This window comes from Acanthochromis polyacanthus, chromosome 5 (assembly GCF_021347895.1).
Source record: "Acanthochromis polyacanthus isolate Apoly-LR-REF ecotype Palm Island chromosome 5, KAUST_Apoly_ChrSc, whole genome shotgun sequence".
NCBI lineage: Eukaryota > Metazoa > Chordata > Actinopteri > Pomacentridae > Acanthochromis > Acanthochromis polyacanthus.
In genome coordinates this window covers 9107772-9229667 of record NC_067117.1, presented here as the reverse complement: position 1 = coordinate 9229667, position 121896 = coordinate 9107772, and the positions used below count along the sequence as shown (strand labels likewise).

Genomic DNA, 121896 nt, shown 5'->3' with positions numbered 1-121896 from the left:
AGTTAGCTGCCACTGATGGAACATATAGTATGCTGTCATGTGATGAGCACCGCTAACAACAGGAAAACACGATGTTGCTTTGATGAGATGACGGAAGGTTTTGTTAGAAACCAGGACGTTATATAGAACAGTGGATCGATCCATTGTCAAGCGGCCTCATCATTTCTTACTAGCCTCCTTTCCAACATTAGCTCTTTATTCTTTTGCCAAAGAGAAAACAGGCTATTGTACTTTTCTACGCTCCAGATTTCAGAAGTACTAGCTTGATAACAGATGTGAGAGTGGAAACAATCTTCTTATTCAAGGATGATCAGAAAGAGAAAAAATGTCAAACTATACCTTAAAATTCCTTTATGACTGCTGTGAACATTTATAATCCATTTTACTGTGTTTGGTCCCTGACCCCTTTTGAAGGAAAGGAAAATTTGTCGGTCAAATGTCTCAGTTGACTACATGAACAAAGCCAAGCACATTTTTCTATAATTGCAGTCAAATCAGGCAGGAGTCTCCCACGGATATGTCATGTCTCTCGCTGCCATGCAGAACTTTAAGTGAACAGAAGAAAAAAAAAAAACATGATTCTTTGCCACCTTTGATTTATTCCGCTTGTCACTTAAAATAGAAAATTATCTATTTGTTGCTCTTTTTATTACAGAACCCTTTTGTCCCAAAGGTACAGCAGCCCGAAAATCCATTTCACCTTTCAAATGCCTTTTCCATTGTCAGAAGGATTCCCAATGCAATGAACACAATAGCTTTATCTGCTAAATTCAAAATGGTGTCGAAGCACAATAGCCTAAAATTGCTTTTCCAATTATGAGCCGAAGCAATAATTACTCTGGACTAAGCTCACCTCAACTAAGCCTTGAAGGGAAGGAGCTTGCATGATTATCATAATAAAGAAAATCATCCATTCTTAATATTGACAGTTAATCGAGTTAGATTGTTTCTTGGAATCTATATTTCCAAGAGTTCCTGAAAACATATTTTAATCTGGGGTAAATGAACATTTGTCTTTCTTACCAAGCAGATGCCTGTCTGTTTGTCCTCCAATCAGACAATTTCCAGTTTCCACAAACAGCCACTTCACACTCTTTCATTCACATATCTATCCACTGGGTCTATTTATTTGTCATGTATGAAAAGTTACCCTGTTTCAAACTGCACTGGTTTTCTAGTAAAGGATGTAAGCCATTCCCTTAGCAAATCCACATAAATATCACCCATTTAGCAACTATCATTTATGAGTGACGATGAAACAAAGTACAAGGAAAAGAAGCTGTTCTGTGGTCAGGGAGAAAACAGGGATGAAGAAAGGCAAGTCTTGCTTAAATATGATGGATAGCATTTATACGCATCAAAATCTCAAGTTATCTTGAGACATGCAAATCTGTTTCCTGGAGTGAAAAAAGACATGAGTGATAGTGACTCCTCCTGCATGGATTAACAGCTGTGAACTTGACAGACAAGCCTGCTTTGCATCAGGACCCCCACCAAAAAAGCAAATAAACAGATGGAACCGGTTCATGTAGTCATAAATCCACTGCACATCAATGGGGATATCTGGGTGGTAGAAACTTCATTCAGGAGACAAGTGATGCGTCTGAGACGACCGGTCCTAAGATGACGATTAAGCTTCAGCGGTGGTAGGAAGAACTCTCACAAACACAGTTTTGGTGTCAAGAGGACTTTACAGATGAATCGGGTGGCAACTCTGGAAAACAGAGAGGAACAAAGAGTTACACCGTCTGCTTGATTGTTTCATTAAAGATTAAATAACAGATTAGCAATCATTAATTAGACTGCAGATTTCTAAAACCCCAACTCTAGGAGGAATTATTACAAGAGGATGCCTGGAACCAGTCAGTGACTTTAACCCTTTAAGCTTCAGTGTACCGCCGGCGGTACACCTACTAATTTGCATAGGAATTTCAAGAATGTCCGACGGCTGCAAACACGATTATACAAACACTATACACCGATGGAAAGCTTAGATTCTCATGAATCCGCCGGTATAAACCACTTTCAGATGCGATTACCACAGTGGGTGAGAAAAACACATTTGTCCGACAAAAACAAATATTCATCCATCCGTTCTCTATACACGGCTTCAAAGCACACAGCGCGACTCACATTTCCGGGTTTATTATTACACACACAAAAAAAGATTCCACAAAAAACGGCCATAATCCAACCTTTTACATCAGATGACACAAGCCAGTAAACTATTTTGTCCAAAACATGTCCTGAAGTCGGTATAAAATCCCCGATGCGCGTCCAATATTCCCCGTATTTTTCGTAATTTTTTTTATTTAAAAATAGAATATTAGCGATTTTTTGTACTGAAAACGGCTGGAATTGACTGAAGCTTAAAGGGTTAAGGGAAATGCTTTGAATTTTTTTCTTTCTTCTGTGAATGACATCACAGCCATTTACTAAATGGCTTCACCTTAACATAAGACCACATCAAACACCAGCATTCATACATTTTAGACGTAAGCCATGTTACATCTAACATAGGTTACATTCTAGGTCTTCTGCATGGATACTAAGTTCAATAACAATACCGGCTATCTTTTCATCTTTACCCTCAGTAAGGTCTTGGTCCTGGTAGAGCTTGAGCCATCTGCCACGGAGGCCGAAAACCTTGGCAGCCTCAGACAGTAGACCCGAGTAGCTGAGTCCATTCTGGCCCACTGGGTTCACCAGCAAAAGGGTGGCCACCTCTCCTGCCTGGCACTCTGGAGTGTTCAAGAGAAGTTAAACAGACAGAAAATACTTCCTTTACAAATTAAAGAATGATTGGCTTGTTAGAAGAGCTAGTCCTGCCTTGAGAAAGAATCTAAACAAGCCTAAGCTTCGCCATGGGAAAGGGGAGGTGGGCAGAGACATGGAACGTAGATCCTGGCTGAGCCTCGCTGATCAATTGGTAAATGTAGGGGTAGTAGAGCAAGGTGAAAGGGGTTGAGTGGAGAAAGCTGGATTATAGCTAATTTCCTTTAGTACAAGGAACACTGGAATATTCACACCGTAAGTCTAGGTGACTGCAGTGGTAGAAATGACTGAACACACATTTCTTTGACTGCTACAGCAACTAGTCGATCAGCTGATATAATATGAAGCATTACTGTGGTTTCAACTACATAACCTCAGATAAAGTAGTTAAAGCAATAGCTCGAGAAAATGTATTCATTTCCAGCTGAGAGTTAGATAAGAAACTTGATGTTTACACCATACAAAATAAGCTACATCCAGTCAATGGTTAGTTTAGCTTAGCATAGCATAACACCCAAATAAATAGTCACTTAATACAACAAGTAATATAACAAGTACAATTAGTGAACTTTGGAGTTTCTGATAGTTTTTTTTTTTTCTTTAACCATTTCCATCTTTTGCTAAGCTAATCTAAGTAGCTCTTGGAGGTACCTGCACAGATATAAGCCAGATAGATCTATCAATCAATCTTTATAGTCTCTAAAGAGAAAATATGGATTGTAGCCAAGTGACATTAATCAGAAAAACAAAAAATGTCATACTATTCTTTTCAAATGGGGTAAATCTCAAATATGAATGCAGGACATTTTCCAACAACTAGAAAACATTGTGTCTCGGTCAGCTCTTTTGCAGCTACAAGTTAGAATCAGGTTGTGACAACACTCCTGATTGTAAAAGCACATTTAACAAATAATCATACAGATTTGTTGAATATAATAACAAAATAAGACATTAAAAGCCTAATTTTTTTTCTTTAACAGTGTTGTGATCGACAATCTGCGTGAGAATGTGTTCTCTTACCAGCTGGCTGCGCGTTGCAGAGCAACAAGTTCACGTAAGGACACAGGAGGGTGTCGGTGGTTTGGACGGGACCAGCGGAGGATGAGCCTGAAGTCACTGACAAAGTCTTACCACTCAGAGCCTGAAGGTCCATTTTGCTGGTCAACTCTGTAACAAACACAGAAATGCATACATGTAAACTGACAACAGAGGAAATATGATTACATGATGATCTAGTTTGTAAAACAAACTAAACCCAAACAAAAAAAGGGTTATGGATTGATGTTACTGGCTGCTGTAGCTTTATGGCAAAAGTGACCTGCACTGTGTAGTTTCAGGTACGGTTACTGTTTACATGACCCGTCTCATTTTTTAATAAGAGCCACAATTGAAAGAGCTGAAAACTTGCAAGTAAACCAGAATTACTGCTTTGTGGTTGTCTGCTTCTGCCAGACTGTCAAGTTGCAGTTTACATCCATGTCTGAGCAGATTTGACCTCTGATCTTTTGGATATAAAATGGCATCGCAGTCTTTCATTCTGCTGGACATTTGTGAGGAATTCTGTCAAAATCGGCATCGAGTTATGGCCAGAAAATGAATTCTGTGAGGTCATAGTGACCTTTGACCATCAAAATTTAATCAGTTCATCCTTGAATCAAAGTAGATGTTTGTATCAGATGTAATAAAAAATCTTTTCAGGCGTTCCCAATTTATTGTGTTCACAAGAATGGGATGGATGTGCAGCCACAGTGAACCTGACCTCTGACCATGAAAGTCTAATTAGTTCCTCTTCAAGTCAAAGTCAATGTCTATGCCAAATTTTAGGAAATTCCCTCCAGGTTTTCAAGACATAATGCATTCAAAAGAATCGGATGAATGGACAAAGGTACAGATGAACGAATGCCCTGAAAACAAAATGCCTCTGGCCTTGGACATAAAAATAAAAAGGAAAGTAAAAGACATAATTGGAGAAAAAGCTGTTATTGATGAATGAGAAAATGCAGAATGTTTTTTATTTCTAAATACTTAAAATATACAAACATGTACATTCTTTGTAGATATTATTTTCAATATTTAACTATTTATGCACATATAATTATGCATATTTAATGTATGTTTCAGAGTATTTTTTGGGGCATCTTTGATAAATGATTTTATGGTCATAAAGATTCCCCAAATGGTTTTAATAAAGTAGCAAACAATAAAAGTTGAGTAACTGAAGCTTTCAGCGAGGCACTAACGAGAAGGTGGCAATAGGATTACCAACTGTTGCATGATATGAGATGCCAGATATGTCGACTGCAACAGTGATTCATTGTTCTCAGAAAACAGGGAAGAGCAGCATTTACATCTTTCTGAGGAGCCAAAAAAGTTCTCACCAGTTCCACCATTGAAGACTCTGAGCTGGGTGTTGTTGGTTCCAAAGATGCTGCTGCACACTTTCTTCAGTTTGTCCAAGTCTAGTCTGTTATCCCCTTTGGGATTCTCCAACAGCACAACGCCCTCTGAAAAGCAATCCGGTCAAACAGAATAGTGAATGTAGCTAGTATGTGAAGTGACTTATGGGTAAAACATGGCAACTAAATTCATGCTGTAAGACAACAAGCATGTTTGAAGCTACAACGAATGTGTTGAAAAACTTTTGTTGCACACATGTCACTTTCTCCCCCATCAGTTTGGGAGAATTTTGTTTTGTTCTATTGAGAGTTTGTGGTCTATGTATATAACTGTTATGGCAGTTTGGCTGCAAAAACAGACTCTGTTTCCATGTGCTACCTTGTTCTTTGTTGTTGACCTTCACTCTGAGGTTGACATATGTGCAAGCTGGTCCATTTAGAGGAGCTCGAGGGGCTGAAGATCCCTTTACTATGGTTAACTCCAAATCTGAGCCCTTCAGCTGCAACAAAGAAAGAAAGAGCGAGATACTTTTTACATGCTCAGGTTCAAGCATTCTTTAAAATAAAAATAAGATAGTTATGACAAATGCATTTAGCTTTTCATTGGAACATCCTAATATCATTTTGGGTGGTACTCAACCACCTCACATTTTTGATGATGCACATAGTTCCCAGTATGTTTCATTAATGTTGTAAGGCTGCAGCAAACCACAAGCTGCCTGTTAAGCTGAGCCTGAATCATAATAAAGCACACAGTAAGCCTGCTTGAATATCCTGTCATACCTGAGTTGTTTCCTCTATGATGACGCTGGCAGTCTTTGGGACAGGGAAGGGCAGAAGTGGAGCCTTGGTGGTAGCCAGAATAAAGTCAGTGTGAGCCTGGATCACAGAGTCCAAGTACTCCCCCTCTGGCTTACAGCGGTAGTACACTGTTATCTCATCTGATGGCACCAAATGCCCCTAAGACAAGAGAATGAGAGATAAGTGGAATGTTTTATGTAGACAACACCAAGTGCTGCATTTGTTTTTTAAAGAAATCAAGTTTCTATGGTATGATTGTGCTGAAAGACACCAGAGGGGTTAGCCATTAGTGGCTAAATATGACAAAAGTAGTGCTTGAAACAGTTCTCAAACAACAGTACCAAAATGGACACAAAGAAACATAAGTTTGCAATAAGTTATTTTCTTCAAAGGCTTTCATGCCTTTTTGTAAGTAAATGACACCTGGGAGAAACAATTACCTGAAAGAAGGAAGGGAGGGAAGGGGAATGTAGGGGGTAAACAAAATGGAAAGACAGTCAAAAAAAGAGACAGTCTGGATTAAAAAAGGCAGAAAACAGACACTATATGAACAAATAAAGGCAGATAGGAACAAGGGGACATTTTTACTGGATGAAAGCCCATCTATTTTGGCATTGTGTTTTGCCAGCTTCCACTAACCTTGACACATTCAGACACATTGATCTCATCCTAATCTGCAGTGTGCAGCTGCACACATACAGTATGTGCACGGCCACACACACATATTTTGACAGTGTAGTACACACGCATGCTCCCAAACACACCCCAATTGCAGTATGTGGCTCAAGGGCAGAGGAATAACGTTAGCTAGATACAGAGGAGCAGTCAATCAATGGACGAAGGTTTATAGGCATTTCCAAGTCAAGGTACTGACCCTACCCTGATGGAGCAAGTACATTATGTATGTGTGTGTGTGTGTGTGTGTGTGTGTGTGTGTGTGTGTGTGTGTGTGTGTAGGTGTGTGTGTAGGTGTGTGTGTGTGTGTGTGTGTGTGTGTGTGTGTGTGTGTGTGTGTGTGTGTGTGTGTGTGTGTGTGTCAGATAAAGCTATACAGATCTCAAGTTTGTGAGCAGTCTATTAAAAAAAAGGAAATGCTGACCCCTGTTTCTCAACCCTGCATCCCACGCAAACAGTGATAACACGTGCACTCCCACAAACTACTACCAAACATGTACAAGAATTGTTAAAAATTAATTCCCATCCACGGGGTGGAAAATTCCTAACAGATCTCAGTTTGAAATAACTGGAGGAATTTAGCCTGGCCGGGCGCCAGTGCACACCACTGCTATAGGGGGACGGAAAAAACTGTTTGTTGCTTGTGAAAACAAGGGGCTGTTGGCTAATCCGTCTTTACTCCCCAGACCACTTCAAAGCTCCAACATTAGAATCTGAAAGGGGCCAGACTGTAATTAAGCTTCCATTAAGCCTGCCTTATGATGGAGAAACCTCTAACTGTGACGCTGCAGTGGAAAGATTTCAAAACTGCCCTGACAATAGCATGGGACATAAAGAGGAAGGGGGAAGAATGGGGGTGATTAAAGGGAAAGAAATATAACAAAGTTACATAAAAGTTTCTGTGCTGGGTCTAGATTGCAGGGCTGCAATACCAATCTGTGGAAAAAAATACTGAAAACAGGAGCAGACTGTGAGGTTTACTATCTCCCATCGGCAGTGTGTGTGGTACTGGCAAGAGTGTTTGAGGTTCAAGAAGTCTGGCAACAAAAATAGCAGTGTTGAAAGATGCCAAACAAGAGGAACCTCCTCAAAAAGTTCAAGTAGAAGTCCTCAAACTACCTCAGTAGCATGTTTTGCTCACCCTGAAACAGCCCTGACCGCATGTATTGGCTGTTTCAATGACGTCAGATTCTTCTCATTAAACACTGGATTGGAAAATTCAACAGTTGTGCGTTATGTGTCACTCTTGTTTCCAGAGAGAGTAGTGCTCCTGAAATAATTGCCCCACCTTCTTACGTAGCTTCTGAATGCGGTTGATGACCTCTCTGGCAACGCCTTCATCCACCATGGACTGGTCCGGGGTGACATCCAACAGCACCAGGACCTAAATGTCAACAGATCAAGAGGAGAGAAGAGGACAGCATAAGATCAAACTTACCACAAAAAATAAGACAGAACTGCTTGGATGTTTTCTGGTTATTTTGGTAAGGAAAAAACAACCCCAGTTTATTTTGCATTAACGGTGTGAGGTCTAGAGGGTTTGTTGTTTCAAATTGTCCTTATTCAAAGGAGAGTTTAAGAGCTGATAGTGTCGGCTGTGACATCAAAAGCTGTTTGATGCAAATGTGTGATTTTTTTATACAGAAATAAAATTTACATGACCTGATTCAAGTATGTTTTAATACATAGAATATGTAGTTATCAAATGTACAGGTTCCTGGAATTAACCGATAACAGTGACGTAATTACAAAACAATTACTCATCTACATCTTTATTTGAATAGTTCTTTTTTAAGCTAACCGAGCATGAACCCATTCTAAGTGTACATACCAACTATGAAAAGCTTGTTGATTTTTTTTTTTTTGTTAGATATAGTGGTGAAATTCAGGCATAAATCAAGCATTCTGCTGTTACCCCGTTTGCATTCCAATCCTAAAAGGAAATCTGTCTGGGACTCATACACATTTACTGTGTGCATTTGACAGAATAGTAGCAGAGAGGAATAGAATTTAGCACAACATGACGACCTTAAGGTATTCATGAGCTGATATCATGAGATTACTTTAGCAGCTTAACCACCCAGACACATTCAGCTCAGTGGCACAAGAAAGGTCAGCGACAAGAGCAACTTTTAAGCAATAAAACTCTTCTACTGTTAGCATTTGTGACAGGAAAGTAACCAAAAATATATATATTAAAAAATATATAGCAAACCAAGCATCATTAATGACAATACTGTAGTCCATGTGTCACCAAAGTTAAATGAGTGTCATGTTGTGTGGGTCTGAGCTGCTGCCAGCCCTGAACTCTTTACCATGGCAAGACAGAGGGAAAGAGATGACAGGGTGACAGAGAAAGTACACAAAAGCGACAGAAAAGCAGAATACGAGAAAGAGAACAGAGACACAGACAGATGGGAGCTGGAGAGTCAGTGCAAGTGAGTGAGCAAGAGAGAGAATTAAAAAGCCAGCTCAGTAAACTGGTATTAAGGTGCAGCCGTGTGGTGTGTATACGGTTGGAGGAGCACTGATTAGAGAGCGCCTGTGGGAAACGCATACATGCTGGTTTCCACTTAGCTGTGAAATTATTTCATACATCACACTCACAGTAAAGACACATAAATGCAGTTACAGTATATGGCAGCTTAGCACAGTAGCATTTATGTTTTTTTTAGATGCAGTTACACTACAATCTCCACTCAGTAGCTCAATCTACCCCCACAACGGTGGGTGATCGAGCAGGAAAGAGGAAGAGAGATGTAGCCAAGGAGGACATATGCATGTGGCTTGATATATTTTCTTTTGTATTAACATGACTAAAATTATAGACAGTTTGGCTGATTAGAATGGCCTATGAAAACACTGTGAATTATCAAAGTTCAACTACTGGATGTTTGAATCCAGTGGCACTAATTCAGGCCTCCAGGTTTTCATACGTAATAAACATTGCTTTCTGTATCATTTTTCTTCTTAATCGATTTCTGGCCTTAACATGTATGGCCAAATTACTCCAATATCACAATTTGCCATTTTGTAGCATTAAGCGCCTTGGCTGTGTTTGAGCAAAACTCGATGGGAACTGGTGTTCTTAAGCTGCTGTGAGTGAGGAGGGGTGTACTGAAACACATTCTAGAAGATGTAGTGTTACACTGAAGCTATTTTAAGCAGGAAGGATTGTTATGGGAAGAAAAAAACTTCTAAATCCTTAACTTTGATACACAAATGTAAGTTTTTAGGGGTTAAACACATAGCCAGACGATTCTCTAGCAGTGACACCACACTGTACAGAATGGTCTGGTTGCACTTCATAATAATCCTCCTTTAGGGGGGAAACACTCATGCTTGTTCATATTCTCTAAAACCAATCATAATTATCTTTGGTGGTGATAAGCCCAAGATGCAGCAATGGTACCCCTTCTAATAATAAATTACACTTTTATGTCATTTCCAGCTAAAACAATTTTTTTTAAAAAATGGGTATAAACATTTTTTTCCAATTGTATCTACAAACATATTTATTGAATTTAAATTTTAAGTATACCTGTGCGTCAGAATGTGCTTCATACTGTGCAGCCGAGCCAGAGCTCTGATCAAAGGTGTACATCAACCTCAGGTCCTCTTCATGAAGCTCATGGCCGTCCACCGTGATGGATCCTTGAAATGAACCGGACAAATTTAATACAGACTGAACCTGAAAGTAAACATAATTCTATAGTTGTCATGAAATGCATCTAATCATGTTTAATATAGAGTATTTGTTAATTAGGGAATAAGTACTGTTGTGTGGGTAAGTGGTTCTGAGAAATACGATAACTGCATTTCTGTAAGACCTCCAGATTTACAAAGACCACAGTGCTGACAGAGAAAACAGATAATCCAATAGAACTAAACAGTATCACATCATGCATACTGATACCTATTATGGCTGAGTCAATGCTGGCTGCAGATCTTAGTGAAAATGTGACAAGCAATTTAGCTCCTAATTATCTTACTAGTTAAATCTGAACAGATTGCTAATTGATTCTGTGAAACTGGTCTGTATTTGGCAAGGTTCATCTCTTCAGAAAACTTTTACAAAAGGTTTCAACTACAAATACTTGGATTGCATTTCTCTGGATCTGCATTTACTTGCTTTTAAAGATTATTTTGCCTTTAGTCTTTCTAGACACATCCACACTCAATTTGAGCTATAAAACAATACAGACAACTCAATCTATTCAGGTTCATATCTCCATTTTGCCAGGGGCAGCAATTACTCATGTCTGTGTTCTAACTAAAAACCATGACCGTGTTCCCCTGTCCTCTTCACTTCTCCACACCCAGAGGCTGGGTGAAACAGCCACTCTGTTTCCCTCTAATCTGAGATTTCCATGCTTTGATTCCCTGTGTCCCTCCCTGGTCCTTTGTCGTTTTCAATCTTCTCTCTTAACCTATTTTCTTCTACCTCATCAAAATAATGGGATCAAAGGTATCGGTAAAAAATATTTTCCAGCTAAATTGCCACCCCTCTACTCTCAATGGGAACAAGGTTTTTTTGAGTCACATACTGAGCAGTGAGAAATTGCTCAAAAGGCTAAAAGGGGGTTCTCACAGCTGAATGAGAGATATTAGCTTTTCTACAGACATATAACTCAAAGTCTGCTTCAGAGACGGTCACATTCATTGATCAGTTAGTTATGAGATAACTTTTATACACTTTTGTCCTCCACAATCTGATACTCTAAAAACAAAACAGATGTAATATTATTTAGTTCAGCACCTTAAAATGGGCCATATGCACTGAAACATCACATCTCGCCTTTAGTTTCAGTTTAGTGAGCTGTAACTTGGTGGTGCTATGCACATTTTCATCTGTGTTTCCCCTCTCCTACATTTTCCACTATCCTCGACTGCATCTATCTTATTTCCTCCATCACTCATCCTCCTTTTTTCCTTCCAATTGGCTGGACTTCAAACATCCAAGTGATTGGAAATCTTAAGTTCCCACAGCCCAGCTGACCTCTGCTGCTTCCTTCCCCAGAGACTCCGGGGGCTCTCCTCGTCTTTCTATAATTGGAGAGACAAGATACCTTGCACTGCTTTGATCCCTCGAGCTCAGATTATAGTTTCAGAAGGGTTAGGGTTTGCATTCTGAGAATAAACTGGGTGTAGCAGGCTTTATTGCAAGGATCCATTGTTTTCACTGCTCTTCACTGATTCATTATTCACTTTCTGCTGATTAATTATTTGGTAGTTGTAAGGAGCAAACATTTATGGAAAATTAATACATTAAAATTATGTAAGCAAACAAAATTAAACTGCAGATGTTTAAATTGCTAAAATAATTTTTTGTCTTTTGGGTCATAAATTTATGTGCTTATCTTTGCATACAGAAATACCTGTCTTCTGGAAGGCCTCTAGCTTTTCGCTGCTGAGCTCCTTGATAGAAGCAGTGACGGCTTTGAAGGCCCCCTTTAGTCTCTTGCCCAGCACCATGTGGTCTGGCTCAGCTCTCAGGCGGATACCGTACTTGTCCTTGTCTGTTGAAAGTGTCAACTGTCGCACATTAAGCTCCTGGGGGACAAAAAAACAGACACAGTGTGCCTTAGAAAAAGTACAGTCACTGTCTTGTAGCTGCCTGTAGAGACTGTTAATATCTCAACTATGAACAAGAGCTATCGCTTAACATGTAGAACTACATAGATTCAAGTGTTCTATGCTGGTAGTGGAGGCAATGCATCAGACTTCATATGGGTCATTCTGAAGCCAAATGCTTTATCTGACTTTTTTCAGTAGTATTCGGTCCATTTTAAATTAATGTACGGAACAAACAACTCATCCTGCATTGAGAAAGCAGCATGTTAGCAGAGCAGCAGCTTCATCTGTGTCTACAGTATGTGTGCCGAATTTTTAGCGCACATACGAGTAGCATTACACCCCTGCTACATATAATATACATTCAGGTACAGTACAGAGAGTGTATATATAATACATGCAGTAATTTATAAGCATTCACAGAGTTTGAAGATTCTCCTTTCCCGTGCTGCAAGATCTTAAGTGCTCTCAATTCTGATCAAATAAACCTTGTTTACTGGAGGGAAGGTAAAGGCTGGCAAGGTTAAATGTTTCCTCCACCAGAAGCAAAACACAATGACGGATAAGAAGCAGCTGGTTCATGTTTATGTATACTACATGTAGTAATTAAATATAGGCTAGTAGCAGAATACATCAGTCAGTATAAAGGAGCAGGAGTAGAAGAGGCAGATTCCCCTTCATGCATTTTTACTCATTATTCCATTTTAATATTAAGGTCAACTGATATGACAGGTGTGCATTATTAAAAAACACATTTATTTGTAGTTTAATTTTGAATTCAACTAATGTTTTTGGAGCAACTGTGGTTTAAATATGTTGTTTTTATATGCAGGCATGCATACATGTGTACGTGGTATATAAAAGACTTACAGACACTGAAACTTAAATAAGAAATTTGAACAAAAGTAACAGAAAAAAATGACATATTTCAAAAGAAATTACTACTCAAGCTGAAAATTGAATTAAAACTAACGTAGAAGTTAAAGGTAAGCTGAGTTAAAAACTTTAATAACCTCAGGCATGTATTATAAAGGCCAAATCAAAATTGATAACAAAGAGTCATTCACTCAAAAAGCAAGTCAGCCATGAAATCAACCAGTCAGTCAGCCGGTTGATCTTTAAATCTCCAATAGACCGTTCCTCCTATTTAGTCAATACTTCTGCCTTTCAATACAAAACATTTCATTCTTCTGTCTAAATGGAAAGAAAAATCTCTGATCCAGTCATATCTGGTAAATCAATAGAAATGCTAAATTTAGCCTCAGTGACACCCACCCTGGCCTGCCATTCACAGTCTCTTTCAGTCGATCATACTGGGGGGGGGGGGGCTGTGATTGAGACTGAATTCGACCACAGTTGACTTGCTAACAGAGGGCATAGATAAGCTACTGTAGTCACTGTGTATTAAACTTAAGGGCAGAGTGGGGTTGAAAATATGAGCTTGGTTATTTAAAACAAGATGTAATCAATGCACTGATTCTACAAAAACATGTATTTTCTTGAGGGTAAATGCGGCTTTGTGTGTGTGTTTGCAGGAGAGAGAGAAATAGAGAAACTGTGCTCGTGTTTGTGTGTGTATGATTACTTGGAATGTGGCAATACACAGCCTGTTGGTGCATTAAAATGAACTGAAGGCTTCTGTCAGCTCAAACAGCAACTCATTTGATATTGGACAGAGCATCTTGAGCTTAGTATAAACTCAGCCGACAGTGGGGTCACGAAAAAGCTTGTCAGCGAAGCAAAGCTGACCAAAGCTAAAATTCAAAAGGCCAGAACAGCCAGTGCCAGTCTGTGACCAACCTCTTCCCTCTGCATGTTAGGAGAATTCATCAAATTTCTGTTTTGCCTTAAATCCCTGGTAACAATAACACAATCAGCACCAGTCAGTCTGCCTCTTTGAAAACAGTGATTTGCGGCAACTTATTTGGTTTGCAATAATCCCTAATAGTTTGGGTTTTTTTCAAGTTAATACTTCAGTGCTCTTGACTCCAGAGTCAGAAACATCGGCAATGGACACAAAAGTCACATTCATAAAATATACCTTTGCTAATACTGGTTCCAACTCTATCCACTACTCTGTATTTCAAAACAGATCATTCTGAGGTTCCTATGTTTTGCTAAATGCTTTATTACATCTTGTAGAAGTCAAATTCATTATCATTATTGAGATTAATAATTATTAGTTTTATTGCTTTACAGTCGTTATATACAAGTTAACAGAGTAAGTGGTTCTGAGGTGAAGAATTTGCTGAACCACTGATAAAATGTTCACCGGTGCCCAAAGGTACACTGTTAAATGGTGGAAATTTCAGCTTGAATAGTAATAATGATAAAAAAATAATAAGGCAAGCGAATTAAAAGCAATGGTGAAAGGTGAAGGCAGACTTAATGTGGCTCGACTAAAATGACATCACACATTCACAGTTTCAAGATTCTTCTTTCCTGTGCTGCAAGACCTTAAGTGCTCTCAATTCTGATCAAATAAACCTTGTTTACTGGAGGGAAGGTAAAGGCTGGCAAGGTTAAATGTTTCCTCCACCAGAAATGAAACTCAATGACAGATAAGAAGTGGCTAGGGCTAAGATAAAGCCTGAAGGATCCAACAGGAGGCTGCAACAGAAGTACTTTTACCACGTGAACCTTAATTCGTAAAAGTTGTGTTCCTCAACGCCATCGTATGGGATTAGAGCTGAAATCAATTTTTCATTTGAGACACACCAGTAATTTCTCAGCTAGGGACACAGAAGAACTTCAAGTGAGGGAGATAGTTACAGCCTTTCCCCAAAGTTGACAGCATTTTTCCTTAAGACTGTAGTGGGAATTGTTGTGTTGTTGGAAAAGTCAAACCCTGTGACAAACAGATACTGCCAGTTTAATGGCTTCCTGCACTTACTGGCTATGATGATTGTTCATTTGAACGTTTGAGTATTCATTTTTCCAGTTCTCTTGAACTACAACAGAATGAATCACACAAACCTGCCTTGCAGTGGAAGCCTTACTGTGGAAAATAAATTCTGTAATTTTGCAGTCGGTATCTATGACAGGAACTACAAGATGAAGCATAACGATGTATATTACTGTCACCACATTATGAAGTACACAGATAAACAGTAATGTAATGTTTCCTGTACTGGCTTAAAAAAACAAAAACAAAATAACATAACACTAGGTTTTGCACTCTGTATTTGATGAGTGTGGCAACTGGGGTAGATCAAATGTGAAATTATTTTCCAAAGCATCTGCTTTACTCCTTTTTTTTAAAAAAGGAAACAAAGAAATTTAAATTCCAGCTGAAGATACACACGGCGTGTAAAGATGCACGCCCTCGGATGTTCATCTTATCTATCAAGTCAGCTTACAGAAGTGGCTTTGGAGAGTAAACATAGTTCTAGAGCATGTTCCTCTTTAAATTATAAATTTAATAGCACAGACCAAAGCATAGCAAAAAAAAAAAAAAAGATTTCAGCAAGAATAAGGACAAAATACATCTTTTGCCATGACAATACTTCTACAGAGTATAAGAAAAAAACTTCTCCAGAGAACAACTAAAGTAACTCAGATTACTCACTTAACCATCAGTTCTCACTGTAAAAGTAACTAAATAATACAACAGTCAGTTTACTTACTTCCAGGATGTATTTCTGCAGGGACTGGATGTCTTTCAGAGCCTCTGCATCCTGGTGAATAACTACCACCTCCTTCAATGGATACTGAAATGCACAGCACAAAGGTAAAATTGTGCACAACGTCAAGTCAGGAATATGACAAGGCAAAACGCAATACAGGTAATGCTGTGTGAAATTTGAAATGATGACTTACAGTATGGATTTTTAATAAGTGCATTTTGTTTGTTGTGCAGAACGATTGATTCCCAAGTTTGAAATAGCAGCTTGACAAAATAAAATTCTAAATAAATAAATACATCTTGGCTCATGGTCTCCTTACTGTGGTGATTTTTAAAAACTGAGCCCCAATCCAGGACTGGAGTCAGACCTGGTACGAAGTATACTCAATTTATGTGGGCCATGTTGTTTGATCCAACAATAAATATGTTTTAATATTTCAAGATATCTGTACACTATGATGGAGCAAGTGTGACTGTGCTTGATTGGGCTCTATTTCAAAACCTCTATTTCAGAGTTTTCTATCACACCACACAAAGGAAGACAGCAGATGATTCTATTCATAAACTATGTGAAATGTGGAAATGCTGGAAAAATCTACTAAGTGAGCCATAAGTTCAGAATGTTGTGTCAAATTTCCAATCTTGTTTCCCAAACAGTGGCTACATTGTACCCTTTGTACTGCAGTATACAGTATGAGCGGGTGAGGTAGAGTTGGTGATGTACCTTGACGGGTAAGGTCTTCCTGTCTCGGATCACTCTGCCCAGCTCAATCACAGACTGCATCTGGCAGACAGCGCTCTCAATACGCTTGTCAATCAAAGTCTCCCTGTAAAACAGAAACACGAGACAAGAAATTTTGAATATCACCACATTAATATTAGTGTTAGCGTGTCCACTCCATCACAAAACTAATGATGAGTGAGTGAATCAGTGCTTGAATGAGTCCTAAATGTTTTGTTTGTACTGGGGTGAAGAGGGATGTAATCTGCTTCTCCGAACTTCATCTGAAACTGTAGCTGGCTGGGCTTTGCTCATTTAACCTAATAGCAGAGGTGCAATATGACCATGGTCCCTTCTAATAATACGAACACCGTATATTCTTGGGGTAATTATTATTATTCTGTATTTTGTAACATTTGGTACAATGTCAAAGCGCAGTTAGGTGAGACACATGCATTTTTACAGTCATTTACTCCCAGTAAATCTCATGTTCTAGTTAATTGCGATTTGGAAATTAAAAAGAACTGTCTATCGAGGAAAATGAATCATAAAGCATGGACGGGCCCAGACCACATATATAAGGAGAGTTCAGAACCATCAGGTTGGCCAAGTTGAGCTCAGGAACATCTACTAATAAGGGACATACAGTCTTCCACCTTTGAATTCAAATTAGAGCTGCACAGCCACTGATAATCACGCGTAACAGCGATATTATCCCAAACTGTCTGCCGGCACACAGGCTGCATGTGTGTACATGCACAATGGCTGTTCATTTAATCGTGCAGTGAGCTTGTCCAAGTGTGCACACAACACTGGAGTAAAATGAGAGGAGAGACACCAGGGACAGCCAATCATTTAATGAGGTGATTGAGGAGCAGCTGTTCCCACTTCCTCATTGGAGGCTGACCTTTGGGAGGAGGTTGAAGGAGTCCCATTCGACAGCAGGAAGGACAAGCGGCTAATAAAGCAGCAGCACTGAGGGCTGCCTAAGTGACAGGGGAGATTATATGAGCCATTACAGAAACTATTTTCCTTTTGCCAAATCTAATAGATATTTAATCATGTCAGAACTTTTGTTATTGTTAAAGACGATAAAATTAAGTTTGAGGAATTGGAAATTCCTCCTAGATATTAAAAAATTGATCAGCCACTAAGCCAGACATTTTATTGAAGTAACTGAAGTGAAGTGAATGAACCAAATTTTGAGTCCAATATTCATTCTGCAGGGCTGACAACCAAGACAGAGTCTATGCAATTCTGTGTGAGTATTTCTAAGTTGCAGAGAATGCACACTTTCCTAATATTCTCTAAAGAGAGAAAGGAAAGTTTGCACCCTGAACGGAAAAGAGATTATGCCAAAGTATGTAATTTTTTCCATCATAGATAACATTGTTGGTGATTGCAGCTAAATCTGTGCCAATGTGGAGAATGCATCAGCTGTGATCTACTTTTATCACATGGAAACATTTGACAGTATAGCAGTCAGTAAAAATTCACTGATGTCTAAAGAAGCAATCAATCCAACAACATAATAATTATTATCACGGAAAGTAATATCATCTAATAAATTACCTACATAAAAATGAGATGGATGGTTTATAAACTAAGACAAATGTAGAAAAAAAAAACCTCAACACAACACGGAGGGAGATCAAGCGGAGGAACAGAAGAAATGAAGACACAAAATGGTTAAGACGGCTATCGAGAAGCCTGACAGTTACCCATAAACCACTATGGACTCTTTTGCATCAAAAGCTCCTACTCGAAGGAGTCCAGAGTGTGATACAGTTGGGGTAAAGTAAGGCCACATACTCCGGCTGAACCTGATTAGGCTCGAGATAAGCAGTGGATATCCTGTGAGAAAAGGAGCTAACGCAAGGGGGGTCGCTGTGTTTGCTGCAGGGGGGGGGTGTAGCAAGAACGGGCATTTAAACCAGATGACCTTGGTTAAATTTACATGGTTAAAAAACTGTTTCAGATAGAATCAAACCTGCTGAAAAGCTCTTAAGAAATCCGAACAAATCTAGGAGAGCTTCTGTAGCTGATGCTGAGAAGGCATCAGGGATCCTCTAAAGAAATAAATAATGAATGCTTGTTATTATTCATTTAAACTTACAGTAACTGGATGTACTTGGGGCTCAGGGAAACAAGCTGTCACCACAACACTAAGATAGCATCACCTTTTACAGGTAATGTAACTGCAAACACTTGTTTTTTAGACCTTTTTTTTCTTTTACTGAAAACAGCCACTGATGAGAGCAATGAGAATAAACCCATAGAGTAAAATGTGATGAGGAATGCTTGTGTTTATAGCATCCATGTGATCAATTGTTAAAAATATTGATGAGGAGCACATCAAGTGGCACAAAAACATAAATTTATCGGACACTAAAGCTTTATTGAATGGAGTTTTCTGACCTGACTTGAGGCAGCATGAGATAGTGGATGCTGCCAGAGTCCTTCTCTTCAACAGAGGCAGGGTCAATGAGGTGGCGCAGATTTTGGTACATCATCTCTGTAATGAAGGGTGTGAAGGGAGCCTGAGGGGAAGGAGGGAAGAAAGCAAGTAGACATGAGGGAGAGAAAGATTATCAGATTCTCTGCGCTGTAGTTAATTCATATTCTCTGACATTATGGTCTAAAAGTCCAAAATATATTTTTCTTTGCTGCATATTTCCATTCAAACAGTGCTTAAGTTCAAACAGAATTGTGCCATTGTGAGGTTACATATAAAGTGATTTTCTCTGCTATTTCAACCACTAATTAATTAATTTGTATACCACACGGCTGATCTGTATTGATCTGGGTTAGGCTAACTGCCTCTTAGCGTGCCTCACGCCTCACATGCAAACATCTTCAATGTGTTATAAATAAAGACTCCTACTGCTCATGCATTATTCAAAGCCATGCCAGCACACAAACACACCTCTTCCATACCAGCATTATGTCTTTGTTTCTTGCACACACAAAAGCAAAACCTCACCACAACAAAATTTCCCCCATACAATCTCTTTTCTCTCTATCAGTTTCTCTCTCTAACACACACACAAACCAAATGACTCACCATCAGCCTGCACATGGAGAACAGAACACTGAAGAGGGTTTCCAGCGCCCACAGGCAGTCCTCAGTGCCACTCTCTCCCTGCAAAGTTCACACACACATCAATAGGTTCTTTCCCCTTGGAACAGTAAAAAGATAAAAATGCCCTCACAGATACCAGCACATGTACCCCCAGTCAAAGTCAACCAAATGTTCAGAAGGAGGGCCTCAAACCGATCATAAATGTTTACAAAAGGAGGATATGATGAAGACTTAACAGTAGCTTGAATCAACACTTTTATTTACCAAATTGATCACTTACTGTAAAAAGCAGTATAATCTATATTTACAGGTCATCTGATATAGATTATTATTAGTGGTAAGTCATTCTTGGGACTCGAGTCTCACATTAATGGTCACTGGCTATCAGCTCTATCTTCTTTACATGACAAGAAAATTAACATTAAATAAGCACAAATGTAAAGCTGTGATCTCACCTTCAGGCGGCGTCTGTTGGTCCTGACGTACCAGTTGGTGAGCATGTCCACAAACTTAACCAGGCGAGGCACAACGGTGTACAGGCGGTAAGCTGCAACCAGAACAACTCTCAGGTCAGTTATACTGGACAGAGAAACAGCAGCAATGGGTTGCAAGTTAGGGTGTATTTTAGGAAATGAAAGAATCATCTTCTTAGCTAAAGTAATGATTAGCTAAGTGTGCATGTGTTGTTGGAACATACACACGTGGACAAAATTGTTGGTACCCCTCAGTTAAAGAAGGAAAAACTCACAATTCTCACTGAAATCACTTGAAACTCACAAAAGTAACAATAAATAAAAATTTATTGAAAATTAAATAATCAAAAACAGCCATTACTTTTGAATTGTTGATTAACATAATTATTTTAAAAAACAAACTAATGAAACAGGCCTGGACAAAAATGATGGTACCTCTATAAAAGATTGAAAACTATTTGACCAGAGTGACATGATTAACTTAGGTGTGTCATTTAATTGACATCACAGGTGTTTCCAAACTCATAATCAGTCAGTCTGCCTATTTAAAGGGAGACAAGTAGTCACCCTGCTGTTTGGTGAAAAGGTGTGTACCACACTGAACATGGACAACAGAAAGCGAAGGAGAGAATTGTCCCAGGACATCCGAAAAAAAAGATAGACAAACATCTTAAAGGTAAAGGCTATAAGACCATCTCTAAACAGCTTGAAGTTCCTGTGACAACAGTGGCTCATATTATTCAGAAGTTCAAGACCCACGGGACAGTAGCCAACCTCCCTGGACGTGGCCGCAAGAGGAAAATTGATGACAAATTGAAGAGACGGATCGTTGGAATTGTATCCAAAGAGCCCAGAGCAACCTCCAAAGAAATTAAAGGTGAACTCCAAGGCCAAGGTACATCAGTGTCAGATCGCACCATTCGTCGTTGTTTGAGCCAAAGTGGACTTCATGGGAGACGACCAAGGAGGACACCACTGCTGAAAAAAACTCATAAAAAAGCCAGACTGGAATTTGCAAAAATGCATGTTGACAAGCCACAAAGCTTCTGGGAGAATGTCCTTTGGACAGATGAGACCAAACTGGAGCTTTTTGGTAAGGCACATCAACTCTATGTTCATAGACTCAAAAACCAAGCATACGAAGAAAAGAACACTGTCCCTACGGTGAAACATGGAGGAGGCTCAGTAATGTTTTGGGGCTGCTTTGCTGCATCTGGCACAGGGTGTCTTGAAAGTGTGCAAGGTACGATGAAATCTGAAGACTATCAAGGCATTCTGGAGAGAAATGTGCTGCCTAGTGTCAGAAAGCTTGGTCTCAGTCGCAGGTCATGGGTCTTCCAACAGGACAACGATCCAAAACACACAGCCAAAAACACCCAAGAATGGCTGAGAGAAAAGCGTTGGACTATTCTAAAGTGGCCTTCTATGAGCCCAGATCTGAATCCCATTGAACATATGTGGAAGGAGCTGAAACATGCCATTTGGAGAAGACACCCATCAAACCTGAGACAACTGGAGCTGTTTGCTCATGAGGAATGGGCCAAAATACCTGTTGACAGCTGCAGAACGCTCATTGACAAATACAGAAATCGTTTAATTGCAGTGATTGCCTCAAAAGGTTGTGCAACAAAATATTAAGTTATGGGTATCATCATTTTTGTCCAGCCCTATTTCATTAGTTTGTTTTTTTTAAAGAATTATGTTAATCAACAATTCAAAAGTAATGGCTGATTTTGATTATTTAATTTTCAATAAATTTTTATATATTGTTACTTTTGTGAGTTTCAAGTGATTTCAGTGAGAATTGTGGGTTTTTCCTTCTTTAACTGAGGGGTACCAACAATTTTGTCCACGTGTGTAAATCTCTGTACAGTCATATTGTAGGGATTCAGCGTCCTTTGGGGCACAAAAGTCCACTGTCAATAATCTACGTAAATGACTACATTTTAGTATGAGGTCTTGCTTTCATGTCATTGATTTCCCGGATAAGTTTCCAGGGCATTAATGTAAGTCGGTGTAAGTGAAGTGGAAACATAGCTGTGTTTCAAGAGTGCCTGACTTACAGTCCATCTCAGCCTTGAAGAACTGGATGAGGGACTGGGTGAAGGACTGAATCCATTGGTCCATGATGTTGTCACTCTGCTTTGCTGTGCTTTCATTGTACAGGAACTGAATCTCATCCTCCTAACACAGGAACGCAAACACGCACAACACAAAAAAAATCATATTAGACAGAAGCATTAACACAAATAAAGCAATTTCATTCAACTTACAACTTGATTTGATAAGAAGAAAAAGGGAACGCAATATCATTGATGCAAAGAAGCTGAAATTGGGGCAAAGATCTCTACCATGTATAAGCAAAAAAGTAGCAGTTTGGACCAGTGCTCACGGATAATGTGTGACATCTACAGGTAAAGAAAGCAACTGCTCCTGCAGTTTTGGTACGTGTGCCACCTACAGGCAAGTGATGTTCTGAATGCAGTTTGTGCTCGCAAATACATACATAGACACAGGCCAAATCCCAATCTCCCCAACCCAAGGCCTAAACACTAATCCCTCACAGACATAACTGACATCACAGCTATGGTGCTTGAGTGTGCAATTTTATTAGGGTTTAAAATGTCATGAAAATAGAGGTATCAGACATACGTCGTTTGGAAAGAATCAGCATAAAAAAAGAGTAAATTATTGTGTTTCATTCTCAGCTTAATTAGTTGCTCAACTGATCACTCTTTATGACATTTACAGCATTCATACATTTTAGCAATTTGCCAAAACAGTATCTGTAATATCGATTACGTCTTCAAAAACTACCATCCTATTATCTTATCATATGGTTTTTAATAAACTTGACAGGAGTGATGACAAAGGAGGGAGGGAGAAAAGGTGACGGAGTTAGAGCGAACAACATGCGAAGCAACAAAAATCTCAAATTGGACATTTCGCAGATCAGGTTGGCTGCCTAAAACCTCTATTCCTCAAGGACAGCCCAATATTAGGCATTTCTGCAGCCCCAAGTAAAACACTGAACTGCAAATTAGTTTTGTTGATCACGTCATCTCATTTTGCCATCTTATTCAGCAATGAATTTTACTTTAATGGCACCCAACTGGAGAACAAGAGCCACCAACTGTGAACCTCAATGTGCCAAATCTTAATCACAGTAGTGAACAGAAATGCAGATAAATTCACATTTTGTTTTGGCTATTTTCTGGAAATTGTGCAAAATTTGGACGCAAACTTGGCTACTAACAGGCCCACATCTGCAGGTCTAAAGTACTGCCATCACTCTTCCAAAGGTTGGATGGTGTGAATCTGTGATTATGGAAAATAACTCGAGAGCTGTCCTTCATCCAGAATTTGCGGCCTGCTAAAGTAAGATTCTCACTGGGTTTTTAGATTCACTCGTACAGGCAGTGGCAGCTGATGAAAGTTTTTTTCTGAGTGGAGCTGTGTCCTATCCAGCCACTCTCAGTAACCAGATCAATGTATCAAACAAATGCAAAGGAATGCAGTTCAATTTTCAAAAGTGCAGGGTAATTTTTTTTATGTGCACAGTGGATCTTGCTTCTGAATTTTTCAAACTGGGCTGAAATACACAGCCATCATTTAACCAATGACACAGGAACATTAAGACTCCACTACTGCAGCTATTACAACATTAATTCATTGAACTAACAACAAATTTCTTTTTGTGCCAACGATTACCAAATAATAAATCATTTAATGTTGCAACAAACTGCTGTATCATCAAGCAGTGCTGTGTTTTTGAAGCAGCAAGGAATAATTGAAGAATCACTGAAGGAATTGTGAAGATAATGACTTTGACCTCGGTTCATTACAAATGTACCTTCTGTAACCTCTGCACATTCTGCACCAGGAAGCGATAGGCGTTATACCACGGCAGGAAGACATCCTTCAACACGTCTCGTACACCCTCCTCTTTGAAACGTAGATTTTCTGCTCTTACTACAGGAGAGTTGATGAGGTACAGCCTACAGAACGAGAGACAGTGAAGGAGACGGTGAGTATGCGAATGTGGCTTGACTCGTGTACATACAGTGTACACGAGTTATGTTTCTGAAGAACGTGAGCTTAAATGTGTGCATGGGATGTGAGAATGAGTGTGTTAACCGTATTGATAGTCTTTGCAACTTCACTCATGCTACCTAAGAATTTGTCATTTCTTCGCAAATTCATTGTTGCATCATACTGATCTATACACCAACATACAGTATGCAGTGCTGATGTAAAGGAGGCAGTCGGCTATATATTACATTAGGCAAAGCAGTGGTTTAATTTATTGTAAACTGCTGATGCATAATTTTCAGTTTCAAGCCACTGTGCAGGATTAGTACTTGTGCCAATACAGTCTATAGCAGCATCTTTGAATCTGCCATTTAATGCCTAAAACATCTGCAGTTTTTCAAGAACTGTACCCTATTGTAGTGTTAGTAAGCAAGCTATCAGAAAAGAGCTGTTAAATTCTGCTCAAAACTGAAGTCATTTCATAACAAACAAGCAGACAAATTACAGTCGGTGCTGTGAGCAAATGTCTTTAATTAACCTTATCAGCTGAACGTAGCATTTCAGCTTCAGTGGTTTGCTCCTCAAGAGAACGCAGATGAACAGACAAAACTTTTTCCAAAACTTTAGTCAAAGACTAACACTATTTTCTTGATGACACTAAGGAAAGACAATCAGACACTTACAGGAAACTATTTTTGAAAAAAGCTGTGAGGCAGGTTGTATTTTGTTAATGTAAAACCACCCAGCTGTCAGACATACTGAATTAGATGAGCTGTAATTAGGCTAAATGTCCACTTTGGATGTGTTCTGTACAGATTCTGAGCCAAAACCTATTTTTTAACCAACAGCAAGCAACATAATGCAAGTTAATTTGTTTCCTCCTTTAAAGCCAAAAAGAAACACTTCTGACAACTAATAAACAAAATAATGCATATCGGTCTAACAGTCTGTGGCAGGCATTAGCACTCTGATGGACAGAAAGGGGTTTTTGATTGTGGAAGCAAGCTAACATGATGCAACTTCATGAAATAGGCCATGAGTGATTTTAATAGCAGCAACTCTGAGACACATTTTTAATAAAATGCAGGATAGGCATAACTATAAATTGCTCAAATATGATGAAAACACAGGGTTGTTAATTCACTTTGGCCTGTCTGTTTCCATTTACCAAATTTTGCTGCAGCCATTTTATGCAGCTCACTTATACTGATCAGTCACAATGTTAAAACATCACAGCCATACACGAGATATTAAAAGAATGTGATTTATCAGATCAGGTCACCTTTTTCCTTTGCTCCACTGTCCAGTTCTGATGCTCACATGCCCACTGTAGGTGCTCACAGTGGTAGGCAACTGTTACAGCAAACTGTGATACACCTCTCTATCACAGTCAGAAATCAGGTTACAGCAACTTGTGCTTTAGTAGGTCTTTTTTGGGATGGAACCACATAGGCCAACCTTTGTTCCCCACACCCGTCAGTGAGTCTTGGCTGCCCATGACCGGGTCAACCATTCATCGGTGGTTAGTCAATGTATTACTTCTGGTTCTAACCTCTCAACAACACCTATCATTTTGAAGATGCTCTGACGCAGTCATCCAGCCACCACAATTTGGCCCTTGTCAAAGTTGCTTAGGCTCTTACACTTGCCCATTTTCCTGCTTCAAACACATCAGCTTCAAGATTGACTGTTCACTCGCTATGTAACACATCCCACTCATTGACAGGTGCCACTGTACCGAGATAATCAGTGTAATTCACTTCACTTTGCTGGCGGTTTTAATGTGGCTGATTGGGGCATAATGGCTATACTCTAAGTAAAGACTTAAGCCAGAAAAGAGAAAATGGAGGCCTTGAATAGAAACAAATTGTCAACCCTTTCTCTGTATTTCAGCAGCTCTCTCCTCATGAGTGTATATGTGAGCATATGGTGCAACTGCATTGTGGTTTATTCATTAGGCCATATGGCCATAGCACTCTTACTGCTCAGGGCAAAGGAGAGAATGTATGAAGAGGGACGTGCATATGCATGTGTATATAAAGTACATGTAAGTGTGTGTATGCCGCACAGAGCACAGAAGAGTGGGACAGTTCCTAGTTAAGTTTGGATTCAACCCTCTTAAGATCATGCTTGCTAATAACATAAGGTAGGTTAGCACACAATCATGCCACCGGCGCACTAGCATGACGCTTCAGAAACACACACTCATTCACATTCAAACACAGAGCTGACCTGAGGGCATCGGCTCCATAGTTCTGCACTATCAGTCCTGGATCTGGGTAGTTCTTCTTGCGCTTGCTCATCTTCTGTCCATCGCTGCAGGAATGAGACAAGCATTAATGCATTAATGCACATACACACGCATGCGTCCACAAAAGTACATGTCGGAAACCATGCACTTGGTATTCAAATTAGTCAAGCCCTTCCAGGTCAGCAGGCCTATGAGCACAGAGCTGCATTTAGACCCCAGGGCCTCCAGGAGGACAAGCAGCCCTGTTGTAGAGCAGCTCTGAGGGCTAAATGTTATCGCACACATACTGCATGACACAGATTATGAGAAAGAGTAAGAGGGGAAGAATGCGCAGGTGGGTATGTGTGATGAAAACAAAAACAAAAACTGTGGTTAAGAGAAGGAGGAAAGCGTCGATTAGTGGAAACAGAAAAATAACATAACTGTAGAACTGCATCAAAAATAGACTGAAAAGACAAGGCTGGCAATACTGTGTGATGTTGAGAAATATTAGCAGACTAACACACTATTGTTTTTTATATTTTCTTAGGATTTTGTGATGAGAGAGTGGGGAAAAAAAAGAGTATTATTCTGTAATGAAAATGAATTCTATTTGCTAATTTAAAAAAATGAAGGAAAGTGGTGTATTGTGTGAATGAACTGACCTTGCAAGCACCAGTCCGTTAACAATGACATTCTTGAAGGGCGGTTTGCCAAACAGCGCTGTGGAGAGCACCAAGAGGGTGTAGAACCTACGGTAGGATTTAAAAACACAATAGACAAGATCAAGGGAATTCCATCATTTATACAGAACAAAGACCTTAAATTTACACAAATCTGAACCTAATTCATCTGCATATCATCACTCGATACTGAACCATTTTGTTAAAAAGTAGAAATTATCACAGCTTTCAGGAACACACATTCCTGCTTATATCAATATTCATCCATTCATGCTCTTTTGTCATCATTTTCTTTATAAAAGGGGCAGGGAAGATATCCACTCCTCATCTGTCCCCCCATTTAACTCCATCTAATTATTTATCAGTTTACCATCCTCTGGTCTGGTCAATGCCTTCAGCGATGAAGTCTGCGGGGAAACTGTCCTCAAACTCCTTCCTGTTTTCAAAGGGGTAGTGAGCCTGGGCGTACGGCATGCTGCCACTTTCAAACCAGCAGTCAAACACCTCCGTGATCCTCCGCAGCAAGCCCTTTCCACAGCGTGACGGGATGGTCAGACTGTCGATGCTGGCCAGAGAAAATGTAGACAGAAACATGGAGAGAAATGGAGTTGCAATTGTTGATACAGATAGAAGCAATAACAGTTTAATTTTATTAGCGTCATGGGGGAGCTTCTTATACATCTGTACACTGTATATATTCACAGGTCTATAGGCTTTGGGCTGCAGCCCAGAACAACGATTTTATAATCTTTCACTGCTGAGAACGAGGTTTAAGAGGAGAAGCGTGTGTCATGTTGTGCTGACATGTACTAGCATAAGCTTAAGTTATAGCTGTGGGTCACACATTTCAGGCACAAGGATATGGAATGATTTACCACATTTACTGACTCGGTCAGATTTGACTCATGAACAATATCAGTTTTTCTATAGAAAACCTACTGAGGATGAGGAAAACAGACGTACATGAATACTGAAGTAAAATGCATCTGATTGTGTGAAATGCCCATAAATAAACCTAGATAAAATGTCTGAAACTTACATAATAATAAAGCAAGAACAAAATATCAAAATAAAATATCCAAAGAAAGTCCATGAAGAGATTTTCCTTTTAACTGAAAAGAATTTCTGCTCAGCGACTACTACTCCTAATTGAAGGAAGGAAGAGCCTTTAGCAAGAATTTTCCAAAAAAGAAGTGACTTCATGAGTACATTTTGAGTAGTTTAATGTGTCATTTTTGCAAGTGGTTATGTAAGCTTTTTCCAAAATGTTCTACAGCACCTGCAGAGCCATTACTGCTAGTAGCGGGCCACTTCACATCTTATACTGAAAACTGATTACAGTGTACCAAGAGAAAATGATACAACTTTTGCACTTATTAAAAGTTTTTCAGCGAAACAATTCTAAAAGTGTGTGCTATGAGCTGGTCACACCAGAGATCAGGAAGAATTTAGGCATTAAATGAAGTAAATCAAATCATTCATGTCAAGTTAAACTTTTGTGAATAATGACACATTGATGCCATTTAAAGAGAAGTCATCTTGATAATATTAACATGACATGGTGCCAGTTAGTGGTCAGCCAGCCAGTCCCAGCACAAGCACCCCTACAAGCCCTGATGATAGAATGTAGATGTAGTAAGCCTATAGCACCACCTATTTTATAAGGACGTATAGATTAGCTTTGTTGTGCTACTTTATGGTGTGGCTATGTCTGTTCAAAGTGGGTGCACAGACATGGATCTTGAGGTGCAATATTAAACCACTGGAATGATCTTTAAAGGTATACTAGTGACAATGACATAAAATCATAATTAAGCATTATTTCAGCTGAGAGAATCTAAAGCCTCAGGGTCCAGCTGCTTATGCAACTTAAACTAATTACTACATAGAGCCTTCCAAGCCAGCTTTGTGTCTTTTATGTAATATCATCTTAAATCATTTGCATATCAGACACTTATGTAAATCATGTGATTTATAGATACTATAAAGCACACGGTTCCCATTTTTTCCCTATATTTGTCATCTTCAGTTATTAAAACACTGCAGATTTTTCAGACATGATTTTAAACATCTGACAGACTGCTATGTACCTAATTAGCTGGTCTTTAATTAGATGAGTCCTTAAAACATTTAGATTACTTTTACAAAGCTTCTCGACCTGAACAGACACCCAAACACAGGAGCTCGGTGAAAGCAACCTCTTCCTCACCCATCAATTAAAGATGGCCAGCTCCATGGAAGTGATTAAAGGTAATTAGCGAATGAAGGGCGGAAGAGTAAAGCGATCTGTGTACCACAACACCCGTCTGTTTCAGGCAGACAGCTCACATCAGAGGAACCAATGTGGATGTAAAATGCAATCCACACACTGACACTATGTCCAATCACAGTCACATGTTGACATTTCTACATGTATACTTTGTGAATATTAGGGCGTCCCACTGTCACAGCAGCAACAGCAGTATATGTTCAATGTACTGTACAGCTCCTAATCTTGGTGGCAGATCAGGGACTCACCTTTCTCGATGCAGATCAGTTACTTTGACTCCGGTCAGCTCCTCCAGTTCGGCCATTGACCCGACACACACCACCTGATGAGAGCACACACACACACACAGTGGAATTTCACCAAGCAATAGCACAAAATAGCATTCAAGGTTATTTTGAAATAAACTATCAGTGCTAAACTATTTTTACGAATTGCGCAACTAGTTGGTCAATATAAGATGACATTACATACAAAACAAAATAACAACTGCACCTTTCAGCGTCTTGAATTTAACAATAACCTGCTTTTCAGTGTTTTCTATAATTACAAATTGTATCTGGGTATTTGCTGGGACAAAGAAGTAACTTTAATAAATCACTCTGGGCTCTTATGTTTCACATTTCTTTCATTATTCTCAGAATTTTAGTCTGTTTTCAATTTCAAAAATTCACAATTGAACATGGCAGCACTATTACCGTCACACTGAGCAGCTACAATAGTAATTAATAATTAAACTTTCCATTGCAGTGGACAAATGTCATTTTTGCTATGATATTGTATTGCAGAAAGCACAATGTGTTATATTTTCAGTGTTCCTTCTGTTTAAAGTAACAGTTAAACAGGAACTTGCAGGTCATTTTAGGGCAGCCATAATGTTCGGGCATAACTAAGTTATGTCCAGTAACTACTATTGGTCATTGCTTTGGTGCACTCGGAGTAAATGTTGTGGTCGAAGTTGTTGAAAACTACACCACAACAGAAACAGAAAGGTTAAAAAGGACAAAAATCCAGACACAACTATTATGCTGACATTATAAAATACACTTAACGGCAATAAATGAACTGTTGTCAACTAGAGTAACGTTGCCTTCACTTCACCTTACAGGCTGCCAGAACAGAGAAGCTTGGATTACAACACACACACACACACACACACACAAACAGTGGAAGTGTGACTTTATTCCTCTGCAAAGGACACCATTACTCCACTATATCTTTGCTGCTGTATTAAAGTGATAATTATGTTGACAATTTCACATTTTGCATCTTTAATGATCAACTATAAGCAACTAAAACACTGTACATTGCAGTACCAACAGGCTGCACACTGTACTGTGTACATCGCACTAGATAAAAGCATCTATTAAACAAAACTGTAATTTATAAACTGTAGTGGGCAAATGCAATTTTTGTACAATAGGCAACTAAATGTGTCCTTCCCTTTTTGTCTGCTGCATATTTTGCCTAAAATACAGCTTAAATTATCTCATAAACTATAGTCTTACTAGTCAATCTGAAGTATGTCATTCATCAACAATTGGAGAATTTACTAGTCTTTTAATAATTTTTTTGCAAAAATATCAAAGAAATCTCCGGTACATCTACCTCTATAATAGTGAATTAAATGTTTCCGGAGTGTTGCATTCTGAACGAAACTTAAAAGTAGGCCTACTTCAACGCACTTCCTGAGTAACTTTACCTTAGAAAGTATGGTAAAGTGTGTTATCTGGTCTCCTCAGAGAGTTAACCTGTAGGCTCTGCTCTAGTTTTACAACACCGCCAGGTAACATGGCCCAGATACAGCTTCATACACCACCGTCAAATACAAAAGAAGACACAGTAAAGCATACCCAGAAATGCAGGGACAGAGAAAGACAGAACAAAAAAAAAAGGATTCTGAGACAGAAATCATACGGTCACGCACGGAGAAACACATAGATAGACACACACTTATAGCTTTAGATTTGGGTGTGCGATTTGCTGCTGAGGGGTGTGTGAGGGAGGCACCAGGGAGTGCAAGTGTTCTGGAAACAGTCACAATGCTATTTCCAGCAAGCAGGTCGCTGGCTGTCCCTCTTTCAGCCAGGGGACCAACACTTCATTTTTCAAATGCTCAAACAACCCAATTCTGACATCTCTATTCAGTTCAGTCTACTTCACACAGTCAGCTGGGTTTGGCAACAAACATCCATAACAAAACGAACATTTACAGTTTGGCTCACTTCTCCACTGTCTGCCTCTTTTTCATTGATTCTCCTCCACCTCTTTCATCACTCATCTTTCTCCCCCTCTTCCTCTTTTTCTTCACTGGCTAATTTATTCTGTCTCCTCCCCTTATTTTCTGTGTCTTCTTTCCTTTAAGCCCCAATAGCTGTTTGTGTTGAAGACCTTTGAAGTTGCCCTAACTGGCATGAAGGGAAACCAAACACATTTTGGTTTCGTGTTTATTTGCTGTATACATTAATGAATCATTCATGTGTTGAGTTTATGGAGGCACTCTATAATGGTGCCTGAGGGGAGCTGGCTCTGACTGCAGTACAGAGTCACACTACACTCTCTGGTTGACACCATGGACACCTCACTCCACCATGCCAGAAAGTCTCTCCTACACAAGCCTCCACATACAGAAATGGGCCAGATATGCTAAATTATGTGAGTGTCAAAAAGAGGTCAGCGAGAAAATTTTTCGCACGGCCAATTTATGAAAAGAACTGGATTTCCGTACTCTTGCAGCAGGCCAATCTTCCTTTGGAAAGACACAAGACATTTCCCCCCAAACTCATTTCTATGGTAAATAAAAGTGAGAGTTACAGAGAGTTCAACTTTTCAATTATGTCCTCTCATGCTTAAGCCTAGACTGAGTTGTGAGAACTGGACACTACACTACAGTCAGCTCCCAAATGTAGGAAATATCCCTATCTTCATATTTGGTCATGCCACAGACAAAGGGCATGATCTCTACATTGTGCAAAGGCACATTAGCAGCATGAAATACTCTATTAAAGCGTAGCAAGTGTGCATTTCCTGTTTTGCTGACCTCCTCAAAGTCATCGCTAACCCAGAGAGGGATCGGCGTGCCCCAGTAGCGATTCCTTGAAATCGCCCAGTCACGTGCGTCTCTCAGCCAGTTCCCGAAACGCTTCTCTCGTACAAATTCTGGAACCCTGCAGAGACAGAGAGATTGCGACAGTGGTTTCAACCATTGGAACAGACAATTCTGGGTGGGTCTAATTTTGCTTTAGACGACAAACAACAAGGATACTGCTGTCGTACTTTGGTTTAGAGCCACAAATACCCTCCACTTCACACAGACACCATTAATCTGAGTTTATGCGGAGCTCAGGAGTCTTTTTTTCTACTCATTTTGCAGAAAGACTACTCAGAGTATGAAAATACAGACCAAGCTGTTAGATTTGCAAAAAACAACCAATCAGAAAACAGTAGGTATGATGTGGCCTGGAATTGTTTAATTTGCTTTTTTCTTCAGATATTCTCAGAAGTATGTACCAGTAATTTCTAACAATATAAACTAACTTGAACCCAGATAAGCAGCAGAAAATAGACAGATTATCACATTTTAAATGATTAATGCACTATAGTTCATGCAAGTTCTTGCTGAAACAGACACTTGTCCAACTAGTGAACTGTAACAAGTAATATCTACAGTGTTTCCTACAAGTTCCACAGCGCAGAATGTCAGAACAATCCCATTTTTAGTGGTGTTAAATCGCTATCGACAACTATTCAAATACTGAACTGTTATGCATCTAACTTTGTGGCCTACAGCGGACAGGGTATTTTGGAGTTTTGCAAATTATATTTTTGCCTTTTGGAATTCTTCTAAAGCCTCTTTCAACAAAACTGAATCCATTGTTAATGAAAACTCAGACTTGCAAATGTTAATGTGCAATATATTTTTTTCAGAAGAACATGTTATTCTTTTATTGCGCTGGCTTCTTTTTCTCTTCTCCCTTATTTTCAGACCTGAAAATAAACCAGAAATTCTCTTTTATAAAGCTCAGCCGCAAAGGTTAACATTCCCTCCAAGGCATCTTCTTCCTTTGCGCCCCTTTTCTGCTCTCTCCTCTTCCTCTTTTGCCTCAGCCAATTTCTAGCTTTAATCCACTATCTCACAATCTCTTCCTCTTTCTATCATTTTTTTTTCTGCCCTCCTCTCTTGCTGTGCCAGGCCGTGTTGCTCAGGAGAACAGTGCAGGGGAGAGTATAAATCGTCGTCAGGATCCACGCGCTAAGCAAAGAGTTCATCAATTCCCATTTGTAGGAGGCATTTCTATTTAGGCCCCTAATATATCAATTTAATGATTTTTTTTCTTCTGCTGCTGCTCACCACCAACCCTCCATCCCCCTAGCCTCGTTCTCTCAGTTGAAGCTAAATGTAGAATTTAAAGTGTGCTGTCTGGTGCTCGAGACATACAGAAGAGTTATTTAACATGTACAGGCTTCTATTATAAGTCGCAGACGACGAGGATGGATTTAAGACAGCGAGACAGAGGGACATAGATTGTGGACAAAAAAAAGGGGATGAAATGGGAGTGTGCATGGTGGGAGGAAGGGAGGTAAGGAGGGTGGGGCGATGAAGAAAAACAGACAAATAAACGAAAGAAACTGCTAAATGACAAAGTACAAACAACTGGATAACTCACTGAATATCTTTACTACCAGCAATTGTCCTATCACAGCTTAGCAACAGTTACTCTGCAGAACAAGTCCGTCCAGATTTGATTCATGTGCATTTTGATGAAGAGCAGATCTATGATTGGTTGTTTCAATCATTTCCAAATCAAAAATAATGCAAATCTGTATTAAATTTACATTAAACCGGACTAAAAGCTGTGAATTTATTTGCTCTAATGTTGCCAGTGTTAGCCTGCTCAGCTAACTAGCTTAACCTGAAGCAGTAACTCAGCGCAGAAGTACTTCCAAGGCCAACTCATATTCAATTACTATCTAGGGTTGTACCTTGTGCAATGAAATAAATTCTTCCATACACACTGTGCACAATGTCTCAACTGTGTGGAAGCTAGAATTGGATGCCACAATATCAGTTTTATATTCTCCTTATACAATGTTTGCAAAGAAAATTAGCTAGTCTTCATTCCAAAAGGTTTCTCTCTCTTCTCATCCAAGTATGTAGACAAAGCAGCACAATATAAAGTCACAAGCAAATTACAGGCTTACATTTTCCTTTCTCATACCTAGAATACCGGTAATGCCTGAAGTCTTTTAGCAAAATACCATGTATAGTATACAGCCAATAGATACACATTTAAGACACGTTTATGAGGTTCTCATTTTAAAACTACCAAGGTTGAAACATTACAATGACAGATTCCAACTAATAAATGTAATGTGAAGCAGTCTTAGCTGATAAAACCTAAACCTAGGATGGTTACACGTGACAACAGGCAAGTTTACTTTCATCTCTAAACTCTGAATGTATAAAATTTTTAAAAAATGAAGAATTTCAAGGGGCAGTGGGAAATGCTTTGTCAATACCCAAGTTTGAAACAATAAAAAAATAAAAGATAAAAATATAATTTGGGAGGAAGACATGCAACCCTGAGTCGATTCAGGATTAGTTGGTCACGACCACGTTTTCTTATCTCTTATTATGGAGAAGTAATGTGCTGAAATTGTGTGACAGTGGCCAAGCTTCTTGCACCTTGAGACTCAAAAGGCACCAGCTCCCCTTTTAGCACTCATTAATTCAGTCGTTAATTTATTCTGACAGACAGGCATCTGGAGAGATCAGAATGAACTCTCTCAGTAGATACTTAGCCAGAGTCTGCACTGCACCATTTGAGTAAAGAGAGATAAAATGAACAAATCACTTTGAGAATATGGTAACTAGCACTCTGGCACTTTGCTTTCTGAAGGTTTTTTTTTTCTTCTTTTTAGTTCCCATCAGCTAATAGGAACTTCACATAGAGGTACTGAACTCTACAAGGATTTTACTTTTATTAGGAAGCTGATGAGCTGGCAACATTCGCCGACAGGCAGACAATCTTCATGGGACTAGAACTCAAGAATGAAAGTGGAGTCTAATCAAAATGAAGAGAAAAACTTGTTTTAACAAAATCAAATCATTAGGGTTGGAGGATAAGCCTAATTAAAAAGCTTCACAAGAGCAACAGCCACAATGTGCAGCCACGCAAACAGAAATGAAACAAATGTGTGTATACATGTATCATTTTTTAAGCTACCTCAAGTACAACAGCTGAATCTGTCTTTGCAAAAAATACAGTAAAGGTTTTGGGTAATTTTAAAGTGATTCTTTAGACAAATAACATAACACTAATACTAACACGCCCACAAATATCTCATGGTCTCTGCCGTGTACTTTCATCTAACTATTTGATGAGTGACAGAAAACTACAATGTTGATTAAAATTTTCAACCAAAAAACAAAAACAAAACAAAAACAGGTTAAATCTAGTCAAAGGAATATTACTCGTTTTCTTTGTTTTTAATCTATGATAATGTCTTCAATAATAAAAATTTAAATCAAAAACATCAATTTTTGCTCTAGGAACCCCAAAGCTATTCTTTTTCTCTGTCAAATATTACTTACTTTTTTTTTGAAAGTACAAAGAGCTGCAAATTAATGAAGGGTAATGAAAAAGCAATAAAAAAATCTCATAAATTTCAGTCCTTTTTATAAATTTAAAATCATACTCTGACATATTGTAAGGTACTTGATCAATAAACATGGCTGTCTGGAGTTTAAGTTTCTAAGTGACTAGAACTTATACGGTCTAAAGGCTGTACCTCAAAAAAACCAGCTGTATTCAGATTATTGCACATATTTTAACAAGGCTGTTACTCAAAGGTATAGTCATTTTCAAGGCTTGCAGTTTGAGGTGTCATTAACTTATATCACACTGCTGGGATGTGTTTCTATAAATTTTTCACACCACCAATGTCAGCAAAGATAGGCAAAATGAGGACTATTGTGTAAGATCGCATACGCTTTGGCTTTGTGTCACTAATAAACTGGCAACTGGGTGTATATAAGACTAGTACCCCTTAGATAAGGACTGTAGCCTTTAAAATAGTGTGTGTGTGTGTTTGTGTCGGCCTCTCTCTGCGTGTGTGCCTGTGCGTCTTCACCTTCCTAGCGGCTAGTCATTCATCTCAGTTTGACAGTCCCATTACCAGAGGCAGCCACTGTGGCTCAGAAAAGAGCACTGGGAGCACCAGGGGTAATACCACTTAGCAAAGCCATCATGCTGATGCTTACTTTTTCTTCTTGTTCTGCCATTGCAATTAGCATCATGGTAATGTTTAACAAAAAAAAAACAATCCAGTGTGCGTCATAATGAAATGAAAGACAAGTCATTGCAACAACTTGCAGTTAAAATCCAATACCTTGCCATTTTAAACTACTATACCCTATGATAGCTGTCCTGCAGAGACAGGCCAACAACTTGATGTAGTAGCGTAGAGTCGTGACTGTAATTGTTCTGGGACTGCATCGGCTGTTCTTCTTGGCTTGAAGAATTTAAGACCAATTGTTTGGCGAGATGTTAATTGGAACCACTTCACCATCACTTAGCTCCAATCTAGTTCTAACTTCTGTCAGAAAATGGCTTACCAGTAACATTTTCCATTGTTGTCCAGGAGTTTCTCCACCATGTTCTCCACTCTGACAAACCAGCTGGGGACAGCTTTGTAGATCAGGGGTGTGTCAGACCTGGAAATACAAGAACGGATTACACAAAACACAAGCCTGCAATATACTGACTTAAACAAAGGAAAGAAAAAGTGATTTATCCAAGTAATTTCAGAAGATTGCAATTCAACAAATTAATAAGAATTTTCATTTATAGAGTAAATTGAAATGTAAGTAAGACTTTGTTGTCTGATGTATATATGCGCACAATACATTTGAAACATTGCTCAATCTACTTACATTTGAGTGATTGGAATGAATCATATTTTGAAACACAGAAGCTCTTATTACTTCACAATAGTTTTTACAAATGTATATTTTATCAAATACTGTCTTATCATTTTGTAGTATTTACCATTAATTTGTTTTAAAAACTGGACAAGTAAAAGTAGTCAATAATAGGTGAAAAATATGTGCATATCAAAGCAAATAATTCTGAATTACAGAAATGCTGAGGGCAGTTTATGAGGGGGAAAAAAATCAGTGAACACACAATGAAATGAAAGATGCATTCTGAATTTGCAAAAAACTCAATTATTCATGTGCACCACTAATCTGCTTTTTAAAGAAACATCTTTTTTTGTCCATTTCATCTAAAATGCTGCTACCTCCATCATGAAGATTCACCTTATAGGCAGTGAGTAGTTAATAACAACAGTTTCATCTCAACACGCCGATGTCTTCCAGTGGCTCAGAGTGCACGTCTCTGCATATTTACTGAGGTTAATTAATCCTGCTCAGGTCAGACTGCAGCTGCTCAAAATGAGAGTGTGATTCAGTCTGCCCTAAAAGTAAGTTTGTGTGTGTTTGCATGTGCCTGATGGTTATGACGTGATGCAGGGCCTAGAGAGGTTGTCACCACGGCGACATTGGCTTTGTGAATTAATTCCGTGCAGAATAGGGCTGCACCTAACGATGCGTCGACGAGTTGTCTGAGCACGATACGTCATCAAAAGCGGAAGTGAGCGCGCAATGCAAAAGAAATTCCCTTCCGACCGGAGCGTGGAACACAGACGAACGTCGTCGCGGCATCGTGCATGTATTATGTATGCACGCTGCAGCACGGATGTCCGCGTTCTATCGTAAACATGGATGTCAGCGTTTACTATACAGCTGTATCCAAACGCGGACGTCCGCGCTGCATCGTGCATAATACATGCACGATGCAGCGCCGATGCATCGTTAGGTGCAGCCCTAGTGCAGAAGCTACAAAACCTCAATCCATTGCACTGATGCTCTTGGATAAGATAGGAACACAGGAGAACTTAAAAGCTCTTCATGAGCATGCCTGCACAGTGCTAAACATTGAATTTGATGTCTTCTACCACATAATAAAGCTGCTGACATTGAAGGTAATATTCAGTTCAGTCAGGCTTAACATCTGCAGCCTCTAACCTTCTTAAACTGTTGTTTCACAGAGCCCACATGGAAGGTTTGCTTGCATGAGTCACATTTACATGGCTTAGAGGTAACCCAAATTTTACAGCTTGAATTATGTGCACATCTCACCTCCAGCAGAAAGGATAATTGTGTTTGAAACTGCTGGCATTGACGAGGCGGCCTTTCTCTTTTAGCCACTTGATGATATTCTTGTCAGCATCCTATAACAGAACAAAACATTAGATTTGAAAATAAATAAATAAAAAATGCAGTACTAGATCCTATCAGGCCATGTTTCACTGTCCTCTGCGGGCAACGTTTCCAACTGACTGGGTGTGGTCAGACATGCTGTGGTGCATCTGTAACTGCGACTGACCATGTGCATTCAAACCCTGGAGTACATAACGACTACAAGGTTAAACCAGTGGAGGTCAGCAAAAGGTTTTCATTTAATGTTAAGCTGTTTTGTAAACAATTGTAAGGCTTACTATTTTTTTGTCTATATAGTTTTTAAAAATCCCAGAAATTTTTCAAAGTACTTTAAAACAGAAAAAAAGAGCTGAAAATGAAATGGTTCCAAGGCTTCGTTTTTAATGAAGTATTCCTGCTAATCTGCCTCACAGTCAAAACGCATCTCATCATATTTTTCACATTATTTTCTATTAACGGACACACTTGAAACTACGCTGGCTCCAAATGTACCTTGTTTGCCGTCAACTGTAATAAATAGATTCTTCATGCAGAAAATGCTCTTTAAGTACACAATTTGCTTTTGATCATGAGTTCTCTTTTGTTTTGACTGCTGCTCATGATCCAGTTCACATTAAATTAAAATCATGTTACCACGTTCTGTCACAAAACGTCAGAACTATGTATTGACCTCAGGCAAAAAATGATTTCATACGACACCAGAACAGAAACAAATGGTGTTTAATTACAGAGAGTCGCTGATGTGCATCTTAAAATATGTCAAAAAGGAAATCAGACAAGTTAAAAATAAGCCTTACAGTAAATTACATAATATTATATCATATTCAGTAAAGAACAGTGGCTTCGACACAATATCCCTGTACATATCCTAACAGCAACCTATTATACGATGTTTACCCAGCAACTGATAAATATCTAAGTTATTTCTTGTCTGCTTTCCCTCTGCCAGCTACAGTTTAAGATTTGTCCTTGTACAATAGCTGAATACCCACATAAACTACTAAACTTCCGTAAAAAACTTTCCCCAGCAGATGAAGCCTCTGAAACCTTGAACTCACCTTGGCTTTATGCTTCCTTGAAGAAAAATCAAAGCAAATTTGTAGCCAAGGTCAGTCTGCACATACAGGTCTGATAAATATCACCAAACAGAAAATTTGTGTGTTGTGTCATGCAACTCATTGTTTATGGAAAACAATCTAATATGCAATCAGCCCTATGCTTTATCGCGCACTTTCATCTGTCCTCTAACAAAGCTCCCTACGCAATTCACAGGAAGCTCATAAACATAACTTTTCAGCAAGGTGCTCAGCAGACGGTTGGTCGTGACCTCTTTGTAGAGATAGCGGTTTTAAACGTGTTCAGCCAGGAGTAAATTTTGTTATGCCCTGACCCAGACTCATTAAAACATGAAAATACACCTGTGAAAGGAGCATTGGAAATTTGCCTGCAACCCATTGAGAAAATGACACTATCACCACCTGGCCAACTGAGTGCAACTATGGGTTACTTGACATGCTTAGTACATTCCTTGCACATATGTGATTCCCTTTGCAACAAGGCATAAATAATCAACAGAGTTAGGGTACCAAAATAGTCACTTTAGTCTTGTAATTAATAATTTGAACAACAGCAGCTAGATGGTAAAACCCAGTTTGTATAATGTGAAAGATACATATTAGAAAAGACAACAAAAGCTCAGTCTCTAGAGTAAATAAAAATCAGCACAGCGTTATTTTGTATGCACTCATTAAAGTCTTTATTAAGTAACAGTTGGTCAACGTTAGTGTAAATGATGAACAGCTGTGTCTTTTTAAAACATTTAGGATAAACTGAAGTTACTGTAAAAACCAGTCAAAACACTAAGGCTATATGTCCTGCTTTGTGGCATGGAGTGCTTCATTGTGAAGGCAGCAGGATCCAAAACTTGGATCAAGAGAGGCAGTAATGAGGAAAAGTGAGCAACTGTAGCAAAGGGAAGTGACAGAAGTATAACAGTGGGGCTGACTTGGCAAGAAGAGAGGAAGGTAAATTTAGCAGGGGTACTGCAGGAGCAGGAGTAAAGGAAAGGGAAGGAACAAGGAGAAATGAGGGCTGCCAAAAAACAGAAATGGGAGGGGTGATGGAGTTAGAGAAAGGAAATGAAAAGAAAGGAGAGTTGCTTCAAAAGGTGATGTCAAAATCTGCCGTAAGGATGTCTGGAGAGGATAAGGAAGCATAGAAATGTATAAGGATAATGGGGTCAGATGTGGCAGGACAAATGAAGGAGGTAAGGAGGGCTGGGTATCAAACCTCAGTAAATCTGTGAGATCAAGAGAAACCTGTCTACAGCACAGAGAATCTAAAACTACAGAAAGCTAGTATCAAATCTATGGCCAAATTTGTAGATTTATGTTTTGACGAGTTAACCAATTTGGATAAAAATGTTTATTGAAATTGGTGATGCACTGAACTTATAGTGCAAGTGAGCACATCACCAGAATATTTATGCATATTCCTTTTGTTACGGATTTTTTTAAATAACAACTCTTGGCAATTTTATTGAGCCAAAATTCTTCTAAAATAACACTGAAATTAATAGTTTACTAGTGGTATCTGTGCTGAGACACAGGTGTCATATTGACACTGGTACTGAAAAATTTCAAATACCCAGCCCTACGAGTAAGGAGAACACAGGGAAGCTTTTACAATCATTTTGAGCTATAATGAGCTAATTTTCTTTGTTGCTTGTTGGGATTTGCTGCTGCTCTCTTCCTGGATATTTAGGCATCTTTGGGAATTCCAAGCCTCTGCTCTTCTCCTTCCAGGAGCTTCCTATAAGTTGCGATCTCTGCATCCAACTTGAGCTTAATGTGCAACAGTTCCTGGTAATCTTGAAGATACTTGGTCATCTCCAGCTTGGTATCACAGAGCTGACCCTCCAGCTGAGCGATGATACTCTCTAGGTTCACCACCTTATCCATGTGGGACATCTCCATGTCCTCCAGCTGCTGCTCCAGGGCGGCATTGCGAGCCCTCAGACCGTCAATCTGGTTCTGCAGGTCTGTCACCTGGTTGTGGAAGGTTGTGATCTCGTCTTTCATGGTTTTCATGTGATCCTCATGTTTGCCAGCATGCTCCTTTAGAGTATCAAACTTGCTCTTGTACCACTTCTCGGCTTCTTGCACATTACGGGCAGCGACTGACTCTATCTCTGCACGCATGTTGCGCAGATAAGCAGCCAGGTCAGGACGATCACCGTCCAGCTCAGCTGTAATTTTTGAGTCCTCGATCTGCTTCATGAGGTCAGCCACCTCCTCATCATGCAGCTTCTTGAGAAACTCGATCTCAGCCACCAGTTGTTCTATGCGCTTTTCCAACTCAGCCTTCTGCAGCGTGGCATTGTCAACATCCTGTCGGAACTCCGTCAGAATCAGCTCTGCTTCTTCTTTGAGGGCCAGCTCCTCCTCCAGCTTTAGTCTCCACACTTCAACCTCTTCCTCAATGTAGCCACGTTCGATATCAGCTGCTCCCTTCTCATGAGTAAGGGTCTCAATCAGCTCCCGCACCTCTTTAAACTTGAGCTCGTATTCTTCTCCGATGCCTGATGGGCTTCCCTTGTAGCGGCTCTGCAGCACATCCAGCTGGGCTTGAAGAGAAGCATTTTTCTGCTCCAGTGCCTGGACCTTCTCAATGTATCCTGCAAACTTAACATTGAGTTCCTGCATCTCCTCTTTCTCATTGGCATGCTGCTGGTGTATCTCAGTGCCCAACTCGATGGCAGTTCCACGATAACCCGAGCGTCCACGGCTGTCAAATGAAGATCCACGGCACCGGGATGGTGACGGGCTCTGGACCCTTACTCTGCCGCCAGAGCTGCTAACTTGCAGGCTCTTCTGGGTATAAGATGCAGCTCTCATGTTGTGTAAAATACTGGTTTTGCCTTTCAGTTTACAGAGAAATAGGTGCTCTTTCAGCTTCTTGTGTAGCCCACGTCGCGAATGACACTCCCTCAGATCACCACTGAGTTTTTATGCAGCGATAAAGAATGTCTCAGACAGCCTTGAAACTCACGCTAGGTTTTAACATATTTCAAAAGTGGATTATGACAGACTTTCGGGGGACTGTGTTAGTGGCCGGCCAGGTCGAGTCCACTCCCTGGCCTTTGCACCAGGATGTGAAATAGTGATCAGATTATGTATGGCCGCTATTTTTAACTCGCCATCCACTTCGGATGCTAACGATGTTGGGTGTGACAGAATGGAAAGGGTATCCAGTGCACTCGTAAACAAAGACAATGTGCTTTGGCAGCATAATTTTCTAATTTGTTAAACTGCTCTGACGTAGATTCCCTCAACTCCATACCACCAAGCTACGCACCCAAAGAATTATTTGAAACTGCCTTCAGTGATTAATATCTGCTATTTCAGCTACCACATAATTCTCAAACACACCAAACGTATCGCAAAGAAGAAAAGCCACGTTTCATACAACTGTTCAGAATAAAAGGGGGGGAAAAAAATCATTATGGAGAGATGCATTTTCCAGATACAAACAGACGAAATGGAGAGCAGCTGGGGAGTGGGTACCCAGAAGGCGGAAAATGAAATGCTGAATTAAACCAGCTATCAATATTGTTGAGGCATTTATCCTGTGTATCATGCCAGTGGCTCATACTGAGGGGAGAACACCTGAAATGTCTGCTAACCTAATCTCCATGTAAATGTATGATGTGTCACTCACTTTGACATACTGTCCCGCAAAGTCAGTGACCTCTGAAGTGAAGCAGCCTGAGGCATCCACGGGGCAGATAGGAGCCTGGTCCCTCTGGATGATGTTGTATTCAGTGCACACCCTGTAATCATCCTGCACAGAGAATAATGCATTTTAAGGAGTGTTTTGATCCGAGTTTTTAAATATCTAATTTACATGCTTTTCACTGCTGTAACATCCCTCGTAACAAAGTCATGTACTGTCGACCAGTAGCCTTAAAATGTTTTTGAAAATCGCTCCATTATAAAGTGACACATTTCATTTCAAGTTCATATTTTGATTAAGTATTACTACAGATAAAAAAATAGCAACAAAACACCCCTATTTAGTAGTCAGTTTCACCAGTTTAAGACATGGTGTGACTACATATTAAATTCCTTGTTGAGCTGGATACTCTCTTCAGCGTTGAAACAAGCGCTGCTGGTATGTGACAGCTAGGCATGAAAGATCTGAGTACTGTCCAGCTGTAAATGTAATTTGTGTTCAAACACCATGTCAAGATCCAAGATAGATGGCTCACAGGGTCATTTCACATCTAGTCATAACAAAATAAAACTCGAAAAATATAGTTTGGCAGCGCTTTCTTCTTTCTGTATATCATGAGAGAATATACGTTTGTGTTGCAGATTTTCATAACAAACAAATCAATGTGAATGCGACCATTAAACATAAGATCTGACACCAAATATCAAACATTTAAATGCAAATTCAAGGAAGTCGATGACATGAAGAGTGCATTTCACAGTCCCAAAGGAACTGAAGTGCAGTAAAAGAACCAGAGAGTGTTGAAGAGAAAATCTAGACATACAGAAATACTGAGTATTCACAGCTGGCCACAGCCACAGGGGCATCCATCTGCCCTTGACAAGGGCATCTAACCTATTAGCAATGACCCAATACCTCTGATAGCACTGCTGCACTGCCATTTGATACTGTAGCGTTCAATACAAATCTATAGTAAAGCCTTATCAGTAAGAAGACAAATCAAAGTGAATACACAAAACATATGTTCCATTACAGGTCTTAGGTATTTTAAATTGGCCAGACATAAAATCCAGTATTCTATACTGACAGTCAATAGAAACTACGAGGTAGGAATGTATGCAGAATTCTACTTGTAGGGGGGTTGTAATTATTCATTGTGGATTTACTGATGATCTAGTGCCCTGGTCGTTGAGATAATGATGAGTTGTCGTTTTGTCATGATTCATTGCACATGGGTTGGTCACTTTGCAAAAGTGAACCAAATACACACCAAGCAATACTCAGTGAGTATCTGCACAATTTGAGAATGGGTTTTGAAGGCCTATATAAAGGCCCAAAAAAGGCCACCATTGTTAGTCCAGTGAACAGCATCATGCCGCGTCTATCACATGAACAACGTCTCCGGGCACTGGGTATGGTGGAGGCCGGTTTGAGCTACAGTGATGTAGCCAGGCGTATGGGCTGTTCCCAACCCACAATCAGAAGCCTGGTCCAAAGCATGCGCCGACGGATTGCTGCCTGCATCGAAGCAAATGGAGGCCGTACTCGGTATTGACTGTTGTGACTTTGTGTTTGGCAGGTGCCGCTTTCTTTTGTGAAATTCTTTATTTTGAAACCATTCTTGAAACTTTAGATTTTTGTTTCTGTATGCCAATATGCTAAACAAATGATTCATATGAAGAAAATCCAGTTTCGGGCTTCAAAATAAAAATTATGTTGAAAAAATATGGTCTCAAAGTTTTTAATGACTGTCAGTGTACATGGCAAGATACAAGATACAAATTAAAAAGGTCTTATTTCTGAAACAAAACTAACAAATGAGTCATAGCTGTCAAGAATAGAGTCCTAAATTTGGTCTTTATATCAAATTTTCATCCACCAAATTTGAAATGTGGTGTAAATAAAATAGGTTATCTTACTGTCACTGTTAAAAGCAAATATTACTGAGGTTTAACCCAGTGCATTCATGTAACTACACCATGCAGGAGCTTCACTAGAGAAGACACAATCAAATATATAAAACTAAATCAACCACTGTGACAACACTAAAAAACTGCAGAAAACACAATTTACATGGTGCCAGAAACAGAACAGAAATGAATTGCTTTTAGAGTGAAATGAAAAGGCATGTTTTTTTCAATAGGACAGCTTGAAAAAATGGAAACATTTCTCAGCTTCTCCTCATACTAACTAACACAAGAAGTGTTGTATATAATGCTGTAATTAGAGGAGGAGAGCAGCCTGATAGGTGGCAGGTGGAGCTCAATTACAGTGACGGGGGAATCAGGACAAACGGCCAGAGCTGCACACAGAACAAATGAGAGCCCATTCTCCCCTCCCATGATCTCAACGACCACAGCACACTACGACGTGTCCTTGTGTGTCTAAATATTCTCATACTCTCAAATTGACAAAAACACTACTTCACATTTATACACAATTCATTCCGTGTCTGCTGGATGTGTAATCTGTGCTGACATCTCTGCTAGAACATCTTTATACGGTGGAAACATCAATGTTGTGGTGACAGCGTGTTCCACTGCCACCAAATGGACCAAAAGATGAAACATGTAACAGCAAATTTAAGCATTTTCATAGCAGTGAAGAAAATTTAGTTGGCAAAACAGCAAGACTTAGAGAACTTTTCAGTAAGCACAGTTTTCATGTCCTGCTGTGAACATTTGGCAGTGTGTAGCAGTAGTGCACACTCTGTCCGGCTAAGCTCCAAAGCACTCTCTCTGGTCAGATCAATAACCAGCAAGGGGAGGAAGAGAAAAGAGGAATTTGGAGAAGATCACACTCACAGCTCCAAAGTAAGGTGCCTGGTGGACAACTCCTGTGCCCTCTTCCTCCTTGACGTAGTTATCCATCACCACCTGAAAGGCTCCTTTCTCCCCGCACTGAAGTCAAGCAGGGACAAGGAGAATTAGATGAACGGGGGGTAAAATGTGAGGAAGCGAAAAAAGTACAGCCACAGTCAGGAAGAGAGAGGGTAAGAGACAGATTTAGAGATATGCCAATTTGTGGTCCAACAAGTAATTAAGGTAAGAAATTGGTCTGTCTTTATTTTGGGTCAGAAAATAAGTAAAAGTGCAAAATAGCCAGGAACAAAAACACTGTCTACAAACCTTGGCAAAGTACGTGAAAAGAGGCTTGTATTTTTTCCCTTTCAGCATCTTGCCAGGAAATCTAAAAACACATAAAACAGATTTTAAAACCTTCTTTCAGTATCTGTAATTCCCTGCAGAGTTAAACCTGCAGGAAAATTGTACAAGCACACTTCTGACAACATACGGGCAAAACTTCAAATAAAAAAGGAAATGCTAACCAAAGAGTCGCCTTAATATGATGCTACAAAGATGTTGTTTCCACTGGGGTGGACACATTCTATTTATTTTTTTTTAAACCCAGCCACCTGTTTGGCTTTCTCTCTAAAATCTCTCTAAATAGTGCCCTTTTATTTGACTTTACACCTGCCAAAAATCCGTATGAGACAAGAAAGGAGCTAAACGTGAAGAATTGTCACCTTCAGTCAGAACTGTGAGCTTTCGTTTTAAGCTTTTCAGAAAAGTCTTTAAGCTTTAAGAGCAGCAGGAAGTGATTTGAGGACCTTTCGCTGCTTTGAGTTTCACCACTAAGGCTAAACACTTCTTTAAAAAAAATTTAAAAAATCATTCAATCTATATTTTATTATTTCAGCAGTATTCTCCAAAAATATGCTAATTGGAGTTTGCCATCAATAAATTATAAAATGTTAGATAAGGCAGTAAAGAACAATGCTTCTTTTGGTTAAAATGCGCATACAATATTTATAATTAATTTTGGGGCCTCTATTAATAAAAAATAAATGAGATGTTAAAAATGGGTTAGTGTATAGCAAAATACACAACACTTTTTTTAAAGACTACTATGTTTAGGAACGAATGATAGTCAAAAAATACGTAAAGCTCAGGAAAAAAAGCATTCACATATTTATTAGTAATATCCTGTGGCTTTTATTTTGTTTTTGTTACTAAAGGACCCCTTATGTAATGTGTCAAACAGCTTCAGTGCACACAAGAAAACTATTTTATTTGTATGATTCCTCTTAAAACATCTATTACTAAATGTTTTATTGGGTAAGGACAAAAACTGCCTCAGGATCTTCTTAAAGATCTAGTTACGGGTTGCGTTAGTATTGTCAGCAGAATCCGTCATGATACACTGTTTCTGCGATCATCGTACGAATAAAGACACCTGTGCCTTGCTGTATGGGGACTTTGTCCTTGTGGAAGAAGAAGAGCCTCTGTCCAGGGTGCAATATTTTTCAACATGGCTTCTTCATTGCCAGTTAATTTATCAAATATATGGGATGAGTGGGAATAAATCATGCCCAGAAATGTGCTCCATCAGGTTTCAGCACGCTCTGTATCCATCATTCACTCAGGTGTTTTCTTCATCTCACTTTGGCTCTTTTTCCTGCCATATACTGTGCTCTCCCTCAGCACCACCTTCATCCACTGAGCTGGGAAATAGAGAAACTTTATTTCCCTTCCGCTGCATTAAACAACACTCAGCTGGTAAAATACAACTCCGCTAATTTTGCTGTGAGTAACGTTATCCGTGTCTATTTAGCCTGGAGACAACAAAACTCAGCATTCTGTTTTTCCAAGTAGAAAATTTTATGGTCAAATTCAATAACCTATTATAAATATCTATCATTATAAATAATGACAGCGACATTTAAATATAAACATTTATTGCAACTAAAACTTTTATTTCATCTTAAATACACGACCGTTCAGAAGTTTGGGGTCACTCAGACAATTTCATGTTTTCAATGAAAACTCACACTTTAATTCATGTGCTAGCATAATTACACAAGGGTTTTCTAATCATCAGTGAGCCTTTCAACACCATTATCTAACACAATGTAGCATTAGAACACAGGAGTGATGGTTGCTGGAAATGTTCCTCTGTACCGCTATGGAGATATTCCATTAAAAATCAGACATTTACAGCTAGAATATCCATTTGTCACATTAACAATGTCTAGACTGTATTTCTGATTAATTTAATGTCATCTTCATTGGGAAAAAAATGCTTATCTTTCAAAAATAAGGACATTTCTAAGTGACCCCAAACTTTTGAACGGTAGCATATTTCGAATAGATAGGGATTAAAAAAAAACAAGCATGAACAGAAAACCAATGTAACGCTTAAATAACTATGCAACACAAAACAAACGGTGGGTCACATAAGCTTCATTATCATTTAGTAGCATTTGTTGACTATAGCAGAAAGCTGACAACTAGTGCTTTTGTTGTCAAAGTAACATAAGACAACTAACATACATAATGCTGCCATCGATCATCACTACAACTGACAGTCAAAAAAACATCTTTGTCATTTCAGTACAGTACAAAATGCACGATAACGGTTGACAGCTAATGCAAAGTTAATTTTATGCTACCTAAATGACAGTCCTTTGTGGTTATGCATGTGTAGAACTGATCAAATATTAGTAGCATTTCATGTAGCTTCTGTGTGCTAGCTGATGATTTCACAGTAACAAAGTAAGATTGCGATGCTCCACTGAATTGTATAGTCTATTGATTTGGGGGAAATTATTTCCCCAGGAGGTCAGCTGACGTACTTTGGTGCCCATAGGCTAATGAGTCTACATTTCGAGCATTAGTCATTTGTATATTTTTTTCTGTTTTTTTTTTTGACAGCTCAAAGGATCTTTTGCACTCACTTGTCCAGGACAGTGTACTCGCTCTCCGACTTGAACAGAGCTCCCAGCCTGGCCTCCATCATGATGTAGGTCTTGTCTGTGCTGTTATCTGACACGCAAACAGAAAAAAAACACGAGAGATTTTTTTGTCATTTGTTGGTTTACACATCTTCCTGTCAGGCTTGTGTAGACAATACATCTAGATCTATGATTAAAAATGACTCCTTTAATTAAACGACGGTCCACGATGTTGCTCATTTAAGCCGCAAACAGTTAGCACAATGTAGAGCTGTTAGGCAGTTAATCCAGTGAAAATGAATCAGCTACAATATAGTAAATGTGCTGGCAAACTAAATATCTTTAGGATTTGGGCTGTTGGTAAGAAACAGGCGTGTGCTTTGGTCATTTTTCAAACTCTGCCATTTAATAACCCCTCCAGAATGATTTATGTTTATTGACCTGGATTGCATGTACAACGAAGAGCAACTTCAAGATTCAAATCTATGCAACTTACAGCTGCACTATATTCAAGCCTGTTCAACCTGAAGGTCAAGCCCTGCTTCATAATAATACAGTCAACCACAAAAAAAAAAAAAAAAAGATCCAGTATGGACCGTATGGTGCAGCTACCACCATCTGACCAAGAACTGAGTTGCATGGATTCAGTCCTTGCCACCCTGCGCAGAATAACTGCCTGACATTTCAGGAAACTGAACCTTCTTGATAAAATGGCCAAGGGGAAATTTTTAGGAAAAATCAAAAAGAAAAGAAAAAAAAAAAAAAGAGGACACCAAGAACAGCAGGGACAACAGTTGTGAAGAGGGCAAAAACCAAATGGCCTGAGACGGTGAGACACAAAAAGAGAGAGGAGGGGGCAGCATCAATAAAAGATGTTTCTTCCCCTCAGTGGTGTGACAAATGACTGCACAGCTCAGACCTGCCGCTGCTGACAACCCCTCAACTCAAACAGCGACAAAGGCAGCGAGGGAAAGAGACAGGCGAAAAGAGACAGACTGAGAGAAAATAAGAACAGTGAAGGACAAAAACAGGTGAACGTGAAGGCAAAGAGAGCGATAAGGAAATGAAGGGGAAAAAATGGGGATAAAGATGGAGCGAGAGAAGAAGGAAGATAAAAAAGAGACGGAGCTGATACAAAAAAAAAAAAAAAAAAAACAACATTCATTGGTATTCCAAGGCGGTCTCCCATGCAGCACAGCACAGGCGGTGCAGTTGGGATGACAGACTGTGCTTCAACATTGCCCCCTGCAGTATCAGGTGGACAAAGACAAGCTGACAGGAATCTAGGTCATCCTTTTAAAAACCCACCAGTTTCTCTCACAGGGAACCAAAAACTACAGCAGGAGGGTAACAGAAAAACAGTAGCCACCTCTCTGGAGTATTATTTTTATATATTTGAACAAGGACAATGCTTTTTTTAAGTGGCCTCATTTAAGGTTCATCCACATTTCCAGGTTTGAGCCACACACTGATGCACTGTACAGTCAAACACACATGCATACAACTGCCAGTCACAGCAAAAGCAGGCATTTTGACATGTCAAAGTCAGAAGAACACAGGCGTGAGTAGTATAACTAATGCTGGCTTTTAGCTGCTTATTTTGTTATGATTGTTATAAACACACGTTAATGTCCTGCACACATTATGCTGTATTAGAGACTTTGTGTTAAAAACTGAAGAATTGATAATAATGTTGAAGAAAATGTTTGAGATTGTGAACTAAATACATATTTGACAAACATATACACAGTAAGCAAAGAATGCAACTATTTATCTGTTACAGACTACAAAGCCATATCTCAGGAAATCAAATCTACAAATGCTTTCTGTAGGAAAACAGCTTAAACCAGTAGATGTCAGTTAAGTGGACACACCTTGCTAAAACAAATGCAGTCTTATGCAACTAGGGCTGCACCTTTACAATTATATATAAAAAAAAATCCTCTGATTTATTTTCTCACCATTTTGCCTGTTTAAAGTGTGGAACGTGTTTGATTTAATTTTCCACAACTCTAAGTTACATCTTCAGACATCTCAATCTACAGTTATAACATCCCAAAACGTCCCTTCACAACAACAAAACACAGAAAAAAGCAGCAATACTGACATCAGAGAAGCTTGAAATGGCTAATCAGCTTAAACAACTGATCATTGCATGTCTAAATAGAACAATCAAACAAAAAATAATTTAACGTGACTCATACAGACATAATATTAGAGCCGGCTTTCATATATACTACATTATAAATCAGTACCAACACGGGACTGAGCCCTCAAAAATACAAGGGAAGTTGAAGCAACACTTCGATAACACAGTCATCACAACATTCACAAAAGAAGAATATATTTCAAGAATGTTAGATTTGACTGCTGGATCAGTTTTCGTTAGTCACAAGTGACAACTTGAAAACTGAGTGTGTATTCATTAACTATAGAGCTCCTAAAGCACTAAATCTTGAGTAGAAATAAACCCCATAGTTTTAACATTCTTAAAGTTATAAGAAACATCTCATAATATTTTGCTTAGGACTGTGAATTTTCTTTGAAACTTTATTTAGTTGTAGTCCAGCTTTACAGTGAATTAAAGGCAGATTCAGTTTGAATCTTGCTATGAACAAGTCATCCTTTAAAATCACAAAAACAACACTTCTTAACGCAACCTGAATGTGGAACCCATTAGCATAGTTAATAAACAACTTCATCTGATGTTCTTTTGTTCAAACCTGACAGGACCTTTTATGTGGGTGAGTCTACATGCACTTAAGGATAGAATCTATATGAGCGTCAATTATGTCTTAGCATCAGGTTTCTGCTCATGACTGTCAAGCATCTGGTTGGTTGTAGATAAAAACAAAGTTCCAGTCACAGACATTCCCTTGTCACACAACAACAAAAAGCTGTCTTATTTTTTCAGCTAACACTTTAAAGCCAAAGCCAAGTAAGTCCACCAACACATTATGGTACAAAAAATCCTTTCCTCTGGGTGCAATTTGCCCAGGCAGTACTCCTCCTCTGCTAATTTGTTCTTGTTTGTTCTTCCTGAATAAAAAGCACCCATCAGTTGATACTCTGGTCCAAAGCACTAAGCCCACAAGGGAAACCAGATTTCCAGTCAGAAAACTTTTGCCTCAGGCATCAGCATTGAAACAACATTGTTCAACAAAATTACCAATGCCGGTAATTCAAGTAATCCACAACACAAACATGTTTGTCAGAAGGATGTGTGAGCAATTTTTTTTATTTCCCTCACAGTGATTTGAAGACAGTACAGGCAACAGTATCAAAATAACTGAGTTTTTGATAATAATCTGAAAGGACCCTAAGTAAAAGAACATTCAGGAGTGTACCAGGGTTCTCGCCAGCGCACTTCAGCGTAACGGGCTGTTACGCTGTCATAACGGCCCGTTACACTGTCTAACGGGCCGTTACACTGTCTAACGGCCCGTTACGCATTTCAGCGTAACGGGTCGTTACGCTGAAATGCGTAACGGCATTTCAGCGCATTTCAGCGCATGCACAGTCCAGCGCATTTCAAAGATTACGCTGTTGTTATGAGAGTGTGCTGCTCCGTCATGAGAGTGGGAGAGAGAGCCGCGTGTGTGTGTGTGTGTGTGTGTGGGAGGGAGGGGGAGGGAGGGGGAGAGCGAGTGAGACGGACGGGCAGTCGGTGCAGTCAGAGGAGGAGAGAAGGTGTGTAGTTGCTGGTTTGGCGGCACTGTGCGGTTCAGCCACTGTTTATAGACAATAAAGGCTGCAGTGTTCTTCGATATGACGGTATCATAATAGGGCTTATAAACTTTCTTTGCTAACCCAGGCTTCTTTTTCAGACTCTGTATATGCTGACATAAAGACAGCATTTAAAGCATCATGTCACTCTTCTTCCACACAAAATTGACTTAAGACGTGCGGCCTACTTCAGCCCAGAGGGTCAGGCTGTTATAATGGAGAGTTATGACTAATATTGAAAAATATTACAGGAAAAAGTGCTGCTACTGCAAATGATCCAAGAGAGGAATGATGACAGAAAACTGTTATTCGCATCAGATACAGTGATTTTAATCACTCAGCGCACTCTCAATGCAGTTGTTTCTTTCTGACACGACAGAGCTGTCAAACTTTAAATTTCATTCATTTAAACTAAATAGTGACAAAAGTGTATTTACCACTACAAAAACGACCGACTAGTATTTTTTGTCGAAATCAAAGTAATTTTAATGATGCTGCTTGAATATTTATAGTGACAAACATCAATGGACAAGTCAGTTTTCTAATCTGTGTCCTATTAGCTCTGCTCAGTGGCATTACTAACGTACAGCTCACAGGTTTGCAGATTTAACATGTTTCCTAGGTTGAGAGTCAATATAGCTAAAAGAGAATTGAAGCAAACTGGTGAGAGACTGGCACTTCTTTCAGCCAATTTAAATCTGAAACTCTGAAAATAACCTTCTCTGGACCAGGTTACCAGGGCGATGTAGCCATGTTAAAGGAAAGCCAAGTTCTTGACACAAAAAGCTCTGACCTTAGGCTCTTACGGGCTGCCTGGATCTGGACAAACCATTTATGGTGAACAAACTCTGCAGAGAAGTGTTCAGTCCCACTTAGCATAACAGTGGTTGTTTCATCACCATGAGCAACTACACCCTGATTTCAAGAGCCCTGTGCTAAGCTTTGTTTCTCACCTTTGACCTTGACATACAGGAACTCTGGGTTGACACAGAGGGCCAGGTTGCTTGGCAGAGTCCATGGCGTGGTTGTCCAGGCAATCAAAGAAACATCCTCACTCTCAACCAACGGGAAGTTGACAATCACTGAGGGATCCTGAACATCCTGGTGACAAAAATGAAATATGGAGGTGAGGTCAATTCTGTCTCGAACCAGCAGACTATGTGAATTCTGTTGTCAAGCTTTTGAAATAGAATAATCATGACTGCAGCAGTGCTACATGCCAACCTTGTAGTTCTGATGGGACTCAAAGTTGGAGAGGGGGGTGTTGCAGGCAGTGGAGAATGGCATGACTTTAACACCACGGTACACCAGACCCTTGTCATACAACTGCTTGAACACCCACCTGAGAAATCAAAACAAACATTTTAAAATAAAGACTAAACAGCAAGACAACACGAACTGCAAAGCAATGTGTGTATTTGTGGCCCTTTTACGATGAAGAATGCATCACACTGCTGGCTTTATCCGTCTGTTAAAGTGATGCTCATTCAGACATGAGTCACTTACGTAAAGGGTACACAAGCCTTCAATCAGACAAGACTGCACTTATCAAAAGAGCTGGCAGCTTGAGTGACATTTGGATACCTTGTGGTTTGTGCAAAGGAGGAGGAGAGTGGTGCAGGAAAAAAGTCATGATAGCTCATACAAAGGCTGTTTTCTGTTCTCTTACAGGTTGTACCATTGGTAGATTTTAAAACTGATTTGAGTGATGAAATTTAAATTATTAAGCAGCATTAGCTTGAGCGGTGCTTGCCCTCTCATGTGACTGATATATTTTCTCCCCGTTTTCATCACATAACGTCACTGGGAAGCAAATTCTTAAATTTTAGTGCCTATTTTCAAAATGTGCCAAGAGTTCACAAGCACTGAACGACAGAGATCTTTACTGGCTGTTTGCTCACATGCTCTATGTAAAACATTCTGCTTAGTGTCCATTTATTCATCAATCACAGTGGCATGAATAAACAGAGAAAATGATAGGAGTGTCCCCAAAGGGAAGCTACACTATAGAATGTTTTCTTGTTTATTAAACTGATACTGCTCATAAGAGATGATGATTGTGATACTGAATAAGTTTTAAAAAAAAATCATAAGACAAGACATGCATTTCTCTGCCAATCACTGCATATTTATGCCTTTAAATCATTCTGAGGGTATTCATTTCAGGGCTGTACGATGATGAAAGTGGAACAGAAACGTGTAAAGTGTGACTACTGTGTTAACAGAATGAGTACCAGCAAATTTTCATTCAAGACTTGAATCAAGTTGTAGCTGAAAAAAAGGATAAAGTGAAGAAATGCTTGACTTCTGAAAGAAATTCCTAAAGAAAATGACTCAAACAGCACCTAAAATGGGAAAATGAATTCCTTGTAACAGAGCAGGTTATGTAGCTTTAGGTCTAGACACAGAATATTAGATTTTCTGACATCCATACCAAACAGTCTCCATGAACCATGGGTAAAGAGTCTTGTAGTCATTCTTGAAGTCAATCCACCTGCCCATTCGCGTCACTGAAGTCTAGGTGCAAAATGAAACACAAACACAACAATCAAAAGAAAATAATGATCATATGACAAATGTATGATGCCCAATTTATTATAAACTTTAGCTTTGGGTCAGTTCTTATTAATTAGTGAAAATGCTACACTAACTAGAAGATGTTCATGTAAACAAACCAATATTGTACATGTCAGATGTGTCTATGGTGAAGCCTCACTATGTTTTAGGCTATGTTCAATGCATTGTTCTTAGGAAAATTGGAGTAACAAGTACTGTTACAAAGGCCATCTTCATAAAAATATTTTTCTTCCAGTACGCTCACCTCCCACTCGTTGGAGTATCTCATGACAATGTTCCGGCACTGCTTGTTGTACTCTGCAATGCCCATCTTGGCCACATCTTCTGGCCCTTTGATCCCCAAAGTCTTATCAATTTCATACTCCTATAAAACACACAGTATATGAAACACAAAGGTGAGCAAAGGACATATACCGCTTTGCAGAATGTGCAGTTTAAAAGGCACTAAAAATATTCTCAGCAAAGACAGTTGAGAGAAAATTCTCACCACAGGCAGGCCATGACAGTCCCAGCCAAAGCGTCGCTCCACATGGAAGCCACTCTGGTGGGCAAAGCGAGTAACGATGTCTTTGATGGTGCCAGCCAGGATGTGACCATAGTGGGGTAGACCAGTAGCAAAAGGAGGGCCATCATAGAAGGTGTACCTGTTGGTAAGATGAGCATGAAATATGTATGTGAAATACTGCAGCACTATTGTCATACTAACAAAATAATGGACATGGTTTGTTGGATAGAAGAGGATGAAATGAGAAAAGTGTAATGTGTGGATACTGGAGAGAGCTTTGTCTTTGTAGCCTGGCATGCAGTCACTGTATGTGTATTCATAATTGCTTCATACAGAAAAACAGCATTTTTACTCCTCTGTATACCTGAATAACAAACTGTGATCATACTAAAGAACAGAAACAATTATTTGGGAGCTACAAATCCACCCATGTCCTTAAATACGATGAGGAGAAAGTGTTTTCCATTACAAGGTCGTGTAATTCCTTTTGTGTTGACACAGGCTAAGTACTGGATTGATCATATGGTCATTTCAGAGATGGGAACTTGAAAGTGACATTATCCAAATATGCTCCTAAATTTCAGTCAGTCTTGTTCAGGGTCTGTTAGTAACCAAAGTTTTGCTTCACTACTACAACTTTACTACTATTTGTTGGCCATGCAAATACAACCATGACATTTAATCATTTCTTCAATAGAAAGAAACTGATTTGAAAATGTTAATGTATAGCTTTTGTAGTTTCAACCTACACAGGACCTTGAGCAAAAAAAAATTAAAATTTGCTTGCATTGTTCTTGAGCTTCATGACAAAACTGTTGATCGTTTTGTTTATACTCGTCTCACTTTGTTGTGGTTCATTGTGGATAGTTAACTTGATAAAAAAAATACATGTAATGTTTCTAGTGACTGATTTTTAACACAATAATCTTGCTCATTCACTCTGATTTTTAAGGACTACTGTTTCTTATTACATTTTTTTTTTACGTGTGGGCAAACATCTATATTAACTGACATCACAAAAGTATACACTTGAGTCAAACAAAAACTGGCTTGCCTGGAAATTCAACTGTCTGTTTAGGCCATTAATAGCTGGCAAGACACTCTCCACAAACAATCCTTAATAACCACTCCCTGTCTTTAAAAAAAAAAAGAAAGATTACTAAATGCTGTTCTACGCCGCTCACAAAGTTTTTAAAATACTTTCTCAAATACAGCTTCTTAACTAATACTAAATGCATGTTGTAACACATATTATGCTACAGAAAGATGTTACAGTAAAGATTAGCTTAACAATTATGCTATATAACATCATACTAATGTAGTAAAAGGTTTTCGTAAACTATAAATAGTGGTATATCAAGTTTACGTTTCATACCACAAAAAAATATTTCAAGCAAAATTGCTGATTTGAATGTAAGGCTACAAAATTACAAAGTCATCTCATGCCTTTACAGCTTAACATGGGAATACGCTTTGCTTTGTAGATCAACCGCACATGATTAGATTTACCTGGGTCGGTTCTTGGATTGTTTGAGGCATTCGTGGAAGCAGTCCTTTTCCTGCCACAACTTCAAGATAGTCTCCTCCTCGGAGGGAAAGCTGATGGACTCAGGGACCGGCTCCACCATGGTGTCTGTCGAACCACAGAAAGCCAGCAAAAATGCAGTTCAGCAGAGTTGTGGAACAGGAAGGGAAGGAAGACATTGTGCAAGTCCCCAAGATCACATATGTAAGCTTTTTTTTTCCCAATTAAATCCTAGATCATCAATAAAGCATTACCTATAAAAAATATACACTGTTACAGCCATGAAAGTCATGACACTAATTACATCATACTTTCAAAAGACATTCATTGAGCCACCGTGCTACATAAGGTTCTGGTAAGGTAACAAAATGAAACTCACATATGAAAACCAGTACACACTAAAATTTCTAAATCTTATTCAGTTAATGTCTCCCACACTGCAATAGTCAACCTGTCAAAATCTGGCAGAGCTCAACAGTTTGTCAACTGAACAGGCTGTCCCTTTAACATTTAATGCCCTAAAATCAACCCAAGCTTATATTTTACTCCCAAGTTCAACGTCTGGTCACAGAAACCTTGCTAAAAGTAAATAATTAAATCCGACAAATCACTTTTCCACAACAGTTGCCACAAGAATGACACCTCCTTGTTGTTAGCTAACACGCTAATCTAGCCGCTCATTGCTTCTGTTAGTTAGCCTGAAGCTACACGGATTGTAAAGTTTGATAAAGGCGACGTTCACACGCTGACAGACTCTGAAAGGTGTACAGAGAAGTGTGAGTCTACTCTAACCTGTGTGTCGTGGTTATTATTACTAAGTTTGCATGCTGGTACTCACATGCTGTCTGCACCGGCTGCCCACAGACGAGAAATGATGCAAGCTGGAGTCAGAGCCTGCGCGGAAGTGACGATTTAACTCGAATTGGTCTACTGCTTCAAAATAAAACGCACAAAGTTCAATGTGTGTCTGTGATACAAATTAAAAGTGGCAAAAATCAGCCATCCATCCATCCATTCTCCACCGCTTAATCTTCACTAGGGTCGCGGAGGGTGCTGGAGCCTATCCCAGCTGACTCGGGCGAAGGCAGGGGGTATGGTGCCATAATTGGGTGGTGACTTTTGACCCAATTATGGCACCATAAGGGGACACCCTGGACAGGTCACCAGTCTCTCACAGGGCTACATATACAGACACACAATCACACTCACATTCACACCTACGGACAATTTAGAGTAACCAATTAACCTCAGCATATTTTTGGACTGTGGGAGGAAGCCGGAGTGCCCGGAGAAAACCCACGCATGCACAGGGAGAACATGCAAACGCCATGCAGAAAGATCCCAGACCCAGGCCGGGATTTGAACCGGGAATCTTCTTGCTGCAAGGCAAAAGTGCTAACCACTACGACACTGTGCAGCTGGCAAAAATCAGAGACGGCAATATAAGCAACAATTCACACGTAGGAACAACCCTCTCTGACTCTTTAACCCTGATCCACTGTATTTCCTGTGTATCACATACAAAATCAGATCTAAATCAAAATCATAGCACCTTATCCCTCGGCTACAGCACACTGAAAAAAAATACAAATACTATATGGTGTTATTCACTCTCAAATTACCAAGAGGCTCTGCTCGACCATCTCTCCATCTCTGATTTGCTCAAAATGTTTTCATCAGAAATTAGGAATATTTAAAATGGTATTTGTGAGTTGTTGTTTTTTTTTAATTGTCCATTGACTCACTTTCAGCATGTGTTATAGGCAGGGTCGGACTTTCATGCCTCAGACCGGCCCACTTTTGATAACGGCCTGTTACTATTAAAATCATGTAATTTTAGCCTTGTCTTGTAATTCAGTGTGTTTATCTAAAACATTTCCTTAAACCTTAAAATGAAATAAAATAGAAATAAAAATATTAAATTCAAAAAATAAAAAAAATATATAAAAAGGTGTTGCACTTTCTAACAACACTATCATCTCTTCTTCCTTTACAAGGAAACAGTTCCATCACAACTTAAATTTCACAAATATGAGAACAGCAGTTAAAGGGCTAATCTCCAACACTGTTCTTTACAATATCACAATGTCCTTTTTTGCAATATCAAATATCAAGCAAATTAGTGTTCACAGATATCTAATCCTCATGAATAAAGAATAATTATTGCACTGTTGTCTGCAAGTTTGTTATTCACAGTATAACATAACTTGCTAACGAAATTTTAAAAATGCTTTGATTTTCATTTTATATTTACAATAACAAGAAAATAAAATCAGGAAGAGGCAGAAATGAATAAAGGTCCGTTTTTATCCACCGCCGGCCGTAGGCACGGAGGGGGATATTGGCATGGGCACGTCCGTCCGTATGTCCGTATGTCCGTACGTACGTAAGTACGTCCACATTTCGTTTCCGGAGCATATCTCAGAAACTACTTGAGGGATTTCATTCATATTGCACCCAGGCCATCTCTATATAGTATAGATGTGCCTTCTGGGGTGCATGACCTTGACTTGATTTTCAAGGTCATAGTGAGGCACTTCAAATATTTTTTGGTTTCCAGAGCATATCTCAAAAACTACTTGAGGGATTTCATTCATATTGCACCCAGGCCATCTCTATATAGTATAGATGTGCCTTTTGGGGTACATGACCTTGACCTGATTTTCAAGGTCATTGTGAGGCACTTCAAATATTTTTTGATTCTGTTTCTGGAGCATATGTCAGAAACTACCTGAAGTATTTCATGCATATTGCACCCACACCACCTGTGCATAATGTAGATCTGCCTTTTTGGGTGTATGACCTTGACCTGATTTGTAGTGAAGATGTATCATTTTGTAGGTGTATCGTCCAGTATATATTATTATTTCTTTCACTTAGAGGCACTATATATAAGGCGGGGGATGTTTTAAGCGGAGCGTGTTTATTTTCATTTTCTGAGGCCAGAAGTGGTCATCAGCAAGTTTGCAACCAAACAGAGTACGATGCATAGACTGTGTATTTTTTCTCCATTAGTTTTCATGTTCAAAATGAGAGATCAGGTGGCCGATCTTAAAATATATCAATATTGAATTTTTTATAAAGCTTTAAAATTTTGCGATGCCAGGGGGCCAATAAAGCTGATTCTGATTTTAAAGTTTCCGCTTCAGCATCTCACAGTGAATAACATGTGCTCCCAAATCTCTCATGGAGTCATTATCTTCCTTTGCATCGTTTTCATATCTTTTTAACAAATCAAAGATGTATTGTTTTCAATGTTAAGTCAAAATGTTATTTTGTCACATTTCACATTGATCTGCAAGTGCATATGGCAACAGTTAATAAATTCATCAAAAATCATTTTTATTTGGACTGCAGTTTAATGATTTTCACCAGGTGAGTATTTGCATTAATTTGTTATACATTTATTCTTAAATTGTCATTGATTGCGTGGGGTAAATCTCCAGTGCAAGTACAGATTACTGAAAAATGAAACAGGAAATAATCTTATACTCCTCGTACATCAAGGCCCTGTCAGAGTTTCTGCCTGAAATTTGAGATTGTTCATTTACATGGTTTTCTTCGTCTTTTTTTGTAAGTTTGGTCCCAATATTAAACAAAAGAAGTATTTGAATAACTTCTGATGTTCATTCACTCCAATTCCAATATTTTCCACAAGATCATCTCCTCATAGTCTTTCTTGACTTTCAAGCTATCCGCGTCTTTCTCAGGAACGAGGAAATAGTACCATAGAAATTAGGAATTTACATGAATTGGGAGTTCAGTGTTTGTGTAATTTATACAGGTATGTAGTTTAAATATTGTGCAGCAAATTTGAAAATCTACCTCAATCAGCTTTATTCATTTATTTCCCATGGTAAGCTGTGGACATTAGTGACAGCTTAAGAAGCACTGACACTTCAGAAAGTGTTCAGGGTTCATCTGCTTCAGTTGTCACCTTTCTACATACTATCTTTCATAAAACTCTGCACCAAGATCCCCTTTGATACTGTACGAAGAGAGCAACTCCCTATGAAAACAGAAAAGTTTTCCCAGATAACCAGTGCACAATCTTGCATTTGACATGATACTACGATTGAAAACTGTATTTATTCAAACCGCACAGCTGGCTAACTGAAGTGTACTACTTTCTTTACCTGGCTGAAATAATGAGGTAGTGTTTGTTTTGATGCCTGAGTAAAGCATAAACCAATATTTAAATAAGCTCTATGTAGCTAATAAAGTGTTTTTTTTCATATTATCACACAGAGACATGAGCAATTATAACAAACTCAATACAATCAGATGTTGGTTTATTAACAAAGCATTGCTTTATTGTGATGATGGTAACACAATCTGGAACGTTGACACTGGAGGTGACAGGAAAGTAGTTTATTTCTCCTTGGCGGCCTTCTGTGCGGCCTTCATGCCCCTCTTGTTGTGCTTCTTAGCAAAGCGCATATTCCTAAGGAACTTGGGGTCGACCTGCAACAACAAAAACAAAACAAACTGAGTAAACAGAGGAATTGTTTGTGTGGAAGCACTGAACACAATTTCTTCAAAAGAAAAATTCTACCAGAGTTGAACACAATGAAGCAAAATATGGGGTCAATATGTAATATAGTGGCAGCCAAATACTTTTTAAGTTGTTCAAGCAGCTACTCATTTGGGGCTCTGGTTGTATTGTGATAGCTTGCGACGCTAACTGTCCTCCACTACATTACTGTTCTATACAAATCAGAAATACATGTGAATGCAGAACATCCTTGCAAAAAACGAGTGAGAATATGTTATCTCTACAGAAGCAGTCTTGAGTGAATTATTTTTATGATTAATTCGAAAAGTGGTCTTGACACTAAGAACGTTGGCCATAGCAGTAGTATTATTTCCTTTTAAATAGGGAAGTTTTGATGTCAGTTTCTAAGTGAAAATACAGTTGATCAGTCAAATCAGCTTTCAAGACAATAACATGTTTACTAAAACATTTTAAGGGTGTGTGCTTCGTTTTTACTTGAGAAAACAAATCGGCAGCAAAGAAAAACTGCATTTCAGACAGTTTAGACAACATTCACGTGCAATTTGTAAAATTTCCCACTAATCAACTTTGGCAAACTTTCCTCAACACAATAAACAGAAACCAGAAGTAGGACCCAATAATATTTTTGAGCCTGAGTACATTTATAAGTGACATGCATGTAAAAAATATTGACATTCTAAAAGACTGTCTTAAAACTAATTCCTAACTTGACATTCAGACTAGGTAGGGATTGCAATGCATGTCAACAGACATTTATTTGAGGAATTTTAGATAGCCAAATTAGCACATATAACCACATGCAGCTTGCATCACTCTCCAGATAAGTCCACTCACATAAGAATCGCAACACTTCTGTCTTTCGGTAACAATTAGATTTCTTAAACGCTACATCTATGAAAAATGCCACTCCTGAGCTCTGAACAGGAATTACAGAAGAAACTGAATTTATCTGGGAGGCTTCTTCTATGACATTCTTTGTATAACAAAACACCACATGAATGACAAAAATATTACTGCAACAAATGATGAACAAAATGTAAGAACAAGACAACAGTCTCAACTCTAAGGAAACAAATGCTGTGCATTTAAAGAGTCCGTCCTCCTGTACTATGAGAGCACATAATCAGACATACACAACAATGCAGACTTGGAACATTGAATATATCCAAAATGAGTAAGCTGTTGGTCCATCAAGTATGGTTTGCTATAGGTGTGTTGACTCTGCAGTAATCACTGACAGTCTGCTTTTTAAACCTAGTTTCTTCAAAGCATGCAAACACAGACAGGACAGTAATTGAACATACCCCCTTCTGGCTCTCATTGCGTTGAGATCTGGGCTTCTTAATGCCGTTCCTGTGGGCTTTACGAGCTGTTACAACAAGGGGAGAAACAATTATTACCATACAGCAGCTCTATTTTTTGCAGTATTTTATTTTGCAAAGTAAACCTACCTATATGTAAACAGACATACATGCACAACTCCATGCTAATCCAGTCATACTCCTTAAAACTTCCAGAAAAGTGCTAAAGTTGAAAGCTTTATACGTAAACATTTACTTACACTGGTTGTGAGTGGTGTGGTTCTTCGACTTGGCCATTTTCGACACTGGTTAATCTGCAGAAAGGAAAATAAGAATGAAAAAATAAGAAAGTTGGACATTTACATGTACACACTTATTTGTATCGTTTAGCATGTTAGCTAACGTTAGCTTTGGCTAGCTAGCCGGTAGGTAAAGACAACTCATGCTACGTAAATAGCAGCGTATATTCAGAGAAATATCTACGATTTAACAATGCAAAAGTACATATAAAACCAAAATATAGAGACTTATACTACAGTAAGTCGTTATACAGCTGTATTTTGAAGTACAATCTGCTCGGTAGCCGCCGTGAGTCTCCTGCTTTGCTACAGGAGACGTTAGCACATTTCAAATGTCATTTTTCGCCTTTAATGAGGGTCATATCTTATCATACTGCCATAAATAAATACATAATAAAGCGATGTATCACAGCTGGAGTCGGGTTCTGTGTGAACGTGTTAGATTTCTGCAGATTGATGAAGATTTTAATAAACCACTGATGTGGGAAAACAACTACCTGCCACACGAACAGACGACAACCGGGAAGAGGAAGAAAAGTTGACCAGACGGAGAAGAAGAAGACTGGAGTCAAGAGAGGAGCTCAGAGAAACAGACCGAAGGGTTTACAGACAGCGCCTCCTGTCGGTGGAGTCTGGTACGACAGGGAAGAGTCCACAGGAGGTCGCAAGATGTCACTGTCGGCCTCAAAATGACCATCCTGCTTTTTGTTATGGAAATGAAAGTGTGGAACAGACCTGATTTCCTCTGCCTGGAAGACAATGATTTGATCTTTTTATGAGCTCCACAAAACCGTTCTTTTTCTGCTTTTCCCAATTTCTCTTATAATTAGTAACTAAGTAGCTCTATGTACTGGAGTGCTGTACTTAAATGTGTATTTTCTGCTGTTATATGGCTCCACTCAATTCACTTTGAAGGGAAAGGCAGCCTTTTCCTCCTCTGCTTCCATTTCACAGCTATTATATTAAGATTTTATCTAAAAAGTATATAATGAGTTCATAATACTTGGGTCAGTATACAGCTGAGAGACTTTGAAGTCCATGGGATATATCTTACTTACATTTTTACAAAAGTTAAAAAAAAAAGTTTTTTATGTTCATTATGATCCTGCCTTTACAAATTCCATAATTATTCATTATGAAAACAATAACTTGTTGATAAAAATGACTAAATATCAATAAAATGTCAACTAAATAACCATTTGAATTTAATACCAACCACTTTCTAATTAGCTAAACAATAATAAAATGAGACTATCATAAAAAATGTTTTTGATTGTGTTCTTGTTATTAAGTTGAGATAATCATTACAGATATTTCTTTTTTGGCAATATATCCAATTTTATATGGAAAATTATACATTGTACATGTGTCCGAGAAATCGCTTTCAGCTACATTACTCATTACAAAAACACCTCTCAAGGAAGTGTGTTAATTAAAAATCACATGGCCTGCTCCACATGATGTCATTTTCTCCTAAAGAAAAGACTGGCAAGACTCCAAGGCTTTCTTAGTTATTTATATAAAATAGTGTGTGAGTCAAGTGTGGATTTATCGCATGTCAACAGGTTTACTATAATATCTTTATAAATAACTTTCAATTTTAACTTTACTCAATTGTATATGTAATATTTTAGAAGACTCTTTCTGTAAAAATGCCATGTGGTGTTTGGTTATAGGTGGCCATGTTGATTTTAGGCCTGAAAACAAGAAAAATGTCAACTATGTTACAAAAAGTCCTGCAATTCCATAGTGACTAAAATGACAGTTTCTTATATGAAATTCATCCTGACAGCTTTCTGGTCTTGCTCGTAAACTCTTCCAAAAAGTCTATGTGGGGCCTCTTGTAATATTTCCGATGCCTATGAGTTGTTAGCCGTTGTATCTAAGAGGCTCCAACCTTCTCACATGATTTCCTTTAAGAAGCAATCTGAGAGCAAAAGTAATGTGCCTAAAATGTCCAATATTTTGTCATGTGTCACCCTATGAAGGTCTCCAACTCTTGCTGTTCAATATAAACCATGAACTAAACTATCTAACTGTAAATAAAGTAGTTAAATTAGCTTCACTTCAAGCAGCTACAACAATAAAATACTGCTGATGCACTGAGCAAGTAACAGTGTACTAAAACAACATATCCAATACAGAGTAGCATGGGGCCAAATGATTCCTTTCAAACTTCACATTTTTGCTTGTAGCATATGTGTAATACAACTGCACTGACACTTAAAAGTTTATTTACATGCAATATTTTTTGTTTGAATCTGTGCTTACAGTAATAGCACTGATCTTTCTAGTGCTTCCATTCTTTATTCTAAGAAAGCTGTCTAATTAACTGAGGAAGAAACAGTATTCCATCTGTAGAACAATTAAGAAAAAAGAGAAATTTGCATATTTCTCAAATCAGAACACTTCAAATTATCTCCGAGAAACCGTGCAGTCTGTTTTGATTTGTGAAACTTGTCGTTTCCGTGACTCTGCTTTGCAAAACTCCAACAAAACAACCTGTTTATGGATCTCACTGCAAATACTTGACATGTGAGAGGTGTGTAAGGTGTGGGTAACAGCAAATATGGTGACTTGATGACATGCGGCAAAGAAAAACATACACCAGTTGGCTGTGTGAGTTTATTTGGCAGCCCATATAAATGAGAAAAAAGGAAAAGGACAGATGGAAAATGTTGGGAACGGTGAAAATATTCATGACTCTAAATTAAGTATCCAAATATTAAGTCAAACTGATTGAGTATTTAGTCATTTGTTTTGTTGTTAATGTTATGATTATGAAATATGAAGTCAAAACTGTGAGATAGCAAGCCAAACAATTGAACCATGTTGGGTATCTGATAATTGCGATAGGGGATGTGAAGTTTTTGATCTATTGTCTCCTAATTCTAAGTTAGCATCTACATTTATCACAAATATTGTCATATCTGCAGTTGTCTGTTATCTCTAACATTTCTTAGGCTATAGTCAAACACTGAAGGTACATTTAATGCTTCAATTTAGCTGCAAAAAGAGATGTAACGCTATAATGGAAGGCCTCAACAGACTGTGATTCAAATCCAGATTAGTGCAACTTTGTCCTCAGCTGCCAAAAATGTGAATGAAGTTTGGTGGAGATGATATGAGAGTTCATTCCTGTGGGTTTTACACCAGGCGGCACGGTGAGATGATGGACAGATTGTAAAGCAGCCAGCGTTTATAGAGAGATCCACAGACATTACTGCACTGCTGGCCCTCCCCTGTGTAGCGACGGATGGGAAAGGATGCAGAGCCATGTGACTGAGCTTCCGTCTCCCTGTCAGATACACACAGACGCACACGCTTGATCATATATTAGCAGAACCGAGGGATTTTTCCATACAGCACCCTAACTTCTTTCTTTCCCTTTCTTTCCCTTTCCTCTCGCTCTCTCAGGTTGGGTGAATCCCTGCTCAAGCAGAAGAAATCATGCAGCAGCATCCTATATTTAGAGCCCTGTTTGATCATTCGAGTCTCTCCGCTCTGTCTCTGCAGTACTCAGCTCTGCTCAGTCAATTACAGATTTGGGTATATGTGTGATTTCATATTTCCTCCTTGATCTGATAGTGGTCACGAGCACACTGGTTTCCATTTCCTCTGATATCTTTCGCACATGCTAATTTCGGTGGTTACACTGTGGAATGAGCACACTTCTGTGAATGTTTTTCTCTGTACTATCATTGTCGAATCTGTAAATTCATGAGGTGAGATACTTTCAGTTGCTTCACTGAAACTCCAAATGATCACAATTCTGAACACATTAGAACATTCTTCATAGCACACTGTTGTGTTAGGAGGAAAGTTTGAACTCAGTGACAAGGGACAAATATTTAATTTAAATCCTTCGAATGATATATTCTTTTGAAAATGATTTGTGTATTTCTTGCAGGAAGAGTCTTCTGTGCAGTTTTTTGTTTGTTTTTATTTGCTTCAGGTCTGTGGATAGTGGTCGTCTGTCTGACTACCCACACAGCGAGTCCATTTAAATGCTATATCATCATTTCATTCATATGTAAAACCATTGCTAACCTGACAAATTATGTGATAATACACTGACCAGCCTACCAAAAGGATCAGCAGGAAATCATTGCAGTGAGTTACCAAACATAGCTCAGCCCTAAAATTAAGACTTCCAATGAATGAAATATACAGGATCCTATGACAACACGATAGTATAATGGGATATCGGCGGTGTGGATAGTCGGTACAACTCTAAAGTCGTCCAAGCTGCTGATGTTGGAGATCTGCGCCGCCCCTCTCAACAACCTGTACTGCTACAATACACAACTGGGAACAAACAACAACACAAAGAGCAGGTCAGAGGAGATGGAGATAACTTTCCCGATATATATAAGAAGGAAGACAAAGACCATGACTGCCACACCATCACCGCCCTGAGCTTTCTAAATGACGACATAGTGGCCTCCAAGAACTACGTGCACAGTTCCATTTTCTTGAGGGGCTGGAGTCAGACCAAGACTCAGACTAGATCATCTCATTGACATGCAATGTTCTGCAGACAAACCTTCAGTCCATACCAAGCCCACCCTCCTATAGCAATGGACGGCCTTCCCAGCAGTACAATGAACCCAGACCACAAAAAATGCTCAGGAATGACTTGAAGAACACAACAAAGAGCCCAACACCTTAACCCAGCCTCCAAACTTCCCACATCTCAATCCAATCAAGCATCATCGGGAAGTGGCACAGCAAGCCCGATCCCTGAGGCCCCGCCCTGCAACCCATAGGACCCATAGGACCAGAACCAGAGCAGCTGCCTCCTCCCATTTCCATTATTTGTGCTGAGCTCACCATCTCCTGGCTGCAGCTTCCCAGACAGACATGAGAGTGGTATAGATCCTCACGTCTTAAGAAAGAGAGTCATTTTCCAAAGCGTGTCTGAGAAGTTACAGAGTCACAAAACAATGCAGCTAAGTTGGAAATAATGAAAACCCAGCAGCAATTCTTTGAGCACATTAATGCTATTTTCCTCATCTATTTATCTATCTCGCCAATGCATATTCACTCTGAGCAGTCGCAACACTAATGTGGTTAGAGAATATGAAGGTCTTGCGTGCTGTCTAACCCGATCTCAGATATTAGATCTTAACTGAGATGCTGATTGTTTCTATGTGAGGAAAATATCACTACATATGCACATCCGTAATTGTTTATGTTTATTAAACACAGTGCTGTATTGCTTCTCTGATATTGCGTTGCCCGTTTAATATCACAGAAAAAAAATATTGCTTTTGCATTGTCACTTCAGGTCAGTTTATTGTCTCAAGTTATAAAGATTTAAATGCCTCTAAAATACAATCAAATGACAGGTGTACATCATTTAGCTTGACCTAGTTACAGTACATATAATATAATGGGGGCTTTGCAGGAAGACAGCATATTCAGAGAAGCTGTACATTAATTCCCACCTATAATAAACCTATAGAGGACAACCAGCTCTGCTCTGTCTCTTAATAACTTCCCTAGGAGAGAGCAGAGGATGGTGCATGTTGCTACCACTGCTACTGGGTTCCTCCTGTCTCTTCGTAATCCTTGGTGGGACTCAAATATCATTCTTTCCACTTTCTTCCTTTATTCTCCATATTTATTCAACAGCTGTAGTTTAAAGGGACACTGAAGATCAAGATTTTACATGTCTTATAAAAATGATGCATTGCTGCTGAGTAAATCTCCCTACAGTCCATAATGCACAGACAGGTGACAAATTAATGGGAAAAGGCAACATAATGTGTCTCAGTAAGATGCCGGACCTCAACATTTTGCCAGAACATTTATTATTCTGCCTTTGCAGTGATTCTCCAAGTCTCTGGAACTCTAATGGAGTGATGAGCATCACCCTCTTAAAAGATATTTTCTCATTTGGCGCTTAAATGATGGTGGTGAAGCGTGCAGCCAAACACGTCAGTCCAAAACCTGCCTTTAGTCTTCAGGTGCTCATATAGTTTTCATACTTGATACAGTACTGAGTGTCTCCTCGTGCCTTATGGACAAGGGCATTGTCATCCTAGAAAAGACCATCCCCACAGGTTAAAAATGTTTCTTCATAGGATAAAGGAGATATCTTAGAACAACTTTATGTAGATTTGAATAGACCTTTCCCACTGACGAAACAACTGGACTCAAGCCATGCCAGAAAATTGACCCTCACAGCGTAACAAACCCAGATCCCGTCACTGTAGGACTCAATGATTTTCCTTTAATTTGTCACTTGCTTATACTTCAAAATAGATACCATTACATTAAAAGGATGAGTGACACTTTTGTTTAATTAATCAAGCTGATGGTAAAGTAATATTTCTTAACCATTGTTGAATTTTTATGGGCCATTAGGGACGTCTTTGGGTTTGCCAGATTGTAAACACGACTCCACAATCATTTCCGTGGCTTTTTGAAGCTGTTCTTATGGGTTTGGTGCGGGTTGGAGCTACATGCTACTGTCAACATGCAAACATTCTCACAATGGAATTGTTGTTGTAATTTTTTTTTTTACCATTATAATCATCATATTTTTCCATATTATAAAATTAGCACACTTAAGTACAGCCAAGACTTCTGGGTATTTTTGTAGGTTTTTAATTATGATGTATTTGACAAATGAAAATGTCCTCTTACATGAAAAGTTGAGTGAAATCATCACAGTTCATCTTGAAGGTGGTGCGAATGTGTAAACCCAATTTCATTTCCGTTTAATAGTTATTGGGACATTTCAGCAAAAATCACAAATACAAACCGAACAGTGTAGCCACAAGAAAACTCGATGACGTTGAGATATTTCACAGGTTAAATGAAAACTTCGGCATTGGATAAAAACTCACTCAGTTCATCGGGATTGCTCTATGATCTTTAGACTTTAAACAGGGTCTTCTCATGTGCTGGTTCTTAAAGAATCTGAAAACATCTGCCACAGTTATTACTGTTCCCACTAATTCAGTTTCTCTCTCTAACTTCCCGCCTGCTTTACTTACATTCACTCTTCCTCAGTTGCATCCCCTCAAATCCCTCATTCATGACCTCCCCACTCTCTGCAGCCCATTTTATTTTAATTTTCTTTATCCCATCTGTCGTTCACAGTTTTCCCCCTGAACTCAGTCTGTAACTCTCCTGTTCTCTCTTTTGCAACGCTCCCCACCCACTTTCATTTCCTTTTCATCTGTATGAGGAAATCTCTTCTTTGAGTCAATCCCCCCGGGACTCACTTCACCTCAACACATGGAAAGAAGCTGCTCATTATGTCTCTGGATTTTGGAGGTATTACAGGCAGGATAATCCAAGCAGAGTGGAAGACCCATTAAGTGTCACATACATAAGTGCAAATGAATACATTAAGTAGAGATGATGCTGGTCATGAATATGCAATGTGTTCTTTGTTTGGCTTTAAATGAGAAGTTGATGGAGTATTTTACAACCGATGCTTAGTATTTAATAGCATGAGATTGTTTACTGCACGGCCTTCTTCGCATCTTGAAGCACAGTAAATGAGAAGTAATGAGCAAGACAACAGCAAATCAGTCCAGCTGAAGTCTCAAAATCCATGAATTATTAGTTTTACATATTAAAGATTGTTGCATGCAGAGAAAAAAACAGCTTTAAGTGTTTTAAGACAAACAGCAATACATGTGCAAACTGTACTATGGCTTTAGGGTAAGCTCATTTTTCCTTTTTTGATGATCAGAAAGGACAGATATAACATCTATAAAGCACTTTGTTCAGCTTTAAATGATCGTTTTTCCTAACAAAAACAGTATGGGTGATTAGACTAAGAAAACAGATGGAAAATATGGTTTTCAGCATCATGGCAAAGTGGAGAGATAGGAGAGAGAACAAATAAGATATTTTCTCTTTAGTACACCGTATAGCTGATAAGAAAAAATATTTTGCTTAAATTTTCCAAAAAAGAGTCGGAAAACAAGTCTTTTAAAATGTTGTCTCTACCATTTTTGCCAAGGAACATGGAAATCATACTCCAACAATAGTCTCATTTTCCGCATATTATTCCATTATTTTGCAACAGCATATTATGAATGCTTCGGAGACCCTTGTAAATTTCACAAATTATGGTTTCATGGAGTCAAGCTTTCCTTAGCTCACCTGTAATTCACACCTTGGCTACATAAACGGACAAGAATACCTTAATGGACTACTTGAGATGTGGAGAACGCAGACTGTCAGCATAGAAAACAAATCAACGCATTTACAAGGAAAAAGAATGTTCAACAGCAAGAAAACACAAGTGCTTAGTTTCATGTGTTGGCATTGCAAAAATAACTGTAGCATCTGGCTGTGTGTAGGCCGTAATAAATAAGACTTGTGATGCTGCACAGGGGACAGGATGAATGACACCGTATGAAGCATTTTCCTGAAAACGTTCCATGTCGATATGGAAAATGTATGTTGCTTAGCATTTTTGATCTTCATGTGGTATATAGAGGAGAGAAACAGCGATCGATGCAGCAACAGCCTCTGGCCATGATCGAGCTGATGACGCTGTGATTACATGCATCTTTAGCCGGGTTTCGAGGACATCATAACCTATATTTGCAGAATATGTGGATCCAGTTTGTTTGGACAGGTTCATTGGAGATACAGTGAGTAAATTTGCCTTTGGATTCACATGTAAGAATGGGGATGTGTTCTTCTTTTACGGCTAGGTCGCTAACTATAGTGCCAATACGTGTGGTGGATGCAAAAATAGAAAATCTCTTTTCAAATAGCAGAAGTGACAATAACCGGCCTTTCTGTTCGTGAACAGTTTCTGTTTCCTTGCTCAGCTCAGTGAATCACGAATGTGCTGCAGCTGTGGTGTGTATGTGTGTAAATCCTCCCTCTTCAGACATCACATATATGCACATGATGAATGTCTACTGCCTGGTCACAGTAAAAAATAGCCTCCATAGTAATGCCCTCCTTTTTTGTTAGTTTGCAGCAAACCTCTGGTGCTTAAAGGCTTTCTATTTCCTCTTCAAGCGTCAGCACTCACAATTATAATTCCAGAGCCTCTGTTCTGTCCTGTGTGTACATCAAATCCCATTCAAATGCAGATACTGTACCGCATTTGAGCTCTCTGTTTTCCTGACCTGCAGCAAGTGAACGTTCATTCATTGAATGTATGCACTCCTTTTTGCACTCCTTCTATTCATGTTTCTCTTTATTCTTGGGACTGCTTGTTTGCTCTGCTACACTGAATTCATTCATTGTGGTTGAAGGATGCAGATCGGTATATGAGAATGAAAGGCGAAGTGAACGAATGAGAATATAGAGGGAGGGAAAGCAGAGGGAGCGTATTCATGCTGGGAGAGACAGATTAAGCGTTCCCATTGGCTAACGGGAGGGAATGAATGAAAGTGTGCTGATTTGAATGAAGGCCAGATGTCAGCAGGCATCAGTGCATGAAGCACCGCTGGGATGACAGGAGGGAGAGAGATGGAGGGAGGAGGTAGAAGAATGAGTCACCCTCTTTGTTCCAGCTACCGATATATCATTACGTCTACATATTAAAACTGTCATTGTGACCATATTAATGATGTAAACATTCATCTATGTGCACTGCTGAGCCAAATTACAGCAATGACATTTGATACTCCATGCTGCAGAATAATTTTGGTCCATACCAAAAATGTTCAGTAATCATCAATATGGAGCTAAGGTACTTTAGATTACTCTGTGAGATTTAATTTGTACTGAAATTGGGATGAAATGTGTAGAAAACAGTTTATTACTCTTGAATGTTATTTACACTTGCTCTTGTCCTTTGCATTTTTGTCCTGCTTTTTGACTTTGCCGTTCATCTTTAACTTTGTGCATCCGTTTGCTTCTGGCAAATGAAAACAACAACAGACACCAGTCCAAATCAAGCAGTCAGTCAGGACGTCAGACAGAATCAAATGCCAGTTTGTACAGTCAGACGTGCCATAAAATCCTGTGTGCAGCGAACAACAACACAAACCTCACAGAAAATTCAGCTGAAGAAATGTGTCAAAGCAGTCAGTGAGAAGACGTGGAAAGATGAAAAAACACCTAAATGCTGTATGCAGTTTTAGCGAAAACACAGCCAGAGCCTGTTTTGCTTCATCCTCATCATTTTTGTCGCTTAAGCAGCAGCATTGCAGTAATGATACCAAGTTGAAATAAAAAGCTAAAGAACTCAAGACACTGCAATAAAAATGTCATGTCAGACATTTAAACCTTTAAAAACCTTTTATTTGAATATTAATCATCTTGGAATATATACTTATTTTTTCTCTGGTTGGATTAACTATAAAATCTGAGACATGCTGTTATTTCCTCCAGTATTAATTACTGTAATGTTCTTGTCTGCTCTGCTCTGCTCTCCATCAAACTACTTCAAAGGTGGCAGCCAGAGCCAGCAAAAATAAGTGCAGTATTTGTGTCTCTGTTCAGTGGCTGATTGTGTATTCACATATTGATTATAAAGCCGTTTCTAACGACCAACGCATCACACCGCTTCACTGCACAGTGCCCCACCGATTTACTAGCAGCTCCGTTCACAGGTTGAGCGTTCATTGTTATTTTTGACAGAGGCGGCTCGGGGTAGAGCCTTTTCTACTGTAGCTTCCTGATGATGTCATGGCATCAGACAGTGTCTCATTATGGGAAACTCAGTTGAGACTTAACAGCAATTTATTTTTGGCAGCCAAAAGGTTATCTGAGCTCTCGCCCAACCAGCAATATTTTCTCCTTCTATTTCAGCTACTTTCTGCTGCTGCTGCTGGCTGTCATGAGTCTTGTATTCACACATGCAAGAGATAAGAGTTTATTCATGTGTGAGGGGGAAACCCACATACTATGAGGGCATCCAGCTGTTTTTCTTAATTAATTGCTTAACCTCTGCAATGTTCAAAAAATTAATAATGAAGACAAATGGCATTGCCAATATCTCAGAAGCCACAGTAATTTCAATTTGTTTATTATGATGAATAATATAAAAGATGAGACAGTTACACACACCAATATATACATCACAAAGACAAACAGCAAATAATTACATTTCATAAGCTGGAACCTCCAAATGTTTGGCTTTTTTTTTTTAAACTGACTTTAAAAATTTACAGATTATTACATGTTGATCAGATAACTAATCATGGGAGGTTTTCACTACCTTAAACTATATAAATAAATTGACCAAATATTCGTCCGTGTACACACACACAAAAAAAGAAACTCTTTGTTAATTAGTTCGGTGGCTTGGCTATACATAAGTAGAAGAGCCTTGAGGAAGCTTTGGGGTTTCAGAGTTTTTTGGGGGAACTCCTCTGTATTGAAACTGAGGAACCCAATAGGCAGGTTCTTCAGAGAACTGTTTTGTGGGGTTTGGGGTTCCACTTTGAACTATATTTTATTAATATTATGGCAGAATACCTTCAAAACCCCCAAAATATTAGACTACACACGTGGACAAAATTGTTGGTACCCCTCAGTTAAAGAAGGAAAAACCCACAATTCTCACTGAAATCACTTGAAACTCACAAAAGTAACAATAAATAAAAATTTATTGAAAATTAAATAATCAAAAACAGCCATTACTTTTGAATTGTTGATTAACATAATTATTTAAAAAAACAAACTAATGAAACAGGCCTGGACAAAAATGATGGTACCTCTATAAAAGATTGAAAACTATTTGACCAGAGTGACATGATTAACTCAGGTGTGTCATTTAATTGACATCACAGGTGTTTCCAAACTCATAATCAGTCAGTCTTCCTATTTAAAGGGAGACAAGTAGTCACCCTGCTGTTTGGTGAAAAGGTGTGTACCACACTGAACATGGACAACAGAAAGCGAAGGAGAGAATTGTCCCAGGACATCCGAAAAAAAATTATAGACAAACATCTTAAAGGTAAAGGCTATAAGACCATCTCTAAACAGCTTGAAGTTCCTGTGACAACAGTGGCTCATATTATTCAGAAGTTCAAGACCCACGGGACAGTAGCCAACCTCCCTGGACGTGGCCGCAAGAGGAAAATTGATGACAAATTGAAGAGACGGATCGTTGGAATTGTATCCAAAGAGCCCAGAGCAACCTCCAAAGAAATTAAAGGTGAACTCCAAGGCCAAGGTACATCAGTGTCAGATCGCACCATTCGTCGTTGTTTGAGCCAAAGTGGACTTCATGGGAGACGACCAAGGAGGACACCACTGCTGAAAAAAACTCATAAAAAAGCCAGACTGGAATTTGCAAAAATGCATGTTGACAAGCCACAAAGCTTCTGGGAGAATGTCCTTTGGACAGATGAGACCAAACTGGAGCTTTTTGGTAAGGCACATCAACTCTATGTTCATAGACTCAAAAACCAAGCATACGAAGAAAAGAACACTGTCCCTACGGTGAAACATGGAGGAGGCTCAGTAATGTTTTGGGGCTGCTTTGCTGCATCTGGCACAGGGTGTCTTGAAAGTGTGCAAGGTACGATGAAATCTGAAGACTATCAAGGCATTCTGGAGAGAAATGTGCTGCCTAGTGTCAGAAAGCTTGGTCTCAGTCGCAGGTCATGGGTCTTCCAACAGGACAACGATCCAAAACACACAGCCAAAAACACCCAAGAATGGCTGAGAGAAAAGCGTTGGACTATTCTAAAGTGGCCTTCTATGAGCCCAGATCTGAATCCCATTGAACATATGTGGAAGGAGCTGAAACATGCCATTTGGAGAAGACACCCATCAAACCTGAGACAACTGGAGCTGTTTGCTCATGAGGAGTGGGCCAAAATACCTGTTGACAGCTGCAGAACGCTCATTGACAAATACAGAAATCGTTTAATTGCAGTGATTGCCTCAAAAGGTTGTGCAACAAAATATTAAGTTATGGGTACCATCATTTTTGTCCAGCCCTATTTCATTAGTTTGTTTTTTTAAATAATTATGTTAATCAACAATTCAAAAGTGATGGCTGATTTTGATTATTTAATTTTCAATAAATTTTTATTTATTGTTACTTTTGTGAGTTTCAAGTGATTTCAGTGAGAATTGTGGGTTTTTCCTTCTTTAACTGAGGGGTACCAACAATTTTGTCCACGTGTGTATATTTTGCCTGCTTTATCATCTCCTACATTGTGTAAAGAAAACAGTGATTTAATTCGAAAAATGATTAAAAATTAAACAAAAAAACGAGAAGTGTAAATACAGGTTGCAAAGTGTTAGTTAAGTCTACACACCCCTTTACAAAAAATCCTCCAAAGATTCTTTTTTGAGCTATTAGAGGTTCCACCAGCAATCTCTTCCTAAATTGAGCTGTTAAAGGTTTCTAAAGGAAGCCCATAAGCAAGTTCCTTGAATATCCCCAGAGTTCCTTGATTGCCTTCTAATTCTAAGAGAGGATGTATAAGTGCAGGTAAATTACATGATTGATAAAAACAGTATGTGAAATTATATACAGTAATATATACTTTTTAACTGTGCCATGTGTGAAGAAAAAAAACACATTGACTCTACTATAATGAAAATAATTGCATTTTTAACCTAATTGATCAGTTACCGAAAAAACCTAAAAAAAATATCAGAAATTAAAAAGAAACATTAATCAGATGTTGAACTTCTTGTTTTGTTTTTATCCTATTGATGAAAAATGATAATGATGACAGAGATATGTACAATGCTCAGGCTAATATCACAAGATCAAAAAACTGTGGGGGAAAAGGATATTTCATTTAAATGATATTTTAATTCCTACAATGTAAATGAAAAATATGTTCTTTATCCCAGTTTTCCTCAGCAACACACTAAGTCTGTTCTGATCTAATGTCATCAACATGACAATAAATTTTGTTAGAATTTTCCAAAATTGCTGGAAAGACCAGGTTTGGGGTTAAAGTCAGATGATCTTTGTTGTCATAGTTACAATAGCGCCACTAAAATGTGTCTACTGAACAACTGCTTTTTTTTAAAATATATTTTTGGGTCTTTTTTAGCCTTTGTAATAGTAGACAGTGGAGAGAGAGACAGGAAAAGTGGGGAGTGAGGGAAGGACATGGGTCGGACTCTAACCCATGGCCGCTGATATTTATGGGTTGCACGTTCAACCAGTTGAGCTTTGGGGGTGCCAAACTATTGCTTTTACAGGAGCCTGCTGAGTGCTGGTTAGAAGCAGGAAACAGGGAGCCATCTCCTGCTTTCAAATCTGAATTTATATTATAATAATGCCACCTCTTTTTGCTTTCAATAACCTTGTCCACCAGCTTTGTCTCTTGAGCATAAACAGATGTTTGGGGGCGGAAATGAGGAATAAGTGGAAGCCATTAAACTCTTGGACACATCACCCTTTGAATGCACTTGAGGATAAAACACAAAGCTCAAACAGGTGAACACGTCAACACTTTTTTTGGTTCAGTGATGTTCGATATAATAGTTAAAACTGCAACACTGTTCAGCTTTAACAGAACAGATTTTGTTTTATGGCTCTTATCCAGGTTGTTTTCTCCTGACTCGATCCTTGCTTGTGGTGTATCTACTCTCAGATGTATGTCGTCTTGGACAAAAGCGACTGCTAAATGAAATTGAAGAATTGTAGCATAAAGTTGACAAGCATGCTGCACAGGGTTAGTGGCTCAGCAGCTTAAGTTGCCAGATTATGAGTGTTACTTTAGTCTTCACCATTGTTTATATGTTGTTGTTTTTTCACAAAGAAGCGATGTACTGTGATGCAGAGTTGAGTGGTTGAATATTTGTCGACCAAGACTGGTTTGTGCATCTCATGAACGCCTTTACCTCCTTATGACAGACAGCACAGATTAACGTAAAGTAACACACCAGTTGAATAACAAGCCCTGAAAACTAAGGCAAACTGTATTAATCACATTCTGGTGACTCACTTGTATCACTGCCACATTCGTTCTTATTCACGCAGCGCACACATTTAGTGCACACATATATACATGTTTTCACAACACACCTACGCGCACACACATACACTCGGACACACTGCAGCACAGCACTGGGTATTTTTGCACACAGTGTTGTTGGGTAGCCTGTTATACAATATGTGTCTCAGGGACAGTCAGCCTCACTCTGACCTGCTTTCTGTCTCCGTGGGATGAGACTGGCCTCACAAACAGGCACGACTCACTATTGTCCTTCCAGTGAGAGAATAGGGATGGAAAGTTTCCATGTCTGCTACTGGGCACGTCTCCTGAAGTGCACTGACCAGATATGAACACAACACAAGGCTCTGCAGAATGGAAACATCCAGGAGAATGTGGTGCATTTGGTAGGAAAATGCACGTTTTGAAGAACCAGAGAAAAATGAGATTTTGAATTAAATTATTATGGCAAGCTGTGCTGAGACCTTGAACCCCACTGCAGTGCCAGTGTTTCACAGTAGCACAATCACAGCTATTATTACTGTCATTCACGTTCCCTTGTATACTGTAAAACTGTCACTACTTAACTCATTAGCTTAACACAGCGCCTTTTCCTGGCAGTGCTTTTACCACTAGTTTCTCAGCTTATCTAAGCTGCATCTTCAAACTTAAGTAATTTTAGGATTTTAACCTCATGTTTCCAGGATATATTATCGCAAAAATATGCAACGAGCATATTGCAGTAAAGATTCTCAGCCTTATCTGAAATAGATGCCTTATTTCCATAAAATATAACATAAAAACCCATACTGAATAGTGAATGCCATTTAATGAGTGAGGTGACTTTAACTACACACTTTGCAAAACAGGATGTGTAGGCTCTGTCTGGTTCAGCTCAGCAAGTAACCATGACTGATTGATCGCATTATATGCTCACTTTGTAGTAATTAATCACAACAGAACAACACACCCAGAGCTGCCTGTAGTGATTTAGTTCAAATTACATATCAAGCATATCAGTAACTCTGTATCTTTTTGGTGTGTGCAGATATTGAGGTGTTTGTGTCCCAGCTTTATTGCTGAATAATAAATCTGAGACTTCTTTTCATTGACAAAAAGTTCAAGCAGTCTCAGAAAACGGCCAGTGTTATTAAGACATGTTAGGTGTATCTACTGTATGTCACGTCAGTTGGTTTAGATGTTCTTTTGTACTCTTATGAGACGCTATGTATAGGTTCATTACTTGTTTAAGACTTTGATAAGGACACCATCAACAACTTCTTCGACGTACAATACAGGCTTAGTAGCTGTTTGTTCGGTCATGAGTTTTTCTGGTTAGTGGACCTGGGCAGAAAGGTGGCATCAAGTTAGCAAAGATCTTTTTAAGGTGGTGACAGATGTCTAAAGTGCCAAGGTACTCCAAAAAGTTCTTGGCCTCACTTAGAAAAAAAAGGGGCGAAACTTTCATTTTGGGGCATAACTGTTCACTAGAATGCTTGATATCACTATCCATGAAAACTCAAATGTTTAAAGCAATCAAAGAAACAAGAGGAGAAAAGCTTCAAGCTAGCTGTTGTTCCAGTACAATGTGTCCATCTACACCAGGGGTGTCAAACAAACAGCATGCGAGCCAAAACCAGCCTGCCAGAGGGTCCAATTCGGCCCACTGCACAACTTTGCAAAACGTAAAAATTACAGAGAAGACATAAAGTGCAATTTTTTGATAAAAGTAACTGGTATTTTAAATTTGTCTACTGCACTGCCACAATTTTTATGTATTTTTATGTATAAGTTCAGTGCATTTACAAGGCAGTGGGACAACTTAACCTTCGTCATTAATAGTTTTTACTTTACTTTGTTTAGTGCGGTGATCAGGATTACTACACAGACGTGTAAATGAATGTGAACTTACAATAATTTCTAGATCTGGACAAGATGTTTTGATCATAAAGTAAAATACTGTATTGTTCAGTTGCAGATACTTGTCACTAAATGTTTTGTGCCTTTTGCAGACACATTGTGATCTATAAGTTGGAATGTGTAAATTATGAACTAAGGCATAACATTGCTGAAATTGTATTTATTTTTCTTAAGAAATTTCAGGTTGTTCATAATATCATTAACTGTGATCATGTCCAGAATGTACTTCTTTGCACTAAAACAAGTGGAAATATTGGGAGTTGTCGTTTTTAATAGGCTATGAAGTCTGGCCCGCTTGGGATCAAATTGGGCTGCATGTGGCTCCTGACCTAAGATGAGTTCGACGCTCCTGATCTACACAGTACAGATGGCAGAAGCAGCTAAATGTGACTTTGAAGTTGCCCCATGAATCTTGCTTATCCGACCCGTACTGTCTGACTTCTATCAGATTTCAAAGCTGAAATCCAACATGCATAGCCACCAGTTTCAGACTGATGATGAAAGCATGCATGATGATGAGGAGGAGTGTCTTGAGACTTAAAATGAGACCTTCTTCCATGAAGGGGGAGCAAAGCTTGAACATTGGTGGTACAAGTGCACTGAAGCTAAAAGAGATGCAGAATAATGCAAGAACAATATTTCTCATGTGACATTTTCTGGTGAGGCTGACAACTATTTGAAATATCGTTATAATTTTGTGGGATGGTCGTCAAAATTAAACTGTTAGACGACATCCCGAAAAAAAAAACAGCGCTCTGGCTTCTTCTTTGAACATCAGAGATAGATTTATATTCATAAAAGAGGATGTTATAATGCAACAGTGACGCAGTGAACAGAAAATTTTGACTGATTTCAGATTTTTAATGAAAACCTTGTGTTGCACCTGGGGATGAGTAGGTTGGTAATTATTATGCAATGTGGGAAATAACCACAGTTTTGCAGCTTCATCAATTCTAAAAGGGACTATACATCAGGATACCCACACACTGAAAAACTAAACTTGCTTTAGAACACAACTGCAATTTGTTTTTTAATAAATGTATAACATTACAGATCTGTTTAAAAAAAAAAAAACTGAAACAGTGTAAACCATCATTAAGTGGCAAATCCTGACAGCGAGCAGTCACAACTTCTAAGACATTTTCTGAGCCCTACAATTAATTATATTGTCTGTTGGTTATCTTATTAGTTGATTTTTTTACCCCGTGTCACACACCACCCCACCTCAATCTATGATGCTGGTGCAGGGCAGTGTGTGAAGCAGGGTGAAAAGACCAACAATTTATTTATTCATTTTTTCATTTATTTTTATCCAGTCACTTGTAATGTCATCACTATCACAAAAGTGCAACATTAAATATCTGAAATGGAGCGACTGCTCAGGCAGCTAACATGCTACAGCTGCCTTATGTACTGAAACACCACTTAATCACTCAGGAAGCAGCTTGTGCCTCATAACTGGTATAATCACAGCACGGAGCTGAACTAAATGCACAATCTGAATGTATAATTATTGTTTAATGCCCTGCCTGATTGTGCGACCTCTTCTATTTGCTGCTCCAGTTCTGTCAATCATTCACTGCACCTGTTAGGTAACAGATGCCTCTGTCAGCTCTGCCGGAGGTTTTGATATGAGAGTTAATTTCAAACATGGCCTCCTGACACTTGACAGTAGTTAAGCAAATGCACACATTCATAACATAGCAATGTGTGAGTCATATTTTCAGGCTGTAAATAATGTGTGAATGCAAATATTGGATGCGAGAGGTTGTTCGCTCACGCACAGAGGCACAGGATGACGCTGAAGCAAAAATAAACATATTGAATGAGCCATCGTTAGCGGAGGAACTGTGTCAGATAAAGCGAAGGGAATCACTTTAACACCACTTCACACCCAGAGACACTCCTCCAACCCTTCAGGCTAATAAAGCTGCTAACCCCTCAGTGACTGGCTGCACCCTGCACACACAGCCTCTTTTCACTCTCCGTTATTATCTCTATGGCAGCTTCACACTTTACAAGTGGCCTTTTGAGGTTTGATACAGTGTATTACCAATAAATGTTGACTTTTTTTTAAAAAAAAATGCAATGGAACAGGGTCACTTTGTGTATAAAAAATATAATGCTACATGTGTTTGTGCTGACATTAAGATGTGCTGTTGTTAGTTAAGAGGCAAGAAGACAGAAAATAGATTTGCATTTAAAATTTGACTCAACTGGAACTATTTAATCATTTTTTACCCATGCTAGTGGTGTAGCTGTGGCTGATAGACATTCATGTTTTCTTGCAAATGAATCCTGCCGGTCATGTTTTTCAAGAAAAGATGTGGTTCATGTCTGGTCTGAATTGCCTTATTTAAAGGCGAGGCAAAGCTTCATGAATTAATCCAGAGTAGTTTAGATTAGGAAAAGCAGCATCACTGCTAAGTGCAAAGATGACTTGCACTTTCCAATCTGTAATAACGGATATTTATTCATAGCGCATCTCCTGAGTGGCTAGATTACTGAAAATAAATGAATTGACTGTTTTTGCACTAAGATAAGCCTCAGTTTAGTGGTAAATTCAGTTCAAAAAATTAATCTCTGTCAATGACTCTAATGTTGTGTGCTGTCCACTTCTCTCTGAACACTGTGTCTGTTTTTCTGGGTTTTAAAAAGCTAATGATGAAAGCAGTGTTACGATGATCTTGCCTTGGTGTTTTCGACCTTCATTCTTTGTTGACGCTCTGTTAAGACATACGGCAGGGTAAAATATATATATATGTGTAAAAATACAGCACCTCTAACAAGGACAGGCTCCTCAGAGAGTTGAGTCATGTCTATTGATGGGCTTGTTTGGCTCTGGGTTTGCTCTGATTATTACCCTGCCTCTTTTCTTCGGGGCTGGACAAAACCACTCAGCAGTTTCATTCCCTGCTCTGCTGTATTTGTGGTTTTCAAACCATTTCTCCCAGGACCTACATACTGAACCATTTTTCTAATTAATTTGTCCAAACCGCTTTGTGGACTAGTCAAAATTACCTTGGCTTTTAGGCTGCATACAAATGCTACTTTATCCAGGTTGTCTCATAACAAGTAAATTAGGCTTTTCTCAAAAACATCGCCTCTGTACAGAAAAAAAAACACTGGTGTTTACCACAGAGAAAGATAATATTCTGGCATAAATATGAATACATGTGTAATTTGTGTCAGCGGGCATGTTGTTTTTGTCATTTGTGGACATGCAGCCAGCCACAGATCTGGAAATTGGATTTAGAAGCAGAATCTCTGCTTAGCCTTGTGCTTCCAAAACTGTAAAACACATCGAGAAGAAACCTGTTGATGAACTTAAAACTCGAATGCTTAACACATTATCTTAAAGTCGCTGTAATTCGCGTTTTTATAATAATAACAGCTCAAATGAGAACTTGTGTGCAAAAGGTGATTTTTTTAATTGGTGCAAGAAAAATAAAACAGTAGTGACCGGTTCAAAACAGACAGGCTCTGAACAGAATATGCAAATGAAACAAAAAACACGGCAAACACATTAAAACAAACAAAAATGACACAGTCATTATGAACATATGATGATTATCTTTATAGCATTGGGGCAGTGGGGCCATCTGTACTCAGGGGAAGTTGTAATTGTGTTTTTCTTGCATGCTTGGATGCATGTATGTTAGTTTATGGTACACAGGCAGGCTAGTGGTGTTTCCGTTCGGATATATTCGCACATGCAGAGAAGATTTTAAGAATTTACTTCTGCCTGTCTGGTTCAGGAAGACTGATTTTTCTTTATTTAGCCTTTTGCTTGAACCTTCAGAGAACCTCCACCTGACTCTGCAAACATCTATTCAGCTCTGTGTTTCACCTGCTATTATGTTTTGATTCACCCTGACCTCATCAGTCATGTCCATGTTGGTTTCTAGCTCCATTAAAACTGTGCGTTTTGAATCCAGCACCAAGCTACAGACAAATTGCTGGTTAACACAATTGAGCATTTAACAGCTAAAGAGCCAGGTATTTTCCTCAAGTGCTGTTGTAAACCCGATAAGAGGAGCAAATACTGGGCTAACATTCATCAGATGACTGGAAACTGGAAAAAAAAATGCTCACAAACATCGCCAATTCCAAATGTGAATCGGTGAATGGCAGGTGTTTTGAGGAGCACTTCAGATTAAATTAGTATAAATGCAGCCATTTAACATTTTTAAAAAATGACATGCCTCAAACTTTTTTTAAAAGTGTTTATCAAATGATTTAAAACCTCTGTTTCCATCAACTCTTCGGTTATTGCCACATTGCTACCACTTTTTATTACTATTACAAACTTTGCAAATGACAGAAATGTGTATTGGATCATCCCTGTGCTTCTAGTGTGTTGTACAAACAAAGTGGCAAAATGCTCATCACAAACACTGGGTGCTTTTAAAAGGTTTTACTCCACACGGTATCGATAATGACTGTACACTGATATTTTTAAATATATCAGTTATAAAACACAGTCGTAACTTCAAACACTACAGCACTCTTTCCTGGCTGATTCATTCTTAATCAGCCCAGTCTCACAAAATATGTGCAACAGTTACATCAATCCATAGCACTAAATGCACCGATGACTGAAAAGGCTAGTAAAATTTGTGACGTGCTCACACTTTTAGGAAGAACTTTTGATGTGAGACTTGCAATGTAGAAGACCATTGTAGTTTGAGTTAAGCGTTTGCATGGATGTATTTTCACCTAAACTATGATCTTTTCCTAAATGTTATTAACAAGTTTTAGAGCGGAAATAATATATTTTTGTGGCATAAACAAAGCGACAAAAGAAAATAAAACAGTTTGGAAAAGTTTGGACACACCTTCTCATTTAATGTTTTTTCTTTATTTTCATGACTATCTACATTGTGGATTCTCACTGAAGGCATCAGAACTATGAATGAACACACATGGAATTATGCAGTAAACAAAAAAAAGTGTGAACAAGTCAAAACATGTTTCGTATTTTAGATTCTTCAAAGTAGCCGCCCTTTGCTTTGATGACAGCTTTGGATTCTCTCAGTGAGCTTCATGACATAGGTTTGTGTTGTGCAGAGATCAGGCTGGCACACAGCTGAGAACTATATATGACAACTGTTAGAATCCATATTAATGCAGGAACCAATCAGCTGGTAAATCAAGTAAAGAGAAATGACAGTCCATCATTACTTTAAGAACTGAAAGTCAATTAAAATTGCAAAAAAAACTTTGAATGTATCCCCAAGTGCACTTGCAAAAACCATCAAGCACTACGACGAAACTGACTCACATGAGGACAGCCCCAGGAAAGGAAGACCAAGAAACACCTCTGCTGCTAAAGAGAAGCTCATCCAAGTCATCAGAAATGGCAAGTTAACAGCAGCTCATATTAGAGCCCAGATAAATGCCATACAAAGTTCTAGTAGCAGACACATCTCTACATCAGCTGTTCAGAGGAGACTGAACCAATCACGCCTTTATGGTCAAATAGCTGCTAAGAAACCACTACCTCATGAAGCTCATGGAAAGAATGCCAAGAGTGTGCAAAACAGTAATCAAAACTGAAAATGTTTTGACTTATTTCACGCTTTTTTTGTTTATTACATAATTCCATATGTGTTCATTCATAGTTTTGAGGCCTTCAATGAGAATTTAAAACGCAAATAGTCACGAAAATAAAGAAAAAACATTTAATGAGGAGGTGTGTCTTATTCCAAACCTGATCTCATTAAAACTAACCAAATGATTTTGATACCTTGCAGTGTAAACAAAGCAAATGGGGACTGAAAGTGACTGAACACAGGAAATGAACAACAGTGAGTACAAATGAAGGTAAACAGTGGGTCAAAACAGAGGTACCACACAGGACTCAAGCCCTAGTTTCCTGAGTTAATGCATCCTCCATTCCTTTAGCCGTTTATGCCAATATTGTTGCGCTTTTTGTGTGGAAACTTACAAGTCACACGATGTCACAGAACAGCCAGAACACACGAGTAGCTCACAATCTTTCATGAAACGGAAGTTTTTTTGTGTCATGAACTAAGGGTGCTATTTCACAGACTGTGTTGTAAAAATCCCTTCAGCGTTTCTCCTCACTTCTCCCTCTGTTCTATTTCATAGCAGGAATTAATCTGCTGTCACTGTGTGTGTGTGTAATTACAGTGTCAGCTCTTCAGTGATTGGCCTGCACATGCCGATGCACACACACTCGATAGAGAAGGAGAGCGGTGCTTACAGCTGGAACCCCATTGCTGTCTGTGTGATGGGGAAAAAGTAGGTCTCTCATCTTGTTAATCACACATATGCGGTTCACTGTGAGTTGAAAGTGTTGATTAAACACATTGGTAGCGAAGAAAAAGAGAGCTGCTGCCCTGCCCGGGGATTTTAATGGTGAGGAGGTTTGCAGATCAGCTCAGAAATCTTCTCTGCTGATGAGACACATTGTTTGTAGCAGGAGTTTTTTCTCTTGTGGACTTTAACACCGGCATATTTGGGGAATTTACGAACCATCTTTCCACATTAAATAAGATTTCTGACTTGAATTACCTAAAAAACTGTCATTTCTTCTAGGATAAATGCATTTCCTGTAATGTCTTTAATATATCCAGAATCATGGAAACCCAAGTATAAGAGCAGCAAGTAATGCAGGCAGGTAGGTGAAAACACTATTATCATCTTTTCCTTCGTGCGACATCATTCTGAGGACACAAACCTGCCACCTTCTCACTTCATTTCATTGTTGTCAAGGGTTCCTGCACCTTTAGATTGACTAGGATGATTTCTCTTAATAACCACACTGGGTCTTTGTAATTGGTGAGATCTGGGAACGCTGCAACTCAGTTTTTGCAATGAATTTTGTGCACTCAGATGCTCAGTCAGGTTATAAATAGCTGGCAACTGATTGGCCAGATAATCAAAGTCACTTTATTCAGTGGTAAAGCCCAAAGTGAGTTCACCTGAAATGCTGCTGCTCACCCTTACCAACTTCCTCTAGACTGCATGAGAGCTATGCAGTGGGCACCAGACCAAACCGTATTTGCTTTAATGTGGGTGGGAGCAGGCAGTCTGCAGCATCGGTGCAGAATGAAATTAAATATATACAGTATAAATATGGAAATCTGCTATTATCAGGTTTAGCCGTGACGCTACCTCCAGCAAACCAGACTCTATATGCACTAAAGTTCCATTTTAATTTATGCATATCTCTCTCTCTCTCACTCTCTCTATCTCATTCTCTTTATACTAGCACTACCCGGTTACATAAATGTCATTCTTTAACAATAATAACCAGAATAAAATGCAAACAGTAACACTATCACAGCTTCTCGGAAATCGGACATTCCAGCATCTGGTTTGTATCTGCTGCTAGGGGAAACAACACAAACTATTACAGAAACAGGGACTCGATCCTTCACATTTTTGTCCAGTTTGAGGTCCCACGGCAGCAAGAATAATCCATAAGGGCTGCATGTGTGTTATTTTCTTGCAGGGTGAGGCGGACAGATTTCCAACAGAAAACATGGGGTGATGCAGAGGAGAGCGCTGTGATGCATCTGCAGTCATTCTGGTATGACCAGAAATCCTGCAGGAAACAAGTGGTCCCAGCTGAGTTTTTTCACTTGATTCATTATCACAAACCTTAACTCTAATAATACAAAAAAAATCTCTTTTATAGCCATAGAGAATCTGCATCAGACTGAACGAGCACGAGTCTCTTCTCGAAAAAACATTTCTCACCTGCAGAATGTAGGTGGGGAAGTTAAGAAAACCCTGGCAATGTGAGATGTGATCATTTTCCTCTGCACTGCCTCGTGTGATCCTGAGCAGCAGCCATGTGACAGCAGATCTAAGCAGACGGGCAGGCGGCAGAGAGCAACTGCATAGACAACAATACAGGGGAAAGTGCACGCACAATTACACATGCATTTATGCATGCGCTAATGTATCTCTCCAGGCATGAGAGCGAACAACTCACATGGTTTCCTTCCGCGTACAAACAATGTCATATGCAGCATGCACCAGGATAAAACGGCATACTGAGAGTACATGCAGACAAGCCTGCTCATTCTCTCTGTCTAGCCGCTCCTCTCTTTCACAGACTAAAGGCCAGTGATGTGTGAAACCGAGATGTGCAGCATGTGACTCCATTAATGAATGAATAGCTCTTAGCATGGTGAGTGTGTGTGCTCACATATGTGTGTGTAAGTCTTGACTACAGTGGAATTAATACTCCCTTTGATCCTCTCTTGCAGATTACTCAGTTCTATATGGCTGTGTGTGTGTGTGTGTGTGTGTGTGTGTGTGTGTGTGTGTGTGTGTGTGTGTGTGTGTGTGTGTGGGTGGGTGTTTGCAAATCTCTCTCATTCAGCAGCGAGCTACTGTTAGACTGAATGTTGATCATTCAACTAAAAACGAGTCTTGGCAGAGGGGACAGATGGGTGAGGAGAATGACAGGGAATAAGGAAACAAAAAACAAAAAAATAGAGCAGACAGAGAGGAAGTGAGGCAGCGTGAGACACATTTGGAAGAAAAAAGACATGACAAAGGCAGAGAAATGAGGAGTTGGGAGAGAGATGAGAAAAGGTTGACACAGGATTAAGAAAACAAGGCAGGGTACAGGAAGAAAGAGGCCACTGCAGAGGATAATTAGAATCTCGGATCTACATTTCCTCTCCATTGATTAACTATGAATGGAGCTCAGCAGTGCAGTTCAGCAAAGCAAATGCAGGGCAGTCACCGTGTGTGTGTGTGTGTGTGTGTGTGTGTGTGTGTGTGTGTGTGTGTGTGTGTGTGTGTGTGTGTGTGTGTGTGTGTGTGTGTGTGTGTGTGTGTGTGTGTGTGAGTTTCTGTCTGGCTTCCATTGCGCACCCGAAAACACAAATGTGGTCGAGCAGAATCGCTGGCTGCGTCCAAACATCCTGAATGAAACACAGTGATCTGTGAAAAGTCACATGACTGGTTCTGCTCTGACGAACACACACTAGCAGCCCGTACTCCAGCAGCGACTGTGCTCATATTCAGAAAGAGAAGAGGCAGAGAGAAAAGAAGAAAGGCCTTTTACAAATGTTAAATTTTAGGAATGCGAACGAGAGCTTGGACTGTTGCCGGTCTCTGTCTCCAGGCAGTAACGGGCAAAAAATGCGAGGTGGAAATAAAGTATGAACAGGCCTGTGTTTCCATTTCTGAATGACTCGAAGCAACACATGTTAGTACTATCTGTCGGATTTATAATTGTTATATTACACAATATATATAGTGTTGTATATCAGTTTTTGTTTCTTCTACAACCCTGAGCAGACTGTTATGAATGTAAATGCCATATTTTCCTTAGTGTCTTGTGGTTGTTGCATCTCTCAATTATTGAAAGTCTTACATTCTCGCGGAATGGGTCCTTCAATTCTCAGCTCAAAACACCACAAAGATGTTTTCACATGCACCAGGACTGAGCTGCTGCTGTCCCCGCCCCCTTCAGGAAGAAGACTCTCCTTGCAGCTTGACAGCGCGAAGCAAAGCAGATGACTTATTGTGGTTAAACATTTAAATTTCTGTAAGCAAGATCATTTTGTGTCATCATCACCTTCATTTTTTTTGCATTGATAATAAAATGCATTTCAATGCAGCACAATGAGGGGTTGTTAACAGAAAGTAATATGCATGTTCTGGACAAACTGCAAATGTCTTTGTTTCATTGTAGAGTTACTGACTGGATGTTGCTTACACAGACAATAAAATGGCACTGAGTGATTGCAGTGCTGCACATAGGAAATAGGGAGCGACCAATTTATTCCCTATGAGGTTCGTGAATAACTCTTTGATCAAAGACACCACATACATCCATATGAGCATCTTCATATAGACTCTGGTCCTAAACTGGCTCTCGGTTATTATGACTGAAGTGAACCTCAAGCAGATGTTAAGTCTTGTTTTACCCTGGAGCTACAGAAAACATTTAAATAATGTATCTATTGCATGAATGGCAAAGTCTGTAAGGCAGCATCAGGCTGTAAAATAAATGAGACCATATTCTTTTCTTGTCCACACTCCTGAGATGAAGCTTTGAAAAGTAGAGGGTTGTGTGTGAGCGTTTATTTGGAGGTTAAATCGTGAGGGAGGCGGAAGCAGTAAGGCGGTACATGTTTCTCCTGAGGCCATGGTCCATCTGGGAGAAAACAGAGCCAGTGTGATGAATTTTTCTTTTCTTTCTTTTTTTTTTAAAACAAAATTCTTCTTTTTTTCTGTCTTTACTTCTGCAAACCCCTGGTTATCCCTGCTGTCACAAGATGGCAGCGCACTAGTTATCCCTGCTGCATTTCTTCATCCTCCTAGTTAGTGAGTGTTCTTGGAGTTCACATTTAGGCCAGTTACAACACACACTAAGTGTTTAATTAGTAACTATCAATTCGAATTACATTTGTGCATTAAAACTGCATGCACTTAACATACTGTACAAATTAACCAAGAGTAAATATTTTACACACAGTAACTGCTAGGTGTAAATGTTACATAGCTAACTGACAAAATGTGAGCTTATATATGCTTAGGCTGAATAAAAAAGTAGTTTCCCTTGTGTTTTACCTGACATTCATCAAAAAAGTGTTCAATAATAAGAAAACCTAGGAGAAAAATACAAACTATTATGCTTTAGCAAAATCAACCAACATAACCAAATAGTTTTGGCTAGATCCGTATAATTGTGTATCCAGTACTTTTTTCTACATTTTCTTCCATGCATTTCTTTCGCAGGTGCCTTAATTTTTGTCGAACAATACTGCTGTATTTCAAATTGATGGGGAGTGTAATGCTTTTTGAAAGTGAAACACAATCTGTTGTTTTTGTCAGAGCTGTTTTGTAGAGCTGGCCTATGTGCATCAGATCCCATGAGAGGTCAGTCCATAACTCTGACTGCGTGCCAAGGCCTCCACAAACTATCGATTCTCTGGTGCACTTTAGCTGTAACCCAACTCTCGGCCCCCATCAATCATCTCAGCTCCTTCTGCATCCCGCTGCACCATCCAAAACGGCCTTCTAGGGTACCGGGTCTAACTGGAAATTATCGATCCTGGCACGCACCATCTGATTTTGATGTGTTTTATGACTCTGTGGATGGGAGCTTTATTGTTTTAGTGGCCGCATCTGGTTTCTGATGATGGACTTGATGAGGTCAGCGTAGAGGGAGAGGAGCAGGGAGGCAGAAGTGAAGAGAAAAACACAGGGAACAATAGAGAAAGAGAGAGACAGTGATGTGTTAGAGGGGAGAGTTTAATCGATACACTAAAGCATGACATCATCGTTCAGCCAGTCTGGAGGGACATCAGGCGCTCTGCCAGTAACCGACAACAACCAGACCCCGGCCATGAATCATTAATGTCATCCGCTCATCCAGGCCTCTGCATTGGTTCAGTCCAGGGCTGATGTTACAGGCCAGGGCACCTTCAAGCTAAGCAATGTGTTTGTCAACAACTGATTTCAAATGCTGCTGTCGCTGCACAAAACTAATTAGGAGAAATGGAGCCATACACTACACCAGACGCTGCCATGTTTTCAAGCTACTGTTTCTGAGTCACTTACAGCTCAGTCTGGTTGCTTGTAAGTTTGACTCAGAGTTTTAACTGTATTTCTTTATCGTAATCAACTTCATTATCTGTGGTAGCAAAAGAAATAACAGTTGCAAGTTTGAAATCAACTGATAAACAACAGCATCAGAAGTGAAAACGATTATAATTGATTCATCATTCCGGTTATTTACATCTTCATCTTCTTCTCTACAGAATTTCCTTCTGGGGATTAATAAAGCCTGTCTAAAGTCTATAAGCATTTATAGCAACTAAACAGTGATTAAACTGCTGTATATTTATACTGGCACTCAGTTGAGGTTACCAGAAAAAACATGGGTTTGGTTTAAGACTAAAAAAAGTCCGAAAAAAAGGCCTTAAGCAGAAAACACAACTTGTTCACTTCATTAGTGGTTAAGCAGATCACAAATTTCAAGGACCCAAAATGTTTTAATTGCCTTAAACCAAACCTCATTGGATATAAACCCCAGAGTCATAGTCTGATCCAACCATCTACCCACTGCATGTAGTTTACAAGGTTCTGGTTCTGAGGCGGGGGTGGTCATGCATATATAACAGGTGTAACTCTTACTGGTAAAGACTTTGTGGGACATCAGACAACATGTTTAAATGAACAAGAGCAGGCAAACTGTTGCAGAAGTGGCTAAATGCTAGGGACTGGGTTGACCCAACCTTTATGTCAGTGATCACCACAGGTGGTGAGAGGTGGGTCTATGGTGATGACCCACAAACCAAACAGCTGTCTTCACAGTGGAGGGGCCGGCAAAGACAAAGTATTGACTGCAGCAACACAATCATATCTCTTCACTCACCAGATTTGGCTGGCTCTGAATTCTTCCTCTTTCTCAAAGTGAAAATCAAGTTGAAGAGCTGCCTTTATGACACAGTGGAAGAGATCCAGCAGACGTAGGAGATGGTGCTTGATGCGCTGACAGAATGGAACTTATAGAGAGCGTTCTAAACGTGACAGGAGCACTTGGAGTTGTGTATCACTGCATAAAGTGACTGCTTTGAAGGGAATGGCAATATGAAACAGGTTTAGTTGAGTTTTTTTTATAGGTGAAGACTCATCCCTATAATAATAGCAAATGTATCACCTTCATCACTCAAATAATAATAATGATAACAGTAATATTAAAAATATATAAATGTATTTTTTATACAACTGAGAAAGACCAGGGATGTATATTTTGTATCAACACAACACACAAAGTATAATCAGTCGTTAACATAGCTATTTTGCTGCATTACACAACTTTAATTTGTGAAATACTATTACTACTGTTCATATTACTCATAACCCTACAACAAGTAAATTACTTTCAAAACTACAGCTACAACACATTAATTGCTATTATTATTATTATTACACACCTAACATAGTACTTCTAATTCTGTATGAGTCCTACTACTATTACAACTACCACTACCTGTCTGTACAGAGGCCATTACTGAGTATAAAACAATTTATACACAAAATTTGTTTCCCAGTAACTCAGAGGCCAATTTGTGCATTTTAAGATTACACTTCTTTTTTAAAAAAAATATTATGACCCCACTTTTTTAGAAAATTAAAGATGTTGGAGGAAATCCACACATCACCAGCTACATGCTAAATTAAGCAAACCTATTAGATGACAAACAGGAGGCATCCTCTACCTCACGCAGCTGACCTTCAGACGAAACATCCTATCTTGTCTAGAGGTCATTTATAAAAAAAAACAACAACACACAAACACACACACACACACACACGAGGACACAAAAGTTAGACCACACACACCCAAAGACATGTGAGAGAGATGGAGAAAGGGAGAGTCTGTGAATGGGGAGAGGAAGGAGGGTGAAGTTTGTTAGTGTTTCTGCAGTCTGGAGGTGAATTGGTCTCCTATTAACTAATAATGAAGCAGGGAGAACCCTGTGTAACCCCGCACTCCCACGGATTTTAATTTTAATGAGCTGGGCACATCCGAACTGCTAGATATTCTTACTGTTGGAGGTGAACAGATGGACAGGTAGACAGACAGTGAAAATACAGAGAGGTAATGCAGATTCTATTACCAGAAAATCGTTAATAGTAAATGTTCTGCACTGGAATAGCATTTCTCTAACTCACAGGAACTCAAAGCACTTTGTAAATGTGTTTTTCATTCACCCATTCACACATTCACTGGTAACGGCCTGCCATCGAGACTAACTTTGGGTCAGTGTATTGCAATGACACTTTAGCATGCTATGAGGGGTCGATCGAGGACAACCTGCTCTGCAAACTGAGCCAAAACTGTGCTTTTATTTATGGTGAAATGCATTATTTTGGAAACCCGGAGCCACTCAAGTACTTGACATGCTAACCGAAAGTCATAGTCGGTTTTAAAGGTAAGAGCCGTCCTCATGTTTGGGAAGAGGCTGCCTGGGGCGCGAACAACAACATCAACTGTGTGAAAGAGCAGATGTTGCAAAGTCTCATCTTTTTACACGCGAGTTCAAAGGATTCCAAGAGCATCCAATGAAAACCCTTTTCAGATATCTCCTTCAGCGGCTTAAAAAGAGGTGAGATGTCGCAGCACAGCCACAAAGGTGAATCTTGACATCGCACGTCCACACATACACAAACAGCTAAACACACAAGCGCATGCTTATGTACACAAACAAGTGCTGGGAACTGACACATAAACACACTCACACTTCAGCATGCTGGTAATTGCTGGGCCCCAGTTGCCATAGTGACAGAGTGACAGAATATTGAGCTGTATGTTTGTGTGTGTGTGTTTTGTCACACTTCACCCTGAGTGAGTGTTGATTTGCGAGGATTTCATCAGTGCTTTGTGTGTGTGTGTGTGTGTGTGTGTGTGTGTGTGTGTGTGTGTGTGTGTGTGTGTGTGTGTGTGTGTGTGTGTGTGTGTGTGTGTGTGTGTGTGTGTGCGCGTCTGGGCCAATCTCAGCGTGTGTCTTTGCTTGTGTGAGTTGCTGTGTGTGTTTGTCTGAGTGTGCGGATGACAAAACAGAGGAAACACTTGAGCCCGTCTGTCGGCACTCCAACCAGAAATAGGCCTGATGAACACCTACTCACCAGATAGGAGCCTCTTTTCCATTGAGCCCCAGACTGAAAATCACTCCGACCACACTGACTCAAAAATTTCTCATTTTCTCCCCCTGAATCACCCGACTAAGAGCTGACTTTTGCAACGTATATCCTCCTTTGTACCTTTTATTTCCAAAAACTGCAAGACCAGCTAATAGCAGTGGGTGAAACACAGAGTCACACATTTATTATGCACTGCAAAAGCACCAGGATTTAATTATTTTTGCTCAGATTTTAGCCTTACAGATTGACATCACTCTTTAAGGATATAAAAATTACACTTCTAGATGATGTTTGTTGGGCTTGATTTTGTAATAGATTAAATGACTGATATTCCCTTTTCCTCTTTCAGCTCCTTAATGTGCTTTTCTTTTATTTGTAAAGTAAATCTCGGACTTATTTACCAGGTGAAGGACTTAAATGTATCTACAAATCTGAAGCAAACAGGTAAAATGGAGGCAAAGTTTACTATGTAGGTGGATAAAAGCAGGATTTAAGAGAAAAGAGCAGAACCAAGGTCAGAACAAGAAAGGAAAGAAGGAAGGAAACCCTACAGGAAGGATGGGGCAGAACATAAAGGCTGAGCTGCAAATAGATGATCTGTAGGAGAATAATGGAAAAGGTACTGGTATGTTCCCTAAAGGACTGAAAAGGTGATTGGAAACAGGCATGCAGGTGAGCGGGAGCTTTCACAGAAAATATTTAGAAATGTCACACTAGGATAAAGCTCCAGGTGCAAATAAATGGCTGAATTCCATTCAGATGTTATTATTTCAGGGTTTGGGCTTACTCACTTCCAATCAGTCTGTCATGGCCTACTGGGAAAGTTGAGCAGAACAAAGTCATTGTTAGTGTTATTACTTACAGCTGTGCTTCTCCCGCTGTGACAAGTCAAACAGTCTGAGCTGACTGTTAATGTAGGCAACGTTTTATCAGTAGAAGCATCTTTCTTTTCATTTTTTTTTAACTGAATGGTTGTCAAGATTGTTGCAAGAAGAAGACCTTGTTTGTAAATCGCTAGTCTGACTCACCAGATGAAGACTGCGGGTAAATTCCTGTCATTGGCCTGCTATTCATGTGTTACCATTTCCAAAACGCACTTCACTATCAAAAGCAACAACAACCTCCCACACTGAAAATTTCAAGTTTTGCCAAAAGTTTGGATCGTGCAGTTAAATTAGCACTGCTCATTTATATATTTATTTATCTTTCTAGGTTACCCATTTTAATGACTTGCCTGAAATGCATGAAAATGTTCCTCTAAAACAATTCAACCACCGCTATTTAGAGGAACCTGCACTCTTTGCTTCATTCCTCCTGTTGTGATTGACTGAAGAAAGATCTGTGTAGATTCTCAGTCATCCTAGAAGCTTCAGTATAAATCAACTGGATTTCCCCTTAAGGTTATCTCTCATCCAAGAGGCTTCCTCAACACGTCTCATGTACTTATAATACAAGCTTATGATCGTCGATGAGAGAAAGATTTGTCGCCATCAGCAGTTGCAGTTTCATGAACCTTCACACCTCAAGTTACATGGGTAATAGTGGTGACAATGTATATCTGGGTCACAATTAGTCTGAATAGAAGAGGCCTTTCGGGTGAGAGGTGAAACGTCTTTCAAAACACCTAAAAGAGCAGTCCAGTCACTTTTTACTGATGCTTCAAGAAATGCAAACAAGCAAGAGCATTTTTCCCCTTATAACAGAATGATAATGAAGTGCAGCCAGGCCATTTTGTAAAGCAGAACTAAAGATCTACGTAAAATGCAATCAAACAGACTCCTTTTAAAAGGCTGTGACATCTATTCTATTCTATTTGGCCATAGAGTAGAAGTACAAATGCATCCTCACTTCTGCTCTCTCTGTAACCCTACGCGACCATCACTGTTTTAACAGGAAGCTCTGGTTAGCACGTTGGATGTTAATGGTCATGGCATCTATTTTCAGGCCGAGTGCTGCAACCTGAGACGGCTGGCAGCTGTGTGGACCTGGCCCGGGCCGCCTGCCCTGAGCTCAGAGACAGGAAGACAGATTGGACACTGGGGTTTAGGTGTCAGTACGTGTGTTTGTGTGTGCGTGTTGTGTGTGCCCGAGAGGGCAGGAAGTGGACGTGGACACCCGAGTCGTCTGATATGTAGAGAATCTGTCGCCTCCGATCACATGGTGGAATCTGTCGCGCTAGGCCAAGGACAGGCCAAGACTTTCCCACAGTCAGAATTAGTCAGAGTGAGACAGACAGACACAGTCAGAACTGTCAGTTCAGCCAACAGCACGAGGTAGAACAGAGCAACACTTCCTGATACTCTCCGGCAGGCATCAAGACATAAAAACAGAGCTGTTTACTAAAATCAAATACCAGAAATTCAACAAGCCCTTAGAACAAAACAGAATTCAATATTGAAAGAATAACATGACTGAAAAAAAGCAGCAAAACACAGTAAATGTCATAGCCTGAAGAAACCAAGAGATTACCAAATGAAACTGAGCTAAATCTTCCTCCTCTTTTTCTATCCATCAGCAGCATGTGTATCACACAGGCTTAATCAGTTACCATGTTATTGTAGACTTTCAAAAACTCATTTTTTTTTCTGTGAAAAATCTCAAGGACTTGACCTAAAAGATTTTATCTAAAACCTCCTCTGCTGAGAAAGATTTTGTGGTACATTCAGAGCAGCAGCTAATGGATGTTGCTGTAAAATTCTCAAACAACTCTTAATCTTCTAATCTCAACCTTTGGCTAACACGGATTCTCTCAAACGCTCAGATGAGATGAAAATGACACCACTGGACAAATCTGCTGAGCATGATTGTGTAATATGATTGAGAGCTCCAGAACAGCTAGTGTGAGAGATTATACTGTTATCCTTTTACAACCTAATTTGGCAAAGTGGACTTGTAGTCGTTGCAATAAACAAAAACTTAATGTGAAATTTTAAACTGAAAGAGAATGGATGAGACAAGGTGGCAGTGGACAGACAGACGACTAAAGAGATGGACGACAGGTGGCCTGTAAGATGGCAGCATGAAGCAGTAAAACGCTAAAAATAACAAAAACATCCTCTCCTCTCCCTGTAATGATGTGTTTTCAGCTCAAAGAGCACATCATGTGCTGCTGTCTGCAGTGTGTGTGTCTTGTTAGCTGGGAGAGTGAGAGGGCAGATCCGACCTGACCCTGTCGCATGCTGCCACTAACACAGAGAGACAGACGCGCTATCACATCCGTCAACCTGCTGAGAGACAACAGAAACTCAGATGTTAAGTTGAATCATTTTTCAAAAGCTGAGCTCTTCAACATGCGTCTCACAACATAAAACTTTTGGCAGTCGACGGAGGAGGTTGGTACCTTCTGTAAGTAAGGAATAGGATTATTTGAACAAATTTGGTGCTTGTGACCAAAACAAATGAATCAGTATCAAGCTGTGACTGCACAGATTATGCTAATGAAGCTGCAGATCAGAAGAGATGAACATTATTATTATTATATGGCAAGAAAGATGTAAAGTGAGACTTTTTTTTTCTTTCTTGTGACTATTTTTTATTCTAATTCCAGCAAAATAATCGTTGGTCTAGCCCCACATACCAGAAACCATTAGGCAAGAAATAGTTTTAATCAAAATATAGCAAGAAAGTGCTCAAAGTGCTGGCTGTTGTGACTTTAAAACTGAATATTTGTGCCTGTTCTTTGCAATATTTCAGTATCGAACTTTTGTTTTCTGGATGTATCTGCTTCAGGTGATTCTTCTCATTTTCAAGTTCAGCTGTGATGGAAAAAAAAAAAAAAAGAACACATTCCTATTCTCTGTGTTTTTCCTACCAGGCCATATTTAGCAGGTGTGATTTACAGAGCGATGCTGCAGGAATCCCTCTTCTACTTAAAGGGATTCCACTTAGCGCGATGATAGAAACTAATCTGTGCATGTGCATGAGTGTGTGCGCACGCTCACGCTCATTCACATCTCAGCTGCTGCACTGTAAAGCCCAGATTCATGTTCGCCAATAAGCACCACTGACACGGAGCTCGGGCCACAACACGACCAGGGGATTTGTAGCTCATTAGTAGCCCTTGATACACACACAAACGCACACACACACACACACACACACACACACACACACACACACACACACACACACACACACACACACACACACACACACACACAGTGGATTGTATCTCCTGCAGAAAATGACTTGTTGACATCCTGATTCTGAGCTTTACACCTCTAGCGTTGCCTACAGATAATGGATATCAATGAGGTGAAACATCCAGAAGCAAAGGGTCAGATTGAGACAAGACGAGACAATAGATGAGAAGAAAAAAATGTCCGAAAATAAATAAATTAATAAATAAAGAAACTGTGTGAAAGAAATAATATTTTTTGAAAAATTGACATGGGATGAATTAGCCACAGAGACAATTATGAGCGTTTGAATGAAACAAGAACACTCTGTGAGCACATAATGAGATTACAATGCAGAAAGAACATTCATGATTATGCTGAATTCACCAGAGAGCTCTCATCCCCATTGATTCCAAAACACACGCACTCCTTGGTAATATAACACTTGACATGCAGCCTGTGCACGTTTGGTAAGGCAGGGTTTGATAAGGTGGGAATGGAATTGAAAATGATGCCCACTCATTGCGAGACCCATTTGCTCAAAAGGCTTAAAATTTAAATTTAGCATTTTAGCAATTCCATAATTGATTCTAAAAATGCAGCGTCCATAAATATGGGCAAGTCTATGTTACCGCTTAGGTAAAGTGGGAACTGTTGCTGGATCTTAGATGGCCACAAGTCCTGAAAAACGACCTGGTTCACGGTGTTGCTCGTTTGTGTTAATCTCAGGGCAACTTTGGGGAAATATCCAAAACTACAGCATCGCATTAGCTGATGTGGTAGCAGCAGTAGGTTCTGTTTCTGTTGACTCAGCTGTGCATTTTAATAACTATCATGATACAACTAACGGTGATAAATAGGACATCACTTAAGGCACATTTTGCACTGTTGTTATGGCATGGTTAAATTTAGGGTTACACTCAGGGAAAGGGTTTCATTTATTGAGGCCACATGTGGTGAAATGACACAGAAAAAGCACAAAAATAAATAAATAAATGTAATCACAGGTGAAGTAACTTTGCAACATAAAGGACAGTGTTGGCTTATGAAATATGAAGGACGTGATATACAGTCCAGGGAATTCACTTGGACTATAATCGATGTTTGGTTAGTCCTAGTAATGTGGGATTTAAAAAGAGGAATTGACAAGGTTGAGCTAGAAGACGCCAACATATCTTGACTAATAATCATTAATATTGGTCGTGAAATCCTCCCAAAATAGGCGCTCACTCATAAATCTACATGTTTCTGTTTGTAAGTTCTAAAAATATCTTTGGTTGTGTTTCTACCAGCAATATTGTATGACTTTTTTGGCAGCTGGAGCTGAGACTGTGGTGGTTATGCAATACTATGTTTCTTTCTTTTCATCAGAGCTTCGATTTTAAAACAGCACTATGAATAAACAGCCAGCCTAACTGAAGGACACAGCTCGGGGTCAGCCTTTCTGTCACTGTGTTTGCTAGCTGAACACCATTTAAAGCTAAAGGTAACTGAATCAGTGCGGCTCACGTTTGCAGAAGGGATTTTACACAAAAGTAGAGATTTCAAGGTTTTCTGTGATAAGAAAGACATTATCCAAGCTTTAGGGCAGTGATCATCAACTGGCGGCCCGCGGGCCGAATCCGGCCCGCCGAACCGTCCAATCCGGCCCGCGACTGGATTCCAAAATTGTGAGGATCAAAGAGAAAATATCATGTGGTCCACACTATTAAAGCAGTCAGTCCAGTCATTATTAAAGGATCTGTTTTCCACATCAACTTTTCGTTTCGTGGCCTTAGAGAGTGTCATTTTACCCGTGTTAAGAGGCCTTTTCCTGTCACTTCTGCGGTGTTTCTTTTTCAAGTGCTCTGTGAATAAAGTTGACTTGAGATGAGGCAAAATATCTCTATCACTCCTAGTGGTTGACTGTGGTACAGGTGATAGGAGCACTGACTCATAAAGGCTAAAAATGCCTTCAGTTTTGTAATGAAATGGAAAAAATATAAAAAATAAACATCAAATAATAATGTTATGCCAAAATTCGATTTTTATTTAATTTTTGTTTGAGGGTCCGGCCACTTTGGGGGCCCCCAAAGTGACTGTCCGGTAAAATTCTGGCCCTCTGGCAAATATAGTTGGTGACCCCTGCTTTAGGGAAATGCATTTATTCAGCAGGCGTGAAGCTCAACCCCCTGGATTTCACTTCAGTTTAATCAGACAGGAAGAGAGGACTGAAGTGACAAGTAAAACCTGAATAAAAAGGACAACTTGTACTAATATGCATTTTTTGCATTCTTGTGTGTGAAGTCTACTCTGCTGGGAATCCTGTAGCATTATGTAACTCACCTCCATGTAGTTCAAGGCGTCATACAAAGAATAGAGCATGGAGTCTAAAATTTAGGCCAGAAGAGGAATGCCTTCTCGCCTTCTGCACACCAGACAGGATTAAAGAGTAGTTTCTTAAAGCTTCACTCACACAAGGAACAATTTCCTTTTACGTGTTGTGAACTCTTTTCAACCCAGACAAGTGGGGCAGCCCAGGCCAATTAGACTCTGGGGATCACACTTATTCTTTTTCTTGTTAACACTTCATAGATCTAACAAAATGGGTGGAGGTGAGGATCCCAGTTTTGACTACATTCGGGATATGACATTTGTGGAATATAGAGAAATCTAGTTATGTACACTACCATTCAAAAGTTTGGGGTCACCCAGGCAAGTTCATGTTGTCCATGAAAAGTCACACTTCTATTCATGTGCTAGCATAAGTGCACAAGGGTTTTCTAATCACCAGTTAGCCTGTCAGTATGATTAGCTAACACAATGTAGCATTAGAACATAGTATTAGAGTGATGATTGCTGGAAATGTTCCTCTGTACCCCTATGTAGATATTCCACTAAAAATCAGCTGTTTCCAGCTAGAACAGTCATTTACCACAATAACATTGTCTAGAATGTATTTCTGATTAATTTAATGTAAACTTCATTTTTTAAAAATGCTTTCTGTTCAAAAATAAAGACATTTCTAAGTTTTTTTTTCATTTAACAGAAATCTTTAACAAATCTGTGAATCCAGACTATGAGCTGCATCACTGCCAAAATCTAATGAGGTGGTTCTTGTGTCATTTCTGACATTCCCTGAAAATTTCATCCGAATCCTTTTGTCCCGTTTTGGAGAAATGTTGCGCACAGATAAACATACAGACAAACAGACAAACATACGCCGATCGTTACATAACTCTGCTGTGTTCCTTGGCGGAGTAACAACCAGAGTTGATCAAAGTGCTGTATATCGCACAAAACAGGCAACAATAGCCTTGACTCGCAAAATCAATATGTGAAACGAAACTTCTTACAGCTTGTGAAAAAGAGGAACAGTATTCCAAAGTTTTGGAGCTGCCACTGCAAATGCACAAGCTGCCTTCCTAAATAGCCTCAATCATGGAAGAGTTAACAGCAGCTTTTCAGAGGATGATATAACACGCCTAGGGGCAGAATAGAGGGAGAGAATTTCTGAAATGTACCAAGTTGAGCAAATAACAGAACCTTAACATCAATTCTGTGTCAACAGGAGACCAGTCCAGTAATACTAGTACTGGTGAAATGCTTCCACTTTTTGCTGCCAGTCATCAGTCTTCTGCACCAGCTGCAGACAAGAAATGACTGGCCAGTACCCAGGTGCAGAGAGTTACAGAAATGTGGGAAATGAATGCAGTGGTCCAATTAATTTAGACAGAGGATGGACTTCTATTTGGCAGTGCTTCTCCGCTGAAAGTAGCATCCTTTAATACAGTTAATTTGTTTGTCATATTTCAGTGTTGAGTCAGAGATGGCACCAAGATTCCTGGCATGGGGCAAGAAGGCTGTCAGTGGCCCCAAGTTGCTAGTGAAGGCTGTTATGGCACTGAAAAGACCAAGAATGATCACCTCTGTCCTACTGTAATTTAACTATGTGAAAACTGTATGAAAATATGTGAAAAAGTAATTGCCCCTTTAGCTACCAACCTACCAAATGACCAAATTCATTTGACAGTTGGGTTTATTTTCACGTGCAGCCTGTATGATTACTGCCAGGCTTCTTGAACCTAAAAATCACTTCAACAGAACCTGTCTGGCATTGCGAAATAGCTAAAGAGTCTCAAAAAGCAGCACATGATGGCATGTTCTTAAGAGATTCAAGAACAGATGCAAAACAAGGTCACTGACATTTATCGATCTGAAAGGGTTGCAAAGTCACTACTAAGGCTCTGGGACTCCAGAGAACATGAGACATTATTCACAAATGGAGAGAGCATGGGACAGTGGTGAACCTTCCCAGGAGTGGACGGCCAACCAACATGTCTCCTAGAGCACGGCAATATCTACATCAAAAGATCTGTCCACTTCACTGGCTGCAGTTAAGGTCCATCTACATGATTCCACAGTAAGGAAGACACTGGGCAAGGTACAAACCACAGCTGACACAAAGAACATAAAGGCTCATCTGGAATGTGCAAAAAATTATCTAGATGACTCGCAAGACTTTTAAGATAGTATCATGTGTACTGACGCATCAAAGATGGAACTTTCTGGAAGGCATGGGTCCAGTTACATCTGGTATGAAGCTAATACTGAATTCCACAAGAAGCACATGATACCTGCAGTGAAACATGGTGGTGGTAGCGTGATAGTTTGGGGCTGTTTTGCTTCCACAAGACCTGGACGACTTGTCATAACTGATGGAGCCACAAATTCTGCTCTCAATCAGAAAACCCTCCTGGAGAAAATCCGCCAATCAGTTCATGACCTAAAGCTCAGCACAAATGGTTTAAGTAGCATGCAATGACCCAAAGCACACAAGCAAGTCCACCTCAGAAAGAACAAAATTATAGTTTTGGAGTGATCAAGTCCGGACTTGACTCCAATTAAGATGCTGTGCAGGACCTTAAAAGTGCAATTCATGCCCAGAAGCCATCTAATGTGGCTGAATTCAAACTATTCTACAGAGAACAGCGGACCAAAATTCCTCCATTACGATGTAAAAGACTGATCGACATTTAACTGCAGTTGTTGCTGCCAAGCAGGGCCCAACCAGTTCTTAGGTTCAGGTGTTAATTGCTTTTTGACAGGGGTGATATACATTTTGAATAATTCTTACATGAACCATCATTTAAAAACTTCAAATTGTGTTTTGTGGGTTATCTCTGTCTGATATCCCATAAATATAAATATTAGTTTGATGAGCTGGAATACAGAAGTGTGAGAAATAAGCAAAAATAGAAGACTTCAGTGGGCAAATCCTCTGCACAGCACTCTGTCCCTCCAGCAGGTTGTTGGTCTACCCTGTGGTCTCCTCCCAGGCTGATGTGCTCAGAAAACCACCAAAGGAAGTCTCCCAGGAGGCATCCGAATCAGATGTCTGAACCAGCTCTAATCCTGTTATACTCAGAGGAAGGTAGGAAAAGGTGCCCTACCCAATAATAGTCATACTGAGGCTACATTTTCCTTGCTATGAAGATTTGAACCAGTTGGTTAAAAATATCTAGCCATGAAAGTTTTGATGTTGTCTCAACCTGAAAGTCGAGTTCACATCCAGCTATGTTTGTGTTCGACCTGTTCGCATCTTCCAGTTCCCATGGCAGTCAGGATTATATACTGCAGTTTCTTTCTTTCTCCGGGAGCAGTCACGTGGCTACAGTGTCGATGCTCTTGGCTCCTTTAAGCTTCAGTTCCGGCACATTCTTGAATTCCACAATTCATGGAGATCAAGCCTTCAAAGTGTTGTACCATCTGTGAATCACACCAGGCACGGGCATGTGCAGATGCAGCTATTTTAGAAATCAGATTTACTTCTACACTGTAAAAGGATTATTTTTGCCTTTTATAAAGGTGAATGTTTTCAAAGTAGTCACAGTTATATGGAAAGATGCCTCTAGTTTTTTATTTATCATTTTCAATAGAAAGTACTTTAATTGATTTCAAGTGTTTATGATTTTGCAGGCAATTCCATCTAGTAAATAAATAGATCTGTACTGCTACAATATTGATTCCTAAAAGAGAAATTCCTCTTTTGCCTACAGTGAGCTCAAAGTACAGTTTCTGATCCCAAATCTTACGAATGGAAGAAGCAAAGGTCTATTTTCTCGCTCGATGACGCTTCAGCAGGGAGCATTTTAACTGCCAAAAGCGACTGAATCATTCTGCCTCCCTGCAGGTCACTTTTATAGTCATGGCAAAGCGTGGTGTGCACAGACTCGGTTCATTCGATTTGGGTTTAGCTGAGGTCAGAGGCTGATGATGCAAGCGGATAGATAACCTAACGAGGTCAGATAAGACTCCGGCTTCAGCACAGTGATAAGATTTCACCACTATGACCCCAACATGCTACTGGGCTAATAAATTACAACCAGTATTAGGAGATTTTTCGCTTGCTGTGGCTGTAGCGATTGTGCAATGTTATAATAATACACACATACATCTTTGTGAGGGCAATCAATGACATAACAGATCCCCTCTGGCCCTAACTAAATGCCAAACGCCAGCCCTTCCTCTACACTGAACCTGACTCTAAAAAGATCCTCGCTGTGATAATTTTAAACTAAAGACAAACATACACACCAGTACACGCACACATACTGTCTTCTGCGAGCTGTAATCACTTATTCTGTCAGCGGTATAGTCAGTCCTGCTGAGCTCTGCAACAATTCCACTTCCTTCCTGTTCACAGTTACCATGGTAACAGTCAAGGAGAACTCTGTTATCATCAGATGGATCGGGCTGCAAAAATTATTTTTATCTCCACTTCCCCATCTCTCTGCCTCATACAGCCAGGGGACTGAGTGTCCTCACAGGTTTCACGCTGCAGCTGGAGCAGGCAGCGACTTTTTTTTTTCCCAAGAATGTGAGAGGAGTTCAAACGAGATAAGAGCGGAAAGACAATTGGAAGATCATCACTCGCATGAAGTGTAAATGTTTATTGGAGCTTCTGATATGGGCAGATAAACAGAACCATACACACAGCAACAGATAAACACTAAAGTAGCAGCTCTAGCACGACATGCAGATAGGAAGGAAATGTGTTCTAAGATCCTTGTTCAAGCAGTGACAAAGATTTTCCTAATGAGTGGCTTTGAACATCAGTTTTGGCAGCTATGTTCGCAGTTTTGGTCTGGTGATATTCTTACTTGTTGTGACTGCCAACTAATTGCATGAGATGACCAAAGCAACACGGATCTCCCATGCCGAACTCATAAACATTTATTGGACAGTAAAAAATAATGGCAGGTCTTGTCTGATGAAGACTTGATAGGGATCAAAACACTTCCTCTGTCCAGTCCAATACATCTTTTGGAATATATAGTACAACGTGTGGGCTATTTCTTCCCTTCAATCCCACATTTATATTTCTACTGTTGTAGACACTCATTAGCACGTCTAATGTGTATTAATGCAATGAAAACAGTCGCCAGTTTACTCCCATTTTAGTGACATACACTACAAACTACATGGTAGTTTTGAATATTGTTTTGATATATTCCACAGATTAATCAGTCATAAGGGCTTTAAGAATTCATTTGTTCCAACCTCCATCAAATTCCTGAACAATGCTACTTAGGCAGAAGATTGTGCAATTATTTTTTAGAGTATTTTTACTATGGTGTATGTTTGTGTTATGTGTTATGTTTGGGATGTGTGCAATACTGTTTTATGTGCAATACTGTTTTGTAGTTGTTGAGATGGCACAGCTTTTGAGTCCAAGATAAACTTCCCCAAGTGGGACAGTAAAGTATATCGAATTGAACTGAACTGAACTGAAATGAATATACAACTAGACGAGCCCCCAGTAGAGGGCAGAACCACGCCCATGCAGGATACTCTGGATCAATTTTGATCATCCTACGTATCTCCCTTCCTACTTGATCTGCTGACCTCTAACTCCACAACTGAGCAGGGGACCTTAGACTGATCTTCAGTGCCAAGTTTGATTATCCTGACTTCAGCACTTGCAGAGATATCTGAATGGACATACACATACACACACACACACACACACACACACACACACACACACACACACACACACACACACACACACACACACACACACACACACACGCACACACACACGCTTATCCAGCCAGATACCGAAGCGAATGCAGTAACCCCGCTGACGTACGTCAGGCGTAGTTAACAATCTTAGACTTAGGCTTTGTCCAGATGAATACAGTTGTTTTGCTGAAATGATAGTTGTGAGGACTGAATCATTTTTTAAAACAGTGGGGAAGCTATTCCACTAGAAAATGAAGGTATTTGTGTGGACAAAGCCTTATACTATACATTAAAACTTCAGTCCCGGTTTGTTTAGTGACACTAGTGTTTGTTGGTGGTAACAGTAGTGTATCGTGATATTTTAGGTACCAGTTCCTCTTCGATTAACATATTTATTGACAACTTGTTGCAGCAAGCATGTCTTAAATGGGTGCTCTGTTGGAAATGTGGCAGAGGATGAGTAACTTTTGTATCAAACCATGGGTAACGTTTTTTTTTTTTCTTTTAGTATGTAAGACGAACAATCAACAGTTTCACCTGACCACATTTCAAATATTTACACAAATACTACATGGAATCCTACACAAGCTAAATTCTGCACTGGGAAAAAAAGCCCCCAAACACTCCACCAGTAACACATAAAATGTCTAAGTAACAGTGCACTTACAGAATACAAACCAGGCGTAAACTAACCGTGACGTCACCCGTTGGTTTCAACGCCGAGAAAATGAAGCCCGGATTTTGCTACTTCCTGGTCGCCGTTTTGGATTTTTTGGAGCCAGTGACGCAAAAAGCGTCATCAAACAGACTGGACCGGAGAGCAACTAGGGGCAGGATTGGCTGAGGACTCTCTTATCCCACCCACGTTTTACCGCAGAGGCTTCTGTTGCTGTCTATCAAGTATAGCCAAGCCCCCTGGCTCCGCCAACTTTAACGATTTATTTAAAATTCAGTATTGATTTATTTTAAGATCGGCCACCTGATCTCTCATTTTCACCATGAAAACTAACGGGAAAAAAAATCCTGAGCTATAGAACATCAGTCTATTAAATTTTATTTTTTCCAAAAATGAATTGGGGTCTATGGAGAAAAAGCTTTTTGGAGCCAACCCTAGCGGACGGCGGGATATTGCAAGTTTTTGACACTTCCGGGTTGGTTTCAATTCTTGAGCCAGGTGCTACGTCCACTATACATACAGTCTATGACATAAACACACTTAGTACTGCTTTCTAAATAAATGGACCAATTTGAATCAAAACTGTGGCTGCCTTTAAACTGTGGTTTAATGGAAATCTTGAGGATTAAAGCTACACTTCTTACTGATATTTGAGCTGCATACAAATGAAGCTGTTATTTCAGGGGTACGGATGATCCTGATGCAGAGTCTCGTCTCTGAGAGAGTTCGGTGCCTGTCTCGCATCCAGCAGCCATTTCTAATCTAACAGTTCTTCCCGGAGGTGCAGCCGAGGTGAAAGAGGAGCGCCGACATGGTCGCAGGTCAGCCAGGTGCTCCTGAGACGATCGGGTAATTTGAAGGAGTCAGCATGCTAATGATCTGCTAATGCAGCTCTGGGGAGCACAGCACAGTGTTTCATTCATCATTCATGCAAGCCTGAGAGGAGATCATGTCTAATCACTTATTATTTTATGGGTGCATATCACCTGTGAGCTGAAAAATGACCAGATACATGTTGAAACTACATGGGAGAATTCAAATGAATGGACATAAATTAGTGATGGGATGCGTATTTGAAGGGGTTGTTTGGGATCCAGACTGGAAGGGAAGATTGATACTTCTTATATTTTGAATTCTGCCACATTTAACAAGAATGTCACCTTTAAATGTAAGTTGCGTGCATGACAGAAGCTGTGGACAACAGCAAATTTCTTAGATATTGGACACAAATGCAATCAACTTAAAGCTTTTGTGCAAAAAAGTATCTCAAGTCAGGTATACAAACAAGTTAAAGGAACACACAAAAGACAGCTTCGTGGCAGACAGATAGCCTCAATAAAAAGAGGAGGGTGCAGAAGATCAGGTGACCTAACCAGCGGGAATATCTAAGAAAGTAGGTAGATAACAAACCGTGAAGACAAAGACCGAGCAGAATGAATGACTGAGTTGCATTGGGATATTAACTTTTTAAAAATCTGCTAACATCAAACCTTTGTGATACATTTTATCAAAAAATTGTATCACAGACAGGCTCAACTAGAAGTCAGTTATTCAGAAGTAACACAGGGAGAAAAAGACAGAGCAACAGCTAAACTATTTTTCAAACTTTTAGAAAGTAGCAAAAAATTAAATTGTAAGTAGTCGTACTAATTGCTGAATAACTGAGTGTAATCTAATTATATTTTGTGGAGGTTAACTTCCCAACACCGCTTCGTACCATGAAACACACCAAATTTCACAACCTCCAGAACGACCTTGAAGCTCGAAGTTTTACTTACTTATTCAGTTCTTTTGTCCACTTCTAACAAAATGACAAAATATTAACAAACAAATGTGTATTATAGTTACCTGCTATTCTTTGAACCAACCGGCTTTTTTGATTTCAAGTATTTTCCAAGCACAACAAAAGTATCTTCCTAACATCCTGAGGCAGTTTAATCAATAATCCAAATTACAGCCTACATGATTTTTTTTATGCACACACACACACACACACACACACACACACACACACACACACACACACACACACACACACACACACACACACACACACACACACTAACAAGCCGCATGCACGATTATTATCTCTCTCCTAAAATATTCATGTGTGTTTGCGAGACACAGTTTGTGCAGCGTGGACTGTGGTCATGCAGTGTGGTAATCACCTGCTGTTGTTACTCTTTAACTTAAAGAGCGGATGTGCGGCGTGCTTTGTTCGCCTGAAGAGCACCTGACCCTCGCCCTGTTAGTCATGTTTCATCGGCCCAGACGGAGGAGGGAGGAGGCGGGTGAGCGAGAGAGAGGACAGACATGGATATCAGGAAGAAGTAAGAGAGACCAAGAAAGAAATGAATAAAAGAGAAGAAAGTGGAAGCGGATTAAAAGATAAGTTAGTGAGACGGAAATGGAGGAAGACAGCGGAGGATGAAGTGGAAGAATGTATGAAAGGGATCGCCACTCATCCTTATATGTGCTACACTCTACCCTGAATTACATCTGAACTTCAAAAGAGGTTACAGAGAGGAAAAGTTCACACTGAAGCCAGTGAACAGAGTGGACATTTTTAAATGCTACGGTCCATGCATTTTAAAAATAAATAAATAAATAAAAACTCCTATAAAAGGGCCTTAATCCTTCAATGACCAAACAACAGCCAAGTAAAGTAGGACTCCTTTTATGACCAAATATTAGCGCAGATGGTGACTGTGCAGCTAAAATATTTAGCTGTAATCATCAAACAATGCAGCGGTGAAAGTTGAACAGCTGCACTTTCTCAAAACAATATTTGCAGCCGTGAAGCCGACGAGAAGTATATTTTACATCACGAGCATTGAACAAATACCACAGCGGCCTCTTGGGCAACGCCACGGGGGGCAAACGGATAAGAAGAGGCTGAATGTGTTTGCTCACTGAGGACAGGGTCAAAGTCAAACACACACACTGGCGTATGTGTCTGCTCATGCACACAAGCACACACATCAGATGCCTGCACTCACACGCATATGCGCTCGGATTATAGACGTAAAGAAGCTGGATCTTGCTGCCGATCTGCAAGTGTTTAACTGTATTCTGCTCACAAGGATTTAGTCCATAAAGTGACAGTCCATTTGGAGTTTTATGGCAGCAGACGGTGTGTTTGAGGCGAGGTGATGTCTGTGCTCTGTGCTGTTCAGACTTTGTTCAGGTGTGTGCTTAATCAGCTACAGGACGTTCAGCGGAGGACACAGGTGACGTGACCGAGTGAGTGTTCTCCAGCTGCTCTTGTCAAACAAGTGGTTGTTAACAAAGTCCTGCTGACCTACACGGGTTATCAGCTTCTTCTTTTTTTTGGCTCACAGTCATAAAGTTGGTCTTTCATTCCAGACCAAAATGAATTACAAAAAGGCACTTTTACACCATGATGCAGTACCCCTTCCTTCTCTTTTAGACATATTAATTCAGAATCACACTGATAAGTTTGCAAGCAGACGGACAGCATGGCGAGTTTATGTGATGGGACAGTGATTATTGTAATGATAAGATAGATGCAGATATGTGGTTTATCATTGCTGTAGTTAGAAAGCAGACTAATTTTAACATGATCCTCTACTTGCTAATCTTTTGGCCTTAGTATGCGTCTACACTAGGACGGTAAAATCTGCAAACATACCTTTTCCTCTGAGGTCATGGTGGTAGCAGGTTAAGTAGGTCATTCCAAATGTTCCTCTCACCACCAGTGCTTTCCAGTTTTTCCGAGGGGATCCTTGAGGCCTTTTCCAACCAGATGAGATATGTAATCCATCCAAGCATTCTGGGTCCTCAGCTTTTCTTTCTTTTGCATGTCCACGGAAAACTTCCTCATCAGATGCCCGGACCACCTCAACTGGTTCCTTTCAACACAAAGCAGCAGTAGCTTTGTTTCAAGCTCCCTCTAGATATCCAGGCTCCTCATCCATCTCAAAGACTATGTCAAGCTAATAACAAAAAGAAGAAAACAAAACAGAATATTATTCTTCTGGTCACTACCAAGAGTTCATGACCACAGGTGAGAGTTGGAACTTAAATCAACTTGTAAATCAGGAGCTTTGCCTTCCTGCTAAGCTCAGTTTTTCTCACCCAAAACAAAGCTTTCTTTAAATGCTGTCTCTGTAGCTGACATGTTAAGTGACAGGAAATCTCTAGCTCCCTTTGTGTCTGTTCATTCCAAGGCCTAGCTGCATGTACATTGGTGTTTTTCAAAACATAGTTTTTACTCCTGTGTTATCAAAAAAAAATCATCAAGCAGCATTAAAACACAGCTGAAGCATTGTCAAGAGCATGTTAAAACCAACAAGGCAACACTGGTTACAGCAGGCTACCAGCAATGGTGCTACAAGAAAGGAGGGAGTTATATGTCTGGGCAAACTCCAAAACCATTGATTGCATTTCTGTCCACTGCAAACAGAGTTTCTAAGTATCTTCACCCCAGAAGGAGTTTTTCTAAAGTCTCAGTTTATAGTGACGTGAAACTGTTTGCCTGTGAAATTAAAAAGGTATAGAAAAGAGTTAAAAATTTGCCCTTGTACATACTGCTAAGGCCTGGATGTGGATAAAAAAGGTCACATCTATCAGCCTGTGAGAAGTTGGATATAATACACAGTTCTCTAATGTGTGCACATGCCTGAGATCTGTGGAAAGTGAGATAACTTCAGATTTAACCCTGTGTTTTCAGGACTACGATGGTGGTTCACGTCTTTACTGGGTACATCACCACTGTCTCTTCTGCTGCACACTAACCTGAGTGGGATATGTTCAGGCGCTGCAGGGAGGGGTGTTGGGAGCCTTGTGAGGCATGTGGAGGAAAACAGGAAACAAAAATAACAAGAGAATAAAAAACTCAAAGGGAAACTTTCACAATATGCATCCAAAAGTTGGAAGGGCTGCATTGTACTGCCTTCTGAACAAACCATTCCCTCACTTCTCTCCCAGTACACTGATATATATATATATATATGTATATAGGGAAGAGGACTGCCTTTCCTGTTCAAATAAGCCAATCAGGACACATCTATCATCCAATTATATTCTAGGTCTCACCTACTCAATGAACCTATTGAACACCTGCTCTCAAGGTGTGCCTCCTCTTTAAGCTCCAGGACAAGATGGCCTGTTAGGAAGAAACTCTGATGAGGACCGCTTTAAACTTCGTTTCTGCGACTGACAGCTCCCTTTAGTCACATGAATAAACTTAACTTTAAGAAGCACGATTCTCTCTGAGGCCACTGGAAGCAGAAAAAAGAAGAAGAATATAGATGTTCTGCAGTGTAGTTAATTATCTGTCAACCACACATACTTCAGCCTGCTGCTGGAAACACTAAAGCGTAAAATATGAGTAAAGCATCTTATGTGGAGGCAAAACCAGAAGTGACAATATTTCTCCTAGATGGTGAAGTCAAAAGCCAAAAGCTGAAAATATAGATATTTTCAAAACAAAACGTTTCACTTCACGACTAAAACAAACCATATCCAGATAGTGTCACTCTGTAAAACTAAATAAACTGAAAAATCTAAATGGTGTGTGGCTCTCTGCACCACACGTCTGCATGTAGTCAATATACCAATCAGTTCTTAGCATTCCTAGAAGAACCCGTGGACCTCAGATCAGTGAGAAAGCCTCTTAGAACAATCCTCTGGCAGGAGAGAATCCTCCAAAATCAAGCATGCTTGATGTTGGCGTGGTCTTAAACCCTTTCCATTTCAGCTGAGAGCTCAGAGCGTCACTGGGAGTCTTAGTGTTACTTTTAAGTTCATACTTCACCGGTCATTAAACCAAAGACAGGATTCAATACTGCTTTTACAGGATATTAGGAAATCTAGCATTATACCCATTTAACATGTCAGTGATGATGACAGGAATCACATCACGGTGAGCTGATCTCAGGAACGCAGAACTGTCCTTTTACTCAAACATCTGCCTGTCTGCGCTTCCCCGATGGTTTTAACTTTCCTTTTTACAGGTATGCTGGTCTCAACATGATGAAACATGAACATCCCTGCCTCCTCTCCCTCCCAGAACCCCTCTCATTATGCTCTTCAAGTGGTGCGTTGCTGGAGAGAGTGCTGCACTGGTACTTTATATAACTGTGAAAGACAGCCGAGAGTGTACAGTACATCAGTACAGTAGCACTCACAGTGGGAGGACGGTGCTCGCCTAAGTAGCGCTACAGCAGCCATAGCAGCTATTTACTGTAATTATTTGAACCCATTAAAGAAACCAGTAACCAGGGGCTTTCATAAATGTATCAAGACCTGATACCTCCTCCTCGTTTGTTGCTGTCATGACAGTGGCAGATGTAATGTATTTGTGAGAGTTTCAGTTCCGTCAGGCAGACAGAGAAGGCGTGGAGAGTCTCATTAAAAGAAAATGGAAGTGGGGCCATTACTGAAATAAGTCTGAGCTGACAATATCTCACATTGAGGAAACTTAAGTCGTGGCTTAAAGCTTTTGTTTTTGTTCATTGAGACAGACAGAAAAAATATTAGCGTCAAATACTGAATAGTTTCAACACTGCAAATATGACTTCCAATAATCTCAACAATGACAACTTTTCTTCTTGTTGTCCGGGGCATGTTGGCACATGTAGATTCTCTAGAAAAGGGAGTGTGAGATTGAATATCTTTCTGCTGTGACCCTTCATTTACCCGGTGATTCTGTGTGCAACACCTGCAGCACAACCGCACATCGAAAGTGACAAGGTGTCATTTCACTATGAGCAATACTGCCTGTGTGAACTTTTTTTTTGTTTTTTAAATTTTACAGCTTTTACTTAGCTTGCACAATAAGCAAATAGCTTCTTGGCAGCTGCATAATGCTTGACTGAAATGAAGAGGACTGTTTATTTGCTTTTGCCTGGGCTTTTTATTTGTTTATTTGTATTTATTCAGTAGAAAAAAAGAACACTTCAGCCCAGCTTTCCTATGTGAGGTCAGGCTGACCCAAACTAACACAAAACCATATCTTTGAAACAAGAAAAGCACTCAAAGAGCACTGTACTCTGCCAAGGCTGCTCAGTCGTATGATTATTTCTGACGGCTGAAATTTAGAAATGATCCATGGCGGTAATTTTGGCACAACAGAATGTGGCAATTAATAGAGATGTACCCACAAACAAAATGACGTTGCACTGAGCACAGGTGTATGTTATACATGTGTACATTATGTACGGATACCGAATCACATGACCTAAATATGTAGCAGGCAGTGGGAATGAAGGGACTCCCAAACACCCCTACAGTATAATCAGTTTTTCTTGTATCATTTTGGACAGATCAATCTCAATAAGCCAGGATTTGTAATAGAATCGCAATCATGTGATCATCAGCAGGCAGCTGACGTAGCGTTCACTTGTTGTCATAGTTACAGTGACACCGTGCCGCTATCTCACAATAATACAGAAATCTTTAACAAATCCGTGGATCCAGACTATAAGCCACATCACTGCCAAAATCTAATCAGGTGGTCTTTGTGTCATTTCTGACCTTCCCTGAAAATTTTATTCAAATTCGTTGGTTTGTTTTTGAGGAATGTTACTAACAGACAAACTGACGGACACACAAACCAACGCTGATCGTCACAGAACTCCTTGGCGCACCAAAAATACTCCCACAGTTCAGCATTCACCTTTCTACTCCTGATGGGAAGTTTAAACATCCATTCATTCATTAACTCTTCTTGCAGGATGCCGTCTTTTTATCTTTTATTTTGTAGCTGAATCGCTGTGGTGATTGTTGGAAGAAAAAGGCCTTGCTTGCAAATCACTAATCCTGACATACTAGCTGTAGACTGTGGGTGTAACTCTGTCAATAATCGTGCATTTTACACAACTTTCTGTTCAGGCTATCGAAGTGTTACCTTTTTCAAAATCCTCTTTCCCACAGGAAACAAGCGCAACAACCTCCTGGCTAGCAAGTTTTGCTGAGGATTTGGATCATGTTATCAAGCAGCCCTACTAGCTTTTTTTTTCCAGCAAATTAATAATTTTAATGACAGTGCTTGCATCTCTACCTCCTTTTCTTAGTCTTGCGTAAACATACAGTTTTGTACTCCAGAATGGTAGAAGTTAAAAGGCTTTGTACGACTATTTTCACATATTTCCAAAACATGTGAAGTGACTTTTATTGTGTAAATCTGTCTTCCTCTCTTCTAGGATCTGACTCAGGTTGAACCGCCAAATTTAAGAGCCTAACTGAGCCTGACTAACCTCTTGATTCACTGTTTCCTTACCTCTTCCTTCTGGTCCTCCACAAATATGGATGCAAACGATTGGCTCAGTAAGATACAGAAACAGCAAAAGGCCAAATTCTCCATAAGTTACATTTGGAAAATAACCAAATAACCCAATAAAATTCAATAAAACATCCTGAGCCAGACACTTTGTTGGAAGCAGTTGTCAGAAACAAATTTATCTGTTAACTTGTCAAGATCAGCATGAACCGGTTTGGATGCCAGGACGAAGTGGCATCATTAGTGAGCAGCGACATGACACCGAGCTGCTGATTAATTCCTTTAACTACCGCAGTTCATGCTAAACTCTCCGCTTTAATTACTTCAAATCAGAGCGGGAAATATTTCCTGTTACATGATGATGATGATGATGATGATGATGATGACGGGCATGTGGGAAACCAAGTCATTGTGTTGCCAGGAAACCAGACAGTAATTAGTCAGCGGTGTTGATTGTGGCGCTTTTCAAACAGGGTGGAGCCTTCATTTCTGTCATTTCACCTCCCCTGTCACTGCAATATCCTGTCTGAATTACTACGAGGCGAACGGCTCACTTGATGGTGCGACAGCGGAGGGAATCGTAGCAGAGGAGGAAGGCGAGCTGCTGTGGATGGAAGGACGGGAAGCTAGGACAGCGCTGGAGGAGACGAGGAGAGAAGAGCGGGAGATATTTATAGCCGGCTCAGCTCGGCTCACAGTGCTGTCTTGAAGAAGCTCCTCTTTTTTTCCCACCAACCCTCCTTCTCACTTCCTCACTGTCTTCTTCGCTTTCCTTCACCGCCGTCTTTCATGTGCACATGTGCCATGATTACACACTAATTGAGAACATAGAGAATAGAGGAACAGTTATGTAGGAGCACGTGGAAGCATGGATGAGGAAGCCTGGAGAAAGAGACATGGTGTTCCTTATAGAGTTTTAGAGTTATGCTGATATAAAACAAAAGTAGCTAAAAGAAAAAAAAATGGGTTAATGCTTTGGTAAATCCACTTACCTCTTTGCTGTACCTTACACTGTAAAACACATTAGTAAAACAAAAAAAGGAGAAAAGAATAAATGCTAGAAGTAAGTAAAAAAATTAAAAATATAATAATAATATTAATAATAATCATAATAATTTGGCTGATTTAAATACAATAAAAAGTGTAATTTTACGATCACAAATTAAAAGAACAAATTATTATTTCTATTTGTATGCTATTTGATGTGGACATTATATAATTTTTCAAGTATGATTTTACTACATTTTTTTTTGCAATTTATCCAAAAAGGGAAACCTGTGCAATAACTGATTTAAACATTTATATAAAATTTCAAACCCTGATATATATTTTTTTCTTTGAATTATTGACAAATGTCTTTATAATATAATATAATACAAAAGAATAAATTTTGCTGATTTAAATACAGTGAAAAATAGTGTAGCCTTACTGTCAAACACTGGAAAAGACTGATGATTTGTGAGGTGGACGTTATTTTTACTTTTGGCCATTTTCTTTTGTGTTTTTCTTTTTTTATGTAACATTTAAATACACTCTCTTTTCTGTGTCTTCACTAGTTACTATCTGTAATTTCAACCATTTGTAAAATTTGAAACATACAGTAATTCGAAATTGTTCAACCAATCACTGTTAAAGTGCTAAAACCTTAATTTTTTTTAATAGTATAAACAGCATGAAGCTAGAACGAGCAGCAGGTTAGCTGAGCTTAGCATCAAGTCTGGAAACAATGATAACCGGTTAGCTGGGCTAAATTTACTGACCAGATCAGGATGCACTGAGCTGCAAGTCCGTGTTATTACAGACTATCCAGAGGGTAAGATTGTGATCTGAGCGGTTGAAGTGGGTTGTTTTTGTCCAGTCTTTTATTTTAAACACAGACAACATGTTCCACTTTTACCGCACATAAAACACACACAGTAGCGTATGGGAAAGGAAGTGGCGGAGTTTCAGTTTAGGCAATCGGATATGTAGCTTCTAGAAACCACAGCAAAGAAACAACAAGACAAGGCTTGTGTGTGATTGTGGAAGAAGATGAGGGGAAGTCTTAGGCAAAGCAAAACCAAAAGAGAAAAAAACAAGCAGTTGCCAGAGACTTTTTTTTAAACATTGCAGTCCAGTTTAGGAAAGCTCAGAACAGATAACAGTAACACAACTGTGTGTTAACGTATTTGTCAGTGACTTTAAATCCTGGTGTGGAAACCCAAAAGTGGATAAAAACTATGGTATAGTTGAAGTTGAATACAGTATATTAGCAACTTCAAATGGCATTTATCTGCGTACAACTGCATTATAGTTTATTCCAAACCATTTAGTACATCCTTATACACAATTCATTTAATAGGCGGACTTAAAACTGAGGTCAGCAGGAAAATGAATAAAACTAAGAGGAAACAAAATCCAGAATTTGTAACTACAATCCTGCATCCGACTTGTGAGATAGGTGAGATGAGTGCAACTTTCCTCTTTTGGCTTGCCAAATGTTGGAATAGCAACTTTTCCTGCAGGCTTTCACACCACTGATTCAGGCTTTCTGCCATCTGGAAGGACATGCAAATATATTAGTAGAACAGCCAAGACAAAAAGAGGAAAATGTGCTCTCTGAAAAGACCTGGCCAAAATCTCCTGTCAGGGGTGAGATTTTCTAAAGCCTGAAAACAGCCAAATGTAAGTGCAGAAGTCTAGCTTCCTCTCAGACTATTTCTATTACAGGATGCTGAAAGGTAATTATAGAATTTCGGCTCAAACGATTCCAAATTAAATACTGCCTACCCTAGCTTTAATGTGCAATAATAGCCAGATGATAAGCCATTATTGTGGACAGATTACCTGTGAAAATATCTGAGTGGAGTTTGTATCCCGAAGCAAAAGTTGGACATTTTGGAGACTTGGATGAGAAAACTGATACCACTGTAACATCTCTCCATTAACTACATGAGAGCAAAGACTGAGCTAACTGGCCATACAGATATGTCCAACTTTTTGTAAATTATAGAGACCTGAACCTCTGAAATGTTTCAGTGATTATAGAATAAGGCATCAATTACAAAAACCGAGTCCAACCATCAGAATTAGGAATAAAGTGCTTCATTTTTTGGCTCTTTCAATACAAAAATTATCTTAGAAATACTGTTCCATATAAGCAGTCAGCTGTTCATACAGTAAAATGGATACTTAATGCAATCTGTTACACTTTTGTGTTGTAGAAAAATGGAGGAAACGTGTTAAAGAAAAAAATATTTCAATATTTATTTGCGGTATAAACATGTCTTGTGTTGTTTCCATATACTGTACAATACATAGGGTCAATCGTATTTCCTTCAGTAGACAGAAAGGAGAAACTGCCCCGGTTAACATGCCCCTTGTTTTTATACACAGACAGATTGCATCTTATCTTTTTTTTAAAAACTGTTTACAGCACAATACAAAACAGCTATTCAACGTGACTTTGAAGCTGTAACACGATGCAAGATGCATTGTCAAAAAAATCCCTGAAAAATTCCTCACTGAGGTAACATTTTTAAAATCATTCACTTTTTCTTTCGCTTTGTATTTCACCCCGTCTCTCCTCAGGCTCCGCTCTCGCTCATTCACGTCTTTCCCTCTCGAAGCAACATTCTTACCAAAGATGTAGCTACAAGTTTAAGGACACAGAAACGCCCGTTCCCGTGATCTGGCAAATGTACAAACAGAGAACTTTGATTTCTCTTTCATTGTTACAAAGACACAAAAACACAAGAAAGCAGCTTGAAATCAACCGTGTTCTTTTTCTATTTAAATAGAAAAGCTCCGTACTGAAATATATTTCAATCCTAGGGTGCAAGTGATCCAGTCCTCGGTGTATTTTTTACTTTTTTTGTTATTGTAAGTGGGATGTGACTCCAGACGAGGAAAAGTCCATTCAAGCATGGTAGTATTATTTTCATCTCTGATGCTATAATAGGAGAGGAACTTTTGCATATAAATTCATAACATATATATACTGAGATATATATTCATATTGAAAGGCCACAGGAATAGCATAGAGCACATTATATCAAAACAAGACGAAAAATACCTTGTAATTCTTTAAGCCGGGTGGTGGAATTGTCTATTGTGAAACCTAAGTGGCATGCTGACCCACGGCTGTGTGAAGCCGTGTGTGTCTGTAAGTGTGTTTGCGAGAGCTTCTTTCAGGGTTGGTAGCAGACACACTGGCCCTACATTTTTGGACACCCCAGGTGAAATGTTACTTCAGTCCTTAAGCCATAATCGAGCTGGATCTTGTATAGTTATATAGAATAGATATAGTACAAAAGAAGAAGAATTTAAAAACGTTTGAGGTCGTCGATCTACAAAATACTGCAAAAAGGGTGTTTTGATATATTGCAGAGTAACAAAGAGGACCTCGTGTGACCCGTTAACGGTAAAAAGACAGCTTGCCGTCTGTTATGACCGTGTTCTTATTCAAATAACAGATAACAAACTTTTTTTTTCCACACAATGTTTTTTTTCTTTTCTAAAGTGAGATACAAAGAGTATTGAACAGTCAGCATTAGAAACAAGTTAGAAAGATTATATAAGGCCAGCTAAAACCAACCCTCTTCAGATTCAACTGCTGTGCCCTCCGAAACCCAGTTCTGTGTTTCTGTTTAGACCCCGTCCACATCTTTGAAAGCTTGCCGTGAACATTGGACCTCAAGTAAGAAACACTTCTAAGATCATACTGGTTATTGTACATTACAGGCCTGTAGAAGCCCTGTAATGTTGTAAACATCACTAATAAACTAATTAGAGCCAAGTGTTTTTGTCTTGCATTGCTTTTTTATGACTTATTCTGTGGATTTACTCCTCTACTCACACATACGCCTCCTTTTGTTTTCTCATTGTTTTCTCATTAGTAGAATTTCATCTTCCCTGTTGCATGAGTGCAGACGTCTGAGGCTGGACTGTAATACTTTATGAATTTGGAAATTACATATGCTACCAACATCAACTCAAATAAGTAACATTCATGTAAAAATATTTTTCCATTTGCTGCTTCCAAAGCTGCCTCTTTTGTGTCTTTATGCTGGTGACTGTCAAGCTAAATATCCTCCGTTACACCTGACACCAAACACCACCTGCAGCTTTTCTCTCATTTGGCATCTAACTGTATTTCTGTCACACTATGGACGATCACAATAATCAGCTATTTCTCTTTTCTCCGGTCTCATAATGCAAATACTGTCACTGCTCAGTTTGTCGTGTCTTCTTCTGCTCATTTCTTCACGCTCTGCAGAGTGACATTCTGCTTTTTGCCCAGAACGTGGCATTTTTACACATGAAGCGTGAACCATCGGGTTAAACTGACGTGCAAGAAGATGAAAATGTTCTTTCCTGATGCCCAATGTACTCACAGGTGTTACCTTAAGTTTGATTAATTTGGAATTAGAAGAAAAACTGCTGCAGTAGACAATTTAGGCCGTTTTTTTTGGGAATATTTCTTTGAGTCACTGCAGGATTCCGAACCAAACCATATTTCTCCTTAAGTTTAGAGGCTACAGATGTGGACAGAGTCTCAGAAAACGCCATGACCACACGCTGTATGCCGCTGTGTTCAGCAGCAACAGCAGTTAAAAAAACAGTCCTCATTGTTTCGTCTTCCCACCTGGTAAAGCAACATCCAACCCGTGGTTACGTCTACTGTTAGAGAGCATACAGCACCACAGCATGCTCAGGTATACAAAATAATATAGATCTGTTTACTATTACCTCTATAATATAGATATTTATATATATATATATTCATTTGTGTTTAATATATCTTTCATATAATATACCCAAGGCTTAAGGGTGAATCAACTCAGACAAAACTTTCTTTGACGAAATGGGTGATCCCTACTAAGAAAGAGCTTCCTTTTCAGTTTCT

General features: G+C 39.3%; 4 protein-coding genes across 4 annotated transcripts in view; all 4 read right to left on the bottom strand.

Moving 5' to 3' along the window:
- Positions 1 to 579: 579 nt before the first annotated feature.
- Positions 580 to 58389, bottom strand: iars1 (isoleucyl-tRNA synthetase 1). Its single transcript, XM_022192340.2, has 34 exons — positions 58259 to 58389; positions 57405 to 57528; positions 55878 to 56034; positions 55635 to 55754; positions 55248 to 55330; positions 54038 to 54155; positions 53767 to 53914; positions 49091 to 49178; positions 46482 to 46542; positions 46158 to 46253; positions 43339 to 43461; positions 38539 to 38630; positions 36952 to 37050; positions 32374 to 32500; positions 29585 to 29658; positions 27438 to 27632; positions 27050 to 27136; positions 26387 to 26470; positions 23976 to 24120; positions 22186 to 22306; positions 20105 to 20196; positions 19632 to 19709; positions 18986 to 19107; positions 16571 to 16673; positions 15848 to 15931; positions 12026 to 12200; positions 10189 to 10301; positions 7936 to 8031; positions 5955 to 6131; positions 5551 to 5671; positions 5154 to 5279; positions 3796 to 3942; positions 2589 to 2741; positions 580 to 1714 (listed from the first exon to the last, which is right to left on the bottom strand). The coding sequence occupies exons 2-34, from the start codon at positions 57521 to 57523 to the stop codon at positions 1680 to 1682; spliced, it is 3759 nt and encodes a 1252-aa protein (XP_022048032.2). The 5' UTR covers positions 57524 to 57528; positions 58259 to 58389; the 3' UTR covers positions 580 to 1679.
- LOC110949995 (vimentin-like) lies at positions 41211 to 43328 on the bottom strand. Its single transcript, XM_051948569.1, has one exon. It carries the CDS (start codon positions 42513 to 42515, stop codon positions 41379 to 41381), a length of 1137 nt encoding a protein of 378 aa, XP_051804529.1. The 5' UTR covers positions 42516 to 43328; the 3' UTR covers positions 41211 to 41378.
- A 3318-nt stretch (positions 58390 to 61707) lies between the features above and the next one.
- rpl29 (ribosomal protein L29) lies at positions 61708 to 64058 on the bottom strand. Its single transcript, XM_022192329.2, has 4 exons — positions 64034 to 64058; positions 63498 to 63551; positions 63241 to 63305; positions 61708 to 61884 (listed from the first exon to the last, which is right to left on the bottom strand). Exons 2-4 carry the CDS (start codon positions 63532 to 63534, stop codon positions 61792 to 61794), a joined length of 195 nt encoding a protein of 64 aa, XP_022048021.1. The 5' UTR covers positions 63535 to 63551; positions 64034 to 64058; the 3' UTR covers positions 61708 to 61791.
- Positions 64059 to 119230: 55172 nt separating this feature from the next.
- Positions 119231 to 121896, bottom strand: part of dusp7 (dual specificity phosphatase 7) — a 10697-nt gene continuing 8031 nt past the window's right edge. Inside the window, exon 3 of the mRNA XM_022192317.2 lies at positions 119231 to 121896. This exon is cut by the window's right edge and continues 2085 nt beyond it. The gene's annotated coding sequence lies outside the window, so the exon portion shown is untranslated.

Bases quoted from the DNA above. Each gene is read 5' to 3' on its own strand.
- LOC110949995 (XM_051948569.1), bottom strand. From the start codon at position 42,515: ATGAGAGCTGCATCTTATACCCAGAAGAGCCTGCAAGTTAGCAGCTCT.
- iars1 (XM_022192340.2), bottom strand. From the start codon at position 57,523: ATGGTGGAGCCGGTCCCTGAGTCCATCAGCTTTCCCTCCGAGGAGGAG. The intron at 55,755-55,877 runs GTGAGAATTTTC...TGTGTTTTATAG, and splicing joins ACTGTCATGGCCTGCCTGTG to GAGTATGAAATTGATAAGAC. The intron at 55,331-55,634 runs GTGAGCGTACTG...TTTTGCACCTAG, and splicing joins GATACTCCAACGAGTGGGAG to ACTTCAGTGACGCGAATGGG.
- rpl29 (XM_022192329.2), bottom strand. From the start codon at position 63,534: ATGGCCAAGTCGAAGAACCACACCACTCACAACCAGT. The intron at 63,306-63,497 runs GTAAGTAAATGT...TTGTTGTAACAG, and splicing joins CCACACCACTCACAACCAGT to CTCGTAAAGCCCACAGGAAC. The intron at 61,885-63,240 runs GTATGTTCAATT...TTGTTGTTGCAG, and splicing joins GCAATGAGAGCCAGAAGGGG to GTCGACCCCAAGTTCCTTAG.